The 101,243-nt window shown below is 47.2% G+C and overlaps 1 protein-coding gene across 1 annotated transcript; it reads left to right on the forward strand.

Moving 5' to 3' along the window:
• Window positions 1-27,272: 27,272 nt before the first annotated feature.
• On the forward strand, window positions 27,273-80,189 carry CRISPLD2 (cysteine rich secretory protein LCCL domain containing 2). Its single transcript, XM_083164659.1, has 15 exons — window positions 27,273-27,402; window positions 35,439-35,729; window positions 44,377-44,495; window positions 44,635-44,767; window positions 45,958-46,073; window positions 46,606-46,706; window positions 49,574-49,717; window positions 50,342-50,402; window positions 64,549-64,615; window positions 65,522-65,652; window positions 65,734-65,777; window positions 66,895-66,967; window positions 67,134-67,209; window positions 70,869-71,002; window positions 76,895-80,189. The coding sequence occupies exons 2-15, from the start codon at window positions 35,490-35,492 to the stop codon at window positions 76,947-76,949; spliced, it is 1,494 nt and encodes a 497-aa protein (XP_083020785.1). The 5' UTR covers window positions 27,273-27,402; window positions 35,439-35,489; the 3' UTR covers window positions 76,950-80,189.
• Window positions 80,190-101,243: the final 21,054 nt, after the last annotated feature.

The raw sequence follows: 101,243 nt of genomic DNA on the forward strand, positions 1-101,243 counted from the left end.
GATATCACCAAATGTACATTTTCGGGGTCAGCGCCACTTCCTCAGGGTACAATCCACCAAAGACAAGCAACAGTAACAAAAACATGTTGCTTGTCTTTGGTGGATTGTACCGACTTCGTTTTGTATTCGAAATAGGCCTGTGAAAACAGCGGTGGGACCCAGGTACAGAAGATGATGTCCAAATCTGGTACATTTGTCTTCAGTAGCTGGGGCAAGGGGTCTCTCTAAAAATCCTGGTACTTGACACACCTGTGTCAGTGTTTTAGCTACATATAGATAAAAATGACGCACTTATATACAGGTGCACTAAGTATCCTTTACATGTGACTCCTGTGAAGGCACCAAGCCAAACTACTGGACGTTTTGCATTTGAGTGTAGGACTTTGAACGGATGTGTTCCTATATATTAGCTTAATATATTCGATATCTCTGATGATAGACTTAATATATTCTTACCAGTATATGCCAGGAGGGGGCAACAGTTCATGCAGGTCATTGGCGTAAGTGCAATCTGAATGGTGCGTCACTGCTGCTTATGCAGAATTTGGTTTCACCTGCGTCAGGCAAAGCAGCAGCCTTAATTACAAACTCATTTTTGGCCAAAAAAAAGGCTGTTTCGAGGGAAAACACATGTGCTTACATTCCGGAAACATGTACACTGTCCTGCGATAACGTGGTAGCTTTCCTTTCCTTATGTGCAATAACCATGAGTGGGTGCCAGGGGTTATCCAAGATCATAAAACATTAATTCTACTTACTGTAATTTTTACCGAATATTGAGTCATTCTTTGGCACGGCCGGCACAATGAAGGAGGGATTGCAGAGTTGGTGAAAGCGAATGTATGAAGTGTCAGTTCAGCCCCACTTACCTCCAGAAGGAACTTGGCTGCGACTGGTTGTTGGTTTCCAAACTTTGTTGTACATGAGTGACGGCTGCCAAGTCAGATTATCGGGTAAGTTGGAAATGTCGCCTCTCTGTAGTTCTCTAGCCGCCACGGGTCTCCTTATTCCCACGGACCGAAATGGAGACTCCTACGTAGTACACAGCCGTTCTACATTCCACTCCATGAAACTCTGACAAGCGCACGCATAACATTCAAAGTACTTTTAACATTTTTGTTTTTTCATAAACCAAATGAATTCAGTGGAGTCATTATACTACTTCAAAGAGCTGCCCAGGATTTATTTGTACAGTATATGCATTCGGCTGAGGGTGTTATAGATCATGTGACTGTCGTCCCTGTGTTTTTGTTAGTAATTTCGGGAAAGTTATAGAAACTCAAGCATCGAGCTTCCCTTCATACTGGCAGTTTTCTGCGATTTTGGCCTTTGCTGACACCTCTCCCAATTTAAAGTCAGATTTGGTCTGAGGGGCATTGTCCTGTTGTGTGACTTATAAACAGACTAGTTTTCAAAATGACGGTCCAAAACAATAGCGGTAGTGGCTGTGTGCACCCGAAAAGAGCAACACTTGAATTGTTCTGTCTGTAGCCATCTAGTGGCTGCTGGGGCAAAAAAAAAAAAAAAATTAAATTCCCCGACTGAGGTGATGACTTCAGCATAGTGCAGTGAGCCCTATATAAACCATTCCCAGGCACCTGTGATTTGCCAGTTCAACTTGACGTAAGTCTTTGCCTGGTCCTGTGCAAGACGTGTCCCTCTCTTCCTGAGTTACTTGCTTGTGTTCTATTATATTCCGTTGTAGTTCAACCATATCTGCTACTGAAGATTCTGTTTGAAATCGATGCTCTTTGAGCCAGATGTATCAAGCTTCAAAAGTGAAAAAATGGGCAGTGATAAACAACCAGCCAATCATCTCCCACCTGCCATGTCACAGGCTGGGTTTGAAAAATAACAGACAGGAGCTGATTGGCTGGCTGTTTATCACTCTTCATTTTATCACTTTTTGAAGCTTGATACATCTGGCCCTTTATCTTGGAGCAAGGATTTATCACCATTAAGGTGCCCATACACGTTACAATTATTGTATACAATATTATATACAATATCACATCTCATCGCGTCTTGGTTTTGTGATGAGATGAAATCTAGTACAAAAAGTATGTTCCGCACATCCTTTTTCTACTAGAGCTCATCATCGCAAAACTGAGATGCGATATTGTATACACTATTGTATACAATAATTGTAACTTGTATGGGCGCCTTTACTCCTGCTGTAATCAGTGCTGATTCTATTCACCAGTGTGCTGTCTGCTACCTGCATGCAGTCTTAGAAATGCTACAGTACCTTTGAATTGAACGGTCACCATTTACTGCTGCCAGTTAGATTATCACAGCTGTCAAACATATTCAGTTTGAACACAGACTAAATCTATTTCTTAATCACTAAAATGTCCAAAATGTTCTCTTATCTATGCTACACCAGTGTGTTGTCTGCCTCTTTCAGTTAAACCTGTATGTTACTAGTCTGCTATACCAATTCTCCTGAAAAGCTTCTTTTCCCATCGCCGGATGTGATCTCTGTTCAGAAGTACTTCTGACTATTCAAGTACTACAGCTGTCATTGCCGATACATCTTAAGTGTGTATGAAGACTGTCGATGCTGTGTTTAAACCCCTTCTTACATGCACAGGCAGGACACGGCCGATATTTGGAAAAGTAGAGGCAGCAGCAAGGTCACCAGAGGAGAAGCCTCGTTGACAAAACAAGTGAACTCTGATTCCAGCAGCTGAACTGGTATAATATTCTAGAGTGGGGGTCATGAATGCACGAACACCACATCCTCCCTGTGTACTGCTTCTCCTTACTCCTTTTACCTTTTGTGGGTCCAGGTGAGATTGGCATGTATTGTGGGTGATCTGTGAAGTCCTCGGGTCCTAGGGCTGTAATAGTGATGGATGGTAACTTCCCAGGGAAGGAACCTGGCCACTGTACAGCAGCTTGTAGATCTGGTAAAAGGGACAGAAACCCCTGTAGCGTAGAGTTGGTCCCGTGCTACTTATCAGAAGATTCCTAGATAAACATCTAGCAGTGTACAATTGGCAGTAGCCCTGTATGGAGTGGCATGAACCATGCAGGTACAGGAGTTACCAGCTCTATGAAACCGCAGCAGCTCTCTGTCTGTCGCCCAGTTGGTTATCATCACACAGGAGCAGGGTACTATATGGTAATGTGGTCTTTGGCAGCTTTGATAAAATTTAGTCTTTTTACCATGGTGTCAAATGGAACCACATAGCAGTAATGTCTATGCCGAAGGCCGTGCGTGACCAAACCTTGCAACACTTAAATGGCTTTGTCCGGTACCACCTAGTGGCCGCTGGTACACAAAAAAAGCTTGACTTCCCTCCATAGATGCGAGGAGCAGCATAAGGCTGGGGCCACACATACCTGCCAAGATGGTCCTGTTAATCGGAACCCACTTGGCTGCAAGGGGGTGGTGGGTCATACACCGGTGTGGACGGATTCTGCAGAGCAACGTCTTGCCACTGCCGAACAGATTTCTAGTGTTGCACAGTGCGGCGCAGCTAAACTGCGTGAACGCACACATTGGAATGTATGTGTTCACCTAGAAATCCAGCAGTCCTACCGCAGCATGCTGCGGCCCCACCGCTAATGTGTGGATGGCTGCAGAGGAGCCAGTGTGCAGGCTCTTTGCGGCGCAGCGTGAACTGCTTCACTATTGTGTGTACCCTGGCCCCTTAGCCTTTTATTTTAAAGGGAGTTTATGTACCGTACGTATTATTACTAGTGGTGGTTTACAGATTTCTTGTGGCAAGGGCCTGCTGTCTTCTCTGCAGGAGTCATCGACTGCGCGACTTCAGACCCATGCAGGACAGGAATTTTTGAAGCAACATTTCTAAAGCTTTTTTTAGCCCCTTTCAAAGCTGCCTTTACCATCGGCCTTTCCATAAGAGGCATCTCCATCTTTCACTGACTCAGAAGCAGTGATTCCGGTCCATAGACAGGATTGGGGTTTTAGATTTATATCTTCTGATCCACAAACCTGTCCAGTTATGAAGAGCCCTCAATGTCCATCTACGAGTTGAAGCTTTCAAGATGGAACTGGTAACCTCAGAGTTTCAGGGTCGGGAACCAAATAATGTCATGGCGTTCCTAGGTACGATAGGACACGCATCATGAATTCCGATTGGGGAAGGACATTGGTAGTTTCTCTCAGGTGTCCAGTCCAAACTCAACATTCTCCAATTATGTGCTTCATCCTTGAGAATGGGGTCTTCATCCAGACATTAAATTGAACAGAGATGGGGTCAACTGGACATTGCTTGTGATGACTTCTTAGTGGACCTACAAGGTAATTAGGTATGGTGCAAGGTCAAGAGAATCTAAAGCCATTCTGATGTCATGTGTGTTCCATGGAATTTCCCTCTGTAATACCCAATTCTTAACCTAATGTTATTTAAGTTGCTAATGAAGATAGTGTAGAGTATCGTTCTGGACCTAGATTGGTAAGCAGCAAGTAGTTAAGTATCAACGTCTGGCTCGGTGTTCTGTTTAAAGATAGGGTCTTCTATGCCAGAAACTGGGACCTCGTCAACATGTTTCCCTTTGGGATCTAACAACATGGCTGTTAAATACGTTACTATAACTAAGGGTTTTGCAGATTCTGCCATTCAGAATATGATTCAGGCTATGAAGTCTTCATCGTCCAAAAATGACCACAGCGTGTGGAAAATAGATTTTGCTGAGAAAATAAGGGGATTTTCCCCCCCCCACTTTGTTACTTTATTCTGTGCCTCTGCTGTTCTTACAGGAAGGTCTAGGTGCAGGGGTTAGGCTGAACTGCGGTCTTGGCCTGGCCAGTCGTCGCTCAGTGTTGATTGGCCAGGATTCTGCATAGTCATGGAGTATTGCAAATTCAGCCTCCTTCTATTCCTTTGGTGGCTCTGGGATATAAGTATATCTCTGACTGCACTGCCGGATGCTTTCTTTTTACCCAAAACTGGTTGCGTTTTAGTAGGGGGAAAAAACAAACACTTTTTAGAGTTTCCAAATTGAAAATATCATCTTGCAGATCTACATTCATGGGGGCAGAGGACACGAGTCAACATTTTTCATGATTTTTCTTTTTTTTAACTGTCTGGTTGGTACTTCACCATCCATGTTGGCATAGAGCTGGGGTAGCCAACTCCAGTCCTCGAGATCTACCAACAGTTAATGTTTTCCAGATCTCCTCACAGAATCACAAGTGAAGTAATTAGCTCCACCTGTGGATCTTTTAAAATGTGTCAGTGAGTATTGAGTGCACCTGTGCAGCAGCTTGGTTGTCTGGAAAATGTGAACTGTTGGTAGCTCTTGAGGACTGGAGTTGGTTACCACTGGCATAGAGGAAGAATATAATGTGTATATGGTATATTAGATCTACAATGTCTAGGTCTACAATCATATGGTCAACCACTAATGGTCGACAGGGTCCAAAGGTTGATAATGAAAGGGTTGACAGTCAAAAGGTCAACATGCGGTTTTCATGTCTTGGTGTTTTATGTTGACATAGGTCGACATGGACACAGTCTAAGTGTACCACGTACCCACGCTGCGCTCTGCAAACTATTCGATTCTCCCTCCACGCCGTAGTAATGGTACGGTTTGAAATACCGCCTGTTGTCGCATGTCGGCTTGAAAGTTTGTTAAAAAATGCATGTCAACCTTTTTTATGTTGACCTTTTCATTGTCGGCCTTTGGACCCTGTCAACCTTTTGACTGTTGACCTTTGGACCCTGTCGACCTACAGTCAATCTATCATTAGTCCAGATATTGTAGAGCGGCACTGTACCTGAAACATGGCATGTGAAGGGAGCCATGCGAGAGTTTGCATTACACTAATTGGGGATCCATGTTGACATTGACACCAACAAAATGTGAAAAACTCATGTTGACCTTTTTCATGTGTCTACCTTTTTCCATGTTGACCTTGTCGACCTTTCCTATTTCATCCGATCTTCTCTTGACCTTTTTAACCATGTTGACCTATTGACTGTCTAATAAGCCACACCCCCTTCTTGCTTTTGTATAGCATACAAATGGGTCTGGAAGCTCCTGCTGGCTGATGTTCTAATTTTCTAGAACATCTTCCTGAATGTAGTCTCTTGGCAACCAATAGTTTTGAATTATAGTTGGAAAATCTAATTGGCTCATAGTAGAGGTCTATAGTCTTTCATCATAATGGTTTGGCAATAACTGAACGAAGTTCCCCAAGCACAAATGTATGTAATGCTGGTCATATATTCAATGTACTCCCTTGTAAATAAACTGATGGGGGGAGAGAATGCTGATTTACATCTTCTCACTGCCCGACCAGATCCCCGGTACTCTGTTATCTTTTCCACTACTGGTACATAAAGATTTTTCTAAATTGGCTTGATGTCGTCGCTGGGAAATTGCCAATAACCCACTTGCATTTTTTATTATATGTGAACACCTAAATTACTATTTAGTAAATTCTTTCTAGTAGATTCCAATATACAACAGATGCCGTCCCTAATGATGGTTGGTCTGTGAATGCAGCAGTATTTAAAAGATACCGCTCTATATCGTTAACGATGTGCATTACCGCGCATTGTGCATGACCCCTGCCATCCACCGTCTGCTGAACATGCAGGTCTGTTCTTGGCTCTATAGCCAATGACCTTCTGGTGATGTCACTAAACATAGAAACATAGAATTTGACGGCAGATAAGAACCATTTGGCCCATCTAGTCTGCCCCTTTTTTACCCTTCAGGTAAACTCAACCCTTTTTAATCCTTATTTCTTTGTAAGGATATTCATATGCCTATCCCAAGCATGTTTAAATTTGTTCTACTGTCTTAGCCTCTACCACCTCTGATGGGAGGCTATTCCACTTATCCACTACCCTTTCTGTGAAGAAATTCTTTCTAACATTTCCCCTGAACCTACCTCCCTCCAGTTTCAGTGCATGTCCTCGTGTTTTATTACTTGTTTTCCTTTGAAGAAAATTTCCCACCTGTACTATGTTAAAACCCTTGATATATTTGAAGATTTCTATCATGTCCCCCCTTTCCCTTCTCTGCTCCAAACTATACATGTTAAGATCTTTTAGTCTATCCAGGTAAGTTTTGTGATGTAGGCCATGAACCATTTTAGTTGCCCTTCTTTGTACACTCTCCAATGTATTTATATCCTTCTGAAGATATGGTCTCCAGAACTGGACACAGTATTCCAGATGAGGTCGTACCAATGACCTATAAAGTGGCATTATTACGTCTTTTTTTCTGCTACTGATTCCTCTCCCTATGCAACCAAGCATCTGACTAGCCTTCCTCATTGCTTTGTTACATTGCCTCCCTGCCTTTAAGTCACTTGAAATAGTGACTCCTAGATCTCTTTCCTCCTCAGTAGTTTCCATTATAGTACCCTTGATACTATATTGAGCCTTTGGGTTTTTGAGTCCCAAGTGCATAATTTTGCATTTTTTAGCATTAAACTGTAGTTGCCATTCTCTTGACCAATTCTCAAGTTTACTTAGATCATCAGTCATTTGATTTACCCCTCCTGGTGTGTCTACTCTGTTGCATATCTTTGTATCATCTGCAAAAAGGCATACTTTCCCTTCAATACCATTTGCAATGTCACTAACAAAGATATTAAAGAGCACTGGTCCAAGTACAGATTCCTGGGGTACTCCACTGGTAACATGTCCCTCCATAGAATGCACTCCATTTACGACAACTGTCTGTTTCCTATCCTGCAACCAGGTTCTTATCCATTTAATTGTTTTATAATCCAATCCCACACTTTCAAGTTTATTTAGCAGCCTGCGATGTGGGACAGTGTCAAATGCCTTACTAAAGTCTAGATATGCCACATCTACAGCCCCCCCTTCATCTAGTATTTTGGTCACGGAGTCAAAAAAGTCAATGAGATTTGTTTGGCATGATCTCCCTGCAGTAAAACCATGCTGTTTTGGATCCTGTAAGTTGTTTAATTTAAGATATTCCACTATTCTTTCTTTTAATAGTGTTTCCATTATTTTCCCTACTACTGATGTAAGGCTCACTGGTCTGTAGTTACTTCTTCTTTGCTTCCGCTTTTGTGCAGTGGAACTACATTTGCTTTTATCCAGTCCTCTGGAACTGCACCTGTATCTAGTGACTGGTTGAATAAATCTGTTAATGGCGCTACCAACACATCTTTTAGTTCTTTTAGTATCCTTGGATGCACTCCGTCTGGCCCCATTGATTTATCCACTTTCAGTCTTGAAAGTTCTGTTAGGACTTTCTCCCTAGTAAATGTACCTCCATCTACCTTATTTTTAGGAATGTCCTTGCAACTTAACTGTGGTCCCTTCCCTTCTCCTTCTATAGTGAATACAGAGCAAAAGCAATTATTTAGATGATCTGCAATTGCCTTGTCTCCCTCCACCAAATTCTCAGTGTCTGTCCGCAGTCTTATTATTCCTCCATTTGATTTTCTCCTTTCACTTATATACTTAAAAAAAGTTTTGTTTCCTTTATCTACCGACTGAGCCATTTTCTCCTCAGCTTGTGCCTTGGCACGCCTGATCACTTTCTTAGCCTCTTTGCGTCTGGCAAGATACACTTCTTTGTCATTATTATTTTGAGTCTGCTTGTATGTCCTAAAGGCCATCTTTTTTGCTTTTACACTAGTTGATACCTCTTTTGTAAACCACACTGGCTTCCTTTTCCTGGTACTTTTCTTAACCCTTTTGATACAAAGGTCCGTTGCCTTTAGTATTGCACTTTTTAATTTTCTCCACCTCTCCTGCTCTCCTTTCAAGTTCATCTAATCCGCTAATGAGTCGCTTAAACATCTCCCCATTTTTGCAAAGTCAGCCTTCCTAAAATCCAACACCTTAGTTTTTGTGTATATATAATTTATCAATATCATTCAGTGTGCACACTATCATTGCCTGGGTGATCAGAGAGAAACAAAGAGCATACTGACGTGTCAATTTTGTCAACGGCCTCTAAAACGTTCATATTTTTTTTTTCCTTCATAAAACGATTATATGTTTTTTTAGTGCTAATATTGTGCAGCCATAAATGATGGTGGTACGTGTCTACCTCTCTCACTGCCCGGTGGAGCCCCATTTAGGAACCTAAGTAACGAACTACAGGGGAGACTAATCTAAAGAACACAAATGGAAAAGTTACTTCAGCAACCAATCAAATTCCAGCTCTCCTATTTTTTTTGAATTTTAACACTGCACTCCACAATCCTCCCCCCCCCCCCCCCCTTTCCCCATCACCACCAACTCCGGAGCTGCCTGTTTAATACGTAATCTAAAGTTGCGATGCAATTAGGTTGCTATGGGCAACAGTTCCACTTATCCTTTATAGGAGAGTTTTATTAAACATTCTACAGTCTTCTATCTGCATGGACCACATTGTCACAATCCACAGCCTTCATTCCCCTTGCAGCTGCTGTGGTGTTGCCTCATCCGTTGCCGCTGTGATGTAACAGACGTATTATGCTTAAGCAGGATTATAATTCCCAGTGTTTTATTGTTGCTATAACTTTCACTTCAGTTACTTTTGATTTCACACTGGTTCTGGTGCCAGACAAATGCCATGAATATGCCACTTACTGTCCTGTTTTAATGTAGTAGCCTTTTTCTAACATCTTGGAGCTATTGAGCCAATGCAGCCAGTATTCCTGTGAATGCAACGCACCAAATTCACGAGGAAATAGAATTTTCTGCAACATTAATTCAGCCCATAACACTTCTAGACGGGTGCTCTTCACCTAATTAGTACATAGCATGTGTGTCCAATTATAAGCACTACGGCTGACCCGACGGCCTTGTCCAAGTCCATTATAATATCAGTCTGAGAGAGAGTTTTTCTTTCCAGATATCCCTCTTTCAGACCCCTTGCAATATTGTAGGTTTCCTGCTCGTGATAAATTTGGTACTTGTGTAGTTTCACGGCGCCAGCTTGAACTAAGTTGTCAGCGCAGTGACTCCGCGCAAGCCCAGCGCTGACAGGTCATTGTGGCAGCTGTAGTTCCACAGAGAAATAGACAGCCCGGCACACCGCTAACAAAGGGGGCGTCTAAAGTAGACACCCCGGGAAACACCCGGCTGCCTTACTTTTCTAAGCTACGTTAGGGGTGTCTAAAATGTAGGCGCTAAATTTAGACGCTAAAGCGTCTAAATCGAGAATCCCTGCTAACCGCTAAGAAGGGTGCACCTAAATTTAGACACTAAAGCGTCTAAATTAGACTCTCTGCAAAACGCTAAGAAGGGTCCATCTAACTTTAGACGCTAAAGCATCTAAATGTAGTTGGGTATAGAGTTACATAGGGTTGCAGTGTGCAAAACACTATTAAACCTGTTCACAATGACACTAGTCGACGTAACAGCTGTCAACCTTGTTTATTACACCATCCACGCCATCCCGAAGCGTGGCGAGCGCAGCACGCGTCCTCCCGACCTTTTCATACCCCCACTATCCACGTCGGCGTGGAGTTGATTTTATATAGTGTACCGAGCCCCAAGCATGGCGAGCGGACGCGGATTACTTCACATGTATTCTTTGTCTACTTGGGGGAGCAGGGTCAGCGCGTGCACATCCGCTCTTCCTCCAGATGAACTCCTGGAGATACGAGTCCAGGTGATGACGTGCGGTCCCCCTTTGGCGCTTATTGTGCCATTTGCACGATCCCCACAGTCTTTCGATATTTTGGGTGTGAACCCCGGTGTCCAGAACAATGAAGTGGCACCGGTGGTTCACCCTGGCGTGCTGGTACCCAGCCTGCTCCAACTGCTGCTTGTTATACGCCCTCCAGCAGTCGCTGTAGATAATGGTCCCCGGTTCCACGTGGGTTTCAATGGCAGCCATTAGTGTGCTAGCATCACGCTTCTCCACTGCCGTGATAAAGCACTGGCCTGTCTCCCTCAAGATGCCTCTGAAAACCCACTGCTGGGGCAGCATGCGGCCAACGTGGCTCTTTCACTGGACGTAGAGGCTCTCGTCCACCTTCACGATGGTGCCTGGGCCACCAATACGCTGGCGAGGCTGCGATAGCAGATCAACAGTGCAGGCCTCCCGCAACAAATTATTGTACATGACGTCGTCTTCTGCGATATGCCCAGGTGACACTCGCAGACCCGGATGCTGGTTTATTCTTCAGCTCAGCAGTACACGAAGCGGATCAGGGTGACAAATGTCAGATGGCACCCACTGAACCACTGCGCTGACCTGACCTTTTTCCGGCAGCTGCGGATATGGTAGCGCCACATCTGCTCCCTCACACTCAGCCATATGGGGTGCCCATTGGGGCAGGTCTGGGTGTGTAGCAGGAATTGGTGTCCCTGCAGGAATGCCACCGCCTCCTCCTCCTTCTGGGGCAGAGAGAAGATAGTCAGGTTCACCATCATGTACGTCCGTCTCTCACACAATCCTACAGCTGACTGACTACGCTAACTGCGTACCACTCTGACTGAATACGTTACACTGTCCGCGGAAACAGTGTACGCTGCCTCAGACTTCAGGGACGCTACACTACGCTGACTAAGGTGGTTGTAGGGACACGATAACTGCAGCTACACTATCCCGCGCTCAGCTAACAAACGTAGCTTAGAGAAGTAAGGCAGTTTGGCAAGCTGCCAGGATTCAAAGCTAGAGCGGGCGTGCGCTGGCGCCGTGAAACTACACAAGTACCATAAAATCCAACGGTTATCTAATCTGGACCATAATCGCACCACATGGTTGGGGTCCTTTTATGTAACTTGCAGGGAGCAGTTTGGACAAGGTCTCCCCATCTCTGTTCTGGGCATGCTGTGTGTTTTGCAGCCGCTTGGATGTTACCACGGAATCTGCAACTGATTACAGAGATGACTGAGGGGGAATCGGTTTCAGATGGCCAGGGAGCAATTGGGAGTGGGAAGTGACAAAATGAGATGTATTAAATGGAAGTCTGTCCTCTGGGGCATTCGTGCAACAACTGAATACAAATTTCAGATTGATTATGTTGTCATTGTGCATTAAGGGGGGGGGGGGGGGTGGCGTGGCTCTTCTCCATCCCATCTGTGTATAGCCGGAGGGCTGTAATGTTATGTTATGAGGGGTGAGGCACACTGATCATACATGGTGAGATTCCTACCAGGAATTACAACTGTTTCCCCAGATGTAGAAGCATTGTTATTTGCTTATTTAAATGTAACATATAAGTGGTCTTCTATAAATAAAGTATAGATATGTATCTCTCTCTCGACTTAAAGGATAGAAGACTACTTCCCAGACTGTTAAAATGATGGAATAATAATGTCAGCGGCCTTGTGTGTTTAAACGCAACACAATTGCTTGATCGGGTGCCATCTAGTGGCTGCCGGTGTGCAAAACTCTTGAATTCCCCCATAGAGGTGAAGAGCCAAATTAGATTAATATGAATAAAGCATTAAAGTCAACAATATATGGGAACCCGGGGTGGATTGGCAATGTACGCCACGAGGGAGGATCCACGGTGGACTGATGTGCCTATGAGGATCCTGTAGCCGGGATAGGATAGAGGGTGAAAGACTGGTGCTCAGGGTGTGTTAAAGTCAGACATTTCATGTGACTGTATACAGCAAGCTGCCTATGAAAGCAATTGAGCAACCTATCCATCCTCTGGGAAGCAGTGGCCTTACTCAGAATGCAGCCTATCTATTCACTAGGAATCTGACAACACTGATTATGCAACTTATCCAGTTACTAGCCACGAGTGACATCATTACCAATGCAGCCTATCCAGTTACTAGCAGCCAGTGACCTCACTGTGAATGCAGCCTGTCCAGTTACTAGCAGCCAGTAACATCACTGAGAATGCAGCCTACCCAGTCATCAACTGCCAGTGACATCATTGAGAATCTAGATTACCAACTCACTAGGAGTCAGGGACATCACTGAGAATGCAGCCTTTCTAGTCACTAACAGCCAGTGACATCACTAAGAAGATTACCTATTCACTAGGAGTCATGGACATCACTGAGAATGCAGCCTATCCAGTCACTAACAGCCAGTGACATCACTGAGAATCTAGATTACACACTCACTAGGAGTCAGGGACATCACTGAAAATTCAGCCTATCCAGTAATAGGAACCAGTGGCATAAGACCGAAAGGGTGTCCGGGTGACAGCAGTGTTGATCAGGACCACTGACAGACAACCATGGATTGAGGGACAGAGCTGGCAGTGGTATTTGGAATTTAGTGCCAGACATGAGCCATTTGGCAGCTCCCAATTGACTGCTGTTCTGCAAGATCCAACTGGCTTATGGCCAGCGCCAAATTTGAAATCCTGCCATTGGCTGTGTCCTGGTCAACAGTGCTGCCACCCTCTCCCCATCAATGCATGGACCTCTCCATCTAGGACAATTAGCTGTAGGTCTGCAGAGGAAGAGGAGTCTGGATCTGTGAGGGAGTGGTGGGAATGCTCTGCCTAGTTTGCCAGCCCCACAATCTCTGCTAATAGTGCAGTCTATCCATTCATTCACTATCCATTCATTAGGAACCAGTGATGTCACTGAGAGTGCGGTCTATCCATTCATTTGGAACAAGTGACGTCACTGAGAATGCGGTCTATCCATTCATTAGGAACCAGTGATGTCACTGAGAGTGCGGTCTATCCATTCATTAGGAACAAGTGGCGTAACTGAGAATGCGGTCTATCCATTCATTAGGAACCAGTGATGTCACTGAGAATGCAGTCTATCCATTCATTAGGAACCAATGACGTCACTGAGAATGCGGGCTATCCATTCATTAGGAACCAGTTCTGTCACTGAGAATGCAGCCTATACATTCATTAGAAACTAGTTACATCACTTAGAATGCAGCCTATCCATTCATTAGGAACCAGTGACATCACTTAGAATGCAGTCTATCCATTCATTAGGAACCAGTGATGTCACTGAGAATGCGGTCTATCTATTCATTAGAAACCAGTGACGTCACTGAGAATGCGGTCTATCCAGTCATTAAAAACCAGTGACATCACTGAGAATGCGATCCATCATCCATTCATTAGGAACCAGTAATGTCACTGAGAATGCAGTCTATCCATTCATTAGAAACCAGTGACATCACTTAGAATGCGGTCTATCCATTCATTAGAAACCAGTGACATCACTTAGAATGCGGTCTATCCATTCATTAGGAACCAGTGACATCACTTAGAATGCAGTCTATTCATGAACTGGACAGGTGCTATTTACTAAACAATGATAGTTTGCTTTCTCATGAACTTTGTTCCTTGGACACATTGGCTGCATCACTAAATGACATGATAATATAAAATAAAGTACAAATGAGAATCTGGAAGCCTTCAGTGCATTATGGGGTAATGGTACCCGTTGAGCACCGTATTTCCCCTCATAAAGGTATTAGGCTGGTGCTTTGTTCCCCCTGTGCTGTGTCTTGTATGCAGAATGAATGCTATGAATCACTGTACAATAGATAAGACTAATACTGTATGTTCCTGCGGTTAGGAATAGAGAATAGTGAACATCTTGGGTTGTTTTGCTTCTGGTAATGACTGTTATTAGGCTCAGCAGCAGCTATTCCCTGCATCAGAGGATTCTCCAGGAAAGATTTATCAGAGGGGAGTTTGACGTCTCTCAGACTGCGTAGCTTGGTACATACATAGCTAGTCTAACTATTTGTGTTTGATCTTAACCACACATATTTGTGTCCATGATAAAGGGGGTTATTCTAGTTCACTCCTTCTGGCAAATTCCTTCTTAGATGGACAAAACCATGTGCACTGCAGGGGGGTAGATGTAAAATGTGCAGAGAGAATTAGATTTGGGTGAGTTATTTTGTTTCTGTGCAGGGTAAATACTGGCTGCATTATTTTTACCCTGCAATATAGATCTCACTTTTAAGTAAACCCCCACCCAAATCTAACTCTCTCTGCACAAGTAACATCTAACCCACCTGCAGTGCACATGGTTTTGTCCATCTAAGAAGGAATTTGCCAGAAGGAGTAAACCAGAATAAACCCCAAAGTCATTCCATTGTTTCAAGCAATGTAGCAGCGCCACAAAATTTGGGGATGGACTCCAGATGGCAGAGATTACCCTCATCCTGTATCTCCAAGGAGCCATTTATCAATCGGTCTGCTCTACGATCCTCAAATTATCCCCAAGGTCACCATCACTGATCCCTTCATTCTCAGTGATATCACTTTTTCCTACTGGCTGGTTAGGCTGCACTCTGATGTCACTGGTTCCTAGTGACTGGATATGCAGCATTCTTGGTGATTTGATTGGGTAGGCTGCATTCTCAGTAACGTGATTGGGTAGGCTGCATTCTCAGTGATGTTATTGGGTAGGCTGCATTCTCTGTGATGTGATTGGGTAGGCTGTATTCTCAGTGATGTGATTGGGTAGGCTGTATTCTCAGTGATGTGATTGGGTAGGCTGTATTCTCAGTGATGTGATTAAGTAGGCTGAATTCTCAGTGATGTGATTGGGTAGGCTGCATTCTCAGTGATGTGACTGGATAGGCTGCATTCTCAGTGATGGGTAGGCTGCATTGTCAGTAATGTGATTAAGTATAGATTGTAAGCTTGCAGCAGGGCCCTCCTACCTCCAAGTCTGTCTGTTGTTACCCAGTTTGTTTTATCACTCTCTACTATTGTAAAGCCCAACGGAATCTGCTACGCTATATAATAAACTGTAAATAAATGGTACTTGTGAGTTATCCGGACGCCCGATTTCAAAATCGGGTCGGATCGGGCACATCGCATCGCATCGCATGCGACCATCGGATGCGATGCGATGCGATGCGATGACCCGATTTTTCCATAGGGATCAATGTTAAAATGGACTGAGTCCATTTTAACATGGAATTCAATGGGAAAAAGGGGTCCTTTTCATACCCCTACTATCCAAGTGGGCATGGAGTTGGATATAAACCTGTGGCGAGCGTAGCGAGCCACCGAGCCCGAAGCGTGGCGAGCGTAGCGAGCCCCGCGAGGGGACACGGAATACCGTCCCCTCGCGGGGCTCGCTTCGCTCGCCACGCTTCGGGCTCGGTGGCTCGCTACGCTCGCCACAGGTTTATATCCAACTCCATGCCCACTTGGATAGTAGGGGTATGAAAAGGACCCCTTTTTCCATAGGAATCATTTTAACATTGATTCCTATGGAAAAATCGGGTCATCGCATCCGATGGTCGCATGCGATGCGATGCGATGCGATGCGATATCGCATCGCATCGCATCGCATCTGATTGTATGCCTTAACTTAAGGCATACAATCAAAAAATCGGGCGTCCAGATAACTCACAAGTACCAAATAAATAAATAAGTAGGCTTAATTCTCAGTGACCCATTCATTCCTAATGACTGCATACGCTGCAGTCTAAGTGATGTCGCTGGCTACTAGTAAAATGATAGGCTGCATTCTCAGTGATGTCACTGGTTACTAGTGATTGGAGAGGATACATTCTTAGGGGGAGATGCTCTAAGCTAAAAATGCGGTAAAAACCCCGTTATCGGGGTTTTTACTGCATTTTGGGATGCTGTAAGCTGGCGATGCCCCATAGAAGCCAATGGGCTTCTACCGCAACCCTCCGCTGCCCCCGCACCGACCCACCGCCGCCCCGCACCGACCCCCCTCTCAGCTCTGTGCTGCCTGGACCTGTGACCTCTTCCTCCCTGCGCTGATCCTCTTCCGGGTGCAGGGAGGAGGAGAGCCCGGCGCAGCAGCAGCGCCGGGTAAAGGAGGGAGGGGAGTCAGCGGGTCTATCGCAAAGGACAGCTCTTAACGCAAGAGCTGTCCTTTGCCATAATTATTGCATATGTTACTGCATATGCGATAATTATGCAGGCGATGGGTGGCGATGTGCGGCGGAGCTGGGGAGCAGATGTTAGGGCACCCCCCCATAGTGATTTTAATGGTTCCTAGTGCATAAATAGATAGCCACTCAATTTGTGGACAGAAGATTTGCTTTTCTGGACACAGCTATATCCTTTGGCTAACTGCTGACTGATTGGGATCGTTGCCACTCTCTGCCTGCACCCTGTTCCGGACTGGACGCTTGGACAGTGAGATCACCTTTGGCCAACCTTTCTGCCTGCTGTTTTGCCATGGATATTATGTGTCATGCGATTTTACATGTCTGCCTATTGTACGTGCATTCCTATATTAAAATACCAGTTTTAAGAAGATATTTGCACTATCTTCTGCCTGTCTCCATCTCCCTGGTTTGTTTCTACTGTGGGAGAATATTCCTACAGGTGCTCCCTCACTGCTGATCCATGTGAATAGCCTGCTGTGTACCGTGGATACTTGTCATGCTGAGGCATACCCAACACGCGGCAGCTATAATAGTAATGTCACGCTCTTAGAAGCACCAGCTGGAGAGTGACGGAGGCTGGGTGCTTAACGTATGGTGGTTGCATCCACGACAGAAGGGAGTGAAACAAGGAGGATAAAATATAATGAATTTAATGAAGATATTGCAGACACTGATAATGATGATAAAAACTGTATATGGCAAGTATGCAAATATAAAGTCAATTGTCCAGTAAGTTATTATAATAGATGATGAAGCTTGGTCCTTGAAGAATATTGCAATATAATTTGAAGAGTGGAATAGAATATAAACCGGAGTAGTAACTAAGGGTTGCAGAAGGAAGATTGGATGACTTGACGAACGAATGAAGATTGTATTGCAGATTGGAAGATTGGATGAAGGTTGGAAGATTGGATGATGTGGATGAAGGTTGGAAGATTGGATGATTGGGTTATGTGGATGATGATTTGAAGATTGGATGATTGGTTGCGGATTGGATGAGGATTTGAAGATTGGATGAAGGTTAGTAGATTGGATGATTGGGTGATGTAGATGATGATTTGAAGATAATAAATGAAGATAACTGGAGAAGAGGAATCCTTGCAGTTTATGGTCGTGGCTGCTGCCAGAGGTAACCTTTGGAAGTGACCGTCGGGAGTATAGCAAGGTGAGACCCCTTTGAGGATCTGACCTCGCTGTCTACATAGGCGGTAAGCAGAGTCCGGTGGTACTTGATGCAGTAAACGGCCAGCAGGATCTTCTCCAGGGGAAGTTCAGGATTGTAGTGGGAACTACAGAGCCAGGTGAGAGCGGAAGCTCAGGATTGTAGTGAGTACTACAGAGCCAGGTAGGAGCAATGATGCTACGGGATCGACATCATTGTACTGACTCCTGGACTAGCCTGAGCAGCCAGTACTTACCAGGTGAGCTGTGCTGGGATTGGTCAGGCAATCAGAGAGGGAGGCGGAGCTGTGCAGGAGAGGCTGGGAAGCCCTGATTGTACGCAGCTGCACAAGCACCGGCCTTTACACAGACACAGACCAGGCACAAACACACATGGCGATCTGCTACTCATGTCCTGCATGGAGCTGGAGCACAATACACCAGTGTCACCACGCTATGACAACACGGCCACATGTACCCCAGTGGAGCCAGAGACATAGCAGAGGTGAGCGCCATGGTTTCTAGTGCACCTAGAGCAGGGGTGTCAAACTCAAATTCATTGGGGGCTGCATCAGCAGTTTGGTCACCCTCAAAGGGCCGGTTGTATGTTGGCATCATAGTACAAACCAATCCCATACTCCCACCTAAAACCAAAAATTCCAGAGACTTCATCTTTGGTTGGTATTTACCGGGGACCCCCCCCTGCACCCCCATGCTGGAAATCAAGCACCTTGAGAGTATATAAATACTATGTAGATATCCAATTAATGTGACTAATGTTTACATGCTGTGTCAGAATGCTAGCTCTATTAAAAGCAGAACTATTAAAACACCACTTGTGAAGTCTGGGGGCGTGGCCACGGCGAGGCGGGAGTGAGGAGTGTGGGGAGAGAGCTCCCTGGATTAATATCCTGATCTATACACTGAGCCGCTGAAAACCCCCGTCTCTCGAGCTCCATAGTTGCATAAAGGTACCTGCTGCTGAGTGTACCAGACGCAAGGTCTGACGTTGGAGACTGTGGCGTTCGTTTCCGTCCGTGCTGGCTGCTGTGTTGTGCCGAGAGGAGAGAGTCGGAGACTAGTGGCCGGGTGCGCGAGGCGCAGGAGAGTGACGCGGCAGACACGTGGAGGAGGGAGTGTGACGCGGCGTCTCTCCGGTGACGAGTGGGACACGAGCCGGGCAGGTGAGGGGGAGAACCCGGCGAGCGCTTTTCCATTAGCCCGGTCCCTCATTCCACCCCAGGCAGCCAATGTAAAGTGGATCTAGACTCTAGATTGCGCGGGCCACATGAAGAGGTCTGGCGGGCCGGTTTTGGCCCGCGGGCCTTGTGTTTGACACCCGTGACCTAGAGGGTCCAGGGCTGGGCACAGTACAGGGATCTTGGGCAAACGCCATGGTGGATGTGACAAGTAATACTAGTTATCACTACTAAAAGCAATACATGAAAGGATGTATGCACAATGGAGAATACATTGCAATCACTGCAACAAGTGTCAGTCATCTGGCATCTGTATTCTGTGAAGATATTGGGGGCATCGTGCGTCAGGATTGGTCAGAGAGCCGCTGTCTGGGAACGGCAGAGATTCCTGGATGCATGTTGTGCAGACGGTCCGTCCCCAGAGAAAAATGAGGTTTCCCTGCTAATGACCCCAGTAAATCAGCATAAGAACAGGCAGACAATTGGCGTCACCGCTGCCGCGGCTGAATCATATTTGGGATAGGCATCATTGCAGATAGGAAACTGGGAGCATAACCTGGGCCCTTGTAAGGCCTGACCACAATATACCCTGGAACTAGGGTGTTGAGTTATCACCATATACCACTGCTTTTACTCTGGTTGCTATGGGCAACACCATATTTAATAGAATTCTCATCTTTGCAAATTTACCCCTGGGAGTCAGATGCAAACTGTCCCCATTGCTGGGATATCACTGCACGTTCTGTCCTCACTACAATGCAGTGTGTTGGCCCAGCCTCCTCATTGTATCACCGGCCCTATTACACAATTCCTACTTACTGGTTTACATCTCATACTGTATGTGGTTATTACTAATGCGCCTTACAGGATGCAGAAAGCCATGATTTCACATTAACATGAAGATTGTGCATTATTGAGACTTCTATAAATAGAATTTTAGGGAGAGAGGGATTCTGTCACTGAGCAGACAGGGAGTGACTGACCGTTTGGTAGCCTTGCTTTGGGGAAATGCTGCGTGTGATACACGTCATACACACACAGGGTCAGGGGTCATTGATGTTCATTTGGAGGTTCATCATTGTTTCACAACATTGAGTAGAGTCTGTTCTGCTTTCTGGTGAAATTACGGTTTGAATTAAAGGCCGTCATTCACTTATGCAACTTCTCGGAGGGAAAAGTCACATAAAAATTCCCCTGAACTGCCCGGGAACCTTCTGGATGGCAGTAAGCATGCGGCCATTTTGCATGCGATATATCAAATGCAAAATGCACCCTGGTGGCTTCCTATAGACAGGTGTTTTGGACACATCGTGCAAAGGAGGCAATAAGTATGTGACCCAGGGAACTAGCAGGGTGGGACATCGTGATGTCATCTCCAAGCGCTGGTAGAACAGGAAAACACTGCATCTACCCCTGTGTATCTCTCAATACTCCTTGCCCACTTGTCGGTAACATTTGCCAGGGGCCCAGGGTGGATTGGCTGGGAGAACTGTTTTGGGAAAGAGGCCGGCACACTTGTTTTCTGACACTTGTTCATAGCCAAACTGAGTTACCAGATCATCTGGGGACACGTGAATAATAATATTGCACAGGTTCCGTGGTTGATTGAAACCAGGTGAAATGGAAACTTCAAGTCAGCCAGACGCAGAATCTGTGCTTCGCGTGGAGCATCTTGCTGTAATCTCAGATTTCTTGTTTCAGAAGTTGACAAGTATTATTTTGTTTGTCTACAATTAGAGAATGTTTTGAAGTTTAAAGGGGAGACAATCTTGTTAAAGAACCACCAAATATCAGCACCTCTAACCAATCACCGCTGCGCCTGTGCTCCCCTGATGCTGACACAGCACAGCAGCAGTTGTACAGATCCCCGGCTAGATGAACGACAACTCACTGCATATAGGGGAATCTGCTGACACAATTGGTTCCAGTAACCATAAGAAGCTAGGGAGGCAGGTGACGTGGGGATAACAACACATGCATGTGATTCCGTTCATCTACAGGGCACAGTCCCCTAGGATCGCTCTTGTTTTATTAGAGACACATTTAAACATTTCCAGGGAAGATGATGCTTACAAATCATTAGCATCTGTTACTGTAGACTCACAAACAATACAGAGTATCTGAGGTGCTCCAACCAGGCAGAAGTGATGGCTCACAGTGGGTGTTGTGCCCTCTGCTGGCCGTATTTTAATACTTTGGCTCTTTTAACTGTGTAATGGGGAAGGAAAAGAGATAGAGATATTCTGGGTGCACACTGGGAATAGTTATGTGATCCGTTCAACTAATCGAGTAAATTGTTTTCTAAAATGTAACGTTTATTTATACATTCACTAAAAAAGGAGGATGTGTATAACCTCTCCTCTCAAAGATATAAACATGTGCGATAAAGATAAGAAATTGTGGTTTAAAAAATAAAAACGTGATTTGGAAGTTCTGATATATCTGTGCTGATTTATTTCATATTTGTTGTCATATTTTGTACCCCTTGTGATTTTTCAATAAATGGGGCAGATGTATTAAGCCTTAACCAGAGATAAATGCAAGGGTGATAAAGAGCTATAAACATCCAGCCAATCACCTGCTTACTGACTTTTTTCAAGCACAGCCTGTAACATGGTAGTTAGCAGGTGATTGGCTGCTCGTTTATCTCTCCTTATCACCCTTGATTTATCTCTTGTTAAAGCTTAATACATCTGCCCCTTTTTATCTGCAGTTTTCCTTAATTAAGATTTGTTTTGTTTTGTTTGGCTCTTTTAACTGGACTGAACAGGGGTTTATGCCACTGCTAACTACATTTATTAACCTGTAAGTAGGAAAATCAGAATAAGTACAACTAGTCTATACCATGGTAGGTTTGGTTGGGCACCGGCAGGGGGAACGGGGTGCAATTGAGTTCCATCGCCTGTAATCATAGATGGAACTAATTCCACCTCCTCCCCAGCCCTGCAAGTAATTCCAACAGAAAGGCCGCCCCACAGCATCGTCAGTAGATGATGCCAGCGGCTATAGTGGCACTGACGATCTGCAGCCACCTCGCCCACGTGAAGTCATGCCATCTTAGAGGAGCAGGCTGAGTGTATGCTGAAGACAAGGTGAGAGGGGGCTGCAGAGACACAGAGAGGTGGGAAAGCTGCTCATGGCCCTCCAGCTGTTATGGAACTACACTTCCCAGCATGCCTTGCCAAAGTTTTAGCAATCCATTATATAAAATCTGTGGCAGGGTATGCTGGGACGTGTAGTTCCACAACAGCTGGATGAGTTTGACACCACTGTGCCAGAGAGATATTCAGGAAGAGATGGGCATAATTTGCAGTATTGTGGGAATTATATGTAGAAGAGACAATACTACTGTATGCATTATGTATATAAGCAGCACTACTACTATAGGATTATGTATAAGGGGCACTACTACTACTGTATGCATTATGTATATAAGCAGCACTACTACTATGGGATTATGTATAAGGGGCACTACTACTACTGTATGCATTATGTATATAAGCAGCACTACTACTATGGGATTATGTATAAGGGGCACTACTACTACTGTATGCATTATGTATATAAGCAGCACTACTACTATGGGATTATGTATAAGGGGCACTACTACTACTGTATGCATTATGTATATAAACAGCACTACTACTATGGGATTATGTATAAGGGGCACTACTACTACTGTATGCATTATGTATATAAGCAGCACTACTACTATGGGATTATGTATAAGGGGCACTACTACTACTGTATGCATTATGTATATAAACAGCACTACTACTATGGGATTATGTATAAGGGGCACTACTACTACTGTATGCATTATGTATATAAGCAGCACTACTACTATGGGATTATGTATAAGGGGCACTACTACTAATACTACTACTACTACTACTGTATGCATTATGTATATAAGCAGCACTACTACTATGGGATTATGTATAAGGGGCACTACTACTAATACTACTACTACTACTACTACTGTATGCATTATGTATATAAGCAGCACTACTACTATGGGATTATGTATAAGGGGCACTACTACTACTGTATGCATTATGTATATAAGCAGCACTACTACTATGGGATTATGTATAAGGGGCACTACTACTACTGTATGCATTATGTATATAAGCAGCACTACTACTATGGGATTATGTATAAGGGGCACTACTACTACTGTGAGCATTACGGGTATAATTGGCACTTCTGTGGGCATTATGTGCATAAGTAGCACTACTATGGGCATTATATATAAAAGGGGCACTACTACTGTGGCCATTATGGGTATACTTGGCACTTCTGTATAAGGGGTATCATTTTTGTAATGTATTGTGAAAAAGCGGCACTACTAAGGGGAGATGCTACAGTATGTGATGTAATATACATCAGGGACACTACATGCAGTGTTATGTGAATACGATTGTGCTACTGTGTGGAGTAAATTGAATTTGGGCTACTATTGTGTGGCCACACTCCTTTCTGTGACCAATGTCCCCTTATAAAGTATGGAGGGGGGGGGGGGGGTCCCTACTACTGACCCTGACTCCTCATAATGGGAGGGGGAATGGGGGTAGAGGGCACTTTATCCATGGGCACAGATTGTTTGATATCATTTAAAGACCTCTGCTTGTGGCTGGCCTAGATGATATAGAGCCCTCAGTGGTAGGCAGTGTACAGTCTGGGGGTGTGGATCAATGGGTTGACCTTGTCTATGTCGACACAAAAAATTTGACAGGCACAAGATTGACATTGAATAAAGGTCAACACAAGCAAAAGGTCGACATGGGTCCCCAATTAGTGTAGCGCAGACCCTCGCTCCATTACTTATACGCTCTGCATACTTTCCCATTCCCTATCGTAGTCCATGTAGATCGAAAAAGTCCAAAGTAATAAAAATCATGAAAAACTCATGTCAACCAGTGCCATGTTGGCCTTTTGTTTATGTCGACCTAGTCTGTCAATGCCGACATAGTACCTGTCAACCCATTGAGAGTGTCCCTATCACCTGGATACCCCCATCCTCATAAGTACTGCAGAGAGTACTTTGCCAGGAAGAATTCTCTGGAGAACAATCTCTCATTCTGGGGTAGCACAAGTATCTCCTTTGTTTATGGCCATGCGCATTGTCGTTGTTCTCTCTGTAGGTGTGTCCTCTCCTTTTTACAGCTTGTCCTGTCCCTTCTGTACAGGTGTATGGGATAATGAAGCCAGAGGGTCTGCAGCAATGAGTGACAAGTGAGTGATATAGCATCTGACCAGGTGAGATCTGACCATTGCCGGACGGTCCTCTGGAGACACAATGGACGCAGAGGAACCGAAAACTCAATAAGGGAGAAATTATCAAATGTTCACTAAAAAAATATATATCAATAAAATATACACCTAGTTTTAGGTATGTTTTAAAAAAAAAAAAAGTCTCAATGAGATTATGTGGATGAGGGGTGCGTCCTAAATAAACTGATTTCTTTTTCTTCTTTGTTCACAAGATGTTCACTGGTCTCTCTTCTAAACCGACCGTCTCTGAAGTACGCACCAACAGTGAATTTAATAGCAGGTTCTCAGTAAAGAGACCCCCACATGTAGTATTACACTGAGACGGAGAATGTTACTTGTATCAGCTGCACATCATCAGTGTAGCTGTGATGTGTCCAGGTGGCAGAGTTGTGGTCAGTTAGCCGAGGGGGGGGGGGGGGGGGGGGGCGCTACAAGTCACATGATGACTGGCAACATGTTGTGCTTCATATGCTGCTTTGTACATAGTTAAAGTAATTCATGTGTGGTTAAAGTCACAGCCCGGCTATCAAGGATTACACATCAGCTATATACATATGGACACATATGCAGCATATAAGATGCGTGGCTTCATTGCAGCATGGATGGTGTAATGGTTAGCATTGAGGGGCTATTGTTATGCCACTGCCGGGACCTGCCGCCTCTTTGGCCGGGACCTGCAGATGTACTTGTCTGCGGTCCCGGCTCTCCTCCTGCCTCCTGCTGCTATTGAAAACTGACCTTCAAAAAATGTCTGCCACCATACAACAGACAGTTTTTGAGGATGCTAGAGGAGGCGGCCATTTTTTGAGGGGCAGTTTTCAATAGCAACAGAGTATAGAGCTTGTAGTTCGCGCCCCCATCTGCGGGGGGTGTCCCACCTGAGGGGTTCCTGCGACAGCTGTCATTGAGGAGGGAGAGATTACAGCCTTCCCGTATGGTCAGGACCGTTACGGGTTTTGCTACACCCCTACTAAACGGGACATCCCACTGATGTGGACGGACAGATGAAAGGCGCACTACAAGCTCCACGGTGGCAGAGATTGCTGCATGGGGCTGGTCTAGACTGGCAGTCCAGGTTCCGGACCATTGTGTTTTTTACCCGGTCCCTCTAACAACTGTCTGCATTAACACAGTATAATCATAGGGGATTATTCAGATCTGATTGCACGGCTGCAAATTTGCAGGCTGAGCGATAATCATTCAACTGGGCATGCGTACAGTTTGTAGTAAAATTGTGGGTAATTGTGTAGTTTCACGGCGCCACCGCGCGCACAGTCTGTGTTTGAAACTTGGCAGCTTGCCAGACTCTGTGTTTAACTGTGCGCGTGGCTGTTTTACATATGTAATCTACGTTATCAGCGTAGCGCTGGCAGCAGCAGCACGCGCTGCCCAGCGCTGACAAGTCACTGTGGTACTTGTGGTTCCACAGTGAAATAGACAGTCCTGCACACCGCTGACAACGGAGGCATGTAAACTGGACACCCCGGCACACCGCTAACGAATACGGGGCTTCTAAACTAGACACCCCGGCACACGCTAAAATTTAGATGCTAAAGCGTCTAAATCCAGACTCACTGGAAACCGCTAAGAAGGGGGCATCTAAATTTAGACGCTAAAGCGTCTGAATTTAGTTGGGTATAGGGGTACATAGGGGTGCACTGTGCAAAACACTCTTAAACCTGTACACAATGACACTAGTCGACGTAACAGCTGTCGACCTTGTTAATTCCACTATCCACGCCACCCCGAAGCATGGCGAGCACATCGAGCCCCGCGAGGGGACGCGGTACGCGTCCGACCGACCTTTTCATACCCCCACTATCCACGTCGGCATGGAGTTGATTTTATAAAGTGTGGCGAGCCACCGAGCCCGAAGCGTGGTGAGGGGACGCCTATACCTGTGAAGTAATCCGCGTCCCCTCTGTGCAAATTATCAGCCCAGCGATCAGGTGTGAATAACCCCCATAGTTTCACATGAGATTTAGCAGAGGTGGTTGTGCATATCCTACATCTGACCTATTCCCAAGTTCCCCTAATAACGTCGTCCCCTCGAGTCTTCCCCTAATGCTCAGCAGCAGCTCATTGTTGTGAATATCACCTATCTCTGCAATTTATCAAATGAGCAATGGCTGGGAAAACATAGGGCCTACACACAGGGCAATTTCAGGGCATTTTCTAAGCGATCTGACTTAATTAGACTAGATCACTTAGAAAATGCCCCGATATCGCTCCGTGTGTAGGGGCCATAATGATTACGCTGTGCAGCGCTGTGTGCCCCCCGTGTGCAAGCCCAATAAGCTACTTTGGTACTGGCCCAGCCCGGTAGTGCTTAACTTTCCGCTTAGACCCAGCTGGTCACAGGTCATATGTGCATAAACAACAAACATCAAACAATTTTTGCATAGACGCCTCTGTTGTTGGCATCCTAAAGCAGCGTTTACACCCACCCCTGCCAATACCTTTCTAGCCATTTGATAAATCTGCCCTGGAAAAACACTTAGTGCCACTTAATGTGAGCTGTACGGTGGCTGCCGCGGACTTATAAGGAGTTGTCCCCTCTGGCCTGGGCAGCACGGTGTTGGCATTCCCTGCACCATGTGTAGAGTGTTAGTAAGAGACCAGAGAACCCTAATGATGTGTATGTGATGCCCAGCACTAGCTCCTACAAGAGTCCCTACAGCATCAGATACTGGAGCCGCTCCTGCCCCACCCTCTCTGACCTGTAGCTGCCCAGACTGACCTTACCCCTCAGGCCAAGTTACCGAGCACCCACAGGCAGACGGCTCTAAGTAACCTTGCCTTGGACTTGCTGCTATCTGGCTGCTTGTAGTGACATTCTTCATTTCGTCAGTGAGGGGAACATTGCCAGGAGCAGGAGAATTGCAGGCTCTGGTGTGCCGCCCCCTCTTCCCAGGCACTTCAGGAGTATATATAGGAGGGAGAGTGAGCCAGCCTGCAGTTGAATGAATCCACCCAGCAACTACTGTCCCAAAGCTCCAACCTCTCCGCACAGTATAAGGTAGGATCTTCTCATTCTACTTTGCTGACTTGTTGCAATGCTGTTAGTATATTAGGACCTAGGTCAATGTGTGCTTTGTACACTACCACTCCCAGCTGATGGCTAGGCATACTGAGAGCTGTAGTCCATGCATTAGCTGAAAAGGTCAAGCTTTGCTGCTCTCCTGTATGTAGATCAGATCTCTCTGACTTTCTCCCAATCAGTTTATTTCCTACCAAAGTTTTCTTCTGGGACTGAGTAATGTGTGGAAGCAACAATTCCTTTGCAAGTTCTAGGCAGTCAGAATCCGACATCCGATGGCAGTGGGATAGTCATTTATATGTGACACTATTCTCTATCCTTCTGTGGTGTGGACCAGCTCAGGGGGGTAAGTGTCCTCTATCCCGTGCCCAATCATAGCACCCTCACCTGGACAGGTGCTGAATACAAGGCACCTGGGCCAGCTCCTCGTCTCCCAGTGGATTTGGGGCCAGCTCCTACCGGGAAGAATTGGTTAAATGGAAGGGATACATTGGAGTGAGGGGAAGCAGGCTTTATAGGTTTACGGGATAGTAAATAGCTGAGGTATTACATGTCTCTATAAAATGAAAGTAACAATAAACCCAGTTTATAAATTTCCCTTTAATTCTCTGGGAAGCCGGCTGACACATTCCTGGGATATTGCTGGCAATGATACATACAGAGACTTCTATCGCCTTATTCTCCCCTGGATTCCATCACCGTGGGGCACATATATCTGTGCAGGATTAGGGGTTTTATCCTACATCATGTCCTATCACTGCTCAGCAGGGTATATATGGAGATAATACACTCCAAGCCCTGAGGACTGTGTCTGAGCTGCTGTGCCAAGTCTTACCCACCGACTCCCAGGTGACAGCGCCCCCGGTGGACAGTTCATAATAACTGATTGAAGTTACCTGGAAATAACTTCTGAAGAGGGCATAGACACACCTAGCCCTATGAACCCATTTCATTGTGTTGGGGGTGTTGTATGTATATATGTGTGGGTGTATAATTTTTCCCTGTGGTTAGACATGTTCTCATGGCTCGGTTCCGGATAATGAAGGAAGAGGAAGATTTGGAACCTGGCGTGTATTATGGTTACTGTGATTCATTGTATGACTGAGAATATTCCATGAAACATCTGCTCCGCTGCCGCTCTGGGATCACACTTCCAGCAGCTGATCCCACTCTGCAGAGACAGCTATCCCCACCCCCTCCCCCCAACCCTCAGGGTCCAAAAGTTCCGCTGTGTCTGATAATCTTCTCTGATCTCCTATTATACAGAATACTCAGGTGGCCACAGGATCTCTGGCTTTTGTGGACCTGCCTGGTGGGACATATTGGGAGTTGTAGTATACGTATTGTTCGGCGCTGCGGAACCCTTATGGCACCATATAAATAAACAATTAATAATAGTGTGAAATGCATGATGGGATGTTACATAAAGGGGCGGTAAGATGAGGAGAGACTCCTCCTTGATAAACTTTCCTGACTCCTGATTGGTCACAAGTTTGGGCAAATCACATGGACCATAGGCTGTAGAACACGGCTCTGTTGATTGTTTTCAAAGTTGTTGTTTTTTTTACTAAATATATAATGCATTGAAAAAGTAAATGGACCCCTATGTACAATTAGTTACTATAAGGCTTATTGATCTGTAATGCTGGGACATACCTGCAGGTGTCTGTGTTACCGTATTGCTTGTTAAAGGTGTTGTTATTATTATTATTATTACTACATGTTATTTATAAGGTGCCACAAGTGGTTGGCCGTGCCGTACATTAGAACAATACAGGGCGCACAGAACTAAACATTACAGAAGTGTCATTAGGTCTTCCCTTGTTGTGGATGATTATCTCTGTAATTCCTGTCTGCTTAGCTAGGACCAGTAGGTGCCACTCTGAGATTAAGGTCAAGTGCAAGCTTCAGGATGATGTGACCACCAGGTGGCACCGATTTACTATTATATTTATGCTAATCTTTATTGATGTGACTATATAGATATCTATAAGTAATCCTTTTTACATCCAAAACATTTGAAGTTATTTTTGCAAACAAATGAAGTGGAAATAACCTCAGTCTACAACTCCCCTTACTGAGAAGGACAGTCATGGACACCTACAGTATCTTATGGGGTTTATTAAATCTCCTCTTGCAGTGAGTGGTCATGCGCTGTAACCTGTGGCAACCAGTTTTAGGTTTCATTAGTCTGAGAGCAGGATCTGAATGCCGGCCGCATATAATTTCCTGCTGGTGTTACAGACAAAGGAATGATCTTTACCAGCTGAAACAGAACCTGTTCTGTATTTACTAGGTTTTACTCTCACTGCAATTGTCCTTAAGGCATCAGGGAAACCCATGCGTGAAGCCCCATATATTATATCTTTTAGGGGGGTATTCAATCTGGGGTCACGGCTGTCGACCGAGAAACCGCAGGTAGGATTCAATGTCCCGCCTGCAGCGGGGCCAGAAGGGGGCGTGGCGGCAAGCTGCGGCCAGGCAGAGGCGAGCTGCAGCCGAAAGCTTGACACTTGTCAGCAGTTCTGCCGAGTTACCCTGTTCAATGCTGTCGAGTAGGGTTGCCAATCCCGGAGCATTTTTTCCCCTGATCCCGGGATTAAAAAAAACCCGCCCCGGCTGCCCCGCATATTTAATTACATGTGCGGTGCGGCCGGGAGGGTGGGCGGCCGATCACTGATGCCTGGAGGCGGGCGGGTAAGTGAGCGGCCACATAGTGAAGCCGCGGGTGGGTAGGCAGGCGGGCGGGGGGGGGGATGAAGTCATGCTGCGCCCAGGCCAGGACGGGTCTATGCAGCTGCTTGGCCTGCGCAGCGTGACCTCTGGCCTCATCACGCTGCGCAGAGCCACACTGCCGGGGAAGGAAGAAACCGGGCAGCGTCTGAGCACACGCTCAGACACTGCCCGGCATTAGACTGCACATGCGCAGTCTAATCCCGAAATCCCGGGATTGGAAACTCTAATCCCGGGATTGAAATCCCAGCGTTTTAAGGGCCAAATCCCGGGATCCCGCCGATCCTGATCCCGGGATTTCCCACCCTATTGTCGAGGAAGACAGCATTGAATAGGGCCCAGCGGCCATCTCCCCCGTCGGGAGATGGTCGCTGGTGATTGTATACCCCCCTAAGTGTGTACAACAGTGAATTTTGTTAACGATGCATGATCCCGTGTATAGATAATGGCCCCCTCCATGCAGCATGGCCCCCACTGCCGCTCACATCCCCCCAGCATCAGCAAGGGTGTAATACACTTGCTGATGCCAGTGCCCCGCCAAGTCCCTGCTGTCACCAATATCGGCGAGGTTCTAGTTACTATGCTGCATATGGATGGATAGGAGTGAGATGAAATATCAGCAGACGCCCCGGTGCACTCAGGGTATGTAGAATGGCTGCCTTGTGATATAGGGCCAGATGTATCAAGCTTCAAATAGTGATAAAATGGAGAGTAATAACGGCCAGCCAATCAGCTCTTACCAGCCATCTTTCAAACACAACCTGTGACATAAATCTTAGGAGCTGATTGGCTGGCTGTTTATCACTCTCTATTTTATCACTTTTTGAAGCTTGATACATCTGGGCCAATGTACCCTTTTCAATGTTATGTTTTTTTTTTAAATGGCGAGATTCACACTTGCCGGGACGTTCATTCCAGGAGGGGCGGGCAGGGTACAGAAGCAGGGGAACGCCCAGCATTTTATGGACGTCCCCATTAAAACCCTGGGCGTATCTCTGCAGACGTAGGAGTGTCTATGGCTGCTTGGAACAGGCGGCTGGCATCAGCACCCAATACAATTTTGCCGATCTGCAGGCATAATAAAAGTCAGTAGTCCCGGAAATCTGGCCAACCTCCCGGCCCCCCAAAAATGTAGGCAAGCCTCCCAGAATCGGGCAGCCACCCACGCACGCCCCCTGCCCTCCCCCCCCCCACCCCCCATGTCCATGTGAGCAAATGACCCGATTTGCGTCTTTGTAGCCCCCCCCCCCGCTATGCAATGCCTGAAATACCGGCATTGCACGCTGGGGGTGTGGCCACGAGGACGTGATCGCGTTGACCATGCCCGACACTGACCGCCACCCCGCCCCCATCCTGCCCTGTCAGTTGCCCCGCCCCCCTTGCCACTGGCTGGAAGGAAGTAGGCAACCCTGGTCTAGACTGACTTTTATTAGTGAACGGGTGAAAATTAATTCGATGGTGAGAGACCAGCAAATGATTTTCACCCGGTGTATATCTGTTAGCTAGGCTGCGAACATACACAGCCTAGCAAACAGGCCTGAATCAGGCCCTAAGTTTACATATATCCTTACATATGAGTACTACAACTCTTATCATCCAGCCTTGCATTTTCTGTCATTTAGATTCTCCTGGCATTATGAAACCCAGAGTTTGTGAATAGATGTTCGGATTATGTCCTGCATTCACATAGAAACATAGAATTTGACGGCAGATAAGAACCATTTGGCCCATCTAGTCTGCCCCTTTTAAATACCCTCCAACATGACCCATTTCATTAGGTACAAATGCACTGCTTCTGGACTTCCATCTTAATTGATAATTGCAGTCACCTGTGTTGAACTAGTTCAGTGATGATAACGGTGATCCAGCACAGGTGAAGGCAATCCTAAATTAAGTCCAGAAGCAGAACATTTTGTACCTTATGGAATGGGTCATGTTGGAGGGTATGCATTTAGAATAGGGAGGTGGAGGTTGTACTGTGCAGTGGGGCAATGCTGTAAAGCAAAGACCTTACAAGGGACAAACTTGTACTCTCTGGGGCCAGACAATGGGGACTGCTGGAAGCTATGTACAATGGCCACACACACAGTGATGATCTGATTGGTCCGTGGTGCTGATTACACACCCGCCGCACAGGGATTGGCACGTTGGAATAAGGACCCTCTGCAGGATGGGAAGTACGGTCAGTCCAGGGAATGTGCTGAACATAGGGTTAAGGCCGTTGATGGTTTTGGAATGTTACACTTTCCCCCCTGACCATATCCAGCATTAGATCTGTTTACAGATTTATAACCCAGAAAGGGCCTGCGGAGGATAGGGAGCAGCAGCTGCCTGTAGCGGTGTTCAGACTCCTCAATGGTTCCAAGGGGAGAGAAGATATGTGCTACAGGAAGACCACCTATGTTCGCGTGTACTCTGTGGGGTATCACTGCCCTTCTCCTGCCCCCAAATATTTCTGTTCTCTAGGAAAACACTTTCTAGTTATTGGGACTGACGGGCTCTGCAGCATTGTATGTAATGAGGGGTGACGGGCTCTGCAGCATTGTATGTAATGAGGGGTGACGGGCTCTGCAGCATTGTATGTAATGAGGGGTGACGGGCTCTGCAGCATTGTATGTAATAAGGGGTGACGGGCTCTGCAGCATTGTATGTAATGAGGGGTGACGGGCTCTGCAGCATTGTATGTAATGAGGGGTGACGGGCTCTGCAGCATTGTATGTAATGAGGGGTGATGGGCTCTGCAGCATTGTATGTAATGAGGGGTGACGGGCTCTGCAGCATTGTATGTAATGAGGGGTGACGGGCTCTGCAGCATTGTATGTAATGAGGGGTGACGGGCACTGCAGCATTGTATGTAATGAGGGGTGACGGGCTCTGCAGCATTGTATGTAATGAGGGATGACGGGCTCTGCAGCATTGTATGTAATGAGGGGTGACGGGCTCTGCAGCATTGTATGTAATGAGGGGTGACGGGCTCTGCAGCATTGTATGTAATGAGGGGTGACGGGCTCTGCAGCATTGTATGTAATGAGGGGTGACGGGCTCTGCAGCATTGTATGTAATGAGGGGTGACGGGCTCTGCAGCATTGTATGTAATGAGGGGTGACGGGCTCTGCAGCATTGTATGTAATGAGGGGTGACGGGCTCTGCAGCATTGTATGTAATGAGGGGTGACGGGCTCTGCAGCATTGTATGTAATGAGGGGTGACGGGCTCTGCAGCATTGTATGTAATGAGGGGTGACGGGCTCTGCAGCATTGTATGTAATGAGGGGTGACGGGCTCTGCAGCATTGTATGTAATGAGGGGTGACGGGTTCTGCAGCATTGTATGTAATGAGGGGTGACGGGCTCTGCAGCATTGTATGTAATGAGGGGTGACGGGCTCTGCAGCATTGTATGTAATGAGGGGTGACGGGCTCTGCAGCATTTTATGTAATGAGGGGTGATGAGCTCTGCAGCATTGTATGTAATGAGGGGTGACGGGTTCTGCAGCATTGTATGTAATGAGGACTGACGGGCTCAGAGAGATGTTATTGTACAGATGACAGTACAGCCATGTGCAGGTTATTCCCTACGAGTAAGTAATGGCTCCTGCGGAGTAAATGCTCTGGTAGTCAGTGCAGGCATCATGGATGAGTAAATATGTACTACCTGGCCAGAGGTTCCTCACATGACAGCCTCAGCTAATATGTTCCTGTGCGTCATCTGTGGTTTAGGGGTTTACTAGTTGTCACTGTGATACATTACATAAACTTCTAGGACCGCTGCCATCTCTTTCCCAGCATTCCTTATCATTGTAATACATGAAATCCCAACTTTCCTCATCCCTGTAATACAAGTGATCGTGGTTCCTTATCCCTGTGTTAAATGCACTGCCATCACACATACAGAGAGTTATAAAGTGGAAGGAGCAGGTTCTCCGGCAGCACTTCTGCTATATAGCTGTTGGTATGTGGCTTCCTGTATCAGTGTGATAGCATCCTGACAACACTACTATATGCTGCTGGGGTTCCACTATTTTACTCACAATCTGTGGCTTTCAGTATCAGTGTGACAGGAGCCTCACATCCCTACTCAGTGCTGCTGGGGACCCTGCTCCTTCCACTATATAACTCTGTGTGATGCTTCCTGTATCAGTGTGACAGGATCCTGACATCACTACTCTGTGCTGCTGGGGACCCTGCTCCTTCCACTATATAACTCTCAGTCTGTGGCTTCCTGTTTCAGTGTGACAGGATTCTTCCACTAATTCAGTGATGGCTAACCTTGACACTCCAGCTGTTGTTTAACTACACATCCCAGCATGCACTGCATCAGTTTTACTATTTGGCCATGCTAAAACTGATGCAGGGCATGCTGGGATGTGTAGTTCAACAGCAGCTGGAGGGTCAAGGTTAGCCATCACTGCACTGTATAACTCACAGTCTGTGGCTTCCTGTATCAGTGTGATAGCAGCCTGACATCCCTACCCTGTGCTACTGGAGACCCTGCTCCATCCACTATATAACTCTCAGTCTGTGGCTTCCTGTATCAGTGTGACAGGAACCTGACATCACTACTCTGTGCTACTGGGGACCCTGCTCCTTCTACTATATAACTCTCAGTCTGAGGCTTCAGTATAAGTGTGACAGGAACCTGACATCAATACTTTGTGCTGCTGGGGACCTTGCTCCTTCCACTAAATAACGCTCAGTCTGTGGCTTCAGTATGTGTGACAGGAGCCTGATATCCCTGCTCTGTGCTACTGGGGACCCTGCTCCTTCTACTATATAACTCTCAGTCTGTGGTTTCAGTATAAGTGTTACAGGAGCCGGTACTTGTGTAGTTTCACGGCGCCAGCTCGCCCACGCTGCGGGCTCGCCCACGCTGCGGGCTCGGTGGCTCGCTACGCTCGCCACGCTATTTAAAATCAACTCCATGCCAACATGGATAGTGGAGGTATGAACTATCCATGTTGGCATGGAGTTAAGTTCCTTTTTTGGACATATTTCGTGGCGAGCGTACACCCGGAAGTAGCACGGCGCCATGCTGGCGCCGTGAAACTACACAAGTACCCAGGAGCCTGAAAGCCCTACTTCCCTGATTCTACTAGAGGCCAAAACAAGGGCGCCTATATAGGAGCTGATCCTCTAAAGGAGGCTGCTGTTCAACTTAGGGGCAGTCAACACATCCACGTTACTGTGTATCCCTTTTAATTATACCATGTAATGTGAATTTAATTAATTTGTGTCCTCTTCTTCTGGCCATTGTTTTATGTCTTGTTCTGGTTGTTTTTTTTATAGCAGAGGGGAACTCCTGTCCAAGAACCACTCCCTGCACAACTGCGCCTCATCATGAGTTTGTCTTTCACGTGGACTTTGTCGCTTGGTGTCCTCCTTTTTGTGGATCATTGTCACTGCCAGTTTTTGAATAATTCCACCTTTCTGGAAAACTTGCTGAGTAAATACGCGGACAGCGCTCCTCATTCTAGAAGCCGAAGAGCCATTTCCAGGTCTGATAAGGAGGAAATATTGCAGCTTCACAACAAGCTCAGAGGTCAAGTCCATCCTTCATCTTCCAACATGGAGTACATGGTGAGTCCAACACAATGAGAATCTCCAGTGTGCAGATCAGAGTACTAATGAGAGAATGGCAACTTATGTGACTCCATTTCCAGTGTCCATAGACATTGGTGTCTGGGTTCTTGGAAGTTGATGCCCATGGCAGAGTGACCCAAGATTCTGTGGCAAAGACCAGCACTGAATACCACTATATGTTTGAGAGAAACAGACCAGTATTAATCAGGGCAGATATTAGGGGTGCTCAGAGCAGAGAAGGGGCAGTCATTGGAGAGCCAGAAAATAGATATTTTGGCCAAATGAATGACCAAAAAGAACAGTCGCCTAATTTGGGTGTTGTGTCAAGCAGCTCCTACTAGGGGGTGTGTCAAGTCTCCAAAATAATACAAATGCAAAAAAAGGAAGGTGGAGCGCTATAATGAACTGGATCATTTAGGTATTACAATTGTAATCAATTTTATTTATACTCATATACGTACCAAATATAATAAAAGTGCATTCTAGCAGCAAGTGTGTTATACAATAACAATTAATAAAATTGGTTAATCAGATAAAAAATGGACCATAGAGGTTATTTACTTATTGGCATGGAATTCCACTTGTTCTCAGTGTGCCCAACAGTTGGCAAATATTCGATTCTCTGGTATGTATCCGTACTTGGCGGTATGTTGACTTGAGGGAGTCCGTATACCTGGCAGGATTTTGTTGATACCGCTGGTGGGTAAATTGCAGTCCTCAGTTCATAGAGGCATCCTCATGAGTGCGATTTTTGTAATCCCAAAATGAGCAGGTGGTGGTGTCCCAATGGTATAAGTTATTCCGGAACAATATAACCATGGTAATGTGCCAATCAAGCTCTGTCCAAAGAACCTCAGTGTAGTCCAATTGTATTAAAGGAAATAGGATCTTCCTGACATGTTTCGTTACTGGTAACTTTTTGAAAGGTGTGGAGCAAGACAGTTCCTTCCATGAGGAGCTCATCTCAGATGACCCCATTCTGGTTCTCACCACGCCGCCTCGCACATAATTTCCTGTGCTCCATGCTCCAGTTACTGCCAGAATTAATTGCAGGGAGAAGCAAAGGGTAACGTGAGTCACCTGTACCCTTCCTGTAATGTGTGCCAACAGCATGGTGACTGGCAGAGTCGGGTAGTTAGAAGGCCGGTACATCATTCACATAGTCACTATGCTGACTAAGACTTGCCCTGCGGCTCATTCTGTAATCAGTAGTTGGATGGGAAGATGTTGGCAGCAGTATAAGTACCAACTGGCAATGCCGCTGATGAACTAGATGTGGTGTATGTGGCCTATGGGCCTTATTCTGGTTCATTGGCAGCGGCCACTCGTGCGCATGTGCAGCAACAGTGGAGAGGGGAGGGGGAGTGGGTGCCGGGTTGGGCCACATTAATGGGCGTTCCCATTAAAACGCCGGGCGTACACATGCTAATGCCTCCATAATACACGTGCGGGGGGCGGACGGCTGACATAACCGGATGTCAGCTGCCCGCCCAATTCCCTGCAATTCTACACACATTTGTAAGGGTGGTCTGGACCACCCTTACATATTCACACGCCTTCACCATCATTTGATGGGGAGGTTCCCACTGGCATAGTTGGGGAGATTGGGGAGGTTCCCACTGGCATAGTTGGGGAGATTGGGGAGGTTCCCACTGGCATGTGAATGGATGTTCATGTAAAACATGCCTTGCAAATGAATCCCGCGTGCGAATGGGTGGCGCCGGCTAACCATTCGCAAGGCGGGGTTACGGTGATTCGCAAGCATGCGAATTCGCATCCGAGTGAATCAACCAGAATAAGGCCCTAAGTGTATTAAATACTCTGTTATTGTGTGTTGGAGTCTAGGGACCACTCTCACGTCAGAGATATCTGTTCTTTTATCTTCTTCCAAACATCGCAACAATACTAACGCATATATTTTCAGTGCGGGTCGGGGTATGCGACGGCATGCATAGAGAAGCCCATAGGCTTTATAGCGTAACGTCAGAAAAAGCTGGCACTACCCTCCGCATTGAAAACCTGATGGCCACCCATTGATACATATGTAACTGCATTAAAATCCCGATACATCCCACGCTAAGTACTGTATGTCCAAGTATTTCACCAATACTAATGACGCCCCCACTGATGCCTGTACTTACTGCGGCTTGGTAACATGAGAAAAAGCTGGTAGATGTAGGGAAGTGTTCCCAACCACTGTCCTCAAGGTGGGTGTAGTCGGGATTCCGACAGTCATTGCCCGACCTCGGAATCCCGACTGTGGAGACTCGAGGGGAGCGCAACAAAGCCAAAATCTTATTGGTTGCTATGGGCAACACCTCTTTGAGTGCCTTAGGGACTGACCGCTTTCCTTTGCTGCTTAGTGAGCGTATAAACGCTGCCCCCCCTTCACCAACCGAATGCCCGTGCCGGCAGACGAATGAATGCATATGGCTGAAATCGGGTGGGCACTGCCGTCATGTGATATCAGCCCCACCCGCCCCTGCAGGCTTCGACCCGCCTGCGTTTGCACTGTTTATGTGGGCGTGCCCAGGAAACACTGGGTGTTCCCATTTGACAGCCCCCTGCCTGCCCCCCTCTGTGCAAACCCCCCCATACGAGTGTGATACTCACCGGCGGCGCTCACACAGCGGGCCTGCACACATATATGCTATTACGCATGCGCAGACCAGAAACATCGCTCCCCGGACCGAACTCCCTTTTCAGCGAGTTAACCTGAATCACCCCTTTGGGACTCACTGATGTGGGGGTTTGAGTCTCCTAAATTTAAGATCTAAAAGGAAAATAGACTGAACTAAATGAGAGTGGGCTGACAGGAAATCCCCCCTTACCTGGTTCTCTGAAATGCACGTTTCACTTACGAGAAGGGAGATTGTTTGAAGGAACCTCATCCAGTTGGCTGCGCAGACCTCCAGTTCCAGCCCCGCCCCCCCCCCCCCCCCCCCCCCCCCCCCCCCCCCCCCCCCCCCCTCTCCCAGCTGTTCAGCATCCTGTCCTTGTCTCTGTAATGCTAAACAGGTTGTATTCTGCTAACAGAGGCTTCTACTCTCCCCAGCTTCACCAGACCTTAGGATGGGGCCAAACTCTGCGCCAGAACTAGCAGGCGGAACTGGACAGTAGAGCGTATTTGGGTTGGCGCAGAAGGAGTGCGGAAATTACCCGCCTCTGTGTACTTGGAGCCGTTGAGATGTGATTCTGCTGAGAGTGCTTTTCTCGTGGTTTATAAGGGATATTGCTGTAATGAAGGGGCTTATATTCGGTTAATTCCTAAACAAGTGCAGCTTTAAATAGGAAAAATAACTTACCACCATTATTTACTGTGTACACTAAATATATGTTATATTTAAAGTCTTCTCTTATGGTAAATACTTCGCTGCTGTTCTTTTCATGAGGGATAAAATCGTCCCATTAATTAAGTTTTATTGGTTACTGAATTCTGTGGCGATCAATATTCTATAGCTTTTCAGTGCAAATGGCAGGGACTTTGAGGTAAATATACCAAGATATGAGATGTGGCCCATAGCATTTATTTATTTATTTATTTCTGTATTTATTAATTTAGCAACTTCTATAAGTTAATATATAGAATCTGTTGCTACTGGCAACATCCCAACTTAGTAAATTTACCACTTTGTATCCTAGTTTCAGAGGAACAAATATAAATCATATAAAAGAGTTTTATTCCCCCCTTGTTTTTTTATTTTATTTTATTTGTCAAATTATCAATGAATCATATTCTATATATTTATACTGGGTAACATCGGGGGGGCATTGGCATAATTCTCACTGTGCCTACCAGATTCCCATTTCATTGAAATGTGTATGGGCAGATTGAAAAATTCAGTGGCCCTGGAAATTCCCAAAAAGTGTCCCCCCCTCACATTGCCCCTCTGCCACCTAACACAACCACACCAGTATGCCATCCTCTACCACCTAAAACATCCACAACACCAGTCTTTCAGGCTCTCCCGGGCCACTGGTGGCCCCACGGACCCATACTTCCCATTTATATTCAAACTGGGTCACAGACGGGGTGACACTATGTCATCACTTTGTCACAATGGATGCAAGGCCACATTTAGTGTCACCTTAACCAGCTTTCATCAAAAGACTGGTCCACTTCTGAGTGCAACAGGGTTAGGTACGCGTGGTAACCATTGACCGCTTTTCTGCTTTGTACAGGGGCAATAAATGGAGCCGTACCTCCCAAATGTCCCCATTAAGACAGAGCCCTCAAAATAGGACCACCCCACCTAAATTAGGATTAGGATAAGGTGTGATCTTTGAGTGTCCAAATGGGGCATGGTGCAGGTCAAAAAGATACAACATTCTACGCTGTTGTGATGTCACTGCCCTTCTTGTGTATGAATCCACCAATCTACACTGCTCATTCCTGTAATGCATGGTTTCCTAACTGTCAATCATTCAGTCCCTCCTTCTTTTCATGGCAGTTTGCTGCAGAGGAGTTATGCCTAATAGTGGCCTAACGTGCTCTTGAAATAGGTTCCACTGTGCATAGGATGTGTGTGTGTGTGTGTGTGTGTTTGTGTGTGTGTATATATTTATGCATGGTAAAGTGAGTAAAAAAAAAAATAGCAATTCCACAATAATGGGACCACTAGTGGGCACTGTCCTATATTTTTCAAAGTGTAACATATTTAACTTACGAACTGTGATTGGCTGCAGCAGCGGTGGAACTAGCCAACCAAGTAGATTCCTATCTTACAAGTAATGCTGGGTACACACCTGGCCGGCTGATAGTTTGTCCGGCTGATCCAACTTCCAATAGGACTAGAAGTAGAGTAATTTGTATATATCCGCCCACTTTGTGATGACCTTTCCAATAGCTGTTGCTGCCGACCTATTGCGTCGTCGGCCATGCACGCGGCCAGAGGCATCGGCAGGGCAAATGCAATATGTCTGTGGATGCTGCTGCTCACATGCATACATATCTATGTATTGTCAGGTGCTGCAGAACCCTTGTGGCGCCATATAAATAAAGGATAATAATAAAATACATATATTGAGCTTATACATATACAGTTTCCGTCCAGTGACTATACGGAGCAGCCCTTTCCAGTAGTTAGAATAGATTAGGTGATAAATATCTGAAGCCAGAGGGAGTTTATTGCAGGTAACGTCTCTGCCCACGGAGGTACCAGATGGGCAAGAAAGGACCTCATTCTAGGACTGTGGAAAAGTACAGGGAGAGGGAAGAGCTGGCAGACGGACACGGAATGTTTGCCATGAAAATTACAGCCTGAGGACCTGGTTTCATGGTCCGATGTGACCTGAAGTGACTTCACAGAGAGCATTTTGGGAGAGTGCAGAGTGGCCGTAGGTCGCTCGTGTCCTATATAGTGCATCAGTTCAGCTTGCAATAAATTAGGAGCGCTCTGCCCGGCTCACAACCCTCGCCAACATAAACATTCACATCGCAAAATGTTTGTCCTTCTAATAAAAAAAAATGAAAAGCTTTCATGGCACTTCCAAATTTAGGCTGCGTCTGGGCCTGGCTGAGCTGTCTGATGCCTTGTTACACACATAAGTCTGAGAGTTCATACGGTGCAGTCTTTATATAGAGGTGCTGCTAATCACACCTTTATTACACTGTTATTACAGTTTCTATTGTCATTTTGTTAGCTACTTTTTTTTCTGAATATTCTATTGCTCTGATTGGCTACGGGTCCAGTCCTGTGAGTGTTCTAAAGCTCTGATTGGCTGCTGGTTGGTCTAGTCCTGCGAGTATTCTAATGCTGTGATTGTCTGTAGCAGCGTTGGAACTAGCGGTGGTGCAGCTGCTGCGTCATAGCCCACCACTATTAGATTAACGGAATAAAATAGGCATGTAGTGGGTCAAACATCCCAGGCTGTGTTGTCCTTAGGGAAACATGTGACTCAGCATCCAATAAGGATGCAGGGATGGAAAAGTTAGCTGGGGATATGAGTTGCAGGAAGAGGAGAAGTCTTCCTCTTTTTCCTGAGTTTCCCACCCTCCCTCCCCTTTATTTGGATGTGGGTGGGCGTTTATTTGCGTTTGCTGTTCGGCCGGTAAAGAACAGTAGGTTAATTGATTTAGGTCTTCATTAAATGATGATTCGGTGAATATAGTTGTTTTTCTGTGCGCTCCCCTTCGTTGACTATAGGCCTTTGCTGGATCGCCCAGTCAGGGACAGGGACACCACCCGGACGGGTAGACAGTCAATGTAGAAGGCTAAGCAGATACCGTTTCTTGTTAGGATATTTGTTGTTTAGGTAGGATAGCTGTGGGTGAAGCTTAAATAATTAGTTGTTCTTTCGTGGCCATCATTAATTAATTACAATCAAATTAATTAGTTCAAAGTGCTTTAAAAATACAGCTAACTCTTTCTGCCAAACCTAAGTCTCAGAGTCCTTATTTCAGGTATAGTTCGGTTAAGTATTAACTTTCATGCAAACCCAAGGTCACACATCAGTTGCTAGGATGTTTAAAGGCCCCACAGTCAGCAGCTTTACGTTGAGTCAAACAGACTCATTAATAATGTGTACATAACACGGTTGCTTCATGGTCCCCTGGGGGCATTTCCCTGGCTCCATCCCTCCACCTCCTGAGTAACTGCCAGGGACTTGCTGACTGGTGCTGAGAAGGGGAGGCAGTGCCACCGGGGATAACTATCACAGACAGGTGGATATCAGGAACTGCACAACCCTGCCCCTGCCTGCAGAGCCCAGTCATGCTGATCTGAAGTCGGCCAAGGCACTAAACCTGGCCCCAGATATAGTGTCTGCAGCCACCTTTTTGCTTTTATCCATTGTCTCCTGAGTCACACGCTATATCCCTGTCATCCTCTCTCTGCCACCTACTGTATTACCTCCCCAGTCCCCACTATCTTCCCAGTCACCCACTATTTTCTCCACCACCCAATAGCTCCAGTAACCCTGCCTCTCCATCACCCATGATCTTTCCCACATTGCAGGGTTGAGGGAGGGCCTAGAGCATTTTTTTGTCTCTGTGCCCACCTTTCACAAGTTCCACCACTTGGCTGCAGGTTGGTTTCGTTTTTTGAATGTTCTAAAGTTCTGATTGGCTGCAGGATAATCTATTCTTGTGAATGTAATAATGCTGTTATTGGCGGGAGTTTGGTCTAAGTGGACTGGTGAAGAGATAAAGTGGAAGATGATAACGCACCAGCCAATCAACACCTGTCATTTTTCAAACATAGCTGATTGGCTGGTGCATTATCACCTTCCACTTTAGCTCTTCACCAGGCTTAATACATCTGCCCCATTGTGTTTTCATTCATTGATAAAATAAAGCACCCATGGAATGACAATAGGTAATTATAGTGAGTCTGCATATTAGTTATGTGTCATTTGTCAGGGTGCACTAATTGCGGTGGCAACATAACAGGAGTACGGGTCAGATTATCTCGTATTGTAGCTGGAATAGCGTTCCATGTCTAGCAAAGACGCTTGGCATCAGCCGCCGGGAGCCAGATGTGGACAGGATACGCTGTGATGAAATACACCAAAACTTAATCGCTCAGACAGAACTGTACAGCCTCAGAGCTTCTGCTGTATCCTGTATATTTTCCCAGCTCCAAGTGCGTGGATCCCGGCCAAAACTCTATGTAAGAAAAGGCTATATGCTGGAGATGTGGTGTTTACTGTATGGAAAAATAAGGCACCTTTATCCAGCCAAGACTACTCTTCCTCTGACGGGAAGGGGTATAGCCGACGCACTCAGTGTCTACCTTCCAGCCAACATATTATGATCTGCAAAATCAGTGTGTGTGTATGTATGTATATGTGGTGGAACCGGGTTAGTTTCACCAGGGAGTGCAGTATATACCTGGTAACAACTTCCCTCTAGAGAGTTAAAGAAAAGCTGTCCAGCCTCAGAGATAGCGCTTTGTAGCCAAGTAAGAGGGCCTGGTTCAGTGCAAAGCCAGGATAAGGACCCTGAGGTGTGCTTGAGGGAGAGAAGGGGGCTCTCAAGCACACTGCTCCGGTCCAGGTTTTCGGACCTTCTCAGCCACAGCTGGGAATTGCTGATTGCACAGGGATAAAAACCCTGCTCAGACTGCTACTCGGGGCGCTGATGCCTAGTAGAGGCCAGTTCGTAGGGCAAGTATTGTAGTGCCAGGGACTGGAGGATCTGAGACACCGTGCGTTTGGGGCGCTGTGTGGAAAAATGGTTTGCTTTTGTTTTTCATGTGAACTTTGAAAAGAAAGAAGAAAAAAAAATGTAATGTGGCCCCAGCGCTAGTGAATTATTACCAGTGGGAGGGGTTAATATATACTCAGCCAATCAATGTGGCAGACACCATGTTGTGTTGTTACATTAGCCCAACAGGTATACACGAGAGATGTGCAGGCTCTAATTTACTCTGATTTACTCTGATTTCAAAGCAGGATCTTATTGGCTATCAACTGTCAACAACTGTCATGTGATTTGGGATAGCCAATGAGATCCTGCTTTGAAATCAGAGTAAATCAGAACCTGCCCATCTAGTATACACCCCCTTACTGGCATATCTGCACACGCACACCCAATTGTCCTGTGCTTTCCCGGCCTGGTGCTGGCTCTCCAGGAGTAATGAGTTGCGCAGATGTATATATTAATGTCTGTATCAGCACATAACATGTTCTATCTTCCATCCAGACGTGGGATGATGAGCTGGAGAGGTCCTCTACAGCCTGGGCTGAGGAGTGTATGTGGGAGCACGGACCTGCCAGTCTGCTCATGTCCATTGGGCAGAACCTTGCTGTGCACTGGGGAAGGTGAGTGTCACTTGCAGAGAAGTTTGCACTGGATCTCTTATGAGTGTAATGTGTTCCTATACTGTTACAGCACTGACAACTCTTCAGCTTGCAGTCCAGAGAGTTCCTACTCTCATTGCCTTTTCTTTCTGGTTTAAAGGTATCGATCTCCAGCATTTCATGTCCAGTCCTGGTATGATGAAGTGAAGGATTACACGTACCCCTACCCCCACGAGTGTAACCCCTACTGCCCAGAAAGATGCTCAGGCCCCATGTGTACCCATTACACCCAGGTAAGCAGGACCAGATTGAAGGTTCCAGGTGCCCTAGGCTAATACACATGTAGCTCCACTTGTAATGCTGCTAAACACACGGGTATAAGCGGTCAGGGACTCGCCAGTCATACCGCCCATGTGCCAGTGGCGATATGAGGATCCCCCCCCTTCCTCCAGCAGTCGCCGGCCTCCCTTGGTATTTTGCCCATGAACCTAGTAATGACCTTCTGAAAATAGCCGTCTGATCCTTTAGCATCCTTAGTTATTTTCTTTTCCGAGGCGGCAGCCATTTTGGGAGAGTCACTTTCTGTGTAGACAGGCAAAGCCCAGCGGCAGACAATAGCCCCTGCACACTCCCAGCGCCCACAGCTACCCGCGGCTGCCTAGCCACTGCGGGTTTGATCACTAACAAGCATGGAATAAATTAGGCCTTTATTTTATTCCTCGGCTGTCACCTGCAAGGTGCCCCTACCCTGGCACCTTTTTGGTTAATCAGGCAATGCAGGTAAGTGACAACCCCCCCCCCCCTCCTGTACCAGGGTCCTGCCTCTCAAGGCTTCATATTACATGCACAGACTTGGCACTAGGGATGGCCATCGTTGCCATTACCATCGATGGTTGCCATCGATGGCAATAATGCAACTGCCCATTGATAGTGCTAAACTATGCAATGGATGACCATTGATATTTTTACCTATCGATGGTCATCCATTATGTTTGATTGATTGGCCTGTGGGCCAATCAGAACATGGGGAGTGGGGATTCACAGGTGTTGGGGGCACTTTGGGGAAAATAAATATCGTTTTGCTGTGCCATTGATGGAGGGAAACCATCTGGTTCTCCCCCATTGATGTCAAAAGTATTCGCCATCGGCCATAAACCATTGATGATTTCTAATCATCGATGCTCGATGGCCACCCCTACTTGGCACCTGATGGCTCTCCAGCTGGAACTTGCAGTTCCCCAGCAGATGGAGAGGCACTGATTTGCTGACTGCATGATGAATGTCCATTACTGCCGGGTTCTCATTGGCCACAAATCTAGTAACTGACCTAGATGCAGAAATAGGGAAACACACTGAAGCGATCCCACTAAGGTTCTGCAGCAGCCTCAACAAGTGACCACCAGGCCCATGAACTGCGGGCAGGATTTGAATGAACAAACTGCTGTTAACAATATTTTTCTTGCTCTTCTTTATCCCTCTCCAGATCGTCTGGGCCACAACCACCAAGGTGGGCTGTGCGGTGAACGTGTGCAAGAAGATGAACGTGTGGGGAGAGATCTGGGAGAACGCAGTATACCTGGTCTGCAACTATTCCCCAAAGTAAGACCCAGGACATGTCTTCCTAAGCTCGATAAAGAGGGCTTCACTGGGGACCGCACAAACAGACCTTTCATTGCCGGCCGTATAGCTGGAAAATACTTCACCTGGCGTCAGCTAATCTTCCTCCCGTCCTTGCATGCGATAGACTCAACCTTCATTTGAAAACATCTAAATTTAATTTCAGGAAAAAAAAAACACCCAAACAAACTGTATGAATGAAAGGTAACACAATGTAGAACACGGGTCCGATAAATGTAAGACCAAGTGGTTTCTGTGCAGGGAAACTGCGTCCTCTGTACAGAAAATGCTAATGGGGTTTAATGTGCTGGGTTCTCTCCTCTGTGCTTCAAAGCATCTTACTATTCATTCATGGAGGCAAGGTACAGGTCACCAGCATCATGCCCACAATCTGTCATCACACGCGCACAGTAGGGGCATTCATAGCCTACATACGTCTGGGCGGCCGGTAACACAGAGGATGTCTATGGCAGATGTGTGATCCTGACACTCTTCCCCTCTTGTTTTGTTTCAGGGGGAACTGGATTGGGGAAGCTCCTTATAAGAATGGGAGACCCTGCTCGGAGTGCCCCCCCAGCTATGGAGGCAACTGCAAGAATAATCTTTGCTATAAAGGTAATTTCACCTTCCATCCATGCGAATTGTGCTCTTGGTATGAAAGCGTGTCCACATTGGTGGTCTCCTGTGTAGTCCTATAGTGGACAGTGCCCGTATTACGGTCATACCTACTATCTGCTGCACTGGGGCTTAAAGGGAGTGTGTAACATTAGTGACGGCTAACTGGACATGTGTGGTTATCAGCCAATAGGATGCTCCTAGTGTCACACCCCTCCCTTCTGCACAGGCTGAATGTTACGTGTGTGGGCTCTACCCTACATGTGTGACTAGTATGTACCACTATAATTCTCCTGTGTGGGCTCCACCCTCCATGTGTGACTAGCATGTACCACTATAATTCTCCTGTGTGGGCTCCACCCTCCGTGTGTGACTAGCATGTACCACTATAATTCTCCTGTGTGGGCTCCACCCTCCATGTGTGACTAGCATGTACCATTATAATTCTCCTGTGTATGCTCCACCCTCCATGTGTGACTAGCATGTACCACTATAATTCTCCTGTGTGGGCTCCACCCTCCATGTGCGACTAGCATGTACCACTATAATTCTCCTGTGTAGGCTCCATCCTCCATGTGTGACTAGTATGTACCACTGTAATTCTCCTGTACGGCCCCTTTCTTCCACATGTGACTACCATGTGCAGGGCCGAAACTAGGGTTTCCGGCGACCGGGCCGAGGCAGTCATTTGGTGCCCCCCCCCCCTCGGACGGGACGGACCAAATGACCGTCTTGGCCCTGGCGCCGGAGACCCCACCCCCGTTCACCGCCCCGCTGATAACATAAATTACCACCTGTGTGCAGCCAGCGGGGGTCCGGTGACAGGCAGCGGGGTTCCGGGTAGCCGCTGTAGCGGCAGCTTGACTCCGTCTGTCTCTACTCTCTCCTACTAGCGCGGCGGCGGGAAGCGCTGGTGATGACTTTGAAAAGACTTGCCGGACGCTTATTGGCTGTAAGACTTGCCGGACGCTGATTGGCTGAATTCAGCCAATCAGCGTCCGGCAAGTCTTACAGCCAATAAGCGTCCGGCAAGTCTTTTCAAAGTCATCACCAGCGCTTCCCGCCGCCGCGCTAGTAGGAGAGAGTAGAGACGGACGGAGTCAAGCTGCTGCTAAAGCAGCTACCCGGAAACCCGCTTACTGTCCCCGGACTGGACAGCGCCCCCCCCCCTCCAGCGCCCGGTGCGCGTGCCCCCCCCAGCCCCCCTTCCCCCCCTAGTTACGGCCCTGCCATGTGTCGCCATGCTTTTCCTACATTGGTTCTTCTTTCCATGTATGACTAATGTGTACTGACTTGCTTCTCCTGTGTGGACTCTTCACTCCACATGTAAATACCATGCTCTGACATACATGTTTTAAAATTTTCCATTCCAGCATGATTAACATATTAAATACGTATAAATATTTTCGCCTTCGTATGAGCGGTATGTCCGTGACAAGGTAGTAAGCCAGCGCCGCCATTCCTTTGTGTAATATCTGGCGCCATCCAGTGCAGCTGCACATATGGAAGTGATGAAGAGCCAGATGCACTAAGCTTCAAAAGCGATAAAATGGAGAGTGATAAACAACCAACCAATGAGATCCTGCCTGACATTTTTCAAACACAGTCTGTGACATGGCAGGTAGGAGCTGATTGGCTGGCTGTTTATCACTCTCCATTTTATCACTTTTGAAGCTTAGTGCTGTTCCCTTCTCACACTCCTGAGAAGTCTCAGCCGTGAGTCATATACTATAAGATACTCTTCCACCCAGGACTGGAACACTTCTCAATGGGCTCTTCTGAAGACTGCTCAACTCTAATTCTCATTTCCCTGAAACGCTGTAATAAAAAAGTTTGCAGAACGTGTTTAATCAGCTGTAAAAGCTGTTACTGCAGTTAGGAAGCCTATTCTATCCGTCTGAACCAACGGGCCAACAGACGAGCTGTGGCGCTCAGCCTGGCATAGACGGCTGCCCGGCAACTAAATATTGAAGTTCTATGATGAAACGCTAAATCTTTTTTTAAGAATAAAAATTGAGATCTGCGTCCAGACACAATCTTTCATCATTGGCGGATTAAGTGGACGTTTCACGTTCTACTCCCTCATGCAATTTCCATCATCGGTCATTTGTTGCCAAAATATGCCTTGAGGTTTATGGGGTGCAATAAAGTAACTGTGAGGCTTATTAGACACTTGCCTGAGTGCTGGCACAGCGGCATCAGCTAGTTGGAGATTGGCATTGATGATGTGATTTATCAACGTTCTGGAATGATCAAGATTTTCATTTCAATTTTTTTTATATCCTTCCTTTTAAATCCAAATTCCCTGTGGATGTGACTTGAAATCACTGTTATTTATCATTGTTCTGGAATTTTAAACTTTTTTTTAAATTCAGACTTTGGTCCCAGTTTCTTTAGAAATTTGGTGGCGCTAGTTGTTGCTTTATATAATGTCCTTGATGTGTAGTAACTAGAAGTTGTTGATATCACTCCCCCTAAGTTCCTCTGAGGTTCTTTTAGAAAAATAAAGCAAATCAGGAAAAAAAAAATTCAAATTCCAACACAAATTTTCAGATGGTAACTTTCTGACTTCTCAGCAAAACTTCTTAAGAAAGACGCCGTGTTGTGTTTTGTTTGAAGACCTTATATTCAAAGAGAGAATTTTTTTAATTCCCTTGTTTCCAATGAAATTAGACTTTTAGCCAAAAAAAGTAATTTTCTCGGACAGCATGTTCTGTCTTTTGTGTAATAATATCATAGGGCCAAGCTCTTATCGAGATTACCACCAATTATGACAAAGGTTGTGTAAAGTCTTTAGTCTGAGTGTTGTGGTGTACGGTGCGTCCTGAAAAGTGTCCTGTATACAGTGTCCTGCTCTCTCCCTGCAGGTGACAAACGCACTGGAACGGTGGAGACAGACGAAACAAATGAAATTGAATCTCCTCGTGAAGAAACACTTATTTGGGTACACGAAAAGGTCAACAAGCCGAAAGTAGTTCCGAAAACTGTGCAACCTACAACTGACCTAATGAGTAAGAAAACACATTGTAATATACAGTCTGCAATATACTAATCTGGTTACTGTGATGTCACTGTCCCCGAGTGACTGGATAGGCTACATTGGCTCTTAGTGAATGGATAAGCTGCATTCCCAGTGATGTCAATGGTTCCTAGTGACTAGTTTTGCCTCACTTAGTGATGTCACTGTTTCCTAGTGACTAGTTAGGCTGCACTCTCAGTGATGTCACTGGTTCCTAGTGGTTAGATAGGCTGCACTTAGTGATGTCACTGTTTCCTAGTAACTAGATAGACTGCACTCTCAGTGATGTCACTAGTTCCTAGCGAATGGTACTCGTTCACTAGGAACCCACACTTCGGCCTTATGAATAGTAGGTGTATATTGCTGCATACACTGTGTGCAGGTGATATCAGCATTTAAACATTTTGTTTACAATCAACAAAGTTTGAAGTTTCCAGCACATTCCTATTTTATACATTTGGTGCTAAGTTCTACAATAAACCACCCTATGTAACAATATAAAAGATCCAATGTAGGCGTGTTCAACAACTTGTCCATTTACCTGTATTGTTCAACAACACTACAAGGTCTGCACAGTTCACTAGGTCTCACCTCATGCCTCCTTTTCCTTTCCCAGCTCAAGTGATGAAATGTGAGACAAAGATGAGAGACAAATGCAAAGCATCCACCTGCAACAGGTACCTGTCGTATAACTATATATAATTGCCCAGAGAAAATGCTCATTGGATACAATTACGCAGAGCCTTGTGTGACCAGAAGGGAGGGGAGGCTAAGAGATATCATCAGAAGATACTTATGTGCTAAATGTCCTGTGCATTGTGGAAAAATATTTTCATACTCCATCAGGATAATGCACCAGCCCAAACAGCTCACTGTAGGGCAGATTTATTAAGCTTGGTGAAGTGATAAACTGTCTGGGTTTTTATCACCGGCCAATCAGCTCCTACCTGTGAAGTTACAGGCTTGGTTTGAAAAATGAGAGGTAGGAGCCGATTGGTAGGTGATAAAAACCAGACAGTTTATCACTTCATCGAGCTTAATAAATCTACCCCTGTGAAACCGTTTTTGGCCAAGAAACAGATTGCAGTGCTAAATCACCATTCATACTCTCCTAGCACCGCATTACTTCTTTCTTTTCTGTAAAGTCAAATCTAGACCCAAGGGAACATGTTTTGTACTAATATGCCCGCTCGAAGCAAAAGCTTTGAATGGTGGTCAGCTACCTTGTGTGTTTGTGCATGTGTGAGAAATAGATGTAGTTTCACTCTCTGTCAGCAGATGGCAGTGATTCAGAGACACACGGACACTAGACTATATATATATATATATATATATATATATATATATATATATATATATATATATATATATATATATATATATATATATTCCAAAGTCTGCCGGCACTCAAATGGTTTACTCATACAGCTGCCCCAGGTGCCAGAGGATGATGACATGTAGCAATCCAAGTTTTCCAAGCAGGAAAAATAACGGCACTCAGGAGACGATGGTAAGTGGTTACAAATGAGATAAGTGTATTGGGGACGTTTCGGGGGACAAACCCCGTCCTCAGCCCAATCCTACAGCACCCACAAGTGGCATACAAAACATTTTTATACTCACCAGTTCCCGGGGTTTCAGACGCCGCCGCGTCCACGGAGCCGCTCGCCGGAAGTGGTCACCGTCACTTCCGCTCTAGGCGCATCACCAGGGTTGCTGAGCAACCCACTGTTTGCGTCTCAAGCATCAGGAAGCGAATCGCATTTCCCTCTTTAGCTTGACCCGCATAGACGCCCGCTTGGTCTGATGCCCGGAAACTGTAAACAAACAAAACAAAAAACATAAGAAAAATCATAAATAACCCGGGATACTGTGCTTGGCAGCATAAAAACAGTATAATAATTCAGTAGCGCTCAACGTACGCAGACAGGATTTGCCAGATAACTGGCAATACCGTACTGCAAGTATCCTAGCACCTCTGAATCAATTCTGCTATATGCGCCTTCTGACACAGAAAACCTGGGTAATATAACATAAAAAAAGGTAATAAAAATACGAACATGAGACATATATTGAATATACAGTAACCCAGCAAAAATGACATAATAAATACATGTTGGAAGAAAGCTCAACCTGTACGCTACACAAGGCTATTCCAGTTAATCCTCTCGTTTAACCCTTTAGGTGCAATCGTGTCTAAGCGAAAAATCCACTCAGACTCTTTGAGCAATAATTTTTTTGCTCGGTTGCCCCCCCTGGGAGATTCAGGGACACAGTCTATGATGAAATGTTTAAACTGTGTAATGGAGTGGCCGGTGGATTTGAAATGGCGGGCCACCGGTTGGTCCACGTCCCTGCCCTTGAGGGACAAGTTGATGGCCGACCGGTGTAGCGCCATTCTATCCCGAAATGGACGTATGGTTTGGCCTATATAGTATAGCCCGCAGGGGCATACTATAACGTAAACCACATGCGAAGTCCTGCACGTCATCACATGTCTGATGTTATACATTTTACGTGAGTGCGGGTGTTTAAACTCTTTACACGTGAGCATGTGCTTGCATGTCTCACACCCTGCACAACTATAACAACCTGGAGGTTTGACATATGTATTCGGGGGCCTGGGGACACCAAGGCCTGTCACATCAGTCTTTACAAGACGATCCCTCAAGTTGGGACCTCTTCTAAAGGCAGCCAAAGGACGAATTTTATTAAGTCCAGGCAGGTCAGGGTCAGTCTTAATTATAGGCCACAATGCATTGGTGGCATGTCTGATGACTGGACTTGCCACAGAAAATGTGCTGGCCCATGGGAGTACTGACTGAGGATTTCTGGCCTTTGGTATCAACAGCTGAGCCCTGGGTGTACTCATGACTTCAGCCTTTTGCATATTCAAAATTTTAGGATCATAACCCCTTATGATAAATTTATCAATGAGGGCATCAAGTTTTGGTTCGACCTCATCAGGTTTGCTGGTGATCCTTTTAACGCGGATCATCTGAGATCTGGGGAGACCTTTTTTAAGAGCCAGGGGGTGATGGCTACTTGCCATAAGGAAGGTGTTGCGATCCACATCCTTAAAATAAACATCAGTGCTAATTTTCTTGTCACAGATCGTCACGGACACATCCAAAAAATGGATGTTCCGTGAATCATGAGCCGCTGTGTACTTAATGGTGGAATCACCCATGTTGATGTCCACCAATAATTTGGATAAAAGTTCCTGGCCCCCTGTCCACAAAATAAAGATGTCATCTATGTACCGCGTGAACAGCAACAGATGACATCTGATTTCTGGATTACTGAAAAAGGTACTTTCCTCCTGCCCGAACATGAATATATTAGCAAAAGAGGGGGCCACAGAAGAGCCCATGGCACACCCTCTTAGCTGCAAGTAGTATGACCCATCAAATATGAAATAATTACGCTTTAATGTTAACATAATTAATTTGGCAAAAAGTTCATGATTGAACAAATCAGGGTCCAGGTATTGGCCTATAAACAGCTTCATGGCCTCCACCCCCTCCTCATGGGGAATGGAGGTATATAGGCTACAAACGTCCAGGCATACCATAATAGTCCCTTCTGGCACCTCACCAATCTGGTCCAACAGCTTCAAAAAGCTTGTTGTATCCTTCAGAAAGGTAGGCTTAAGAGGAAGCAATGGTTGTAATAGAAAGTCCAGTAATTTCGCTATAGGTTGATAAAGCGAATCCCGCGCTGAAATTATAGGCCTCCCTGGTGGAGAAACCGGGTCTTTGTGGACCTTCGGGAGTGAATATAACACTGGAACCACAGGCCACTCTGAATACAAAGATTTAAATAATTTGGGCGAAATAACACCGTCTTTGACTGCTTTGGATAGAATTTCATGAAGTTCCAGCTGATACTTATTGGTTGGATTTGCAGTGAGTTTTTTATATATATATAGATGATCAGTTACTGAAAGAAGTAAAGCAGAAAACAGCAGAGCTGTTGTGACAGGTGACAGATAATGAGCATTGACCATTGCAAAAAAAGTAGCAGGTATTACAGGGATTTAGAATAGAGATAATAATTCCCTTTAGATTTTTTATTTCATAACTGACTACAGCACTGGAAAGTTTTCAACATCTTTTTATTCAACACAGAATAGTTGAGTAATTCACCATGTTCCAGATGCAAATCATTTCTTACATAATCCAATTACTATGTATGGTTAACAACACAAGATTCTCAACTTCAAAAATATAATCAGACTTGACGCGTTTCGCCAGTCATTGCTTCATCACACTTATTTTGCGCAGGTTTTTGTTGGTAATGAATCATTTCCAGCCGGTGGTTTCTTAGTATATATCTGTGGCAATAGCTGTATTTCACACTAGCAGATTATTTTTAACATCATTGTCCGCTTTGTTTGTACTCTAATAGGTTCAATATACACCCCTAAATAATATGATCCTTGAATATAATGATGCATTGGGATATATTCAATGCGTGCGGTCTTCAAAACGGCGAGGCTTGCCGCTATAGATAGCGGGCTCCATGCATTTGCGGTGAACCCTGCTATTCCGGGGAATCCTCGCCACCCTCTGACGGTGATTCCTCGGAACATAGAATAGAGCGAGCGGCCGGGTAGGGGGCTGGACGGCGATGAAGGCTTTTCCTCGCTAAAAAAATCCATCCTCGCTGTATAAATCCCAGTGGCATAGTTACATATGTGGCAGACCCCCGCGGCAGCTTGGGGTCTGTGGTGTGCACTGCTGGCTGAACTGACAGGTGACCCAGGCAGCAGTGAGCGCTAAGCTGGTCCCACCCTGTACATATCTAATGAGCGGGGACCCAGTGCAGTGCATATTGAAAGAGCGGGTCTCCGTCTGTGCAATGTAATGAGCAGGTCCCGCACGGGGACCCGCTCATTCAATATGCACTGCGCTGGGTCCCCACTCATTAGATACGCACGGAGCGGGACCAGCTCAGCACTCACTGCTGCCTGGATCGTCAGCTCAGCCAGCGGCGGGGGGGGGGGGGGAAATATCTGGCTACACCACTGACAACCCTCCCCCCCCCCCTTTGCCACCGGGGTTGATAACTAGGGCCAAGAATAACTACTGGATTTTACTGATACTGTAACAAAAGGTAACCGATTGGAAAAACGACAGTCAACCAGTCCACACCAGATGGTTGACCGTGAAAAGTTCCAAAGAGTCAAATGGTCAAGTGACTTAGGTCACCAGGGTTAAAATGTTGACAAGGTTAAAAGATCAACATTCAAGTGTTTGACACTTTTAATAAGCATTGCGAATTATAAAGTGTGCTCACAGTTGCAAACAGTGGTGTATAATTGTGTATTTGCACTTTTGAAGCAGGCTTATCCGGTAATTTGGGTTACACATATTGTAGAGTGATGCATCCTGGGGGCATTATCACAGAAAGTTACCCCCAACCACCCCAATGTGATGCCTCATGCCTGACTAATATCTAGTGCATCGATAGGCTGAATTCCCACGAAGTCATCCCTCTGCCAAAGTTGTCTTGGTTACTGGGGGCTCTTCAGTGATCTGTATTAGTATAATCAAGCGTTGTACGCCCTTATCTTGGCATGTCATGGGCAAGTGCATGTGTGCATTCTACAATGGCATTCCAAGCAGAACTGCTGGAAATACAGTGCAAACATTCCTTGCTGACTGCTAATCCACATGGGACAAACCTTGGACCATGAGCAGAATGTGATGACAGTAAATAATGAGGGTCTATAAACAAACCGTCACCGGCTATCTTAGAAACGTGTTCATTTATTACCCACAGGAAGCAGCTCACATTTGTATTGGAGGCAGAGCAGATAAACAGTTGGGGATGTAGTATCGGGGGTTACCATAGTCACACAACATAGCAGAGTCATGCCAAGCTGACAACGCTTACTCATCAGCCAGCAACACTGAGTCACGCGCAATGTATAGCGCTGCCGCCACAATGCATGGATTGTGCTAGGAGTCATTTTATAGGTTCAGTACAGATGGTAAAATAAACAGAATGTACTTGTAACGCTCAGCTCCTTAAGATAACACGTGGCTTCCAAAACAGTGGTGCAACACGTGGAATGTGCTCTCTTCAGGCTTTAGCGTCGGGATGCCGTGTAGATAGGAGTTCAGGGCGGTAGTCGATCTGTTTTATATACCAGGCTTGGGCAGCCACCTCTTCTTGTGTCAAACCCATTAACTGAACCGAGGGCGTAACTACTATAGGTGCAGCTGCTATGGGGCCCAGAGCTGAGAGAGGCCACCTTACCTGTTACACGTTATATACAGGGTATAGCTACCATAGGGGTAGGAAGTGCAGCTGCTATGGGGCCAGAGCTGAGAGGGGCCACCTTCCCTGTCACAGTTACATGTGATTTATACAGGGGCATAGGTACCATAGGTGCAGCTGCTATGGGGCCAGAGCTGAGAGGGCCACCTTCCTTGTCACAGCTACATGTGTTATATAAAGGGGTATGCTACCATAGATGCAGTGGGTGCAGCTGCGGTACTTGTGTACTTGTGTACTAGCACAGACCATAAGGCATGCGATGGTATGCGATGCGATGTTATACAATTTTAAATTGTATACCATCGAATTGTATGCCATTCTATCGCATATACAATGGTATGCGATTTAAAATTGTATAAGCAACCTAATGGGGGCTTACAATGTTAAATGCACCCCCACGCCACCCCCACTATGAACGTGAACCGGAAGCGTGGCGAGCGCAACGAGCCCGCGAGGGCCGGCGGTACGCGTCCTACGACCTTTTCATACCCCCAATATCCACGTCGCGTGGAGTTGATTTTATATAGTGTGGCAAGCGCAGCGAGCCCGAAGTGTGGCGAGTGCAGCGCGCCCCGCAAAGGGGCGCGGAATACATGTGAAGTAATATGCGTCCGCTCGCCTGGCTGTGCTCGCCACACTATATAAATTCAACTCCACGCCGACGTGGATAGCGGGGGTATAAAAAGGTCGTAGGACGCATACCTGCGCTCGCCACGCTTCGGTTTAATGTTCATAGTGGGGGTGCATTTAACATTGTAAGTCCCCATTAGGGTGCTTATACAATTAAACATCGTATAGGGGGCTTATACAATTTTAAATCGCATCGCATTGCATCGGGTGTATGTCATGCGATGCGATTATATGTTATGCAACCAAATATCGTGGGCGCTGTGCTAGTACACAAGTACCGCAGCTGCTATGGGGCCCAGAGCTGAGAGGGAATTCTCCCATTTATTAAAACTTGCAACAAATTTTACAATATTTACAATATATCACAATAAATAAATAAATAAATAGTATTTTACAAATGAAATCTTAATACATAACATAAATGAATGCAAACCGCAATATCAAAGGATACATCTGCCTAATAAGCAAAATATCAATAGAGAAATATATACACATGAATATTAACTTTATAACTACTTCATCCCAATATTGCAAAGGAAAACTGAGCAAGGCTTTTTAGATCTATGCAAAACCTGTTCCATTAAAAAAAACCTTATTACCAAAATCTACAGGATGTGAAAAGATAGAAAGTTCCAGCTAAACCTGGAAAAGGATATCTGCCACCCACTCAAGGGGGTTTCAGGCGGCCCCACCAATTGGACCACCTAACAGCATCTACCCTTTTCCGGTCTAGATCCATCATCCTCTCCACCTCGTGCAGAATCAAATCTACCACCACTTCACAAGGAAGGATTTTATCTTTTAGGGAAACCTGACACCGTGCCATCCATGTGTGGTATCTAACTACTAAACTGACTAAATAAATTGTGGTCAAATTAAATACACCATATCTTCTGAATGCTCCATAAGCCCACTCTGGGTAACTAAGCCCCGAAAGGCACGGGATACCCAAAGCTCCTGAAACTCTCTTGTAAACATTTACATTAAAGGGGCACTTGATCAAGAAATGGTCCATCGTCTCCACCTCCCCTAGACACTCCTCCCGTGGACAACCACGATCATTGGCATTTCTCCACATCATGTTCCCCTTCACGTAAAGCTTCCCATGGAAAGAAAGCCAAGCAATGTCTCTAAACTTCGGCGGTATTCTCTCTGAATTTATGAGAGCCAATCCAGCTGAAGCGACATCACTCGGGCAATCCCTTAGTGACAACGGAACATGAAAGTGGGTTCGCAAAATCCTGTCCCCCAACTCCTTCCTGGAAAGGTTTTGTACTTCCCCCACTTCCAGACCCCAACGCTTTGTCACCTTCAAGCTCTGGATAACGTAGATCGGAAGATACCCTCTCCGAATTTGAAGATTCTTCACTTGGCCACCACCTAACCAAAGTTTGAGGAAGGGGGACACCCAGACTTCAAATCCACTTACCCATCGAGGAGGAGTTTCTAACAATAAACTCCCAAGATTAAGTTTTAAAAAGGTTGTAACAAAAAAGACGACAGGGTTGATCATGCCAGCCCCTCCGTCTTTCCTCGACTTGTAAGTAATACCTCTCTTGATTAGGTTCATCCTGTTTCCCCAAAATAAAAGGAAAAACAAGGAGTTCAACCTGGCCCATAAAGATTGAGGCAAAAAACACACATAGCTGACATATAGAAATAACGGGATCAGGTAAGTTTTGCACAAGTCCACCCTTTCCCTGAAAGAGAATTTACACCTCTTCCAGCACTCCACTTTCTTGGCAGCATTCTCCAGACACTTCACCCAATTTAGAGTGGCATAATCACCATGGTCAAAACAAATACCTAGAATCTTTATCTGAGGACTGGGCCGGGGGAGGCTGTCCGGAAGGGAAAATTCTTCTCCTTCCTCCCCCATCCAGAAAGCTTCACACTTCTCTTGGTTTACCCTAGAGCAGTGGTAGCCAACCCTAGCCCTCGAGAGCTACCAACAGTTCACATTTTCCAGACAACCTAGCTGCTGCACAGCTGCACTCATTAATCACTGACACATTTTAAAAGATACCCAGATGGAGCTAATTAGCTCACTTGTGATTCTGTGAGGAGACCTGCAAAACATGCACTGTTGGTAGCTCTCGAGGATTAGGGTTGGCTACCCCAGCCCTAGAGCATGAGGCTATAGAGTATTCACAGATGAGCTCTTCCATATCACGTGCCTCTGCCACTGATGACAGAACCACTGTGACATCATCTGCGTAAGCCACCACTTTAAAAGGGAACTCTGGGCCCAGCTGCACCCCTCCCACCGTACCGTTTTCTACCCTTCGTATGAAGGGGTCAATCGCGAATACATACAGGAGAGGGCTCAGGGGACATCCCTGACGAACTCCAGAGCTCACCTCAAAAGCAGGGCCCACCCAACCGTTTACAAGTGGGAAGCTCTCGGCCTGACTGTATAATGTTCTGAGCCAATAGACCACCCTGACTGGAAAACCATACCTTTCAAGTAGGGCCCATAGGTACTCATGATTTACTCGGTCAAAAGCCTTAGACTGATCCAACGCCAGCAAGTATTTTCCCCATTTCTCAGCACGGCACCGTTCTATGGCCTCCCGGACACCAAGGACAGCACTAAATGTGCTTCGACCCTTCACAGTACAGTGCTGGGATGGGGAAAGCAGGTGTTCTGAAAATTCTGACAACCTGTTGAAAAGTATTTTTGCCAAAATCTTTCTATCTGTATTGAGAAGTGCGATGGGGCGCCAGTTCTCAATACGAGATGGGTCCTTCCCCTTGGACAGTAATATGAGGGCAGATATCCTCATAGAAGGAGGGAGGATTCCCCCACCCAGGCACTCATTATATACTTCTACAAGGCGAGGAATCAAGAGGTCAGCAAATACTTTATAAAACTCAGATGTTAAACCATCTGGGCCTGGGGATTTCTTACAACTCAACTTATCAATCGCCATCTTAACTTCCTCTGCTGTCACACTCCTACCCAAGGTTTCAATCGAGGCATCTGGATTACAAAGTCCAGGTGTCTCCCTCAGAAATGTTTCCATCCTCTCTCTGATAAGTGGCTGCTCAGACAAAAGATCGGAGTAATAAGATCTAATGACTCCCAAGATGCCTTCCTTATCCTCACGAAGAACACCCTGTTTGTCAAAAAGACCCCTCACCTCCTTCATCTCGACTGATCTTCCGCAATTTTGGTAAGGATCAGGCGAGTGGTATTTGCCAAAATCCCTTTCCAAAATCAAAGAATCCAGACGGTTATACTGATATTCCCTCATCTGAGCCTTCACTCGGGAGATTTCCCCACTATCTCCACCCTCAGAAATCAAGAAATCTAATTTCCTTCTCAAACTCTGGTAGATATTTCTCTTTATCAAGTTCTTTTTAGCTACCAACCTCTTGAAGAATCTCCGAATTCTCTTTTTAATCTCTTCCCACCACTCAGATCTACTCCATCCAGCCTCCAAAAGTGTTTCCTGAGATTGAAAGAAGTCTCTAAGGGATTGTCTAACCTTTTCCTCTTTTAGGAGCTCAGAATTCAATCGCCATAGGCCCCGCCCCTTTTGAGTAGCTTCTGAAGCATTCAAAATGACAGAGAGAAAAACGTGATCAGAGAACTCTACTGGCTTTACCTCTGGAGGCAAAGTTTTCGAAGTCTCCTTAACAAAAAACCTATCTATTCTAGACCTACGACTACCACTAAAGAAAGTGTAACCCGTGAGGTCTGGAGAATGGCGAACGTGCACATCTACCAGACCTGCCTGTCTAACCATGCTAACTAAAAAATTAGAATCATAGCCCAGGGCTGTCTTTGAACCTCCCCTGTCTTTTGGCCTAATAACGGTGTTGAAATCACCACCAAAGACAATCTGCTGAGCCGTAAAAAGGAATGGTTTTATCTCACTGAAGAGACATTTCCTGTCCCATTTTGACTGTGGTCCATAGATATTAATGAGCCTCAGGTCATGTCCCCTCAGATTGACATCTAAAATCATACACCTACCTGCCTGTAATTCTATAACCCTGTGCACGGTTACCATACCAGTAAAAAGCACTGCCACCCCACTGTACGGCTCGGCCGCAAGAGACCAGTAAGAAGGCCCGCGCTTCCACTCCCTCTTTGCCTTGTGGAGGATGTTCAACTTACTAATTCTGGTCTCTTGCAAAAACAAAAAATCAATCTCAACCGTATTGAAAAAATCAAAGGCCATAAAACGAGCACGTTCAGAGACTACGGAAGCCACATTAATGGTGGCACATCGTATGGGTTGGGGATCCATGTTTCATTGGGTTATAAAAGCAGGACCTTGCTCACTTTTCATTTACATTCTTCCCAGACACCCTATTTGAAGACCTAGATCTTCTAGAACCTTTCCCTTTGAGAGAGGTTTCCCCCTCCCCAATGGCACCCAGCATGCCATCACTGCCTGACTTCTGGGTCAGACCACCCTTACTTTGTGAGGGTCCAGGATCTGGTGGTTTACTCTCTGACCTAGGAGGTAAACCTGGAACTCTCAATAGGTCTTTTGCAGCTACCCCACTCGGTGCAATTACTGAATTTGACGAATCCATTTCAATTTTTTCCTCATCTTCCTCTACCTGTTGTGTCTCCTCTATTACCATCTCTTGAGTAGGGCAGCCTGTACCATCTATCTCAGAATTTCCAGCTACCTCCTCAACCCCTAATTCTGTGCCTACCGGATCCCACTCTAATCCCTCTTCTCCACTACTCTCCTCATTCTCCACTGGTTTCCTTCTCTTACCCTGCTTTGCTTTCTTCTTACTAACCTTGGGGACAAAAACTAACTCTTTACCCTTTTTTAGAACCTCCCCCTCCTGTTCTTCATCAGTAGAAAAGACATCAAATCTATTAGAGAGGACTAATTTTTCACTGTCATCCTTTTTCCTCTTCCCTTTATTTTCTTTTTGGAATTTATCTTTCTTTTCCCCAACATTAGCCGCCCTGGTTTTCACACCTACAAAGACAATTTCTTTGACTGGACCCTCCTTCTCTTTCCTGACAGCTTCCTCCCTCTGTTCTCGCTCACTCTCCATATTATGGCTTGCCCATGGACATCGACTGTAAGGGTGGCCGTCCTCCCCACAAAGGTTACATTTAACATCATTACAGTCTCTTGAGATGTGCCCAATTTTCCCACAGAGTGTGCATTTGGTGACATTACAATCACTACTCAAGTGGCGGAAGTCTCCACATCTAAAGCAGGTGCGTGGCTGCCCAGCATAAAAGCACTGGACGCGGTCTCTGCCAATATAGGCCGCAGATGGTATATGCAAGAAACCTTTATCCGTACTTTTTAACTGAACCATAGCCGACCACGCACCTCCCCAGACTCCCATTGTGAAACCAACCTTTATTAAATTAGATTGCACTGTGCAGAATCTGGACAACCAAAACAAAATATCCTGGGCAGGAATGGACTCATTTCTGACTAATATTGTTATTTTAACCTTATCCTGCTTTGTAACCAAATTAGTTCTATAGTTACTATATGGTGCCTGGGATCTGCATGCCTGCCACTTTGTCCAAAAAGCCTGTAAGCCCTGATAGGAAAGGAAACTTACATCAAAGTCAGGTGTTTTGACTGGATGGATACAGGCATACAGATCTGAAGCATGGAAGCCCAGGCTGAAAATCATCTCTAAAAACACTTCTTTAGTTGGGACTTCACCTGTCCCTGCCCATTTAAATTGCAAAAGATTTCTCCTCTTAGTCATTTGGCCAGAAGTAACTGCTGTTGGGGGTACATTCATATTTACCAAACTAGCATAAGACCTTGTGCCTGGGACAATTTTCTTATTTACTTCATCAGTCTTATTATTTGCAGCATTAGACACATTTACTACATTTCTGGCTTCAAGTCTCTTTTTCTCACTGCTGATTAATTCAGCTGCAGCTTTTAACCTGGCTGGAGCATCCAACTGGCCATACACAGCCTGAATCACTTCCCTACCCCCCTCAGATAAAATGTTTTTGTCCAAGATAGGCATCCCTTGTGCAGTGTTACAAGGCTGCACTAAGTCACTGTGAGAAGCAGAAGTCTGTACAATGTTAGAAACATTCTTCACAGCCTTGTCTGTTAACCCATCCCATACAGATAATGTACAAAAGTCACTACCATGCTGAGCTACTGCAGAGCCCACATTACCAGCTGCTGTAGGAATATCATTATTAGCAGAGACACCCTGATCCATACTACACAATGTTACCTTTCTGGCATCCTCTGCTGCTGCCAGGACTGACACACTCTCAGTTGATGCTTTACTTTCGAGTTCAGCAGAAAGGGACACAGGTGTGCTACCTGCAGCTTCTGCCATTTCCACAGGCCTCGTTAACAGCTGAGCTCCATCACAATCAGGTAACCCCTTCACTGCTGCCTGCTTCTCCAGTCGCTTCTCCTTTAATTTGGCTTTAACCCTTTCCAGGGTGGTAGAAAGGGATTCAATTGACTCTTTCAGTACAGACCTTTCCCACTTGCGGCAGGTACTTCTTTTTTTCTTTTTATCTGCAATTCTGGACTGTATGCGCTTGGCTTCTTTTTGCAGGTCCTCTATAGAGAAATTGTTAAAGGACTCTTCCTCCTCCTCCTCCTCACCACACTCTTCTTCATCCTCTGTATTACCTGGGGATGTAGGTACATTTTCCAATGCATCTAGAGGCTTCACCTCCCCCCCCGCTTCACTCCCCCCTGGACAAGCAATGGCTGCTGCTACTCGACCCTGCATTACTTCATGCAGGGGAGCATCCAGGGAGAGTTTGGGGTTATCCGACTGAGGCTCCAGTTGACCCACTGGAGCCTTGCCAACAGAGCAGGTCACTTCCATTTCTGCTCCATCCTGTGTTCCATCACACAGGAGAGCACCCTGTGGCATAGGGAGGGCTTGCTGCGGCTCTACCTGTACCGAAGCCATGCTGAGGGAACTGCCGTCATTGCCTCTCGAGCTGCTCATGTTGCTACCTGATGCACCAGACTGGCCAACCGCACTAGTTGTCTGGGCACCAGGAATTTTCACTTTGGATTCTGTAGTACCACAACCACGTGAGGACTTCCGGGAGACATGTCCCCCAGGAGGATCCATCCCCCTGGGGGAAAATCGCAGGGAATCCCCCTGCAAACACTGGATGCAGCTGCTGGAGCTCACCAAACACCTTACTCACAGCTGACTCAGCACAGACTGCTGAGACTCCACCCACAAGCCTGTCTGGATTACAGGTGTGCAGAGCCCAGAGCTGAGAGGGGCCACCTTCCCTGTCACAGTTACATGTGTTATATACAGGGGTGTAGCTACCATAGGTGCATCGGGTGCAGCTGCTATGGGTCCCAGAGCTAAGCGGGGCCACCTTCTCTGTCAGTTACATGTGTTATATACATGGGTGTAGCTACCATAGGTGCATCGGGTGGAGCTGCTATGGGTCCCAGAGCTAAGCGGGGCCACCTTCTCTGTCACAGTTACATGTGTTATATACATGGGTGTAGCTACCATAGGTGCATCGGGTGCAGCTGCTATGGGGCCCAGAGCTGAGAGGGGCCACCTTCCCTGTCACAGTTACGTGTGATATATACAGAGGTGCAGCTACCATCGGTGCAGGGGGTGCAGCTGCTATGGGACCCAGCGCAGAAAGGGTTACTGTCCCTGTCACAGTTACATGTGTTATATACATGTTTCACCATTTGGTGGTACAAAGGGGAAATGCCAATTTTTTTCCTAGGGGCCTACACATATCTTGTTACACACTGCCTTTATCTTTTGTATATTAGTAACTGTTAAACTAGTGCAAGTTGGGCATCCCTACGCGACAAAAGGGATAACCGTAAGGTGGCTGGTGCCTTTCTTAATTAGAGAAATGTGCTAATGGTCAGTTTATGATTACATCTATTGATATACATTTTTGTCTTCTCCTATCAGGTATCACTGTCCTCCCGGCTGTGCAAATAAAAAGGGCAAAGTGTTCGGAACCCTGTTTTACGACAGTGTAAGTACCGTGTGAAAAATGAATTCTTTGAAAACAGCGGTTCACAACCTTTTTTCTCTTTTGTACCCCTTGATTAGGCTTTTTATTTATGAGTCCCCCCTCCTCTGAATTTGTAATATCCACAGTACGTACGAGTGGAAGTGAGCGTTATGCATGTCCTTATATTAAGGAGTAGCGGAGGAGCAGTGTGTGGTCAGGAATCGGTCCCTCTGTGTCTGGCCGCTGGCTGTGTACTGTCTCCGCAGTTCCCAATAACGCCTGTAGGATTAATGCTGCTGCTTCCTCCACCAGTGTCAGCGTGGGGCAAATGATCGTTTATGTCTGAGGGCAGAGCAGGAAGCTCCCAGTAAATTGCTGGATGGGCAAAAGCTTGAGGAGATGCTGATGATGCTGTAGACTGAACCGGAAGTGACACAATGTGGTTCATCTCCATGGCAATGGGAGACTTCTTCCGCCATTAAAAATTAGTTTCAAGTACCTCCAACCCATCTGCAGCATACCGCAGGTTGGGAACCACTGTTTAAAAACATGGGGCTGCTGTGTAGTGTAATCAGGCTGCAAGGTCACCGTTGGAACGGACATCAAATGCCGCCATTTTACACACTGGGCCAGTACTCAGCCATTTTGAAAACTCCCTTTCATTCCTGATGTTGACGTTTGGATTTTTGAAGTAGTCTATGCGAGTTTCCATCATTTGTGTACAGGGACTGTGTCTAGGACAGTACTGATTTTGCTACAGGAAAATAAGTACATATCCGTTTCCCCACAATTTGGGTTCCTATAAATTTGTTTTAGGTTGCACATTATATAGGGAGGTGTCCATGTCCCTCTATTTGGGAATGATGAGAAAACAGAAGGTAATGAAGGAGTGTTTGACGATTAAAGTTCATGTTTTGGTTCTCGTAGATGTCCAGTTTATGCCGGGCGGCCATTCACTATGGAGTCATTGATAACAGCGGAGGTCTTGTGGACATAACACGGAATGGCAGGTTAAAATTCTTCATCAAATCCACAAGGAATGGAGTAGATTCGTTAAGGTAATATATTGCTCTATCCGGGCACCAGGACAATAATAATCTGCATTATCTCCTTGACACCATTTTCTATTATATCTGCAGTAAATATAAACCGGCTAATTCATTCAGAGTCTCCAAAGTTTCAGGTAAGTTATTGTATTTGGTAATCTGTTACCTCCAGTCTCCTATATACAACAGCCTGGCACACATCAAGTGGGGTGCTGCTCTTTTGCTGTGGTTCTTCTAGCACAGTGTGGTCTGTATTTCAGCACTGATATTCAGACCAGACCTGTGCTAGATGCACCACAGCGGAGAGCGACACCCCAGGCAGGGAAGAGGAACTGTGGGGGTTTTAAAAGATGCAGCTGCTAGAATGAACACTATATACTTGGGGTATATGTATATAATATACACTGCATACTTTTTATATAGTTGACTAGTGTGTCTTTTTTTGTGGCACACAGCGTAAGTAAGCATAAGTATACTTTATATTCCTAAAAAATGCAAAATTATGCACTTGGGACTCAAAAACCCAAAGACTCAATATAGTATCAAGGGTACTATAATGGAAACTACTGAGGAGGAAAGAGATCTAGAAGACACTATTTCAAGTGACTTAAAGGCAGGAAAGCAATGTAGCAAAGCAATGAGGAAGGCTAGTCAGATGCTTGGTTGCATAGGGAGAGGAATCAGTAGCAGAAAAAAAGACGTAATAATGCCACTTTATAAGTCATTGGTACGGCCCCATCTGGAATACTGTGTCCAGTTCTGGAGACCATATCTTCAGAAGGATATAAATACATTAGAGAGTGTACAAAGAAGGGCAACTAAAATGGTGCATGGCCTACATCACAAAACATACCTGGAAACACTAAAAGATCTTAACATGTATAGTTTGGAGCAGAGAAGGGAAAGGGGGGACATGATAGAAATCTTCAAATATATCAAGGGTTTTAACATAGTACAGGAGGGAAATTTTCTTCAAAGGAAAAGAAGTAATAGAACAGGAGGACATGCACTGAAACTGGAGGGAGGTAGGTTCAGGGGAAATGTAATAAAAAAATTACTTCACAGAAAGGGTAGTAGATAAGTGGAATAGCCTCCAATCAGAGGTGGTAGAGTAAGACAGTAGAACAATGTAAACATGCTTGGGAAAGGGTTGAGATTACCTGAAGGGTAAAAAAAGGGGCAGACTAGATGGGCCAAATGGTTTTTATCTGCCGTCAAATTCTATATTTCTAACCCTTGTTCTCTCTCTATCAGTGCAGACAATTGACTGTTACTCAACAGTGGCTGAGATCTGTCCATTCGAAAAGCCAGTCAAGCACTGCCCCAGGTAAGTTCGAGATCTATGCCTCCCACTAAGTGCTGTGCTTGCATTTACATTCTGCACATATTTTCCTCACTCGGTCAAAGTTTTTTTCTCTCTAACCTATCTGCTTGTGAGCTGAAGATTTTCTCTGGCATCTAAATGACAGAACAATCATTCATTCCTCTTCCAGGTTCTACTGTCCGAGCCACTGCAAAAGCGAGCCGCCACACTGGGCACCGGTGATTGGAACAAACATTTATGCCGACGTAAGTAGCTTTCCTGTTCCGTAATACCACCAGCATATGTAGACAGATGTCTGTGTGGAGCAACATCGGGTGCATTCGTATAGTACATCCAGTACAGAATCCATACAAGAATAACATTTATGGTGGAACATTGTAGTTCACCGCCAGTTAACCCACAGCCTATTGTCAGGATGCTGGGTGCATAGTGAATATGCTGATGATTGCATTTAGAAGTATAATCCCGTCCCTCACCCAACACACCATTCTAAAAGACGTTCCTGCTGCTGCTCAGACCTAATCTATTGTGCTGTCTTACAGGGCAGGCTTGTGAGTCTCCGTTCTCTTTGGCGCTGAGCGCTTTTTGGCCGCCTCGATCTGTTTGATTACAAAGTGTTCTAGATGGAAAACAACGAGGAATTTGCAAACTGCTGCAGCTTGCTGACTAATAGAACAATGTTGCTATGCTTGGGTTTATCACCCATTCCTGAGTTACAGTAGCCTTTACTACTGAATTCCCAAACCGATAATGTCCAGCACAGATAATATCTATTATTTTATTCATCTATCCTCTCTTAAGGGGCCTACACACGGGGAGGTTTCTCTGAGCAATGCTAGATCGCTCAGCACACAGTTCTGCACAGCGATGTGTGCTGAGCGATCTGTCAGGGCCAGTGTTTTCTCCGGTGAGCACACTAGACCTGACCAATGATGTAACTAGATTTAACCAGCATGCTGGATATTAATCGCTGGGCGATAGCGATGTATATGCATGCGCTATATTGTTTGCCCAGGAATTGGCGTCTAGTGTGTATGGGGCCTTAGGAGCACTGGCCCAGAACCATGGAAGATAAAGACACCCCCCCCCCCCAACTCTCATTAGATACATACCTTGCTTCAGGTACGCAGCAGTGTCGGATGGTGGAGTCAGTGATGATAATGTTGTGTAACAAGGAGTCAGTGAGGACAGGCATAGGACCTGATTCACAGAACCGGTCCGTGTGTTCTGCAGGGCTCTGCATGGTGACAGATGTTCTGCATTTCAGTCATGTGCTTGGCTTCCGCTCGTATGACTTTCTACATTTAATTATTAAGCAACTGTTGGGAAATGTTCTGTATTGCATTGATCCTATTCTCATTCCTGACTATCCTGGGATTTCAAGGCGATTGTTTACCAGTCAGTGGAAACACTATTGCACAAGTCCAGATATTTGTTACAGAACCGCAGAGAAACAGTTGTTGTTTGTCACTGTGTTCAGGATGGATTAATTGTCACAGATAAATCCAGTTCCCTCTGATACGGCATTTCCCTGCCAGTGCGGCTGCTGGGGCAGCCATGGCTGTCAGCCTCAGCCAATTGCAAGACATTATTGTACATTGAGTGCAGGATTTCCTGTGCAAACATTGGGTCTCAGATCTGAGCTCAGTGCCTGATAACCAATAGGTTGATTAGGCTGCAGCCTAGGGCACCAGAAGGGGGGATGGGGATGCCTTGCAGGTCACAGCCGAGCAATAAAATAGGTTGATTAGGCTGCAGCCTAGGGCACCAGAAAGGGGGGGGAGGGGATGGCTTGCAGGTCACAGCTGAGGAATAAAATAGAGGCCCAATTTATTCCATTCTTGTCAGCTATCACCCATCCCATGTACTTTGGGGGGTAAAGTTCTTAAGATGACGACGTCCAAATGACCGGGGGGGTCTATTCAGGGCCGGTGCTCCGGCGATCACCCACTACATTGGGGGGGGCGATGCGGCCGTCGCTCCGTGCGCGGGGGGGATGGTGCGGGGTGAGGTGATGCAGCGTGCGGGCATTGCTCCGCGGGGGGATCGGTGCTCATCTCCATCCAGGCGGCCCGGCGCACACCCAGGGGAGGGGGTGTGTAATGCGACCGCTGCTGCATCGCTCCACAGGGGGGGATGGTGCCGGGTGCTGCACCGCATCGCTCGGGGAGGGGGGGGGGGGTTCGTTTGAGGGGGGGGGGGAGAGAGTTGCCACTCACCTCCATCGGGGGGGGGGGGGAGGACCTCCTGCTCGTTTCTTCCGCCCTCCAGTGGCAAATGCCTAGAGCTACTAATTAATACTAATACTAATTTATTTAGCACCTTCTGGAAGATAATAGATAAAATCTGAATGGTTGCCCATAGCAACATCCCATCTTCAATAGAACTCTCCTCTTAGTAAATACACCCCTGCTACCTTGTATAGATGCCCGATTTTTGGACCGGTAGCAATAAATAATGTCCCATTGCAGAGAAGTCTGTATGTATAAGTGTCCTGAGCTCTTTCACCATGTACAAAGCAGAGAGTGTGGGGTGACACGTACACGTAGGGCAGAGCCGAATTTCCCATTAGGCATGCACGTGCCTAGAGGCGGCACATGTTTGGGGGCGGCACTTGGATGCCTGTGATAGTACTGTCAGCCCAAAATGCACCAATAACTGCAAAATATCCATTGTACTGTACCGTATTCCATCTTAAATAGAGTGTAAATGGATAGGACATGCAGATACTGCCCCTATAAACTGTCCTACTTGGTAAACATTATTGTTGTGCCTAGGGGCGCCCTCATCCCTAAATCCGCCCCTGACGTAGGGGCCATCTAGTAACAGGATCCCATTGTGGTACTCTGGGGGAATTTATCCCATCAGAAACATCCTTAGGTCACTTTGTTCCATGACACTGGAGGCCAGAGATGTTGTCCCTCCTGTGAGCGTTCAGTAGAATGTTGGTGGATTTATTCCCAGCACATGAAGTCCGGGAATATGGTTCTGTTCTCCCGTCTGCCAGCTCCGATTCTGCCCATGTATGGATAACAGAACACTTTGCCAATGTAGAGTACAAAAGTCCGCCAGATACGCAATAGCAAAATTAAAGGCACACAGAGGGACAGGTCTTACAGTATCTGCAGATATTTCCTCATACCCTGTGGCTTCTGTCTCAACACACAGTCCCTACTGGCGCGCCAGGTCCTGGGAGATTCAGCCGGGTCGAACGTCTTTGTTGCTCGATAAGTGCAGTGGTTTATCTACAAATAAACCTGGTGGAAGCAATAAAACCACTTGGCTAGATTGCACTGATCAATACAGAGATCACAATCTTCTCCCAAGTTCCGTTAGTGTACACAGCACCAAGGCCTTTTAGATTGAGCGAATGGATCTTACCCACAGCAATTCATATCCCCAGCCAACATCACACATGTTTTAGCGTGCAGGGCCGGACTGGCCATCTGGCACTTCTGGCAAATGGGGCTGCTGGCCAGGTGGGTCGATTTCTTGGAGGCTTTGCCTCCCGATCGGCACACAGTGAGAGCTGCTTGACTCGCGGCGGGTCCGTCTGCTCTCTCTGTGCGCCACTGAGGTCCAGGAGAGAGGGGGGCATCACACGTCGCTATTCCCCGCTCTCCTGCAAGCTGTCATAGGCAGCACATGCATGCGCGACAGGTGGTCGCACACGTGTACAAATGCTAGGGCCGATTCAGCCCCTGACTGGCATTTCCGATCACATGTCCGACATTTCTACTGACCGGTCATTTAAAATCGTCACATGCCAGCTGGATGTGCAGCAGAACTTGAATAATGGGCATTACACGTATTTACTGGGCACTTTGTATTGTACAATGACATGGATTCTCCAAAGGAATCACTTGTTCCTGTAGTGGTGATGTTTCTTCTTCTTCTCTTCCAGACCTCCAGCATCTGTAAGACGGCTGTACACGCCGGGGTCCTGAAGGACGAAGCTGGAGGATACGTGGATGTGATGCCAGTGGACAGGAAAAACCATTACTTTGGCTCCAATAAAAATGGGATCCATTCGGAAAGGTAAAGTCAAGGAAACCTCTGTAATAATGCAGATTAGATTCACAAATACATAAAGTTCAGGAAAAATGACATCTGCTTATTCCAGTAACCAGCAGGATAATTATTCCGCTCAACAAGAGCGGTCAGATTAGGAGTTTCTAGTTATGGGATATGGGAAGGACACAATCTATGCTCAAATACACCAGTTTGTCACATTCTCATTATTTGTATCTCTACATATAATAGGCCTATTTCAGCAGGGATTGCATATAATAAGCTGCTCGCAGAAGCTTAGATTATGTGATCCTGAGCAATGCAAATGCAGAAAGAGGAGCATACCACCCCCTGCCTGCATAACAGCCCATGCATATATACAACTCCCCTGCTCGCATACCACCTCCTGCTTGCATACCAACACTGGCCTGCGTATCACTCCCTGCCTGCGTAGCACCCCTTGCTTGCATACCATCCCTGCCTGCATACCACCTCCTACTTGTATACCAACCCAACCCTGCATATTACCCTCTGCCTGCATACCAGCCTCTGCCTGCATGCCACCTCCTGTTTGCATACCAACCCCTGCCTGCGTATCATCCAGTGGCGGCCCGTACCTTTTGTGGGGAGGGGGCTGCCTCTGACCGAGATGCAGGCACACCTCCCCCCCCCCCCCCTTCCCCCTGTTGCTGCTGCCTCCGCCGGTCCCTGCAGTGAGTACCCGGCGCCTGTGCTCTGATGACAGATGTGCAGTACAAACCTCTGTACTGCGCATGTGGTTAGCTTCTATGGGCTGCTTCGGCAACAGCCCATAGAAGTAATCCCAGCGCCTGTACAATACGGGTGTGGTATAGGGGTCCGACATGCGGGATCCCGACTGGCCGGACCCAGACAGCATGGTGAGCGCAACTAAGCCCCTTGTGTGCTCACTGCGCTTGCCACGCTGCGGGCATGGTGGCTCGCTGCGCTCTCCACCTATTCTATTCTCCCTCTATGGGGGTCGTGGATCCCCACGAAGGAAAATAGCGGGTTGCTGTCGGGAACCCGGCTGTTGGTGTTTTGACAGTCGGGATCCCAACGTCGGGTGAATGCCTGTCGGGATCCCGACTGTCGGGACCTTGTCCGGCACCCGTACAATACACATGATAGGCACCGGGACCAGCGCGTGCGCAGTACCGATATAGGTACAGCACATGCGCAATCTGCAATTCTGAAAGGCGTCTCGGAGGGAGGAAACACTTTCCAATGGGACTGCCTGGGTGACTGGCAGGTCAGACTTCCAATAGGAAGTCACTGCCAGTCACAGTGAAGCCAGTGCAGTCTCACAGACTACATCTGGCTTCACTACAGTGGTGGATTTTACCTGGGGGGGTTTAAAAACCACCACGGTACTTGTGTATTTTGGCGGCGCCCATCGCATCGCATACCATAACGCATACGATGGTATGCGATGTGACGCGATATCGTACGATAGTGCAGGATGGCATACAATTTTTAAATTGTATGCCATTGTACATGGCATACGATGCCATACGATGCGATTAAACATTGTATAAGCACCCTAATGGGTGCTTATACAATGTAAAGCACCCAAATGGGTGCTTACAATGTTAAATGCACCCCCACGCCACCCCCCCACTATAAACGTGAACCCGAAGCGTGGCGAGCGCAGCGAGGGGCGGCGGTACGCGTCCTACGACCTTTTCATACCCCCACTATCCACGTCGGCGTGGAGTTGAGAATAGAATAGTGTGGCGAGCGCAGCGAGCCACCGAGCCCGAAGCGTGGCGAGCGGACGCGGATACCTGTGAAGCCCGCGAAGGGACGCGTTTACCTGTGAAGGTATCCGCGTCCCCTCGCGGGGCTCGCCACGCTTCGGGCTCGGTGGCTCGCTGCGCTCGCCACACTATTCTATTCTCAACTCCACGCCAACGTAGATAGTGGGGGTATCAAAAGGTCGTAGGACGCGTACCGCCGCCCCTCGCGGGCTCGCTGCGCTCGCCACGCTTCGGGTTCACGTTTATAGTGGGGGGGGGGTGGCGTGGGGGTGCATTTAACATTGTAAGCACCTATTAGGGTGCTCAAAAGCACCCTTTAGGGTGCTTATACGATTTTTGATCGTATAGGGGGTCAAAATCGCGTCGCATCGCATGCCATCGGGTGCATGGCATGCGATGCGATCCGTTCATCGTACGACGGACATCGGGGGCGCCGCCAAAATACACAAGTACCACCACCACTGATATCACCCCCTGCCTGCGTACCACCTCCTACCTGCATTCTACCCCTCAAATGTGTGGAGTCTGTATGTTCTCCCAGTTTTAGTTCGGGTTTCCTCCCATAAACCAAAAGCATACTGGTAGGAATATAGATTGTAAGCTCCTCTGACACAGGGACTGATGAGAATGATGTAAAGCGCTATAGAATATGTGTGCACTATAGATTCAGTATCTTCCATCTCAGGCAGTTCCTCTAGAGAATTCCTTTGATCACCATTATATAGGGTCAGCAAAGACCCCTACCCCCATATTGGTTATATGGAGCCGCCGGTCCGTCCATCCCAGTTACAGAGTAGAAGACAGATGTGTTCCAGGCTTACTGAGAAATACATGGACATACGCAGAGTCCTATGTCCCTTAGTACTGAGCATTAGACACCTGATCCCGCTGAGTGGGGATTTTAGAGCAAGTGAAGGTACTCTGCTTGCCACCCAGTGTGACGCCATGTGTTCCAGCATAGAATACACGATTATACTAGTACCATGTAATAACCATGCAGGTCAGACAAGGGGTTAAAGATTTCTCCAAAAAAACGTAGTGAGGCGGCCAACTGAAGTTTTGTCTGTCGCTGTAAGCCAGCTGCCATCATAGATCACCCAGCGGCTCCGCGCTCTCCCAAATAACAGGCATACTTTCTGAGTGTTCCGAGGACTGAAAATCCCAAAATAAATCAGCTGCTTTTCAAGATAAGATTAACCGTGTCTGTGTCTTGTCTTTTACCGGGGAATCGGCATTCACAATAGATTCATAGGGAAATAAACACAATATACTTCTAATCTGATTTCTCCCTGCATGCCTGTGGTAGGCAGGCATTATCTCGCACGCCTACTCGTAGCACCTGCACCCGTGTCTGAAGATGGCTATACACTAGCCCAAATTGGACTTTTTTTATCCGATTCCAATGCTCGGGGTCAAGAGATTGAATGAAAAGTGTCAAATCGCATGTGTTTTAGCTCAGATTCCGATCTGGAGATTACATGTGCGGTCATAAAGATTTATTGGATCCAGCAGCCTTGGCAGGGAACGCATGCAATAAACTGTATGCAAAAAAAGATCTCATACGATGTATGGTATGCGATCGTGACACCTGCATGCTGCCGAACGGTTCAAAGGAGATCATATGCGACTCCCCCTCTGATAAGTGTATGGGGCCTCCTTCCTCCTGCTGATGCCAAACCCATCGTCCTATTTACTGGCTGTTTCCTGTATACTACTCCTGTGTTTACTTTATTTAAATGTCTACACTGGAGACTACAGTCCTCTCCAATACGTGTTTATGCCGGTTGTGGTATAATACACCGACAGTCGGGATTCTGACAGTCATTAGACGTCGGAATCCCGACTGCACAGCGGGGGGAGCGCAATGAAGCCCCTCCTTCTATGGGGGTCGTGGACTCCCACGAGGGAGCAGTCAGGATTCCGACGTCGGAGTAATCACTGTCGGAATCGCGACTGTTGGGGAGCCTTCCGGCACCCGTTTAGGCCTACCAGGCTTAAGGGAGACACCCGGCTATTTATCTATATAGCATCAACATATACTGTAGCGCTGTTCAATTGCTGGTCTGTAGGATCTGCCGTCCCTGGAGATTACAACACTGATCCTTATAGCCGGACAGCGCCAGCAGCAGGGTCAGGCTGTGTGCGGTCCCTTTATCTCCCCATTACACATCCTCCGGCTTTCGCTAAGTAAACAAAAGCTCAACATAGATTCAACAGTCTAGAACAAATGACTGGTTATATATGCGATGATTTACATCTTCAGGTACTGCAAGACAGAGACTGTTCTCAGATGGTTACAATGCAGACGCGTTACGGTGCTCTGCCTGGTCATGTGATCGATGATTCCAGACCTTTGTGTTCTACAATTCAGTTACAAGTGATCAGCGTTTATGGTGGATATTTGCATACCGATCAAATTACTTATGTAATCCTTCAGCTGTAAAATTACCAAAGACATCACAATGCAAAAGTTCAGGCAAGCCCCACACCCTCACTGATTACCGAATTGGTATCCCTCAGCTTGATGATAATATTTACAGTGAAACTGTAAAGGCCTCCATACACTAGTGCGACTTATCAGAGCCTTGAAGTTGCATGCAATTTCCTTTGAACTCCGCAGCAGCTTCTTGGGCAGCAGGATCGCATATGATACACCCTATGCCAGTGTATCGTTTATGATCCCAGTTCTTCAACGAGGTCTCACTGTGCCGACCGTTGGCCGGTGTGTTATATTTTGATGACATTCATCAGGTTGACGTAAGAATGTTGATGTGGTCATAATGCCAACATGATCGCAATGTTTTCATTGGACAGTTTGACAATTATCATCTCAACACTGATAAAATGTCAACATGGCGACAAAAACATCCCCGGTGGACTAGTGGTGGCTTACCTGGTCTGGCAGGTCTGGCAATACCTTCTGGGATAGGCACGTCCCCCATCCCATAGCCTAAGCCTACCACCAACCTGCCCATAGCCTAACTTTCCAGTACCTAACCCTCCTATAGCCTAACCCTCCCATAGCCTATCCTTCCAGTACCTAACCCTCCCATAGCCTAACCTTCCTATAGCCCAACCCTCCCATAGCCTAACCTTCCTATAGCCCAACCCTCCCATAGCCTAACCTTCCAGTACCTAACCCTCCCATAGCCTAACCTTCCAGTACTGAATCCTAACCCCAACCCTCCCATTGCATAACTTAACCCTAACCCCGTAACTCCCATAGCCTAACCTTTCACTACCTAACCCTAACCCCATCCCTCCCATAGCAAATCCTTCCCGTACCTAAACTTAACCCAAAACCTCCCATAGCCTAACATTCCAGTACCTAACCCCATCCCTCCCATACCTAACCCCATAGCCTAATCATACAGTACTTAACCATAACCCTCCCATAGCCTAACCTTTCACTACCTAACCCTAACCTCATCCCTATAATAGTATTTCTTTCCCTCGAGACTAATCTTCGAGTACCTAACCCTAACCCCATCCCTCCCACAGCCTAACCTTCCAGTTCATAATTCTAACCCCCCAATCACATAACTTCTAGTACCTAACCCTTACCCCATCCCTCCCATAAAAGAAGCTCCCGGTACCAAACCCTATCTTTCCCATAGCCTAACTTTCAGTACCTAACCCTAACCCCATCCCATAGAAGAACCTTCCAGTACCTAACCCTAACCCCGTAACTCCTATAGCCTAACCTTTCACTACCTAACCCTAACTCCAAGCCTTCCATAGCCTGACCTCCTAGTATCTAACCCTCCCATAGCCTACTCTTCCAGTACCTCCCACAACCTATAAACCCTCCAATGTCTAAGCCTAACCCTCCCATAGCCTAACCATCCAGTGCCTAACCCTAACAGAGACTCTCTAACCATCACCATCCCCGCCCATAGGCTAACCCTAACCCCCCCCCCTCCCCCCAAGTAGCCTATCCAGAAGGCTCCCTTTCTCAACCTAACATTAATTCTCCAATGCCAGGCTATGCAGAATGTCAGCATATAGTAATCTACACATGCTGACATTTTGAGTGCATCCCCGGTTACACTCCTGTTCTCATTATATTGTATGACTGATCCTGGTATACTGTACATTAGAAACTGAGATCTGTGGTAATAATTGCATTCTTCTATTCTAGCATCAAGAACCGAAAGGAAGGGAAATCTTTCCGTATCTTTGCTGTGAAGCAGTAACCTGATGTCTGGTCTAATGGGATGTCCACATGAACATTGAGAAGACCACAATATCCTGTCTGCTTTATGGAACTGGGTCAAACCACCATATATATACTGGGAAATGTATACTTACAAAGCACCACTGGGTTGGGTTCCAACTCTACCAGGATCAACGTTTTGTCTTCCAGGTTGATGAACAATTGAAAAGCAGGCACCCCACCTGGCTCCCAGCAGCGCTATGGAACCAATTCTGGTACTGGGGGTCACTACATATGCCTGTTACCAGCAATATTACTGAGAGAGAGAGAGAGAGAAGCCCAATTAGTGGTTCCGGCGGTGGTACCTCTCAGTATTGTATATAACTGCCTCTAACTTTTGTACTTTATATTTTATAATTATTATTATTATTAAGAACTATGTTTTATATACAGCAGTGCTGTTTTTTTTATTATATATATAAATATATTTCAGGGGTTAATATTTCCCTATTTCTGTGTACATATTCTTGTACGTGTATTTGATGTGGATAACGTCAGCATTCGGACGCACACGTTACATATTGGGGGCAGTGCGGGTTCAACAGCATATTCTTAAGCCTCAATTAGCCTCCCCCTTCCCACGCCACTTTCTAATTACTGACAATTATACAATGGCAATATTATTCCGTTTCTGACTTTATCCACGACATGTATTTATAACGTGTTTGTACATAGGAATTACTCTGGTGCTTTACACAAAGCCCTCTTCTTCTTCCAGAAAGCTGTAAATAATTCTGATAATCACAGAAAGGCCCTTCTGCCTTCCCAAGGCAAATATTTAAGCAGCGAGTCTGCACATATTCTGGTTGGTGGAACACTCCCAATGTACAGGATTGCTCATTCGGTGCTGTGCAAAGCAGTGAGCAGAAGCCACCCGCAAAAAAAAGTTTTATAAAGTTCTATGAAAATATATGTTGTGTGTGTGTGTGTAGGAGTTCTGTCGAATATTTGATGTTGCTATTGGCAACCAATCCGATTCTATCTATTATTTTCTAGAATGTGCTAAATAAATAAGATAAAGATTCTGAATGGTTGCCCATAGCGACAGCCCATCTTCAATAGAACTCCCATATTAGTAAATACACCTCTTAAACCAGGCATGTCCAAGCTATGGCCCTCCAGCTATTGTGGAACAACAAGTCCCATCATGCCTTGCCACAGTTTTGCAAATAGGGAATGCTAAAACTATGGCAATGCATGCTGGGATGTGTAGTTTCACAACAGCTGGAGGGTCACAGTTTGGACATGCCTGACTTAAACTGTGGCAAAGCATGCTGGGATGAGTAATTTCACAACAGCTTGGACATGCCTGCCTTAAACCTATGCTATTACGGATTATGATTTGGTTAGTAACACAAGTCTATCCCTAGACAAGAGTAAATGTGATCCTGGTCTTCCCATACAGTTACTATGCAAGTAGACGTTTGAAGTTTTGTGCATAACTTCTACAGTGAATAATCAGCAAAGCCAGACCTCTCATTTTATACGTAGCTTATAGGTTCCTTTCCCACCTGGGTTGCATTGAATAGGAAATCTTTTGCAATACTGGGATATTCAATTGTCCCTGATACTGGCAGTTATCAGGTATGTGCATGCTCAGTGGAAAAAAAAACACAAAGATTTGGGAATTTATCCCAGAGGCATACATGCCGACTTTTTAATACTCCTCTCCGGGAGAAGCCCAGAAAGGAGTGAAAGGGAGGCGGAAGTGGCTTCGTTTTGGGGGCGGAGAAAGACTGACATGACCAAGCCCCGCACCCATGACAAGGAGACTTGCCCACCTTCCTGGGGGGCCGGGAGGGGGACCCAAATTGCGGGACCCAAATTGCGGGACCCTCCCGGCCGTTTCGGGATGGTAGGCAAGTATGCCCAGAGGTGTGAAAACCCCCCCCAAAAAAGGGGAGAAATATGAAAATCACAATAAATCCACCATGATAAATGTACTTTTATAGCTCCATTTAAGTAACTCTGATTGTGGATGTCCACAGAAATATGGAATTGGGTTGCAAACAACTTCTACAGCCACTGTGATACAATTCTGTTTTATTCATTAACACTTTTCTGTGCACTTTTGTATCACAATGTTCCCCAGCTTCAGGTCACCCTGTAATAACTAATAGGACATACACATGGTTCGATATAGTCTAATCGAATAAAAAACACAAATCGAACGCATTCGATTTTGATTCAATCCCGATGCGTGGCCCCACGGTACCGAGATCCAATAGAAAAATAGACATTGCTGGCAAGACTATATAGTACAGATCTGTACTATGTGTACACAGCGCTGTGAGATTTGATCCCTAATCGGGATTAAATAGAAAGTAAATCGTACCGTGTGTTCACTACTTAAAGCTCTCACTACTTTCCCCTAAGATGATGTTTTTGTGGATACATTTTTATCTGTGCTAACACTGACGGGTTACAGGACACCCAGGAACTGGTGGTTGATAGTGAAGATAGAAATATGAAATGTATCGAGATATAAGGTATTGTAACCCACAGCATCCACCATAATGTTACAGATGGCTGTATATGATAGCACCTAGTGCTCTGTAGTCTCACAAACGTAGCTGACTGTATCTTCTGTGTATAAATATCAGACATGATCAACATATTACTGTTCCAATGGTTTCTCTGTGATTTCCCCTATACCCACCTCTCACTGCGACACTAGCAGGGGCCAGGGTACACCCAAAAGTAGCAGCCACAACGATTTCCCATCAACATAACAATGGGATATATTTATTAAACCCGGTGAAGTGATAAAGTAACTGGTGATAGCACAGCAGCCAATCACTTCCCAGCCTGTTACTTGTCAGTTAGGAGCTGAATGGCTGCTGCGTTATCCCCAGCCACTTTATCACTTTTCCAGGCTTACTAAATCTGCCTATAACTCTTCCACTATGGGAAAATAAAGCCCTCTCCCAAATGACCTGCAGGACGTATTTCCGAGATTGAGCAGCGATTTACCAAGGGTCCATGTTGGCTACCTCAGCCGCAGTATTTTTTTTTTTTTTTTTTCGTTTTGTTTATTTTTTTCTATGAAAAAATTGTGTTGTGTTTTTTTTTATTGTTCTCTGTATAAATGCTCAATGCAAATGTTACATATACATTTTATTTGCATGATGCAGTTCCCTACCTGTTATATGCCCCACTTTGAATACATGCACAGACGTGTTCTTGTGTTTATATGGAAATAAAGATGATTTTACATTGACATGTGTTTGTGATGAGAAACATGCGTGCAAATGGTGTGTATAATAGTCTTTTACGGCATCCCTAGTAATAATCCATAGTAAAGTGATCCTACATGAAGAACGGTGGCGATGTTACCCCTGCCCCAGTTTATTCAGTCTGTTTAACCATTAAGTATAAATGTATAATTGCAGGGTTGCCAACCCTCCCGAGCCCAAAAATCGGGTCCCCCTCCTGGCCCCCCGGAAAGGTGGGCAACCCTCCCGGATTCCGGCGGACCCCCTTCCGCCCCTCATGTACCTGGTGGCAGAAGCTTTAAATTGCTGCGAGTCGCGGCTTTTCGTCAGAAGGGGTGGGGCTAAATATGCAAATCGTGCATATTTAGTCCCACCCTCTCATCGGAGACCCGCATATTGCGGGATTTGCATTACTGGGGGCAGGGACTGATGATGTCTCCATCAGGCCCCGCCCCCAGAAGTGATGCTGACAGTCTCCTCTCCGGGGTTCTCCGGGGTGTTTGACGGGGCGGCATGGCCTGAATTGGGCCCCGATTGAATAGCTTGAATGTGAATTTAACCGGAAAAAAAAAAATCAGATTTTTCGACTGTTGTTGAATAATCCGGCACTGAATTGAATAACCCCCAATATTTTCTCTATAACCGTAACAGAGATCTTTGTTATATTGTGTCTCTGCGAGGACAAAGGACTGGGCAGAGTTGAGTATCACAATGGTCTCCTGCTTCTTAGTTCATGTATATAAGGGTAAATATATTAGGGTAGGAGAAGCCAGAGGTCCGACAGTGGATAGCACTAGTGTAGTGCTAGGCGGCACACCTGCACCAGCGGACAGTCACTCCTATGATTGGTCTACCCAGAAGGATGAGACTCTGTGTCTGACAATGCGAGTCAGTCCCTACACCCCGGGGAGCGTGGAATTTAGTATTATTGTACTGCTATGTTAATCCCATTAATAAGAGCACCATGGCGTATGCTATGGACACATAAATAAATGTTAATCATAACAGAAGCAAATCCTCTGATCTGTCCTCAGGAAATAGCCAGTGAGAATGGGAAAGCAGACCTATTCGCACATGCATTTATCCGGTAATTCCCGCACACCTAACAACACAACTAAGCTGTGTTCTTTATGGGCGGCAAAGCAAGTGGAAATTCATGGCTGTCACTCAACCAGTATTAAATACTTTAGTGTCACCTCAATGGCTTTACACAATCCAGGCCTCTCCGCCGAAACATGAAAGACTACAAAGTGATGCATCACAGATGGTGCCGAGGGCGGTAGCAACCAGAGCCCGGGAAAGATGGACCAATAAAATACATAGGACATGAAAGAACCGATAAAATCCTAAAGCATTTATGGAAATCAGTATGATAATGTAAGCTGCTCTGGAACATTGGGGGTTATTCAGGTTGATTTTGCAAGGTTGCGAATTCACGAGCGTGCGCCCAGCCGTTCGCCGTGGATGCACTCACCCAGCGTATGCACATGCTCAGAAATGACCCTGCGCATATACCCACCATTGATGCCCTTGAGAATATTCTGGTCCGTGCAAACGGACCAGAATAAGGGGCATTATATAAATAGCAAGCCAGTAAAGCTAATGAATTATGGGTGGTTTACATGTATACAATATATGAGTCTGGGCAACTGTATGGCATTTTACCTGCACATTGAACCATCTGTGCCTGCAGGTGCCCCCTTCACAGGAAAGAAGCTGCCACCTGCTGTATCACTATGAAAATAAAATCCAGAATGAGTGGCAAGGGCTGCCACCTGAATTGTGGGACCCAGGACTGACAAAAAAGGGATTTTTGTAAGAACTTACCGTTCGAATCCCTTTCTCTGATATGGTCCTGGTGACACAGCTCAACACTGGGATGTAGGAGGGTCCGAAGGAGCCAGGCACCTATCCTAAAGCTTTAGAGGGTAGGCTCCTCCCCTACTGCATCCCTGGACTCTTCAGTTCAACTTTCAAAGCCACTGGAATACATTAACTCAGTACAAACGCCTGCACATATTATATGCACATTTTATAACAGAAACTGTTAACTTTTAACCATTTTAACATGAACATCATGAAATTCTGGCATACTTACTGAGCGTAAGGGAGGGATCGCTGTGTCACCAGGACCATATCAGAGAAAGGGATTCGAACGGTAAGTTCTTACAAAAATCCCTTTTTCTCTTTCAATGGTCCTGGTGACACAGCTCAACACTGGGACGTTCCAGAGCCGGTCCTTTGGGAGGGTACGCTCAGGTCTGCAGCTCTCAGCACTGCTCGCCCGAATGATGCGTCCTCCGACGCGAACTCATGGAACCTATAGAATTTGGCAAATGTGTGAACAGATGACCAAGTGGCAGCTCTGCAAACCTGCTCCGCTGTGGCCCCATGTCGGACCGCCCAAGAGGTAGCAACTGACCTGGTGGTATGCGCATTAATTCTGGCCGGTACAGGCCTACCCACTTTGGTGTATGCAAAAGCTATCACAGATCGCAACCACCTAGCAATGGTCTGCTTAGATGCAGGCCAACCAATTTTATGTACGTCATACAATACCAATAAAGTGTCAGTCTTTCTAACACTCTTCACTCTGTCCACATATATGCGTAAGGCACGCACAACATCCAAAGTCTTCAACTTGTCCCTTTTCTTGGAACCCTCTGGGGGTTGAAACACAGGTAGAACTATCTCCTGATTTAAATGGAAGGCAGAGACTACCTTCGGTAAAAATTGCGGCACTGTTCTCAGAACAGCCCTGTCATCGTGAAAGATTAAGAAGGGAGATTTGCATGACAAGGCTCCCAACTCAGACACCCTCTTAGCAGATGCTACTGCTAACAAAAACACTAACTTCCACGTGAGAAACTTAAAGTCAGCCGACCTCAAAGGCTCAAAAGGTGCCTTCTGAAGGCAATCCAAAACCAGTGACAGGTCCCAAGGTGCTACTGGTTGCTTGTAAGGGGGTTTCAGTTTGGATACCCCTTGTAAAAAAGTTTGAATCTCCGGTAAAATGGCAATTCTTTTTTGAAAATAGATGGACAAGGCCGAAATCTGCACCTTCAACGACTGAAGGCTTAGGCCCGAAGAAAATCCATCTTGTAAAAAATCCAACATTTTTGATAATTTGAAGTGAGATGTGTGAGCTTTTTGCCTCTCACACCATCTAATATAAGTCTTCCAGACTCTATAATAATTTGCAGAAGAAACAGCCTTTCTGGCTTTTATCATAGTCTGCACTACTGCGTCAGAAAATCCTTTCTTTTTCAAAATGGCGGTTTCAATAACCAAGCCGTCAAAATCAATCGATCGGAATCCAGATGATTGAATGGGCCTTGTCTTAACAGGTCTGGTCTCAGAGGTAGACGCCATGAATCCACTGATAACCTCTGAAGCCTCGAATACCAAGACCTCCTTGGCCAATCTGGGGCCACAAGGATCACCGGGACCTTCTGGTCCTGTACCCTCTTTAACAGCCTTGCTAACATCGGAATAGGAGGGAATGCATAAAGAAGATCTCCCTGCCAATGGGTAGTCATGGCATCCACTGCCTCTGCTAGCGGATCTCTCGTTCTGGCATAGAACCTGGGCACCTGATGGTTGAACCTGGATGCCATTAGGTCCCAAATCCGGAGTTCCCCACATTGCAGTGATCTGGTGAAACACCTGAGGGTGTAGGCTCCATTCTCCTTCCTTGAGCTCCTCCCTGCTCAGGAAGTCTGCTTCTATATTCTCCACTCCTGGAATGAATATAGCCGATACTGCAGGAACATTCTGTTCCGCCCATAGAAAGATTCTGGACACCTCCCACATGGCCAATCTGCTGCGTGTACCTCCCTGGTGATTCAGATACGCCACAGCTGTGGCATTGTCGGTCTGAATCCTCAAGGGGGAGTTCCTTAACCTGTCTCCCGCCAAGGAAATCACTTTCCAGACAGCTCTCAGCTCCAAGATGTTGATTGGCAACGCTGATTCCTCTGCCGTCCACAGGCCCTGCAGCCTGAGATCCAGGGCTACTGCCCCCCAGCCCCTGAGACTGGCATCGGTAGTTACTATCAACCAGTCCCAGGTCTGTAATGACCGACCCCACTGAAGGGAATCTACCTCTGTCCACCATTTCAAGGAGTCCCGAGTGTCTGCGGACAGCACTATCAACTCCGTCTTCATGGTCAAAGTGTTTCCTGACCAGGCTGACAAAATGTTCCATTGGAATACTCGAGAGTGGAACCTGGCAAATTGAAGCGTTTCGAATGACGCCACCATTTTCCCCAGGAGTTTGAGGCACCTCCATACTGACAAGCTCGGAGCACTGAGGATCTCCTGAACTAGATTGACCAGGTCCCTGGCCTTTATCTCCGGGAGGAATACCCGATGGAGATGGGTATCCAGTATGACTCCCAAGAACTGGATCCTCTGTGATGGTACCAACTGAGATTTTTGTAAGTTTAAAATCCAGCCGTGAGCCTGCAAAAAACTGATGGCCTCTTTTAAATGACTTTGAAGCAGTGTTGCTGATTCTGCTTTGAACAGGAGATCGTCCAAATAGGGTATTACTGTGATTCCCCTGAGCCTCAGCACTGCCGCCATCACAGACATTATTTTTGTAAATACCCTTGGCGCGGTTGCTAGGCCAAAGGGTAACGCCCGGAACTGTAAATGCAGGTCTCCTATGGCAAATCTCAACAGCATCTGATGTTCCGGGTGAATGGGAACGTGCAGATATGCGTCCTGGACATCCATGGACGCCAGAAATTCTCCCTGGTCCAGACTCAGGAGTACAGTTCTCAAAGACTCCATTTTGAAATGGTCTACCCAAAGGTGAACATTTAAGGACTTCAAATTTAGTATTGGTCTGAAAGACCCGTCTGGTTTGGGCACCAGGAACAGCGTGGAGTAAAATCCTTTCTTCCACTCTGCCCTGGGAACCGGGACTACCACCCCTTTTTCCAAAAGGGAATGAGCCGCTCTCATAAGAGCTGTGCGCAGGAGCGCCTGCTTTGGTATGGGTGTGGGGATGAACCTCTTTGGAGTCCGCCCTCTGAAAGGGATTTTGTAACCCTGGGTAATAATCTCTAAGACCCAGGTATCCTGGTCTAGAGAAGCCAAGCGTCTCTGAAGTGTGTAAGACGCCCCCCCACCTTTATCCCTGCCGGGCTGATCCCCTGGCAGTCATGCGGAGGGTTTTTCCTCTCCTTTAGAGGCAGGCTTCTTATTGAAAGAGCCAAACTTGGACCTTTGGGATTTGCCCCTGGAGTTCTGGAACTTTCCCTGAACGATTGTCCCCGAAAGGACGCACCACCTCTAGGGGAGGGCCGAAAGGACGGCCTAAAAGCAGCAAATCTGGATGACTGCTTTGTTGAGGAGGCCGGCAGAAACGTACTCTTGCCGCCTGTGGCTTGTTTTATAATCTCCTCAAGCTCAGAACCAAAAAGTAACTTTCCCTTGAAAGCTAACATTTCTAAGGCCTTTTTGGACTCATTGTCCGCTTCCCAGGCCTTAAGCCAGAGTACCCTCCTGGCATTTATGGAGACTGTGGATACTCTGGTAGCCATTTTAAGAGCTTCCTCCTCTGCTTCCACCGCATATTCTGCAGCGGCCTTAATCTTTTCTGCTACCAGCAAAGCACCGTGGTCAGCCTGCAGCATGGTGCATAGCTCACCAGCCCACTCTATAATGGCCTTAGAGACCCAGGCTGAAGCAATAAGGGGACGCAGGGTAAACCCCACACCCCTTCAAAAATAGCCTTGAGGTTTCCCTCTAGCTTTTTATCCACAGCATCTTTAAAAGCTGCACCACCCTGTACAGGTAATACCGTAGCTTTTGATAAGCGTGCCACAGAAGCATCCACAACAGGCACCTTTTCCCAGAGTTCAGAATGAGACTCCGGCATGGGGTACAGACTAAGGAATCTTTTAGGCATCTGTAGCCTCTTATCTGGGGTTTTCCAAGCCCCTTCCAATAGTTCCTGTAACCCCTCATCTGAGGGAAAAGTAACAGCCTCCTTTCGCTGTCGCTTAAAAACACCCTTAACAGGGGGTCTTATCCTCAACAGACAGTTTTAACGCCTGTTTTACAGCCACAATAAGATCCTCTATACCAGCAGCAGAGGTCTCTTCAAAATCATCACCCTGGTCCCAGGGTGTGTCAGTATACTCTCCTTCCTCTTCCTCTAACACATTAGGCATAGCATAAGACCTTTTAGGGGTCCCTGTAACCTCATCCATTTTGTCCAGTATTTCACTGAATCTGTTGATCCCCTTAGCAGTATCCTGCATCACCTGAATAAGTGCAGGATCTGCCTGGGTAAGAGGTAAGGAGCCAGACGACTGCTGAGATGATGGCATAGGTCTCTGTGATTCTACCAGCACATCACTCTGCCTGTCCAGAAGCTGCACCAAAGCGTTTACCGACCTGCCTAGGGCACTGGCCCACGCAGGTTCACTCTGCTCTCCCCTATGGTGTTCACTGCCCATGGGGTCTCACATCAGCGCAAGTAATACATAAGCCCCCCTTGGCCATCTGCTCAGGGACAAACTTTTGTGTGCAAACATTGCACGCGCTCAGTGCACTAAGGACTCCCTCCCCCAAAACCACAGCCTGATGCTCAGACATGATGCAAGTGAAGCGTATATATATATATCTCAATATACACAGTGCAAACAATTGTACAAGCGTTTATACAAAGTCAATGCACCCAATCACTTAGCTGTCTGTAGGTTTCAACTGCGGGGAAGCGATGCCCAGGAAATCCAAGTCACTCTGCCAGGATCAATAAGCCAGCTCAGCTCCGCTGCAAGCGTTCTGAAAGGCGCCAAAGTCAGAGTGAAGGAAGAGACCAAAGTCCCTGCTGCTGCGGGGTCCGTGACCTTTTGGCGCCAACCACCCCCAGCTAGCCGCTCCTTAGGTAGGATTTCCTTGTTCCAGTATCTCCCCCTCAAATGGGGACCACTTGGAACATGCCTGTCACAGCGCTGCTGTCCTCTCAGTCAGGAGCTCAGCGTGTAAGCTCCGCATAAAATGGCCGCCGCCATCACGGAGCGCCTGTCCCCCATGATCCCCACCTAAATGTGGAGCCGGTTTCAGGCTACTCCGGAGCCCAGGCAGCCTCTTAATAGAGGCTGTAAGCGCAGCACAGGGAGACCAGACAGAGTCTACCCTGTGCACAGAGAGCTGACAGGACGCGCTTCTGTCAGCTCCTGCTGCGCTAGCAGTGTGAGGATTCACTATGAAAATCCTCACACTGTGCCTACCTAGCTAGGGTAATAGTTAATAAAATAATAAAAAAACCCTAACTACTCTAATTCTTCGGCTGCTCCTGCAGCCCTTTAGAATAGCACCCACTCCAGTGGGCACCTAACACGAACTGAAGAGTCCAGGGATGCAGTAGGGGAGGAGCCTACCCTCTAAAGCTTTAGGATAGGTGCCTGGCTCCTTCGGACCCTCCTACATCCCAGTGTTGAGCTGTGTCACCAGGACCATTGAAAGAGAAATATGCAGCTCCCCCCCCCCCTCCTTGAGCCCACAGCACCCCTGGTGAGATCACTACTCTGCTGCTACAGTGCGTGATACATCCCGCCCCTGGTGAGACCTCTGGCCGCACTGCTAGGAAGGACAAGGATTTTTGGCCTAAAAATTGCATGCGCAGTCTAAAGGTGGCCATACATCAGAAAGATATTGTACCCAATCATACAATCTCAATTGATTGTAAAATGGATTGTATGCAGATTGTGTGCACATCTTGTGTACACAATCATGCAGCAGATGGATTGTATGACTGATTGTATGATGGATTGTGAGTAGATTGTGTGTCCATAAACCACCAAGGACTTCCGGGAATTTCAAGGGAAATTGTACACAATCATGAGCGCAATCAATCTTAAGATCGATCTTTCTGATGTATGGCCAGCTTAATGCGGTCAGCATCTGAGCACTGGCAGGCTACCTGTTCCTGAGCCCGGCGGTTCTGCGCAGTGTGACGTGGTCATGCTGCAGAGGCTCCACGTCTGTTCTGCTGGCACCCGCCCACTCGCAGCTGTCGTGAGGGGGGGCTAGGCGTGTTTTTTGTTTTATTAGGGATAGGGAGGCCAATCCCAGGATTGAGCATTTTCCAATCCTGTATCCCTGGATTGGCTTCCCTGTGCTGCATTGCTCTAAGGCTGGGGTAGCCAACCCTAGTCCTCGAGAGCTACCAACAGTGCATGTTTTGCAGGTCAACTCACAGAATCACAAGTGAGCTAATTAGCTCCATCTGTGGATCTTTTAAAATGTGTCAGTGATTAATGAGTGCAGCTGTGCAGCAGCTAGGTTGTCTGGAAAATGTGAACTGTTGGTAGCTCTCGAGGGCTAGGGTTGGCTACCACTGCTCTAAGGGAAAAGAAAAGGGGTGTGGATTATAGTGTCTCTACCAGGGGGCCTCAAGCAGACTTGCCTACCCTCCCGCATTCAATGGAAGACTCCTGTTTTTTTCATGGGACGTCCGGATTGAGTCCCTCTGGTGAAATCCTGACTGGAGGGATTGGTCATTCAGTGGTCACAGCCGACCCCGACCGAGCTGCTGTGTGCACTGTGCAGTACACACACACTGACACTGACAGGAAGTATGTGCATGGAGAGGAGCAGGAGGAGGTTGGCCCCGCCCACCACACTCAGAGGCTCCATGCATCAGGCCTAGATTTTCCTGCTCTCCTATGCCTAAGGTGATCTGTTTCCCCCACCAGTGCACTGCCTGGTCCCTGCTCCTCACAGCCAGGTGAGTGCTGTGTGAAATATAATATGGCGGACTGTGTATAATGTAATATGGGGGCTGTTTGTAATGTAATTTGGTGTAAAAAAAGGGGGGGTTTGTTGTGTGTAATGTACAATGTGGTACTGTATGTATGTGTGTACTAGGTGTAATATGGTGGGTGTGGTGAAGGGGGTGGATGTGTATAATTCTGTGTGTACTGGGTGTAATTTTACATACTTGCCTACCTGACCTTCTCCATGAGGGAGAAAATGCTCTGTTCCTGGCCTTCCCTGGTAATGTATGATTGCCATCACCTGTGGGAAGCTTGATAAGAAAGGTGTTTCACCACAGGTGATGGCAATCATACATCACCAGGGAAGTCCAGGAAAAGAGCATTGTGTCCTTCATGGAGAGGGTCAGATAGGCGAGTATGGTGTAATATGAGAGGTGGGCCGGCTATCTCATATATTTAGCCAGATCTGTCACTCAACCCCTGTGGAGAACGTTCCTGTGTAGAACAGTTTCACTTTCATGTGTCTGACGTTCCACCCCCTTGACATCACCTCCCCCCGCCCAGCCAGGGCTACAGTACACGCCCACCATCCACCATTACTCCACAGCCACCATCCACCATTACTCCTGCACATCCCTACCCTCTGCCAGGACCCCCGCGACCCCCCTCCCGCGATTCGCGGGACCCCCCGCGACCCCCCCCCTCCCGCGATTCGCGGGACCCCCGCGACCCCCCCTCCCGCGATTCGCGGGACCCCCGCGACCCCCCCTCCCGCGATTCGCGGGACCCCCCGCGACCCCCCTCCCGCGAATCGCGGGACCCCCGCGACCCCCCCCTCCCGCGAATCGCGGGACCCCCGCGACCCCCCTCCCGCGATTTGCGGGCCCCCCGCGACCCCCCCTCCCGCGATTTGCGGGACCCCCGCGACCCCCCCTCCCGTGATTTGCGGGACCCCCGTGACCCCCCTCCCGCCATTCGCGGGACCCCGCACCCCCCCTCCCGCGATTCGCGGGACCCCCGCTTTCCACCCTCCCGCCAGTTGCGGGACCCCCGCGACCCCCCCTCCCGTGATTCGCGGGACCCCCGCGAACCCCCCCTCCCGCGATTCGCGGGACCCCCGCGACCCCCCTCCCGCGATTCGCGGGACCCCCGCGACCACCCCGGTATCCGGACTATTGTTAGACAGCACTTACATAGACAGCCATTACATCGACACCATTAGTTCGACAGCTCAATAGGTCGACATGGTTTTAGGTCGACATACCATTAGGTCGACATGTCATTATGTCGACAGCTCATTAGGTCGACATGTTTTTAGGTCGACACTGCCATTAGGTCGACAGTGTCTATGTCGACAGTCAAAAGGTCGACATGGGTTTTTTCACTGTTTATTGAGCCGACATGTGACGACAGGCGGTATTTCATGCCCTACTATCCACTAGGGCGTGGTGGGAGAATAAAATAGTGTGCCGAGCGCAGCGAGGCATCGTGCCCGAAGCATAGCGAGCGGCTGCGGTACACTTCAAACTGTGTCCATGTCGACTGTTTCGGCCAAAAAACAGTGAAAAAACCCATGTCGACCTTTTGACTGTCGACATAGACTCTGTCGACCTAATGGCAGTGTCGACCTAAAAACATGTCGACCTAATGAGCTGTCGACCTAATGAGCTGTCGACCTAATGAGCTGTCGATCTAATGAGCTGTCGACATAATGACATGTCGACCTAATGGTATGTCGACCTAAAACCATGTCGACCTATTGAGCTGTCGAACTAATGGTGTCGATGTAATGGCTGTCGATGTCAGACCCGACCACACCCTCCCGCGATTCGCTGGACCTCCGCGACCACCCCCTCCCGCGAAACGCGGGACCCCCGCGACCCTCCCGCAAATCGCGGGACCCCAGCGACCCCTCCCTCCCGCGAGCCCCCTCCCGCGATTCGCAGGACCCCTGCATCCTCCCCTCCCGCGATTCGCCGGACCCCTGCGACCCCCCCTCCCGGCATTAAAAGGGCCCCCCGCGACCCCCCCTCCCGCGATTCACGGCACACCCCCCCTACTGTGATTTGCGACCCCCCTCCCGCAATTCGCGCCGCCCCCTCCCGCGATTCACGGAACCCCCCGTAGCGCCCCCTCCCGCGATTTGCGGGCCCTCTCGGCACTTCTCGCGATTTGCGACCGCCCCCTAATTCACACATTCGGGGACCCCACCTCCCACGATTCATGCCCCCCTCACGCAATTCACGGCACCCCCCACACCCCCCTTCCTGTGATTCGCAACCCCCCCAAGACCCCCCCTCCCGCGATTCACGAAAACCCCCGTAGCGCCCCCCTCCCACGATTTGCGGGCTCCCTCGGCACCTCTCGCGATTTGCCACCGCCCCGTAATTCACACATTCGGGGACCCCCCCTCCCGCGACTCATGCCCCCCTCACGCAATTCACGGCACACCCCATACCCCCCTTCCTGCGATTCGGAACCCCCCACGACCCCCCCTCCCGCGATTCATGCCCCCTCCCGCGATTCACGGACCCCCGCACCACCCCCCTGCGCCCACCCTCCCTTGATTCACGCCCCCCTCATGCAATTCACGGCAACCCCCCACACCCCCCTCCTGCGATTCGCAGCCCCCCCACGACCCCCCCCTCCTGCGATTCATGACCCCTCCCGTGATTTACGGACCCCCGCACCACCCCCCCTTGACTCACGGCACCCCACGCGCCCCTCCCGCAATTCACGGACCTCCGCAACCCCCCCTCCCGCAATTCACTAACCCGACAACCCCCCTCCCGCAATTTGCGGACCCCCCTTCCCACGATTCAAGCCCCCCCGCGCCCCTGCCCACGATTTGCGGACCCCCGCCCCCTCCCGCTAACCGCGGATCCCCACACACCACCCCCCCCTCCCGCAATTTGCAGACCCCCCAGACCCCCTTCCGGCAATTCCACCCCCCAGCGGACCACCGCGGCCCCCGCTCCCGCATTTCACGTACCCCCGTGACAATGGGGGATCCTGTACCACCACAAGCAGGTACCGCCCCTAGGTGGGAAATCCGGCCCTGGCTGCCGCACTGCAGGTTTCCCCACTGCCCTCTGCACCAGCGCCACAACTTTTATCAATGTCTTGCCCACATACCACTATTATACAGCCTCCTGCTCTCATGCACGCTCACTCCCTCCCAGTGGGAGGAGACGCTCACCCACTGCCGGGAGCTGCATACTGTCCCCCACCCTCCTCCAGTTCTAGGGATGCCCATCGACCATCAATGATTTTCAAATAATCGATGGTTTATGGCCGATGTTGAATACTTTTGCCATCAATGTGGGAGGACACTGCCCTGCCTCCTGTTCTCCTGCCCCGTAACTTCCGCCAGTGGAGACCCGCTCACCCTGTGTTGCCCACATTCCCCTATCATGCTTTACCGCCCAGCCTCCTGCTCTCATGCACCCTAACTCCCACCCAGTCGGAGGAGACACTGACTCCTGTATTTCTGTGCTGCCACGCTGGACCCTCACCCACTGGCAGAAGCTGCACAGTGTCCACCACCCTCTTTAGTCCCCCGTATGCCCACACACCCCTATCACTACCCAGCTTCCTGCTCTCCTGAACCGTAACTTCCACCACTGGGTAATCGCTGACGCTGTGTTGCCCACATACCCCTATCATGCCTCATATCCCAGCCTCCTGCTCTCATGCACCCTAACTCCCACCCAGTAGGAGGAGACACTGACTCAGGGCCACCGTCCGGTACTCCTGTGCTGCCACGCTGGACCCTCACCCACTGCCAGAAGCTGCAATACAGGGCATCTTTCATACAATTCTAACCATATTTCTCACAATACAAATGTTCACAAATTAAGGGGCGTAGCCCCTTACGCCGGTGTGAAGAGCGCCCGTAGGACGCGATGAATCACCTAGTGTGTAATATACACCATCCTGCTGTGTGTACTGGGTGTAATATTGGGAGGGGGGGCTGTGTGTAATGTACACTATCCTGCTGTGTGTATTGGGTGTAGAAGGGGTGGGGGTAGCCATGTGTACACAATCCTGCTGTGTGTACTGGGTGTAATATTGGGGGGGGGGGGGGGGGGGGCTGTGTGATAGACATCCCATTTGACCACAGCATTTTTAATGTGGCCCACACGGCATAATGCTGACATGGATGGTGCCGTCATGGATGGTGAAGTAAGAACAAGACCGGTTAATCATGAAATACTGACATCGACTATTCATGTCGACATTGTGAGCCTGTCGCATATTGGGAGCCTGTATTGCATGTCGACCTTTCGGGTAGACCCACTGTATTGACTGTCTATCAAGACACTGTAGTTCTATCAAACGGAACCATTTGATAGACTACAGTCCCATCCCCCTTTCTGTCTGGGCCCTGGACTGCCGGATCTGTAAGGCGCCATAGCCTTGCAGCGTAGCCGGCACAGTGGAGGCTGCGGGTAGGGGACTGACAAACCCAATGTGGCAGGAAGAATAGAAACCACTTTATCTTGTCCTCATCTATTTACCAATGGATGGGTCAGATTTGTTCCTTCTATATAAAGTGTACTGTACATGTGGTTCTCCTTACAATGCACAGAGCTGAGGCTCAGTAGTAAACAGATCCCCGAGGACGGCTTTCTCTCCACGTGGAAATTGATAACACGGCATTGAAAGGAACCATATGTCACGTCTTCACAGATATAAAACTTGGCATCTTAATAAGACACAGCACCCTGAATATAGCCGTCCGGATGGAAATTGCTTCAGGATGGTCATCAGATAACACATTTGCACATAAAGTCTGTAGTAAAAAAAAAAAAAAAAAAAAGATTCGAAACATCCTGGTTTAAAATGAAAACATGGTCTGTTGACATCATATATTATCTCTCTTTGTGCTGCACATTTTATAGCTGCAGGGTCTCTGATACTATAAACAGTTTGACGGCAGATAAGAACCACTTGGCCCATCATGTCTGCCCACGTACACAATAGAGTTAATATTTGTCAGGAGCTTTATTGATCTACCGCTAGATGTTGGAGTATGGGAGAAAACTAGAGTACCCGAAGGAAGCCCATGCAAGCATGGGGAGAACGTAGAATCTCCATAGTTAGGGCAGATCTGTGAGGCAGAAAGGCTAACCATTACCCCATGCGTACAGCACAAGTAGTAATGTGGCTTTACGGTTATAGGTACTGAATGGTTATGAAAAACACTCTTTACTGTATTTGTATCTGTCACCTTCATCTATAAATTCTCTGCTTCACATACCAACACATCATCTGAGGACAAAATAAGCACGAAACGACATCAACCAATCAGCATTCAGGTTTTGTCTAGCGCAAGTTAGACATTGAAAGCGCTGTCTGATTGGTGTCTACTGGAGATACATCTGTAGCAGAGTAAGAAAGATGCATGCCTTGTTATATTTTCGATATGGTCTTGGCTCTTTTTATAGCGACACAGGGGACTCGGTGACAGTCAGGAGAGGGAGAGACACATGGGAGACTCAGGTGGCAGAGGGAGAGACACACGGGAGACTCAGGTGGCAGAGGGAGAGACACATGGGGGACTCAGGTGGCAGAGGGATTGAGACACAATGGAGGCTCAGGTGGCAGAGGGAGAGACACACGGGAGACTCGGGTGGCGGAGGGAGAGACACACGGGAGACTCGGGTGACGGATTGAGAGACACACAGGAGACTCAGGTGGCAGAGGGAGAGACACACGGGAAACTCAGGTGGCAGAGGGAGAGCCACACGGGGGACTCAGGTGGCAGAGGGAGAGCCACACGGGGGACTCAGGTGGCAGAGGGAGAGCCACACGGGGGACTCAGGTGGCAGAGGGAGAGCCACACGGGAGGCTCAGGTGGCAGAGGGAGAGACACAATGGAGGCTCAGGTGGCAGAGAGAAAGAGAGGGGGACAGAGGGAGAGACACCTGGGAGACTGTGACAGAGGGAGAGACAAATGGGAGACTCAGTGACAGTGGATTAGGTCCAAGGTGTGTTTGGGTGAACAGCTGCTTTGAATAGACGTGCTTGGTGCTAGCTACAATAATAAGCCAAGCAAAATAAGAACAGTCATCACAAACAGACGCCCAGCAGTAAACATCCCTTTGTACAACTAGATATTATTGCTCAGCTGTGTGTTCAGTCATGTTTTGGTTTCCAATTTATAAAAATCTGCCAGAGAGAGAGAGAGAGCGATGGCTCCATCTCACACACGTCCAGGACTTCAGGGAACACTAAAATACAGGGACACATTCAGATGGAGTCCAACACTAGCAGACGCACAGACTGCCAATACTCCCATCATCCTGTCATCTGCCTCTTCTGTCTCCTTACCAGCCCCAGATCCCAACATAGATCCATACAGACACTTTCATACTAGGGTGGCCAATCCCGGGATTGGCGGGATCCCGGGATTTGGCCCCCAAAACGCCAGGATTTCGATCATGGGATTGGAGTTTCCAATCCCAGGATTTCGGGATTAGACTGCGCATGCGCAGTCTAATCCCGGGCAGCGTCTGAGCGGGTGCTCAGCAGCTGCCCGGCTTCTCCCGTCTTGGGCAGCGCGGATCTGCACAGCGTGCCGACGTCAGAGGCCACGCTGCGCAAGCCGCACAGGCTGCCTGTGTCCGTCCTGTCCCCGGACCAGCCCGCCTGCCCGCCCAGCAGCGGACCAGCCGGCACAACTGCCCACGAGCGGACAAGCCCGCTTACCCACCAGCGGACCAGCCCGGGTTCCATCACCCCAGCTCGCCCACCCACCCGGCCGCACCACGCATCTGTAAGTAAATATGCGGGGTGGCCGAGGCGGGTTTTTTATATTAGGGAAGCCAATCCCGGGATTGGGCATTTTTCAATCCCGAATTCCGGGATTGAAAAAATGCCCCGGGATTGGCTTCCCTAATTCATACTTCAGTACCAGTAGATCTCTGGGCATCTGCTAGTAGATCATGACCAAATGAACAAAAATACACTTGAACTGACATCTCAGGTCTCAGAACGCCAGCTCCCAGTAGTGCAGCATGCCCCTGATGTCATTATGTTACCGGAGTGCTTTGAGGAGCCCTCTGCAGCTGCTATATATCAGGCTGTCCCCACACCCACAGACTGTAATACCGTGGTTACCGTTCTGTACCAGCACATAGACTCCTTACAGCTCCTGGATGCAGTGTGTGGGACATACTTGCCTACTTTTGAAAACTAGTTTCAGGGAGATTATAGTTGGTAGTAGAATTTTGCACAACGCCCCATTGAGGGGGCGTGTCATGCTCCACCCAAAGGGTGTGACTAGATCCATATATGGAGAGATTGTGAGATGAGATTGTGAACGTGGCACCTAGAAGCGTGGGTGTGCACTGCTACATCTGAGGGGAATCTTTTTAAATGACTTCTATGCGTATGTAGATTAGACCCAAAGCAGTTAGTAAGAGCTACTATACTAGTACCATATTTTTATTCCATCCAAGCAACTAGTTGGATGGTTGGAGGAAAGTTGGTCTGATGTGTGGCCAGCATTAGTAAAGTGCTGAGATTCAGTGTAAATGTATCTTTCTCTCATTCCTTTTCCCCAAAAAATTTAACAGTGTAATGTGGGCTAGGTGACATGAGGGAGATTGCTAGACTGATGAGGGAGAGAGGGAGATTGCTGTTATTTCAGGGAGTCTCCTGCAGAATGCAGGAGGGTAGGCAGCTATCGTGTGGGATTTAATTGTCTGATACGGGTGGTACAGAGGCTGTTGGCTGATGCTGCTGGAGCACAGCCTCTTCTTATGCATTCATATGCCACCCTGAGTACATGGTACCATGCTTGTGTCCTGGTTATCAGCTGCTGACTGACTAATAGGTTCAATAACAATGCCAATTTCTCTTCCACAGAAGGCATGGTACAATGTACAATCCGGCAAGTTGTATTTAATAAACTCCACCCTCATTTATTTATGTTTTTCAATAAAACAATCGCTTGTATACTTGTGCAATGTATATAGTATATTACAAGTTTACAGTATGGTAGGGGGAGAAATAAGAGGTTCAGAAAAACAACACCTGTTGTGGGAAGTACTGTAGCATAGGGCCTGTGAGCCTGATTCAGCGGTGGATGCTATGTACGCAGAGTTGCTGATTCTTATGTATTCATGTCTGCAAAAATATGTTGTCACCATCTCTACTGGCAGTGATGCCATGTGCAACTGTGACCGCCATCGTACAGTTCACTTTCATGCATGCGGAATAGCAAAGCAAAATTGCTTACCTGAGCAAATATCAGTATATGGGCCACCTCTGAATCAGGCCCATTGACAATGGTAGATCCCCCACTAATTACGTAAACTAAAAGTAGATCCCGGGTCACAAAAGTCGGGCCACCCCTGGTCTAGTGTGTACCTAGCGTAAGTGTTCTCTGAGAACTGAGGCTGGGAAACGCTGTTGTATGCGGTTTATTACATATAGAGCGTTAACCCAAAATATATTTCTATTTAGTAAATCATATCCGATTTCCGGCATCTCCAAGTCATTAATTCCTATTTGTATAGGACCTGCCTGATTATAAATGCATCCTGCAGAATAAGGCGCAGTTTGGTGGCATGTTACTCTGCGCCCCTGAATCCCGGCACAGGGAGAACTTCCAACTCTCTTCTGCTTTGTTTTAAGAGCTGGCTACTTTTTAGGCTGAAAGTGATCCCAAGGTAAACACAGGCAAGGCGTGACTCAGTCCTATAAATATTAGCCATCCATAACTCAGCTGTTCCGTCATCTAAATATTAGGAATACCTTACAGCCTGGACATGCGGAGAAGGAACAGTGTGCGTCTTCATACCAACGTACTTCTGGCAGTTTACACACCGGCTTTAGAGCACAGGCCAAGAACCGAGTTCTCTGCATTGTATAAGAGTGCCTGGGGCTTATTAGCCTGTAATCAGAGGGAACGTCATGCTTTATATTATACCGGACCCACAGCTGCTACAGAATCACCTTTTGGTCAACAAACAATATACAAGTAGTCGGGATGCATCTAGGACATAGGAGGAGACTGTGCTGAGTAATATATTGTATGACAGTTGTTTATTGTGTATGACTGTATATGGAGCACAACTGAACTTGTATTGGAAAACAGCAGCAGATACTGTATTGTAGCACTTTTGTACATATCCAGAGGCTCAGCTGCACAGATATATAAATGTGGCACATTCATTAAATCCACACTTGCCTATCCTCCCAGAATGGCCGAGGGGCCCCAGAAAATTGGACGAACCCCCCTTGGGCCCACCGGAAAGGTGGCAAGCCTCCCGCAATTTCCATGGACCCCCCACATCACATTTGACCAACATTGATTAATGTTGGCGCGCGCAGTGCTTCGGGGATGTGGCAGGGTTACAATGGAGTAATTTTAGCCCCGCCCCCGCTCTGTAGACTCATGAATTGTGGCATTTTGCTGGAAAGTGGTGAAGGGGCCGCAACCTGCAGATCAGGGTCTCCTCCCCCTTCAGGAGCACTTACAAGTATGATTAAATCAGCAGAGTCTCCTGGTGCGTCCTAGTTGCATGGCATTGGGAAAGACACATTTTCAGCCCCCCAGAAATTGGGCAGAAGGCATTCAGTGATGCAGCGTGTAAGATGTGCTTACCCCAACAGGTGACACGGTGTATAAAATGACTACTTCTAGAATATATTTTTGGCCCGAGAGTTGGTCACAGATAGCGGAGTCTACTGGTGATCAACCGCCTGTGACTACACTGATGCTATGGGAGGTGACTCCGCCTGACTCTAGCTACATACGTCTGCGGCTGTGACATGGTTAATGCACAACACAAAGAAAAGCAGCCCTTGTATTCAATGATAAATGAGTGAATGAACTTTGAAAAAGTTTTTACTGATATATTATAAACCATGACCTAATACGACGTACACACCAAATTAACAATAAAAATAATTAAAGTAAAAATAACACTATAGCTTTCCTTTTTAGCTGCGAGACACACATGTGCAGGCCCCCTGGATGCAAGCACCTTCAGCAAATTATTACTTTGCCGTGGCGGTCTCGGCATTCCAGGGTGGACACTTCCCCCCCCCGGCGTTTCATGGCCGTGCCCACAAAAACACTGAGCGAGCCCATCGAATGCAGGCATGCCCCTGCCTGCTCAGGGCAGGCGCATGATGTCGCTGCCCTCCCTGATTTTGCCTCCATGCAAGCAGACGCCGAGTGACTCCCAGGTCACGTTGCAGCTGCGAGCACCGGCCAGAGGAGGAGCAATCATTCGATGATGTGACTATTGAAGGATTTCTCCATTATGCGCTTGCTAGCGAACAGATGTGTACCCGTACACATCTTCGCAGCCCTGCACATGGGTTCGTATGGCGGGGGCATGCATTTAGCGAGGCAGCATTAACCTGCTTGCTGGGCTCCGAACATACGCTGCCCAGCAAGCAGTTCTGAATCGGGCCCACTGTGTAATGCTTGTGCCGTACAATCTCATTAGAGTATCCGGAATCAACTAAATGTTTTTTTTTTCCTCTTAACACAAGTGTATGAAAATATTGGTTAATGCATCTGTCCCCGAATATGGGCGTTACCTCACACCGCAGGAATAGAGGAGTTACCTCACACCGCAGGAATAGGGGCGGTATCTCACACCGCGAGAATAGGGGCGGAACCTCACACTGCTGGAATAGGGGCGGTACCTCACACTGCTGGAATAGGGGCGGTACCTCACACTGCTGGAATAGGGGCGGTACCTCACACTGCTGGAATAGGGGCGGTACCTCACACTGCTGGAATAGGGGCGGTACCTCACACTGCTGGAATAGGAGCGGTACCTCACACTGCTGGAATAGGGGCGGTACCTCACACCGCTGGAATAGGGGCGTTACCTCACACCGCTGGAATAGGGGAGTTGCCTCACACCGCTGGAATAGGGGAGTTGCCTCACACCGCTGGAATAGGGGCGTTACCTCACACCGCTGGAATAGGGGAGTTGCCTCACACCGCTGGAATAGGGGAGTTGCCTCACACCGCTGGAATAGGGGCGTTGCCTCACACCGCGGGAATAGCGGCGTTTCCTCACACCGCGGGAATAGGGGCGTTTCCTTACACCGTGGGAATAGGGGCGTTTCCTCACACCGCGGGAATAGGGGCGTTGCCTCACACCGCGGGAATAGGGGCATTGCCTCACACCGCGGGAATAGGGGTTTTGCCTCACACCGTGGTAAGAAAGCGCTACAGACCGGGGACTGTTTGCGAGTACAAGTATTCCTTGACCGCAAAGACATCTGTACTGCACCAAACACACACAGACCGAGCTTAATCTGCAATCATGTGTGTCCTTCATCTGTGGGAGGAAACGCCTACAACGTGCTAACACAGACAGTGACGTGGTTGGAAGTGCACCTGTGGGCTCGGTGCAGTGTGGCTGCAATGTCGTCTACTGTGATACTATGCAAGGGTCAGATGCCTTGCTAAGCTACCTCTGCGTCAGCAAACTTCACTCTTACCAATTGGAGGCCACGTGGATGGTAAAGCATAAAAAACAAAAAGAAAAATGTCAAACTTTCCATATGTCAACCTCCGTAGTCAACCTGTTGTCAAAGTCAACCTAGTGCATGTCAAACTTCTGTTGTTGACATATTTGACTGTATCTAGATAGACATATCGGAGGTTTCACTATGCCTGGGCTAGAAGCATCTGGTTGCTTGAATATTACATATATCTGTCTCTCCCCCTCATCTCTATGTTACTGGGTAATAATCCGGCAGGTGGTGGCCTCCTTCCGAGAAGTAGAGGCTGCTCCTCACCTCCACAAATAAATTCCTGTTTGACACTGGACATCTTCCAAGTATCAGGAGAAGAGACAGGCTGTGCGCAGCAGTATAAACAAGCCTGGCCGTGCCGCTGCTGGAACATTGGGAAGGCAGTGTATGCCGGAGCGCTCTGCTTATAGTCTACCATTGACCTTCTCTTACCTTAACCCACTGGGGGCTCGAAAAGTACACAAGCTCCTCTGACAAGTGCACTGTGAGGATCCCTCTGAAGTCGGATTCACTGAAGTTAATGACACTACATGGATGATGGAAAATCTGATGGAACGCACTGGAAAAATGAACATTTCTAGTTGTTTTTAAGGAACACATGTTAAGACAGTTATTCCATTAATTTAACCCCCAGTGTTGCTGCTAACATCCCCCTGCAACACTGCTAGGGTGAAGATTACACAAGTCCTTCCTCAAATGGCAGGATCCTAGGGCACAGCTAGAACCCATACTGAAGCTCAAGGCAATGCAGGTTTGGAAGTCACAGCGGCGGGGAATGCGACTGCAATTGGCCGTGGGTGT

Source organism: Crinia signifera, chromosome 11, assembly GCF_055691185.1.
Source record: "Crinia signifera chromosome 11, ASM5569118v1, whole genome shotgun sequence".
NCBI lineage: Eukaryota > Metazoa > Chordata > Amphibia > Anura > Myobatrachidae > Crinia > Crinia signifera.

What these genes read in the sequence shown, in the direction of transcription:
- CRISPLD2 (XM_083164659.1), top strand. Translation starts at nt 35,490, where the DNA reads ATGAGTTTGTCTTTCACGTGGACTTTGTCGCTTGGTGTCCTCCTTTTT. An exon ending in GTCTGCAACTATTCCCCAAA is followed by an intron (nt 46,074 to 46,605) that starts GTAAGACCCAGG and finishes GTTTTGTTTCAG; the next exon opens with GGGGAACTGGATTGGGGAAG. An exon ending in CCAGTCAAGCACTGCCCCAG is followed by an intron (nt 66,968 to 67,133) that starts GTAAGTTCGAGA and finishes TTCCTCTTCCAG; the next exon opens with GTTCTACTGTCCGAGCCACT.